We start from the raw sequence: 128,923 nt of genomic DNA, 5'->3' as shown, positions 1-128,923 counted from the left end.
TTAATTGGAGAATGAAAATATGTAGGCTAATGCTTCATAAGGATAGTACGGCTAGAAAAGAACTAGAATTTGGTGCAAACAAAGTAGACCCGGCTAGCTACATCTCAAATTCCAATAATACAGCCATTATGTTTATTTCAGCCATTATGTTTATGCATTAATTATTCATTTTAATTGCTTCTATGGCACACATTAAAGATTGCTCCATTATTTTAAAATGAAAAATTGAAAATAACTAAATACTGTAAATCAATTGAAAGTGTACAACTATAATCTTGCATATCAAGTTTTGCATGAAATAATCGGCAATAAGAGACACAACATTCAGTCATAATTATTTTTAATGAAAACGAGATTTGAATCCGGAATATTTTAAGTGAGCGTAGGCATTTTATCACTCGACTGATCAAACAATGGTAAGTTTATAATATTTTTAATATAACAAACTTATATAGTTAAAAAAAAACTTATATAGTTGAATTGGATAATATTTTTATTTGATTAGATAAATTTTAAATTGTTAATTTTCAGACTGTGATTAATAAGCGGGTAACTACAACTAGTGGGTTGCAGCTCAATCCATCTTCTTCATCACCAAATTGGATTTTAAAAAACAAACTTGTTATGCAAACATACAAATGTAATCATTTGAAATAGATTTATCCAATTATATGTTCAGTGTCAGTTTGTTTCTTCCCTTAGTCATACTCTACATCTCATTATCAATATTATCCTAATTTTTTAATCAAAAGTGCATAAATACTTTATTATATAAACAACTCCCTAAAGTTTCCACTCAAAATTAAGTATACATAAATTCTCTTGTGGGCAGTACATGATCCTAGATATATTTGCTTGATCCCCCCACAATTTAATATTCATGCAATAGCGTTTTGTTCTAGGTATAAATAAACTATAAACTTGCTCAAAAAAAAAACTGTAAACAATGTGAGAATTAAGGGTGTGTATTATAGGCAGTAGTGGATTTGAAATTTTATTTTCGGTCCGAATTTTATTTGTAGTTTACTTTTAATCTTTTGATAATTCAAATTTTATTTTATAGTCTTGAATTCATCACAAATTTTATCTCAATCTTTTAAAAAATTATAATGCTAACCCGGACTAGAACCTTCCCTAGTTTATGAGTAGTCTTGTCCTGATTATACGTATATAAATTTAATTAAATTAACTGTAATTTAAAATTTAAATTTGACTATCTTTATAACTATATTAATTTTCAGCTATTGCTAAAACAATGAAATATTATAATCAATTCAGTTCAACTTGATTTGGATTAAAAACTACTAAAATATCTTTTTTATATAGATTTAAAAATTATTTCATAATATTTAATAGTATTTTAATTTTAATTTTCCTTTGAATTTGTATAAATGAATGAAAAAAATTGGCCAAATGTCGTAAAAAAAGCCAGACCTTTCACAAAAGTTTCACAAAAGTCCTGACTTAAAAATTTTATCAATTTTGGCCAAAAACTGATTATTTGGTTTCACAAAAGTCCTGATCTTTCAATTTTGTCGATTTTGGCCAAAAATTGATTATTTGGTTTCAGAAAAGTCGTTACCTTTCAATATATATGCATACTACATAGGCGCCACAAAGGCAACTTGAAATCAAATTGAGAGTTGGCCACAATTGAAACCAAACAATCTGTTTTTGGCCAAAATCGACAAAATTAAAAGGTCAGGACTTTTGTGAAAGGTTTGACTTTTTTATAACATTTGGCCAAAAAAATTTAATAAAATAATTTAGGATTATTGGGCTAAGGTTGGATTTAGAATGAAAGAGTGTGGTGGTGGTGGTGGGACAGGAATGAGAAGAGACAATATGATGGATGTCGGATTAGCGTGGGAAGCAATAATTGGGTCTTCCCTCTGATTTCGGACGCGTCATGTCCGCATCAGATTCCCTCCTCCGTACTCCCTTTCTTACCAATCTCATTCCGCATTTTTCGCTTCACTGTTCTCATTACCAAACCTCTCTCTTCATCCCACACCGTCGATCTCTTTCTTCTTCTCTCATCCGACCGTTCTTCTTCTTTGTCAGGTCTCACATTGTAATCCTTCTCTCTTACTCACCAGTCAAACTTTTTTGTTCAACATTTTTAGTCTAATTTTTTCATTTTGGCGTAATTATCAAAATAAATCTAAATTCGTCAATTTTTAAAATGGGATGAATTTAATTTCAATTATGTGATCAATAAGATAGATCAGTTCAAATAGTAGGAACACTCCACTGAACATTGATAGGTCTTGAGTTTGAGTTGTTATAGGAATAGGGATTAAATTATTTAATCCTCATTCATAAAAAAATTGAAATTGAAATTTTTAAAATTAAATTATAATTATTTAATCCTCATTTATAAAAAAAATTGAAAAGAAATACATGTTTTATTAATACTAACTAAGTACTCCTTCTGTCCCGTTTAAGAAGGGACAAATGAGTTTTGCACAAAAATTAATAAAATAAGACAATATTTTATTTTGTCATGTCTACCCTTATTAATTAGTATAATCTCTCCTAATAATAGAATAAATGTATTGTAAATTAAGTTGCATTTAATTCATATTGAAATAACTAAAGGGATAAAAGTGGAAGTTCAATATAAATTGGCATAGAAAACACGATATGACCGTTTTAGATGGAACAAATAAAAATGGGATATGTCCCTTTTTAAACGGGACGGAGGGAGTATTTTATTTTAGATATCAATATGTTAACTAACTTTTGGTTTCTTTATCGAAAATGTAGTTAATATTGATGAAAACTCATTAAGCCTTCATTTAATAAATTTTGACTGATTAATTCATACCCAAAATTCATAATTCATCAATGCAACATTATCAGTAAAGTTTATTTCAAAAAAAAAATATTAGTAAAGTTCATAATCAAAATAACATCTTAAACTAGCCATGCAAGATTTTATTAAGTCAGACCAAAGTTATAAAAATAATGAGGAATAGTAGTACTACGTAGAAGTTATAGGTTATTTGTGCATGGTGGTCGTACCCATGCAAAGCGCTCATAAATACGCCGTCGATCAAGTATTGGAGTTCACATTTATGTTGATAATTTCAGGAAATTAAAGTGCTTTTTTTTTAAAAAATATGGGACATTCAACAGATCTTAAATTACACAATATATAAAGTGTATTTTCTTCTCAATTTCTTATGAAAATAACAATGTGGTCATCTAGAAGTTCTAACTCGAGTCGAGACTTTTATAAATTTCAAAAACTGAGAATATCATGACATAAACTAAAAATATTAAATATTTCACTATCGCAAACACCTCATTAACTTTTTTTTTAATAACGTGACACAACGGTTCATATAAGGCAAAAATACTGGAAACTCCCCCATCTTTGAATTTTTTTTCAATTCCACCATCACTTAGGAGAATTATCAATTGCATCCTATATAGGGTTTTCAGTTTTCATCTGTACCCTAAAATAAAAAAAATTGATAATTTAATTAATTTAATGATAAAATTATTAAAACCAACTAAATAGAGGGATTGTATCATTATTTTTTCCATTTGAAAAAAACAAATAAATTAGTATATGAAGGATTAATTTAAACTTTTTTCTAAATAAAAAGAGGTCATTTTAGTCAATTGGGATACAGACGAAAATTGAAAACCCTAAATAGGGTGTAATTGAAAATTCTGCTACGTGGTGGTGCAATCAAAAACAAAGTCAAAAGTGGGGGATTTTTAAGTATTTTTGCCTTCATATAATATATAATCACTCGAAAATACATTTATAGAGAGAGGATGAGCATAAATATAGTAAAAAGCAACAAAAGAAAGATTCACTTATTAAATTTGCAACAAATGTAGAAAACTATTCAACTTTCACCCAATTAGTTCACTTACTAAACAAGAAAGAAGACAATGCTTCACTCAACAATACAATACAAAATTTTGCAATAAAAGGTATGAAATGAAATGTGAACCAGGTTATACTATTTTGGTCATACATAGAGATAAGATTTAATTCCAAGTCAAGAAACTTCAAAAGATGAGGCCACCGGGACAGTGGCGTGGGACCGGAATGCATGAAGATAAGAAGTGTCAGGGTGGTGTCGGTCGGTGGTGCTGAGATGGCGGTGGTGGTAAGACTGTCCATGATCAATATGTTCAGTCACTGAATCAAATTAAATAAAAAAATTAGTCCAACCATAATCAGAATATATACAAACTAGATTATAACAGAATTAAAATAATTGATTTGTTCGATTTATTATTTCAGCTGGCTGAATAACCGAGTTTTTTCAATATTAAATATTGAATATTTTTAAAAATAATGTTGATTTCACATTAAATACAAATTTGAAGGATAAATTGACATATACCGTATAGAAATTAGGATATTATCTTGATTTTTTAGAAGATTACAAGAATAACACTATATATAAAATTCAGTTAATTCGATCGGTTTAATTATTTAAAAAATTTAAACAATTTGACTGATTACATTAATCAATTCTTAAAAATTCTTATATATAACTGAATAAAATTAATTAAAAATTAAATTAAATTAAATCAGAATTTTAATTTAATTCGGTCGGTTGATCCGATTAGATCCGATCCGAACATCCCGTGGCGGTGGTGGGGGTGGAGGCAGCAGAAGAGAAGGCACGCCCGGGCTGAGTAGGCATGGAAATGTGCAGTTGATAATATCATAAGTCTCTATCAATGAAAAAGAACAAAAATGAGTTTGGGTACATAGAGCTGCCATAAACAGTAGTAATACTGCAACAATTGCATGTTTCTTATTCTCTTATTCGGTCGCCCATTATAGCTGACATTTTCTTTCCTATAATTCTCTTCTCCCTTTTCTTTTTGGCATTTTCTTCCTACATTATTATTCCTACCTCCTTATTGCTAATCTAGAATAAGCCAATAAAATAATTGATAAATTACTGCCGACTGCTCCGATCAACGAGATCTGAATTTCACAAACAATGATCATAAACAAAGCCGAAGTAGGGTTTCCGGACGTTCGCGCTCCGCCGCTCAAGTCTGCATTTTTAGTTAGAAAAAGAAGAGAGAAGAGAAAGATATTATATCCAGTGAATAAAAAAAAAAGTACCCTAGGATTTTCTCATAATGTGACTTATATAGAAGGTTTTGTGGTCCCATTTCTCTTGTTCAGCTAATCATATTTTTCATATCTCAGTATTAAAAGTAAGCCCTTTCTTGATAGAGATACGAAATACGGATAGGTTATAACTTTGTATCTATATCTCGGAATCAGGATACGAATGCGGGAGAGCAAGTCGTGTTTGTCATTATTTCAGCTTATTGTTTGGTCGAGTCCTTGCGTATCGGTTATACTATATGAAGTTATCATATAATGATGGTATTTCGGTCCATGTTATTAAATTTATCATGTTGTGATGGTATCTAGGTCTAGATCATTGAAGTTAATATATTATGATGGTATCTCGGTTGGTCCTCTGATCGTTTGACTTAGTGATATTCTATCTTGGTGAGGCTACTTTGCTCTCTTCATGTGTTACCTACTACATTATCACTAATAATAATAAATAAAAAACAAAAGAACATTATGTTAGTTTGTTAACCGAAGCTTTAAATCAAATAACAATATTTTATTGGTTAATTGAAAATCAAATCACCAATTTAATATGATTTGCAATTACAATTTATAATGCTACTTTAAAACTTCACGATTTCAGTTATTAACTTTTATTTTTTGTCAAATTAGAAGATCAAACTAAAAAATCCACTGACGTGAACATTATAAAATATAGCCACATCAATATTTTTATTGTTGCATGATTGACCAGTGTTCTAATTTACCAAAAAATAAATGTTGGTAATTTATATTACCAAGTATCAAAATTTATTGTAATTGTAAAACACATTAAATATCGTGATTTAATTAGCAATTAGCCCTATTTTTCTAACAAATTAAACTAATAGAACTAATCAAATAAACCAGGTTAAAATTTTAAGTTAATTTGATTTAACCAAATCTTTTTGTTGCTATTATACTTCGGTTTAATAGTGTGAAAAGACCAAACCTTTTCGACTTTTTGAAATTATATTCAAACTTTTTGAAAGTTGTAAATCTATCCAAATTTGATAAATTCCTTATAAATCTGTCAATTTTACTAAAATTAACTTAATTATAACTATGGTAGTAAATTGAATATGTGAAATTTTTCTAAAATTGAAAAGAAAAAAAATTGTCGATAGATTTCAAATTGAACCTGATTTTCAAAATTTTGATAGATTTCAACAAATTAGATAGTTTGGGATAGATTTATAATTTTTAAAAAGTTTGGATATGTTTTCAAAAAAATTAAAAAAATTTGACTTTTTAACACCATGAGGCCTTATACTTTTTATAGGCTTTATACCTTTTAAAGGCCGGGCTTGGACAATTTGAGTCGGGCTTGGTCGAGTTTGAGCCTTTCAATATTTAGATTTTTTTAAAGGAAAAATTACAACACTGGGCTGAAAACGGGTTTTTCTTTCAAAAATGCTAATGTTTTTTAAATCTTACACCTATGCTAATTTTTTCTTTACTTTTTTGATCTAATGACAGTAAAAAATTACAATTCATACGTGATTCATCTCAGCCTTCCACTTGTCATATCTTTGATTTATTTTTTCATAGATCAACACATGTGGCTTTTCTTCTTCCTTTTTGCTCTTTCTATTTTTTTATTTCTTGCGGTTATGTTAATCTTTTCATCAATTTTTTTTTTGTTCTTGATTCTTCATTTATTAATTTTTTCATTCTTTTTAATTCCTCACTTCTTAAATTAAACCCTCATCTTTTCATTCTTTTTGATTTCTTACTCAAATCAAACCCTCATCTCTCTCACTGTGTGTCTATGTATTCGTCTCTCTAGTTATATATTCAACTCTGACTATTTTGTAACTGGATAGAATGGCTTAAGGCTGTTTGCTTCTGTCTACAAATTTCAGGTGGAAGGGCCAAGAATGCTCGCAGCCAGAGAGTAATTTAAAAGATAAAAAAAAACTTATAGAGAGAAGAAAGGGTTTATGATGACGAGGCTGGTTTAGTGTACACAATGGAAGAGGGGCCGTCCATTATTATGAGTGTTTGGTGGAATGTAAAAAAATAGTTCAAATTTCTTTCTAGGTATTCTGCTTCTAATTTTTTTCTTTGTGCAAATATATTTGCTTTGTTAAACAAAAGCTACCTCTTTGTGCTTTGATGTATACACATAGATCTTTTTGACTACCCTACTTAAATTAATTACTAGTACTACATATTTTTAACAGAATTTTGAATTTTTCACTTGTTTTTATAAGATTATTATGTACTATTAGATAGTATTAAATATTTTTTTCTTATTTTTATCATGCAAAATTTAGAGTATATTTTTAATGATTAAATAATTTATCTATAAAATTTTATAGTTAATCCAATTTGACGTTTATGTTCTTTTAAATGAATTGAAAGTCAGTAATTTCAATGGTTTTTGGCTAAATTTAGTTTTGTTGGGTTGATGGTTTTACTGATACATCATAAATACACTAATAATACATCATCGATACATCGTTGATATATCGATCGATTAAAATTAAAATTATAAATTATAAAGATATATACATTACTGATATATCATAAATACATTAATAATACATTACCGATACATCGTTGATTCATCGATCGATTTTATACTAGTGAACTAGCCTGTACAAGCAACAGTTATATGCTAACGCGAGTTCATATTTTGATCACAAGTCGATTTAATTATTTAGCTCGGGAGAGTGTTAGAAAATGAGACCATCATTAATGCATCCCCTCGATACATTGCAAACTGATTTTTTTAAAAATTATAATTATTTTTATAAAATAAGTGTTAAGTTATGATACATTATACATACATCTCTAATATATAATTGTAATTTTCATATTAAATTATATGGATTATAAAAATTATATTTAGTATGTATTATTTATGTATCCTAGATGTATTAGTAAAATTATATTTAATATATATTATTTTTGTATTTTAATATGTATTGTGTATAAATAATATATTAAAAGCGTATCAATTATGTATTTTGTACTACATGATATCTATTAACACATTATTATTTGCTGATTTTTTTTCTCTATCATTATTTTTGTATAATTGATGGCTCAATAGTGTATTCAATTTTTTTAAATGTATCGAATATGTATCAGAGCTATTTTTAAATTGATTTTCATATCTAAATCAAAAAAATTGTAAATAATTTATATTTTTTCTTATAAACATGTTTCTGATATATTGCTGATATGTCGCAGATACATTAATGATACATGTGAATAATTTTTATACATGACATATATTTTTAATATGATATATGTATTTGTTAGATAAATCTCTAATATTTCATTTATACATGACATCTATTTTTTAATATGATATATGTTCTAGATACATTTCAGATACACGTCATATATTTTGATAGATATATCAGAAAAAATAATGCTTAAAATAAGTTAGAAATATCTTCTACATACATACAAAATACACATAATTTTTAAGTGTTAGGCAACTTAATTAAAAAAATGCAACAAAAAAATCTAAATTATAAAGATGTTTGTATCGAATAACAAATTAAAATGTTATTGATGCGTGAATTTCAATTAAAGTATATGATAGATGTAGCTTTAATTTAAAATATGTTATGCATACACTTTAAAGACACACTATTAATACATATAAATAATATGTGTGTGTGTGTGTATATTTATAATTACTCCCTCTGCTCCATAATATTTGTCGCATTTGGCTTTAACACAAGAATTAAGAAAATAATTAATATGTCTTAATTTGTAAAAACTTTTACTAAGTTAACCCTACATCGAAACTTGTTTATATTTATAACTACCATTTGTATTTGTTTATTGTATTCTTTCAATAAATTAATGAGGGGTAAACATGGAAAAATAGTAATTAATGTTCTCTTGATATTATAACATGACAAATATTATGGACCAAAACAATTCTTCAAATGCGACAAATATTATGGACCGGAGGAAGTAACAAAGAACAAGGCGGTCATCAAACATGTAATAGGATGAATGTTGGTAAAAATACGCAAGCGTATGTATGCCAACTTGTAATACAGACTGCGAAGTCCGGATATCGTACCCACAGAGAAAGCTTCTAAAGACAACCAGTTAAGGAACTCGATTCGAATAGCCGAAAAGATAGTTTTTGTTTGTTTTGTAATTAAAAGACAGAAATTAACAATTGTAATTTAAAGTAACTAAAGCTGTAATTCAAACGGTGTTTTAACAATAATGGGAAAGGCAGGGATTATTAATTTCGTTATGCTGTTTACTTGATTTGGGTTATGGACTGTATTGTTCTGATGAGATTCGAACTAATCTAAAGCACCTAGAATTCTCTCTCGAGCAATTACAGGCAAAAGCATTAAACTTACTAATACTAGATTAATTATTCACTCTCGCACAATGATTAACCTATGTATAAATCAATTTAATGGTTGTTAAGCAAATTCAAGGAACCCGCACTCGTTAATTCACTCTCGCACAATTAACTCCTGCGTTCTTAATTATATTGTTCTATTCCAATTTTACTCTCTCGAGCTAAAACTAAAACAAAAGGCATAGACTAAGTGATCAGTTTAGGCTAAGCGTTAAGCACAATAATTAAAACCCATCAAGAACAAAAACCCATAAATTCAATTCAATTAAACAAACATAATTTAGATTAATAATCCCCAATGAAGGGTTTAGCTAGACATAATAATAAAAAGACTTAAAGAAATAATTAAAGAAGTCATTCTGTAATAAAAATCAATACTGAATATAGAATTAAGATCAATCGTACCTTGTTCGAATGTAAACTAATAATAATCGGCGAAGCAATAATGAAATTATTCCAAGAACAAAGCGATGAAAACTATAATCTATGAAACTAGGGTTTATGTCTAGAAAACGGTAAATTCGTCGAACCCTTACAAGATGTTCTTCTTAACTATTTATACCCACGTGTAATTAGGGTTAAATTCTCATTCGTAGCTCTCTTAAATGTCAAATATGCCCCTCAGACTTCAGCAGTGCATCGATTCCTCGCAGTGGCAAACTTGTAAAAATTCCACTTTTCTGGCTGAATTCGGGAGTCTCGCGACGTGAGACCTATCCTTCGCGTCGTGAGACCTTTGATTTAAGGGGTGGCGACGTGATGCTTGGCGTGAGCTGATCGTGAGAAGCTTCGTCGTATTTCTTTCATAAGTCTCACGTCGTGAGACTTAGGTCTCGCGTCGTGAGACCTAAAATACCAAGGCTCACGTCGTGAGCTTCTTCGGCGAAGATTGCTAATTTCCAACCTTTCTCTCACGTCGTGAGACATAACCCTCACGTCGTGAGACTCAGCTTTAGCCTCCATACTTCAATTAATTCGCCTCAAATATACTCGGTTTGTCCCCCTTTGCATAGTGTTGCTCAAATTTGCCCGAGAAACATCTCATTTCTCCAAAGTACCTACAACACTTGGACAACTGTCACGACCCAATTTCATGAATCGTGACCGGCGCTAGGGTATGGGTATGGTTGTACCAAAACCCGTAGCAAGCCTCGCGGAAATCAAATAAACATTTAAACCTGCAGAAAACTGCTCGGGGGCAACCGAGACTCCAACCTAGGTCTAGCAATTTATATTACAGTTCTAATATAAATAACTTAAATATCTTAAATGTTCAACAACATGCCTTATATATATCAGTATCGTAATCCAGAGTAATCATGCCAAATATAAATAATCGAATATATCGACAATCCCAAAGTATAATATCAAATGTAATAAATAAACTAGTTCTACTGCGGTCTAAGAGTTCGAAAACAGTAACTAGTTTAAATAACATAAAAACCTCTGAAGAATCAAAAGAATCGGAGTGGACCAACTTTCAAATCATAAACCTGGAAAATTTGGGAAAACAACGGGATCAGATATACTGAGATGAGTTTGCAATACTATTTACATTTATTAAGTTTAAAACCCTTAAATCAAAACATTTTTATACTAATATAGTATGATTATGGAAAACAGTATTGAAATGATCCCAGCGTAAGTATGACATAGCATACTGATAAACCCAGAGTGGACGGGAACAAATCCTCGTCATATATATATATATATACCAGCGTAAGCAAGACTTTAGTCTGCCGTTTCCCAGAGTACTTACCGGTGCACACAGTCTCGATACAAACCTATCGAGTAGCTCGTTTCAATCCAGATCCATAATCCGTAAAAACAATTCAAAAGCATTTATAATATTAAAATACGATGCGGTACTTAATAAAGCGGTAAATAGCACTACAAACTCACAGCTTGCTTATCCACGTGAATCTTGGCAAACAGCTAACCCTGCATAGACTCCGTAGCACGAGCAGTCGACAGGTCTAAAACATTATACAAGTTAAAATTTGAACAAGCCTTAACTCTAAGAATACTAGACACCACATAGGACTAGCATCTCGAACACAACCAAAGAATCAACCAAGGTGACCAAGTACAACCAATGTATATCCAAAGTATTCCATTCAAACCAAATAACAAAGTTAGGCAAATTAAGCTTAGGTGAGTTCTTATCTTTAAAACAAAACCAAAGTCCTTTCATAGCTTAAATACTTTATTTAAAATTAAAAGATTTCCCAAAGTAGTGTGTTAGCCTTAACTGCAGTATAGCTCAACATCACATGTCGGGAGACCACGTCTAACCGACCCATCCATAAACCAAAGTTAAAACCAAAGTCTTAAATCAAACCTTAAATGAAACCAAAGTTATTTTAATAAGAACTCATACCCTAACTTAATAATGCCAAAACATAATTTAGCCAACACAAGATTGCCAACACTTGAAAAATAACACCCAAGGTACACACACTTAAATATATCACTTAAATAGAATCAATAAGATTCAACATATTTCAGGTATCAACTTGAAACTAAAATAACTTAGCGAAACATAATACAACCATCTTACACCTTACATGCCTTTAATCAATTACTTAACCCATGTTAACCACAATCTAGAATAAGGCTAACATCCTTTTAATATGTTTAAACCACTTTTAAAACATAGTTTTCAGCCTCTTATATTTACTAAAAACCATCTTAAATATGCCTTAAACATTTGGCCAAAACGTCTGTTAACCATTTAATCCAATCTCACCCAAAGTAGCATTACAATTACTTAAGATCAACCTTAAAGTAATTTCCAGCAATATAAGTCATTTCAAAACAGCGATTTAATCTTTGTAAAACATTAATTAACCTATGATTTAACCTTAGTCAATTTATCACAAACCCCCCAATGAATTAGTTGTTAACTAACAACCTATAATCATCCTATAGTGGATTTCCAGAATTTCAATTCAAAATATTGCCCAATGTATTATTCCTCCAATTAACTCAACCAAATCAATCCATCCAAAGTATAATTGACAAGAACAAGCCAATCGCAACACTAATCATTATTTACAGATTTTTATATTGCAACTAAACAGAAATTAACAAGCCAAACACCCTAGGTATGGATTCATACAATCATTTAGCAATCTCTACACATTTAAACAAGGGATTAGAGCCACTAACCTCTTGGAACAGATTAAGAACGATTCAATATAGAAAACCCAGAAAATATTTGATTAGAACAAACCTACAATCAACCAAACACCATAACTAATGAATCCAATTCGATAGGATAAGGAAATCAATGAATTAAACGACAAGGGATAGGTTTAGAACACTTACTGAATGTCTAAATCACCAAGGAAAGGTAGGGAATAAGTTGGGAATGAGTTAGAATCGTGTTTAGGGTTTTAGGAAAAGTGGGGGCTGATTAGGTTTCAGAAACGGGGCTTTTATAAGCTTTCCCGTAGTGAACCGGTTCACTGGCCGGTTCTACTGGGCAGAACCGGTCAGAGAACCGGTTCACCCTCTGCTCATCAAAATTGAGCAAACCGGACCTCCAAACCGGTTCTACTCAGTAGGTCCGGTCCTAGGTCCAGTCAAGGCCTTAAAACCGACTTAAAACATGTCTGAACACGTCCCGAAAGCTACGATACGATCCGCCAATCGCACACCTAAGTGTGAACCAAACCGACACCAAAACACATGCACAAACCGAAGTGAAAACACGGCTAGTGTTCAACCTAAACCGAACATTATACTGTCAACCAACCTTCGAATTGATTCATAAAAACACGGGGTATTACATTCTCCCCAACTTAAAAACAAAATCGTCCTCGATTTTAACACAATGCAAACAAGCACAAAACACGATATACGCGCACAAAGCAACCCAAGTAAAATATATAACACAAATCCAAAATACTAAAATAACATCGAACACTCGAAGTAACGCTAAACTCAACGTACCTCAAGTAATGAAATATAGAAATTTCCACATAATGGACTCCGTCCCCTAAGTATACTCCCAAACTATAACACCGACTAAAACTGAAACCATATGCATACCTTCACTAATCAACCTACGCACTTGCGTAACCACTAACTTAATAGGTTGCTCCTGGAATGATAACTCAAAACTACCACTCATATAAATCAACAACTCAAGTTGTCACTACACATATATGCGCAAAATTTTAAATCCAACAATTCGTTGATCCAAACGATTACTTGATTAAATAAAATATAAACCTTCAAGATTTTTCAACTATAAACATCAAATATGCTCACAAGGGAGGTTACCAAGACCCGCTCGAGGTCTAACAGCTATAATAGCAACCTTAACAAGGTGCAAGGACAAACCCGAAACTCAAATCGTAATTCTTACAATACCAAAATCTAACACCTCAAAATGGAAACTTTGAAATCCCCATTAATGACACCATGCAACCCTCGCCACTTACTTAACATATCAACACCTATCACCCCACATCGAAGCATTTAAATAAACTCGTTATATCAAACGAACGATCTAGTCCAAAATTGACTATATAAGGTTCTTGTCAATATATATCAGCCAACTTTAAAACATCATCAAAATTGAGTTGTACACACGACAAGGACTAAGCTTGACAAGACCATCAACCTTAACAAATCATTAAACACGTACTCACATACTGGCATTCTAAGAATATACCATTTTAACTTATGATAACGAAATCTCCAAGTTACATACAAACTGAATCATTCAAATAGATCCTTCCACTCATACAATAAGAAAGCATACAGCCCGAAGTTACCCAAGGTAATTAAACACCAACATACATACAATTTTTTTGCACAAACCAAACTTTATGCCGCACACAAAAGGTTCAACAACCAAATAAAACGATATCCAACTTTAAACAACAAAAATCCCCAATCAATAGTATCGACCAGCCAACCTTTATTGTTGAAACCTACTGATCACGATTCTCGAATCAGCTTGCTCATAAATCGGAACCTAACTCAAACTCTTAAAATCATCTTACCAAATGTAATCGTAATCTTGCAACCAAGATATCACCTAGATCAAATTCACTAGCAACTAGGTCATTGGTTATGCTCAAGTCAAACTTATATGAAAACAAAATTTCCAAAATACAAAATATTATATTTATATTTTCTACTTCTCTTTTAAAGACGTTAACATCTTATACCTCTCTTTATATACAAAGACCAAAGTGCTTTTACCGTTCAAAAACCTCAAGTTTTGTAAACACATTAAAAGTTTCAAAACATTCGTATTTTGAACTCCGCCGTTGCACCTTACTCTCAATATAAGTTTGCAAATATATACAATAGTTCAACTGACAGAATTATTATTCTCTTTAAATCAATGATTGAAATTTTTTTATCCTTTTATCAAAATAGAAAATATTTGTAAAAACAAATCTCTTCTTCCACACAATATTTTTATACGAGTATACCAAAACATTTATACGAAAACGAATATGTAAAAACAAACTTCTTTTAAAATCCCGGCGTAAACACATACAACGAGCATAACCAAATCCCTTAATCTAATAACCTCAAATCATAAATTGGAAGCTAACACATAAGCCTTTCAATCCGACCTCAAAATCCTATCACACCTATAGCAACAATAACTCGAGTGCAACCTTTATATTCATTCTTACTCCCTATGCAGCACCAAATTTATGATACTACAGATCAATCACTCATAACGTAATCGTCCTTAATTCACCACCATAACAGAGTATTTGCCTAGCTATCTTTCGGTAACAGTTTCAAAATGATTTGAATTCCAACAACTTTATAAATACATTTATCCCAAGGTGACTCGCAAGTTCATTTCATAACATTTTCCATAAAAACACTTTATCGATAAAATCCCTTTTTACATAATTGTGCGCCAGGGTGATGACATCTCTCATCCCCAAAGAGTTGCATCCAACTCTAAACTTTTCTATGCACGTGATGCATGTACTATTATGCATGTATCAATTATTAATTTTTTTTATTTAGTGTTCATACTCAGTGCTCAATGCAATTTCCTATTCGTGACATACAAAAATGCATGTTCATGATATGTCTGGGCACAATTACGTGATAAAAACATTTCAAATTTTTTCACAATTTTCGTTTGAAATCAATTTCTCAAAAACATATTTGCTAGACATTACACTCTGTGAGATGTGCACTCGATAACCTCAAAAACATTTCTCAAACTCCTTACTTGCAATCCACTAAATCATATGATACTAACAGAACAGTTCAAACCGATAACTACTATAAGATCTCTTATGCGACAATAAAATCCAACTAATCTTAAACTTAACTCAAGGAAAAACAATACATCACATACGTTTCTACAAAACAAACCACCAGTTCCCGCATCGCATCATCCAATATTGATGACAACACCAATGTATTAATACACCAATCTATCTCTTCGAATAAGAATTTTCAACATCCTTGTTCAGGATAATCAAAAACCACCAAGGAAACACTTTCTTCCTCTTGCTCATATCAAAACCCTAAGACCTCGATCCATAAAACAACACACTAAACCCAGCGTAACCCGAAACTAAAACTAAAGCAATACAGGGTCTAAACGTAGGTCCTACTCACAATTAAAAACCAACATCAAGGTTAAGCCAAACCAACACCTGCTAGCAACGACCTCATGTGCTATCCGCACAATGAGACAAACAAGATAAAACAACTAACATAGAAAACTTAGCCAATATACGAGGCATACTAACACGAAACAACACAAAAAAGATGTGATTTCCACCTAACCATAAATCACCCAAGCAATGCCTTAACCTGTATTTAACCCAAACATCTTGCCATTTAACAAATCATAAATATTGTGTAGGCAACTAACATGCTATCAAAAGAAACGAGCATGCAACATCCAATTACCGACATGGTATACAAAACCCATATAACCTAATGAGATCTCAAATCTTAAAATAAAACATGCCACAGCATACTCGGAATTGTTAAAAAAAATATCAACATGTAATAAATCATCGATCAAGAGTACGTATTAAAATTCATTCTGAAATATAAAATTACCCACTAAAGGTTTCAAGTCTAACTGAGCCCCACAGTTTAAAACAAATTGATTTTCGGAAAACTTCCTTCTATAAACCAATCAATTAAAATTTCCAGTGTATCTTAATCCATAAAATCATCGAGTTAGCGGAGTCATTACAACTACCAAGCTCAACTTCCAAATTTGGGTGACCAAGTCACACCCACAATAACCTTTATAAAACATTTATAAATTCGGAAAAACATTTAAATAAAATCTCAATTTCTTTCAAAAAAAAAATAGGAGCTCAACATAATTTAAGAATCAAAAGCATTTCAAAAACTTAAGTGAGAAAATCTTTTATCTCAAACAGTCATTCTGCAAACACCAAATCTGGCCAACATAAACTACCAAACATAAGACCAACGACGCTTCAAACGTCAACAAACCTCAACACGGTGAAAATATAACAACAACAACCTCAAATACTCCATACCGTCGTCCCAATCCAAACGTAAAATTCTGAAATACGAGAAATTTGTTTTACTTACAAAATAACCAAAAATCACATTTTTTTAAAGTATTAAAATTAGACTTCTCTTCCGATTCTCGTGTCAAAACATAATTCAAATCAAAAATAGTTTTCTCAACAAAACCATGAAACAACCGTGTGATCAAACAACGTGTAGCCACAAAACATGTTTAAAGATTTAACATGAAAATCCTTTAAAAGCAACACCAGGCCAACGCCTGACGTATCATAGTACGTGCAAACCTATTTAACACCCAACAACATAGCAAAAACCAAACTTTACTCACCGACAAGGTGAAGGGAATCCAATTGTAATCAAAATCATCCAAGGTGTAAAAGCCAACAACTAATCACCCAGGGTAAACATCATGTAAGGCACAACAGCCAATAAAGCATCACTCGAAGTAAACACCATATAAGGTACAACAGCCAAAAAAAAAAAATCACCCAAGGTATATCTCATATATGTCACAACAGCTAACAAATCACCCAATGTATAAGCAATAAACATTCTAAAGTAAAGCATTAGTAACACATAAGACCGACACTCAACATTCCTATAGATGAAGGTAGAAAGTTTTTGAAAACAAAAGATGACGTTTCAAAAGACAAGACTTGAATCCTAATTCCGCAGTAGATCCTAAGACACAACAACAACACTTAACATGCCTTAAAGCGATAAACACATAACATGTAAAATTTGGCCTTAGTTCGAAACTAAAGCTCTGATACCAACTTTGTCACGACCCAATTTCATGAATCGTGACCGGCGCTAGGGTATGGGTATGGTTGTACCAAAACCCGTAGCAAGCCTCGCGGAAATCAAATAAACATTTAAACCTGCAGAAAACTGCTCGGGGGCAACCGAGACTCCAACCTAGGTCTAGCAATTTATATTACAGTTCTAATATAAATAACTTAAATATCTTAAATGTTCAACAACATGCCTTATATATATCAGTATCGTAATCCAGAGTAATCATGCCAAATATAAATAATCGAATATATCGACAATCCCAAAGTATAATATCAAATGTAATAAATAAACTAGTTCTACTGCGGTCTAAGAGTTCGAAAACAGTAACTAGTTTAAATAACATAAAAACCTCTGAAGAATCAAAAGAATCGGAGTGGACCAACTTTCAAATCATAAACCTGGAAAATTTGGGAAAACAACGGGATCAGATATACTGAGATGAGTTTGCAATACTATTTACATTTATTAAGTTTAAAACCCTTAAATCAAAACATTTTTATACTAATATAGTATGATTATGGAAAACAGTATTGAAATGATCCCAGCGTAAGTATGACATAGCATACTGATAAACCCAGAGTGGACGGGAACAAATCCTCGTCATATATATATATATATACCAGCGTAAGCAAGACTTTAGTCTGCCGTTTCCCAGAGTACTTACCGGTGCACACAGTCTCGATACAAACCTATCGAGTAGCTCGTTTCAATCCAGATCCATAATCCGTAAAAACAATTCAAAAGCATTTATAATATTAAAATACGATGCGGTACTTAATAAAGCGGTAAATAGCACTACAAACTCACAGCTTGCTTATCCACGTGAATCTTGGCAAACAGCTAACCCTGCATAGACTCCGTAGCACGAGCAGTCGACAGGTCTAAAACATTATACAAGTTAAAATTTGAACAAGCCTTAACTCTAAGAATACTAGACACCACATAGGACTAGCATCTCGAACACAACCAAAGAATCAACCAAGGTGACCAAGTACAACCAATGTATATCCAAAGTATTCCATTCAAACCAAATAACAAAGTTAGGCAAATTAAGCTTAGGTGAGTTCTTATCTTTAAAACAAAACCAAAGTCCTTTCATAGCTTAAATACTTTATTTAAAATTAAAAGATTTCCCAAAGTAGTGTGTTAGCCTTAACTGCAGTATAGCTCAACATCACATGTCGGGAGACCACGTCTAACCGACCCATCCATAAACCAAAGTTAAAACCAAAGTCTTAAATCAAACCTTAAATGAAACCAAAGTTATTTTAATAAGAACTCATACCCTAACTTAATAATGCCAAAACATAATTTAGCCAACACAAGATTGCCAACACTTGAAAAATAACACCCAAGGTACACACACTTAAATATATCACTTAAATAGAATCAATAAGATTCAACATATTTCAGGTATCAACTTGAAACTAAAATAACTTAGCGAAACATAATACAACCATCTTACACCTTACATGCCTTTAATCAATTACTTAACCCATGTTAACCACAATCTAGAATAAGGCTAACATCCTTTTAATATGTTTAAACCACTTTTAAAACATAGTTTTCAGCCTCTTATATTTACTAAAAACCATCTTAAATATGCCTTAAACATTTGGCCAAAACGTCTGTTAACCATTTAATCCAATCTCACCCAAAGTAGCATTACAATTACTTAAGATCAACCTTAAAGTAATTTCCAGCAATATAAGTCATTTCAAAACAGCGATTTAATCTTTGTAAAACATTAATTAACCTATGATTTAACCTTAGTCAATTTATCACAAACCCCCCAATGAATTAGTTGTTAACTAACAACCTATAATCATCCTATAGTGGATTTCCAGAATTTCAATTCAAAATATTGCCCAATGTATTATTCCTCCAATTAACTCAACCAAATCAATCCATCCAAAGTATAATTGACAAGAACAAGCCAATCGCAACACTAATCATTATTTACAGATTTTTATATTGCAACTAAACAGAAATTAACAAGCCAAACACCCTAGGTATGGATTCATACAATCATTTAGCAATCTCTACACATTTAAACAAGGGATTAGAGCCACTAACCTCTTGGAACAGATTAAGAACGATTCAATATAGAAAACCCAGAAAATATTTGATTAGAACAAACCTACAATCAACCAAACACCATAACTAATGAATCCAATTCGATAGGATAAGGAAATCAATGAATTAAACGACAAGGGATAGGTTTAGAACACTTACTGAATGTCTAAATCACCAAGGAAAGGTAGGGAATAAGTTGGGAATGAGTTAGAATCGTGTTTAGGGTTTTAGGAAAAGTGGGGGCTGATTAGGTTTCAGAAACGGGGCTTTTATAAGCTTTCCCGTAGTGAACCGGTTCACTGGCCGGTTCTACTGGGCAGAACCGGTCAGAGAACCGGTTCACCCTCTGCTCATCAAAATTGAGCAAACCGGACCTCCAAACCGGTTCTACTCAGTAGGTCCGGTCCTAGGTCCAGTCAAGGCCTTAAAACCGACTTAAAACATGTCTGAACACGTCCCGAAAGCTACGATACGATCCGCCAATCGCACACCTAAGTGTGAACCAAACCGACACCAAAACACATGCACAAACCGAAGTGAAAACACGGCTAGTGTTCAACCTAAACCGAACATTATACTGTCAACCAACCTTCGAATTGATTCATAAAAACACGGGGTATTACAACAACACAAATAAACACCAAAACGAGATCAAATGTGACATAAAAAACATGCAAATCAATACTAAAAACCCTCGGAAATAGGAGTAATTCTACTCCTATCAAACATCCTCACACTAACCTTTTGATTGTCCTCAAGCAAATAAAGAATATTGTCCCATGCCAATCTCACACTACCAAATCAGATAATAGAAATTAAAGCACTTTCACCCCCCTACATAATGAATCGATCAAATCTAAACCTTTGAGCTAAACAACAATGAAGGAATAACACTAAATAACAATGCCTAATGCCAAATCATGAATCAATAACACCGAGACTACACAGTTACACTTATTAAAACATGATTTCGAAATCACATTGATCATAAAAGCAATCCAATCAATTCCAGAAACAACACATGAAATTCGAGCAAATGAGCAAAATCACAAGCATGTATAATGAAATCACCAAGTAATTCCTCACACGGTAGTCTCTCGCACACAAGTGTAAAGGGTATAAAAATTAAGCTCTCACATCAATACATGTAATCTTGCCATAAGCTTGCCTGTAGTCCACAATTCCACTGCTAAGTTAAGTCAAATAAAAAGAATCAAAATGGACTTTTAAAGGGTTGTAATGGGGTCTAGGTTAGGGTGTGGGAAAAGGTAAATAACAGGATGAAAAATGACTTGACAAATCAACAAACACAAACTAGAAACCATGTAAATAAAACTTTAGCTCTTTCTTTATATCGATCTCTATTTTATTTTATTTTTGTACTTTTCATGCCTTGAGTTCTTATTTTCAGATTTATATCTTTTAAGCTCAACTTTTCTCTTTTTTTTTTCTTTGCTTTCTTTTTTCAAATTCTCTTTTATTTTTCGCTCTTTTCCTGAACTTCAAAAGGCAACACCAATCATATCAAACAAGAGACAATCAATCTAATATCATGAGCTGAGGATGTTATACATCCTCACACTAGTTTCCTGCATATCCATCAATCTCAAAATAAGGTAGAAAAGAGGAAGATAAGAAAAGGTAAAGTGTGTAAAATGTGTGTAAATAACAAAAATACGGCTAAGGCTCAAATTGGTTAAACTAAGGGAAAATGGGTAGGCTATTTAAAGTGGTCTAAAGAATGGGTTATCCTAATTGCCATTTATCACTTTCAAATTATTCAACCTACAATGCAATTTTACTATGGACGCAAGGCAAGTTCTAGAAAATCAACATGTATCGACTCACACCACAATAAAATGAGACATAAAAAGTATGCTCGATAAGGCTCAAAAATCTCACAAAACTGGGTAAACACAAGGTGATTTAAAATACAAACCTGTTTAATTGCTCAAAATTTCAGAATTTACACAAGTGCTCGTGTCAAGATTTTCATGCCAAATTTCACAATATTCAAAAGAAATACCATGTTTTTCAAAGTGTAAAATTTCACCTCAGTCCTATTAATTCATGCTGGCTAATTAGGCAAAAGTTATTTAACTGTCATTCTCACAATGTTGTTCACACACAAAGACAATAATTAACCAACTCATTAAATAGGGGGAATGTAAACACTAAAATTTCACACTTCTGACATTGGCAAGAAATAAGACATGGACATAAAAAAAATGAGGACAACCCAATTTAAGTGAAGTGCGAACATGTCAAACACATAACAACTAAAAACATCTGCAAAGAAGTTCGCTACATCAAATCCTACAAACCAAAAACACACAAAAGCGATAAAGACATAACATAAATCTAATCCTAAGGAAGTTTTCTGTCCTCCACCCTCACTCTAGTTCATGCATTGTCCCCAATGCAATGAAGTATCACAACAAAATAAAAGAAAACTGAAAAACAAATAAAACTGAAAATAAAACATAAATGAGGGTGAAAAGGAAAAAAAACTCTAGTGATCGGCCGGTGGTGGTGGTGGCGGAGATGGATAATCTCCCGTGCCTGTGCCTCTCAGATAGCCCCTCATCATCTGCTCGTGATACTGCTGAGAACTCCACATTTGCTGTTGCATATCCCACATCTGATCCAGCTGTCGCTGCATGGCCTGAGAGTCTGTCCTCTGCTCTGCCATATCTCTCTGCAATGTCTGCATCTGCTGACCTAACTGCGTCCACCCATATTCTGTGTCTGGCTGCCCCTCTGAGTGATGGACCTCCTGGTGTACCTCCTGAGCTGCAGAATGTTCAGCTGCCTCCTCAACTACTTGCTCTCCCTGAGCTGGCTCGCCCTCACCATACTTCTTCACCCATCCAGGTCTCCTAAAGTAAGGAAGTACAGCTTCATCAGTATCCACCAAGTGACACTTCTTCAGATAGTCAAGCACAATGTGCTTCGCCTTGGTTTTGGCTAGCCCCTCAAGTTCTTCAGCTGTATATACCTCAAGAATGTCGGCAATAGCAGTAACAATCAACCCCATCCCCAACGGGCTAGATGACTTCTTCGGATTCTGCATATCTAACAACATATCCAAAATCCCGTATGACATATTAATTCTGGATTCCCTGCTATTGTGATCCAACAGTGAATAAACAACAACCAAATCTTTTATGCCCACCTTATTCGCCTCAGTTAACCCGCAAATATTATATTTATACCACTTGTAGGCCATAATGATAGAAATATCCTGAATGAAGTTTACCTTAGAATCTGTGACGAATTTCGGTTCCCCAGAGACTTGTTGCCACATTGCGTTCTTGTCAAAACTCGGAGGTATGATGCGAATGCCTCCAGCAGGCATACCGAAAGTGGTTCTCAACCACGCCATATTCATCCTATACTCCTGCCCTCGCATCCTGAACGTATAGTCTGGTTCAACACCCTCTCCTCTAGCTAAAGTGGTGAAGAACTCTCTAGTTAAGTCATGGTACACTGTGTGATCACTATCATAAATCATCCATAACCCCCACCTCCTTATGTAATTTTTCAGCAAACTTAGCATTTTTGTTGTTTTTTTCCTTTTTTTGAATACTTTTGTTATTTTCTCTTTTTTAAATGGAAAACAAGAAGCGTTTGTGGAAGAACCAAACACTTTTAAGCATTTGAATTATTCAATTATATAAGTTCAAGCATGCTTATAAATACCGGGGACTCAAGCTGGATTTTGTACATAAATTTTTTGTTCAAGCTCAGCCCAAACGGGCCGGATCTAGAAGGGTCATGCGATATATGACCCAATGACACCGCTAGCATTTACACTAATTTTTCAATTTTTAATATTTTTTTTTAATAATTTGAAGAGGGGGGACGATTGTGGAAGAAATCAAACCTACAATCTAACAATTTGCTGCTATATAGTTCATTGGTATATGTATTTTAAATATAGGTTTTAATCAGTCACATATGTTATTTATTAAAATTTTATTTTATTTATGTAGTTTTGCACATATAATATTTCAAAATTAATTTATTAATATACCATATCATATGTCGATTAAGCAATTTTTTTCAAAAGTTGGCCTAAAGGTTCATTTGAACATATTAAGATTCTAATTCAGTGATTGTAATGTGTCTTATTATTTATTAATTACAATATTCTGATTTCTGAATAAACTTTTCTTTTCAATATACCATTCTTCCAAAAACTTAAGAATTACTATATGGCCCTTCTTTCAACAAACAAACTGTCTCCATTTCTTCATATTATGTAGTTCAACCTCATCACCAACTAACATTTTAAGCTGGCCTAGCTACAACTTATCTCATCACATTTTATAACATACAACGCAAAGTAAAATAATATGTTTCAACTAGGTGACCTATTACTAAAATTCTAGAATCAATGTTATTCAATCAAAAGAAGTACTAAAATTTAATCATAAATATAATAACCAGTGAGAATTTTATGACCTCAAAAGGACGAGGGATGATCAAATGTCATTTATTCTAAGCATCACAAAAATAAAAACCAAACATTGCGTTTGAAACCCTAAACAATATTGTCGGTGATAAATCGAAGGAAGGTGAGGATGACTTGAAGGCCCGGGGCAAAAAACGTGTTATAATGGCCTGGTCATAGGATCATGATGATACAAAGCAATGCGAAAATACAAACTTTTAAATATGAAAAATCGGAATTTTTAAGTTCGTTTGACATAAAAACATTGGCTATTTTGGGGTGTATCTATCTTGTAATTAAAGTACAATTAAAGATCTCTGAGTTGCCTAAGATTGATAGGAGAAATATAATTTTGATCTCCATCAAGAAGTTGCTTCGCAAGTAGAACATTAGCTGCCTCACTTGGATGATAAGGATCCCAAAATACATGCTTTGAACGATCTTCACACATAGTAGAGGTCGGTCCACATGGAATTATCCCTGCAAATTGCCCTCCATTCCCACAACAGGCTTTTGTTGCTGTTGTAAACCCTGCATAATTAATTTCACAGCCAACTACTTAGAATTATAATTTTAGTAGAGCGTAATCGAGTCGAGTCGCAAATTCTTCATAATTAATTTAAAAGCATTCGAAGTGGACTCAATGTTAATCGAGTCAAGCACCAGTTCGAGCCACTCGAGTCAATTGACAAGTTGAATTCAAGTATCAATATACTCGACTAGACAAACTCGCTAGCTAATATTTACGTTATAAGATAATATTTGTTAGGGCATATTATGCTCACCATATTTATCATAATTTGTGATGACTTCCATGACTAAAGCATAGACATTGGCATGAACAAATGTAGATCCAGGAAGATTATCGTTCAATTGAGCAAGCAAATCTTTCAATCTCCCATTGTATTGAATTGCCAATTTATTAGCCAATTCTACACATTCATTCTCCTTCAATTGATTTATTGTCTTCTGATACGGTATGCACCCTATTGGTCCAACATTTCCAATCACAAACTTTCGAGCATCCAATTTATATAGCCTCTGCCATATATACATTTTAAAAATATTATAAGTGTGATTTAATGTAACTCAAAAACAACAACAATTTTGAATTTTAGTCCTTAGTTGTTTTAAAATCGAACCGGTGGCCAAATCCGTAATGATCATTGATTTATATATAGTTCAATTGGTTTGATAGCTGATTAAACCGCTTGAATAAAAAAAATATTTTTATAATATGTATATAAAACTCGTATAAAATTGTAAAATTGAAGCAAAGTGATCTTTTTATATCTACTATCATTTTATCAAATATATCGTTAAAAAATAATTTGAACATTCCGATCTATTAATTTTGCCGAATTTTTTTACTTACCGTAAGTTGGTTTTTGAAATGATTGAGCATGTCATCAATGAATGCATCAGGACTTTCAGTAATTCTTGCTCCTACCGAGAGAACCGGAAGAAGGTAATTATTTAAGAAATCATTAGACCCAACCGTAATAGAAAATATTGATTCCTTCATAATAAAATCTCTTGCTTTGGATGCACCCAACAATTTATCAATTTGTTTTCTAGTAATGTTAAAATAATCTATTTGAATGTCCATGCTTAGCCTATTTACCTGCAATCATAATTTTAAAAAAATGATTAATATGTTGAAGGAAATTAATTAAAATTAATTAATTTGTATGTTTAGTGTTGTTTACAAATATTTTTCCAGTTGCATTCATAATTCCTCCTCCTCCTGAAGCATAATTTACACCATATAATATAGCTTTTCCTGTGGAATTTGGAGCTAAAAATGGAACTGCATAATTTGGTTGCCCTAGTTCTTCCCCTATAAGCCAAAAAAAAAAAAAACAAGCATGATAATGAGCAAAACAATATATAATTAAAAGCAGATAAAATAACAATTAGACTTTAATCTTAAAATGCCTCAATTTGTTGATGTTTAAATTCGAAACTCGAATATTTTAAAAAATTATGACAAAGGATATTTAATGTCAATTTATAGGAGGAACTAGGGGAGACAGGATAGACGGTCGCCTTTTCAAACCTCTGGCCGCTTTTTTACCTCATAAATTCGTATCATTTCTGATTCCATTATTGATTATTTAGCTAGCAAACAATAAGTAAATTCTTACCTACAATGTCACCAATGGTTCTTCCATTGGTGTACCGGCCGGTAGGGGAACCATCAGAAGCCTTAAAATCGATACCATTAGGCCGGATATCCGCTTTAGACAGAGTTTGTAAATAGTTATTATTTCCAGCATCGACCAAAGAATCACCGAATATAAAAGAAGCTCCCAAGCCAGATTTATCACCATTTGCAGCCTCACTATGATAACTCAACTTCATAAAAGTAACAAATAAAAACAATAAGGCAAATGTATGAATACTCTTTAAGGCCATTATGAAATTTTTTGATGATAGATAGAACTAAAATATGGTAGAGAAATGCCTATTTATGAGTACTCATAGGTGAAACTTGTAAACTTGTTTGTATTTGGTAAGACCTTTTAAATTGGAGAGTGTAAACAATTATTTGGTGGGAAGATTAATAATGGTTTCAAATGGGTAGTTCATCAAACAAATTTTGTTGCATAATTTTTCTTATGTGTGATCAAGTTATGGACTTTGCTTCTGCAATACGTAATTGGGTCTCATTTAAGGGTCAAACAAATTGGAATTATGTTAATATTATTTTTATAATTTAGTGACCTAAATTTAAAATTGATGTTTTTGTTTTTTATTGGGTGTTTACATGGTGAATTGGTGATGTTGAGACAGCCTAGCCCAAGCATCAGCCGTGTAAGATTCATGATTTGGGCTTAACAGTGTCTAAACAAGAAGCAAATTATCCAATGGTCCCAATCATGCATTGGTTGCCTACTTATTTTTGTTTGGGATGTTTACTAAAATACTTAAAAAAAAGGGTTAATGTCACAAAACACACACGAATTTTACACGTTTTCTCATTTTAATCACACAGTTTAAATTTTTTCATTTTATGCACAAACTACCACTTTTTCTCAAATTCATGCACGGTGCTGAGATAACACTCATTCATTGGTGTAAAATGACCTCCACTTCAGCGAACTATACCAATGGAGCCGTGACACCTCATCATCATACATGAATTTGAGAAAAAGTGGCAGTTCGAACATGAAAATGAGAAAATTTAAACTGCGTGATTAAAATAAAAAAACGTGTAAAGTTGGTGAATTTTTATGACATTGACTCTTTAAAAAATAAAGTATTTAGTATAAAATTTAACCCCAAAACTATAATAAAAAAACCCTACTCCAGCACATTTAATATTTTATTTTCAATGATTAAGGCTTTATTAAATTAATAATGGTATTCATGTAATTTACTAAATGCAATAAGGCCGTTATCGTTAATTCCAAACCCACTAACCCAACTTTCCCTTTTCCCCTCTCACAAATTCCAATAATACCCTCAAAACTCGACCGTTGGAGACACACACCACCGACATCTACACCCACTCAGTGTGAGTGATGAGTCTGTGAATCAAACAAAAAGAATCGAAATCAGACAAGAAACAGTTGAATTTAGCTTAAAGATGACGATGCAAGAAAGTTTAGAAACACAATCAAACCCTAACCCAGTAATCAGCATCTTCAACAATGATCAAAACCCTAAATTATCGCCCTATGAACAGTCAAGAAATGATAGAATTAAATCAAACCTCGAAAGAATGCAAAATTTGGGTCTGGTTAATCTCTCTCGTCAGCTCAACTCCCTTACTTCTCCTAAACGTACCCCGAGAAATAACCCGTCATCGGAAAAATATTGTTCCCCGTTGCCGCCTTCTGGGCCCACCAGAAGATCCTCTAGGTGATTAGTCATTTTTTTTAACTTTGTTTTTTCATTTGGTTTTGCATTTTATTGATGTGTATATTGAAATTCGTTATATATGTTGTTCGCCCGCACGGGTTTGGTCTAGCGGTCTAAAGCTTTAGCCATCTGGGTGCCAGAGTCTAGGCCCAGTCCACGTCCCGGGTTTTACAGTGATCCTGAGCTTTGGCTCGGGGGAGTGAGTCCTCGTCACAAAAAAAAGTCTTAAGATTAGTTTTTTTAGGGGTCATTTTTTGTGTTTTAATTATTTTTGATGGGATTTAGGTTGCACAATGCGACGCCTGTTAGTTACTCGGAAGCAGCATTGACAAAGAGGGATGGATTATGGGAGGATAAGGGTGTAAGGCTAGAGGAGGGTTCGAAGCCGGAGGTTTATACAGAAGAACACGAGAAGCTGTTAGGCAACACTGAGAGGAGCTGGACTCTTTTCGTGGATGGATGTGGGAGTGATGGAAAGCGGGTATATGATCAAGTTAAGGGAAAAACTTGCCACCAATGCAGGTGAGTGACAATAAGTATAGCACTATAGCATTATGATTATGAGTTTAGTACTTGCACGGAAACTTGTTAATTGTTATGTTTTGGTATTTTCTGTTTGTTTCCGGAAATGATTCTGAAATTCTGAAGTTCTATATCTATATACTATTCTCATAAAAAATATTGTTTGACCATTTCTCATTTTAGTGTTCTCCATTTCAATGTTTCCGTTTCCGGACAACATAGGTAGTATATTGAGTGATATGCTTTTGCTTGAGAATATGATGTCAAGTCTTCAAGAAAAAAATTGTATTATTCTATTAGGAAATATGCTGTTCATGATATTGTTAGTGCCATACTTGGAAGAAGCAGCTAATAGTAGTTGTCATTGTATGTGAGTTCGCGGTGAAATAAATAATATGTTCATGGCACTTTTGGAAACTAAGTACATGTGTTTATCCACAATTTATGAAGTGCATATAAAGGGTAATCAAACCATTAATAGCACCTAAGTTGCACATATGGAGTTTCTTATAATCAAAGATATTTACTGAAGACAGATAATGACTGAAATATGGTTAATTAGTTGCTAGGGCTAGTGGTAAAAAAATGTGGTTTTGGAGGTGCTGTCCCTGCCCCTATCCCGGTCCAATGAAGCTGGCATCATAGCAAAGCGGTGGGGTTGACTAAGTGGAAGTGGTTTTACTATTTGTTCTAACAGTAGCGTTGTCACAGACTCAAAGCTTATGAAGAAAATATATAAGTTTGTGTTTTAATGTTATGTCTTATGTGATAGTGATACTTGTGGCAGAGGAGCAAAATGCCAATGGCACAATACATTCAAAATTTGTTTTGGACGTGTATATATTACACAAAAAACACAAAATCAAAAATTCAATTACCTATTTCATTCTAATAGTCATGTAGCCCGAGTATATTTGCATATGCACTAGGGTCATAAAATCGTACTATTTATGCAATTTATGTAAATTCATAATTTTAGAAGATGTAAAATTCCTTTTACTATTTCATTCGGATTTTCATGTTGCTCTAGTATTTGGTATGCACTCGGGTTATTAAATCATCCTATTTATGCAATTTATGTAAATTTATAAGTTTACGAGATGAAAACTATATTCAACAGGCAGAAAACGCTAGGTCACCGTACTCACTGCTGCAAATGCCAACTAGTCCAAGGACAGTTTTGTGGAGATTGTCTATACATGAGGTATAATTTCTTAGAGGATATTTCACTTTATTCGTATATGTATGCAGTTAATGTACCTTTGCAACTTAATTGTATAAGTTATAGCAATCTAAGCTTTCATTTTTTATGGCAACAAGATACGGGGAACATGTACTTGAAGCTCTAGAAGATCCTAATTGGATATGCCCTGCTTGTCGTGGAATTTGCAACTGCAGTTTGTGTCGCCAAGCAAAGGGTTGGGCTCCCACCGGAGCTCTTTACAGGAAGGTAACCATGCTAAATATTAACATTTTTAGGCTTATATTTTTGGAAGATATATTTTGAGCTAATCATTTCCACCTTATAGATATCAAGTTTGGGCTATAAGTCAGTTGCACATTATCTCATTCAAACCCGAAGGTCGCAAACTACAGGAGAGGTTAATTTGCCCACTGTCAATCAAGTTTCAGCAAAAAGGTCATTGCCCTTTTCAGACATGGAGACACCATCGAACATGTCTCCACATATCAAAGATGAACAAAGTAAGCAATTAATGGCCCAATCTGAAGATACAAAACATGATGATGAGTTGAAGAGTGTGAAAGAGGAAGGATTGCCATACAACAGAAATCTGAGCACTGCTGGTCAGAATGAAAAAGAGAAACCACCGCCTAACAGTGCAAATCTCGAATCTTATGGTCAGGAAAATATCCCCGTTTCAGGAAATGATACACAGTCTGGGATCCTGGAGCCATTAGGAAGCGAGTTAAAGAATGAGAAAGACGGGAAACTGCTCGACAATGGAAATCTTGATGCTGCTGATCAGAACGAAAAAGAGTAATCACCTAACAATGGAAATCTCGAATCCAATGGTCAGGCAACGATCCCCATTTTAACAAAATATACAGAGTCTGAGATCCTGGAGTCTTTAGGAAGTGAGTCAAAGAATGAGAAAGACGGGAAACTGCTCAACAATGGAAATCTATATACTGGTAGTCAGACAAAGATGCCCATATTAGAAAGTGAAACACAGTCTGAGATCATGGAGAGTAAAGGAAGCGAGTTAAAGAATGAGAAAGACGTGCAACTGCTCAACAATGGAAATATCAATACCAGTAGTCAGGCAAAGATGTCATCAATGCCCGTTTCAGAAAGTGAACAACCTGAAATTATAAAATCAGCAGAGGTCGACCACAGAAATATTTCTGATGCTGAGCAGTCCACAAAAGGTAGTTTATCTGATCATGAACAAGAAAAGAAATTGCATGTTGAGGGTGGTGACAGACATGCTGATGATCCCATTGGCACATTAGAGAGGACGACGATCCTCAAGAAGAAATCTGTACGCACTGCTGAACTGAGTCCAGACAGTATTGGTGGAAGATTGCGGCAGAGACGTAGAATGAGTAGAGGCTGAGATATGGAGGGAGGGCTCTGGTTTCGTTTTTTGCGTCAGCTAGTTTCAGGATAGGTAAATTTTGTCAAATTCACCAACTTTTGTAATAGGCCTTTTATAGGCTGTTTTTGGTGAATTATTCTGTACAATCTTTGGCATAGAGTATGTAAAGAATAACTTATTCAGAAACTATAGTGTTGAAGTAGAACTAGTTCATCAAAAACTGACAGATTTGCTGCATTTTGGATTCTGATGAACGCATATTAGGTATGAATTTAGTGATGAAGATAAGATTCATGCTACTATGTTCTATTATATTTTTGTTCCTGGTTCAATCAATAGTATGAATTGTAGGTGTGAGCGAGTGATCGGTTCAGTTAATTCCGGCCAATTTAATCAAAATTGCATTATCTGAATTATTTTGTCGCTTTAACTGATTAAATTAACTCATTTAACCAAAATATTAAAAATACAAAATCAAAACTGGTTTGTAAGATAATATAGATATATGCGTTTTCATACTTCAAGTCCAATGAATTTACATATGAGATATTCATGTTAAGGATAATATTATCATTTGAACATTAACTAACATTTGTTACTTTAAGAGGATTGTTTATTTGCTAGTCTTCATTCATTGCATAATTTTTGCAAATATGAACTGAAACGATGATTGATGATGAAAAAATAATATTTATATAAGAATGGAGGGAAATAATAATGATTTTGAAATATGGTTGATGATGACAACTCTAAGAGGTTGTGTTCTCAAAGGAAACCTACTACATTATCATGGTAAAATGCCAAAAAAATATTAGCTTCCATTTTCCTTAATGGATTCCCACCTAACACTTTGCAGTAAATTTTAAAAAGAATTGAACATCATTAGAAAAGTAATAAAGGGTAGAATTATACAAAATCGAACCAAACCGATAACCAAATCAAATCAAAAATTTCAATTTGGTTCAATTCGGTTCAATTTCACAAATTCTATTTTTAGCTTGATTTAGTTTAGACATTAATATATACTATTAATTAAAAATCAATCAACTAATTCAATTTGGTTTAGTTTAATTTGACAAATTTTAATTCCTTAAAATTTCAATCTAATTCGATTTTACAAAAAATATAAAATTTAACTTAATTCAATTCGATTTTAATCAAATGCACATCGTGAGGTGAATCTTAATAAAGAGAAAAAGGCTGATGTATAAAAGAAAAAGGAAACAAATTATTTTCATCATTTGATTACTTTACCACTCAATTATTTTCAACATAAAAATAAAAATTGATGTATGATTTAACATAAAAATGTGAGTATGCAAAGTGAGAGACAGTAGTAAGACATTTAGTGTTTGTCTCATTGGTGGAAGAAGTATGCATTAAAAAGGCAATGCAAAAGCTAGTGATTGGAGCAAAGTGCCAATGGTTGTAATTATGATAGAGTGTTTATCCCATATAACGGATGTGTCACGTCATTTTTACAACAAACCAATAATCATTTGCGATAGGGAATCTTTATTTATTACTTATTTTTTTATCATTAAACATTTGCACATGACTAACGCCTTATTGGTTTGTTGCACGAATGACGTGGTGCTACCGTTGCGTTGTATAATTATTCAATATCTATATTTGACTGCTGCAATAAAAAAATTAATGGTTTAGTCCTTTTTATGCAGTCAACCCTTGTATTTTGACCAGCATGAGTTTAGACATTTTAATGATAATTGTCTTATGGTATGGTTTTTCGGTTTCAATTTTGATTTTTTATTTGACAATTTGGTAGTTCATTCTTTAGCTCAAATGGCTTTGCTAGACTCAGATGAGTATCATTGCAGATTTGAGTTTGCCCGTCTGATTTATTAGTTCATATAATGACTCATCAATCGGCTCTTTCTTTTTATTGATGGAAAGTTCTTTCCTTAAAAAAAATGGTTGAATCTTCTGTTAAATCCGGGTACAAAATCGTTAAAGAAATTAAAATTGAGATATCAAATCGTTTAAAAATAAAGTATCAAATTGTTAACATGATTGAAAATGGGATATCAAATTATTTGAAAGTGACTATTAAATTGTTAAGGAAACTAAAAAACCCTAATTGTCATATTATATATGGGGACCTCACAGTAATTTGCTGTATAATATATTGTGTACTGTTATGACCGATATAATTTTTTTTACAAAGTAATTATCTTTACTTGCATGCTCGGTAGTATGAACACATATACGGACACCGAAAACAAACACTTACTTACGGACACTGTTATATTAAATATTCTATAAAAAATAAAAAAAATTATCTAAAACGTCATCAATAATATAGTTCTAAAATAAAAAAAACACCGATCGAATAAAGTGTGCATACAGTTTCACTTGGATGCTATCTTTAGCTGCTAATAAGAACAGTAAATTCCTTCTCAGATTGAAAAAACATGTGAATTTAGGATATGTTTTTATTAAAGACTCCAAGTTGTAGATGATTTTGACTTAAGATTTTAATGCCTTCTTTTCAGATCAAAACATTATAAGCTTCAAACATTATAAACTTAACAATAATCAGTTTGAATTTAACTAAAGAACTGAGTATCCATTAATGATACCAACTTTCATTGGACCTCACTACATGAACTCTCCTTTGTATTCATCTGATGGAACCATAATTGACTTATCTTGTGTTCGTTCACAAAAAAAATTATATCTTTTTAATAATTTTTTATCGGAAATAGACATATATATTTTAAATTAATTGTTTACAGGAATTAACAGAGTTAATATGTATTTTTTATTAATAAAAATATGTATTTTTTAAAATTAAATCAGACAAATCACAGTATGAAAAAAATTGGAAATTCGAACTTCCGACCTCATGTATATCGAAAGATTTGGCCATTAGACCGAGCTAATTAATTTACTAAATCAGCCAATTAATTTACTAATAAGATTTGGATGAGTTAAAGATAAAATCTTGGAAACATGTCAGAGACAGTAGGTCCCATAACACCTAACAAATTAAATAGGCATGTCATGACAACAAAAACATTAATACAAAGGAATGCTTGTGATATTAATATTAAATTCTCCTTATTTAATTCTTCTTTTAAAGTCTTAACTGTTCAAAGAGTTTGTTGTTGTGTGGCCTTCAGGTTTTGCCTTTCAACTCCATTCAATTTTTTTATATATATAATAAATTAATAAATTTTTGGCAAGAAAGTGATATAAATCTAAGATATCAATCTTATTATAAAAATTTAATAATGAAAACAGAAAACAATAAAAAACAAAAAAAAAATCAACATGGTGTAGATGTAGAAGCATCTCAGCAAGTTGAGAGGTGTTGAATTATTTATCAGATTTTGTATCTTTTGATACATTAATTAAATAAGAAAAAAGGGTCATTTATGTCTTTAAAATTTGAATACAAGATCAAATAAGTCCTCAACATTTAAAAAAACTCAAATATTGCCTTTAAAATGAACAACTATGCCCTAATTCGGACAAACAAGCCCATAATGTCTTATTTCTACGTCAAAATTGAAGGTCTGGTGGTTCATATTTTAAGACGTTAGGGGCATATTTGAATATATTTGAACGTTGAGAACTTTTTTGATCCTGCAGCCAAACCTTAAACGCATAAATGATCATTTTCCCATTAAATAAAGAAATACTAAAGTTGTACTCTTTTCTAATATACAAAAAAATAATTATTTTTCTTTGTGAAAGTAAATTATTCTATAATTTATAATCTAAAATGCAAACCAAAATAAAGAATAATTATTACTAATGTTTGTGCAACTATAGTTTAGAAACAAAATTAAATCTTTTAACTTTAATGGCTTTGAATTTTAAAATTTTATTTTATTTAGAAAATAGCATTATAATTTTTTTTTTAAGAATTCTCTAAAACATCCTTATCTCATCTAGAAGTTGACTAAAATATAATGCTAGATAAGTATGAGATGCTAATAATAAATAAGAAACAAAATGATTAATACTAATCCAAGTAGATATTCTCATTTTGTTTATTCATCTTGCAGAATTGACATTGTCCAAATTTATCTAATCTCATAAACACCTACCAACTACTGCTAATAACACCTAACAGCCAATACTACAATCCAAGTATATGGCTAACTACCATAAGCTTCATGAACTTTTTTTAAATGTCTCATTAATTGATAATTTACATATATGTTATATAATTTTTTTTATAATTTTCTATGCTTAATATTTTATTTTCTTTTGTAACATCTAAAGTATTGAATTTGATAGGAATATATAAAAATAAAATTGTATAATATTTAATGTAAATTGTAAACAATGTGCATGACACTTCTTAACAATTAAAATGGTATAGTGGGAATAGTTTATTAAGAAGGGAATTGATTTTGATAAGGAATATACTTAATATATATTGAAGGGAAAATAATATATTGAGATAGACATCCTACCAAATGCTAAGCTGTTTTATTCATTAGTCAATTGAAACCAATTTTTAAAGAGTTTAAACAAATATGTTCATTCAACTAGTTCGACCAGAAATTGAAAAATGAATTTATTTTATTTTTAATTTTTTTAAAAAGGTTTCTAAATAATAAATCATTTTAAAAGCTTATTAAACATAATAATCTTACAAATTAGATCCTTATTTGTTTACTAGGCAGAGTTTAATTCATTTATTAATCCTATTTATCAATTAAAGTTTATGTATGCATATAAATATATAGATTATTATAAAACATATATTACTTCAGCAGCCTATTTGATTTTTTAAAGTATTAAATAAAACATAGGGTAACAAATGGAGGGAAAATATTTCCAATTCTATAAAATGTTAATGAAAATTATAAAAAGCAAAAGAAAAGGGAGAAATATTTAAAAAGGTAAGAAATTGAGGTTGAATTTTTGGAGGGGGTTGGGACTTTAGTGGGACAGAAAACAGCTTTTACAAGCTAAGCTGATTATTTGACTTATTTTTAGGCTTTAAGCCATATGAAATTAGACCACTTGAAGAAAAAAAGTTTCAATTGGGTCCCAACACTTATATTAATAAATTAGTAACTGTAAGCCATAAGAAAAAAAAATACGAATATACTTTTGCTCCATTTATTTTTCTTTACATTTTTTGATGCTCTGAAAATTTCAATTTTTGAAATAATATTATTTTATTTTTAATATTAATCAGTTTAGTTCATAAATTAAAAATAAATTAATAATATTATTAACTATAATACTTTTAAGAAAAATACAAAAAATATAAAAAATATCTAATATATTTTTATTATGTTTGAATATGAAAAGAAGACAAATAAATGGGAGGAAAATAATTGTTCTAGTTTTTTCTCTGTATTTTCAGCTACTTATAAATTATAAATTATAAATTATAATAATTTTTAATATTTTATATTATATTAATTTAAAATTATTATTAACATTAAGATAATAAATTAATCATAAAAATAATAAAAAATACAAAAAGTTTTTAAAAAATGGAAAATAAAAAATGGTTTTATAAACAGCATAAAATTGGTAATTATTTTAAAATAATATATGCTATAATGAAGAAAAAAATCAGAAATAGGGGGTCATTAATTAATTCTTTTTAATGGAGGGTCGTTAATGAATTAAATTAAAGAAAAAACTAAGAGCAATTTGCAATTGGTTTTGGCAAAGTCAATGTCCTTTCTTACTGTCTATTTTGGATTTACTCTATCACTTCACACAAATTAAAAAAGTATTTTAGGTGCAGTCAAAACACTTCAAGAGACTTAAATTTAGAAAACAATAGATTTTCTTTTAATTCAGCTCTCTCTCACTCTCACTTTAATGGAGTCATCACTCTTCTTCATTTTTACAGGGATTTAAAGCTCTCATTTTTACTCACTCTTCAGTTTAAATTTAACTAAAAACCTTGTTGTTTTTAGTTTGAGCAAAATTTAGGGATCTGGGTTTTGGATTCTAGGGTTTGACTCTCTGTCTTTCTTTGGTTTCTTCAAGATTTGTTTTTGAGGGTTTTGACTTTTTTTTTTTGATCCAGTCATTTCAATTCCTGCAAAGCTGACGTCTTTTTTCACTAATTTTTCTAAATTTCAAGTCTTTAAATTCTGGGTTCTTTATTATATTGGGAACAAATCTAAAAAGTTTGAGCTTTCTTGATCTGGGTTTAGGGTTTGGTTCTTTGATGGGCTAAATTCTTGATTGAATCGCCAGTTTTTCTTGAATTTTTGAGGTTGGGGATTTTTTTTTTGATTTTTTGGTATCAGAAAGTTCAATTTTTTTGATGCATCTTTCACTGTGGAAGCCTATATCTCATTGTGCTGCTCTAATCTTAGACAAGAAGAGCAGAAAAAAAGATGGGTCTGATACCAATGGTGAACTCAAGAAAAACCCTTCAATTCTTAGGAAATTGCAGGAGAATAAACTCAGGGAGGCTCTTGAGGAAGCCTCTGAAGATGGGTCTCTCTTCAAATCTCAAGATATGGAGTCTGAGTCACCTGCAAATCAAGATGAGAGCCTTGGGAGATCAAGATCCCTTGCGAGACTCCACGCTCAGCGCGAATTCTTGCGCGCTACTGCCCTAGCTGCGGAGCGGATATTTGAGTCTGAGGATTCAATTCCTGATCTTGATGAGGCATTGTGCAAGTTCCTCAGAATGTACCCGAAATACGTGTCGTCGGAGAAGATTGATCAGCTTAGGGCGGATGAGTATGCACATTTGTCTCCAAAGGTATGCCTTGATTATTGTGGATTTGGGCTTTTCTCATATCTTCAAACTTTGCATTATTGGGAGTCTTCTACGTTTAGTTTGTCTGAAATAACTGCAAATTTGAGTAATCATGCACTTTATGGCGGTGCTGAGAAAGGCACTGTTGAACATGATATAAAGCTTAGAATTATGGATTATTTGAATATTCCTGAGCATGAGTATGGCCTTGTTTTCACTGTGAGTAGAGGCTCTGCATTTAAATTGCTAGCTGAATCGTACCCTTTTCATACCAATAAGAAGTTGTTGACTATGTTTGATTACGAGAGTCAATCCGTGAATTGGATGGGTCAAAGTGCTAAAGAAAAAGGTGCTAAAGTCTTTAGTGCTTGGTTCAAATGGCCGACTCTTAAACTCTGTTCCACCGATTTGAGAAAGCAAATCGCAAGTAAGAAGAGGAGGAAGAAGGATTCGGCAGTTGGTTTGTTTGTGTTTCCGGTGCAGTCCAGAGTTACTGGGGCCAAGTACTCGTATCAATGGATGGCACTGGCTCAGCAAAACAACTGGCATGTCTTGTTGGACGCTGGTGCACTGGGTCCCAAAGATATGGACTCGCTGGGGTTATCATTGTTTCGGCCTGATTTCATTGTAACTTCTTTTTACAGAGTATTTGGGTGTGATCCAACTGGTTTTGGGTGTCTTCTTATCAAGAAATCTGTGATAGCAAACCTTCAGAATCAGTCCGGGAGTACAGGGTCTGGAATGGTAAAGATCACACCTGAATATCCAATGTATTTGAGTGATTCAGTGGATGATCTGGATAGACTGGTTGGTATTGATGATGATGAAATTGCTGGGAATGGCGAATCAACTACAGAAACTCGCCCAGGATTGCAGCTGCCTGCCTTTTCAGGTGCATATACATCAGCTCAGGTGAGGGATGTATTTGAGACTGAGATGGAACATGATAATAGTTCGGATAGAGATGGGACGAGCACCATATTTGAAGAAACCGAGAGTATTTCAGTCGGGGAAGTGATGAAGAGCCCAGTGTTCAGTGAAGATGAATCATCAGACAACTCATTTTGGATTGATTTGGGTCAAAGTCCATTGGGATCGGATGCAGGTGGCCAGCACAAACAGAAAATGGCTTCGCCTCTACCGCCTTTCTGGTTTTCTGGCAAGAAGGACCACAAACGGGTCTCTCCGAAATCAACGTCAAAGATATATGGCAGTCCAATTTATGATAAGGGCATAAACATTGGGCCACGTGATGATCAACATGTGTTATCATTTGATGCTGCGGTTATGTCTGTTTCACAGGAATTGGAACGTGTTAAAGAGGTTCCTGAAGAAGAACAGTTCATGGAAACAAACGGCACTCTGAGAAATAATAGGAAAGGTCACATTCATGAAATAGAAGAAGAACCCGGAACCAGCGATCCATTTTCATCTAATTCTATTTCAAACTCTAGATTCCAAGCTAATGAGCGATATAGCTTAGCAAATGGCTCATCCTCTGCAATTGGCCCAGAGATGAAGGAGAGTGCTATAAGAAGAGAAACAGAAGGTGAATTCAGGCTGTTGGGAAGACGGGAAGGGAATAGGTACGGCGGTGGTAGATTCTTTGGGTTGGAAGAGAATGAACATCCGAGCCGGGGAAGAAGGGTATCATTTAGCATGGAGGAAAACCGTAAAGAATCCGTAAGCAATACTCTTGAAACCGGAGAAATTTCTGTGACCAGTCTGGACGATGAAGAGTATACCACTGACGGGGAATATGGTGACGGGCAAGAATGGGATAGGAGGGAACCTGAGATAGTTTGCAAACATTTGGATCATGTGAATATGTTGGGTCTCAATAAAACGACTCTCAGGTTGCGGTTTTTGATCAACTGGCTTGTGACCTCATTGCTTCAACTAAGATTACCAAATTCAGACGGGGAAGGTAGAGTGCCCCTTGTTCATATCTATGGCCCGAAAATAAAATATGAGAGGGGTGCAGCTGTAGCTTTCAACGTCAGAGACAGAAGCCGGGGGCTTATAAATCCGGAAGCTGTTCAGAAGCTAGCTGAAAGAGAAGGCATCTCTCTTGGCATTGGTTTTCTTAGTCACATACGGATATTGGATAGTCCGAAACAGCAGCGTGGTGGTGTGAACCTCGAAGATACTACTCTGTGCAGGCCAATGGAAAACGGGCAACATAATGGAAAAAGCGGGTTCATCCGTGTTGAGGTCGTCACTGCATCTCTCGGATTTCTCACCAATTTTGAGGATGTTTACAAATTATGGGCATTCATTGCCAAGTTCCTTAATCCTGCATTTATTAAAGATGGTAGTTTACCAACAGTTGAAGAGGGACCAGAGACATGAGTACCGGGACAGACAATGGTAGTACATTTTCCGGGATGAATCAAATGTATGGTAATACAAATCCGAGAGTCAGAGCTGAAGATCAAAAGCAAGAAAATATCGGAAAGTTTCCATGGCCGATTCCTTTTGCTCTTCCTCGAGACTCTTTGATTAGAGGGGTGAATTTGTTAATTCTTGTTTGTTTGATTTTTTTGTTATGCCTTCCTAATTTGCCTTCAACTCTTTTAGGGTTATTGTATGTAGAGGGTGGCATTAGAACTTGTATCATCTCCGGGAAGATATGTTGACCTCAAAGCAGATTCATTTGGACAGGAGTTTCACAGTTTTTTTTACTACTTATCATTCTGCTTTTGGTCTATACAAAATCAATTTTTCTTGCTTATGTAAAAAGAAAAGGAGAAAAAAAGCTTGACCGTATTTTACATGTGGTTCGTTTACAATACAACTTAGTGGCAGGAAACTGTTTTGTTTATCTGATTGCTAATTACATTGATGAGGTAAGTTGTTTTTTTCCTTCTGCTGTTACGGTTACTAGCTATATTGCATGGAAACTTGTTGATGCCTACATTCGATGTTTTGTTTCCGTTTCTGTGAAACACTGTTATGATTTATAAGTTTTACCTTTCCGTTTCAATATTTTCTGTTTAAGCTTTTCTTTACGTTTCTGCCCAACAGTTAAAAATATTGCTCAAAGTCAGGTTATAAGTCAATAACAAAGGATTGTGATGTCTGTGTGGTTGAAGTTATATTCATCCTTTGTCAGTGACGGAGCCAGAATTTCAACATAGAGAGGGCCAAATTGCAATATATAATATATGAAGTAGGCAATCTTAAAAATTAGGGGGGGTTAGATTGTAAAAAGTAAAAAAAATTGGTGCTAATTTTAACAATTTTGCAATTTTAGAGAGGGTCCTGACACTCCCATGCCTTCCCTATCTCCGTCACTTTTGTCTCTTAAGTCTTAACTAAATAGAGCCTGTTCGAGTTATGTTAGTTTAATGCTTAAAGTACTGTGTTATTTACCCACACTTGTGTTGTCTTACTCTTATGTCAATTTTAAAATCGAATCAAACCAAATTACTTATTTTCTTTTGATATTCTTTGTTCGGTTTGAATTAAAAGTGATTTGGAACTCTTTTGCTTCTCATATCAAACCGAATCAAATTATATTGAAAATTCAATTTTTGAAGAGCTAATGGTGTCATTTTCTTGACATAGAGATAATTATTATTCGTTTGCTGACAAATCCTAAATCAAGACAGCTATAAAGAAGTATTGCCCAAAATGATTAGAATGGGGAGAAATCATGCACAATGAACAGTGATTTAGATGCTCTATTTGCACTATGAAAGCTCATCATCATCTCACTTTGGCTGCAATTATCATTATTTTGGGCCATAGCCATTGAGTTTTGTTTCCCATTGAGGCATGTATAATTAAGTTTCTTTGTCTTTTTTCATATTGAAACAGTAGAATTTGGGTGCTTCTCCTTTTATAAAGCTGAGTTGGTGTTGACTCTGCAAATTAAAGCCACATAGACAATGATTATCAAAATCTGCTTTTCTTGCAATCATACAAAATTAGAAGTCATCTACTTTTCATTACACCTTCTAATATTTTAAGTTAGAATATCTTTTGCACGATCTAAAAAAATGTAACTAAAAAAATTAATGATTCCATATATGTACACCAAAACTCATCTTAAATATCCCCCCTATGGATATGAACCTTTTCGGATCCTTGTGGCAGCTAAAGGGTGATCCAAATCTTATACATTGCTCTCTATGAGGATGAGCATTTAACGCTGCTACTGTCGCAAAGATCAAACAGTTTCCGGGATAGATGATTGGAGGAACATAAAAATATCAAATTCATGATTCCATCATCTTTATAAGAAACGCAATCTCCATTGCGGACTCCTTGCACTGTAGGTATCTGTTCTCCTCCACAATGTCTGTTGTTAAATTTAGCAGAACTGGATGGCTGGGTTTATAGATAGCAAGATCACGAACTCGTGCAATCCATTTTGCAGCTTCCCAAACCCCAAATCTGAAAAAAAAAAAAAAAATTATGATATCAGTGAACACCACTCATGAAAAACCGTTTACATCTATGATACACGAATAATCCAAAACGAATAATCCTTTTGAGGTTCATTTTCTGGAAAAAATATAAAATATTTTAACCGAGTATATCAGCGTAACCAACAATGAATACACTAATACCCCTATAACGTTTAGAATTAGACATAATGCACATTGTGTATTTACAACCTTGATTTCAGATCCTCTGCAAACCTCAAGCCATATGTTTCGCTACTTACTCTAAGCTTCATAATCAGTTTTTCAAACACTACATTACTGCATACCCGTTATTGATTAATTTACCCTAGTATTTGTAATATTACTCATTTTGAAAAAGTTGCATCAACTAAATGCAGTAAGTCCATTAAAAACTTCGTCCATGATTATTTGCATGTATTTTGTCTTTGGATTATTAATAGCATTATTTGCTAAGAAATTACCGTGTATTGAAAGAAGAGGTTATCAGTACAGCCGGGTAGAGAACGTCCTTCTGAATATTATCATAGGGAGAATATTCTCTTATGGCATGAAAGTCATCAATGTCCCCAGGGTATCCGAACTCTTCATAGTCAGCTGCAGTAAGCGGTAAAATTGGGTGGAGAAGAGTGTTGGTTGGATCCAGAAAGGGAACCTGAAGAAGATGAAGAAAATAAAAGAATGTTAAGAAGTTACCAAAGTTTCTTTTATTTTTTCAAATTAGTATTGAAAAAGTTGACAAACTTCCATTCATTTCAGTCCATTTGACATGTCAAGAAACTAAGAAAATGAAACATTACTTTAGTAAAAGCATTGGACCTTCATATTCTCAGATTTAAGGGGGAAATATGAGAGCCCCAAAACTGTAGAAATACAGATCAAAGACTACCTTCAAAACTGCAGCACGAAATAAATCTGGGCAACAATTTATAGCCGATGCAACCAAAAGTCCTCCAGCACTATATCCCCAGCCAGCAAGCTTTCTTTCTTGAACAATTTTATTTTCAACAAGGAATTTAGCACAAGAAAGATAATCTTTGATTGAATTAAGTTTCTTCGTACGTCTGCCATTATGATGCCAACTTTTTCCCTGACCACCGCCACCCCTGCCAACATATCATGGAGCTCAGCACTGTTAAGCAGTGGACTCTCAAAATGCTCTATGTTGAAAGCATAAGCATATGAAAATCCTTCCAATAAAAGAATTTAAACGACTGCACATGCACAACAGAGAAGTGGAGCCCAAAATAAATAAATAAATATAGTGCAAGTGAAGGTAGACCTAACATCAGCATATGCGATAACCCAACCACGATCAAGAAGGCTCTTCAACTCACTATGCCATCTTTTGTCAAGTAACTCACCACAAGCTCCGTGCCCATGAAGCAATCCAGGGTTTTGATTCACAGACTTATGTTTATGAGAGAACACAACAGTCAAAGGAACAAAAACCCCATCATAAGAAGGGACATCATAATGTTCACAAGCATAAAACTCTGAAAGACCATTCCACAAGTTCTCATCTTCAGAGTTAACTTCATTTGACCAACCAGGGTCTAGGTCATTGGTGATGCTCGTAGAAGAGGCGGTGCCGTACAAAACTTTCGTTCTTTCATAAAGCATGTTTTGCTGTTGAATAATAGTCCACTTGCCATTTGATAGATCATAATCAACCACAGCATCTGGCATCTGGTAAGAGTTAAGGACACATGAAATTGAGAAGAGATGTGTACACTTATAACTAATCCAAATAGAACCAGGACACAAAAGCACATATACAAACATGCACATGGTTTAAAACACTGTCCAATATATAATTTTATTCCCATTTCCACAACAGAAGTTTTAAAGAAAAATGACATAAATCCAGTCCGTGAAGAGCAAAGACATTCATTTTCCACCCTCAGAATCTTAACCTCAAAATCCCAGACTTTATAACACTACTAATTCATTGATGCCAAGAGTTAACGATCTGAGACAACTTTAGACATTTTAACCTGGAAATCGTTTTATAGCTAACCATGTAAATGAAGCTCTTTCAACATAGGAAAGCAAGAGAGATTGTAGTATTACAGGAACCAAATGCTTCAGAGAAAATCATTGAACCAATATCCGGTTGTGTATTTCAATAATATTTAATTGGGATCAAAGATCCGTGTAGGAATATTCACAACTGTTACAGCAGGGTAGATAATATGAAAATTATTAATCACTATACAAGCATCCTAGTACATTTACTGAAGTTACGGACAATAGTCATACCACTGGCGATGATATTGTAAAGCGCATTGTTGGTGAATAGTAGTCGTAGTTTGCTCCGGGAGAAATTTGAGAAACATATTTAGGAAGAGGAAGGAACCAAGGTTTAAGCTCTTCCAGAGTAACACTTTTCTGCAATAATAAAAGAAACAAAGATACATCACATAAACTATTATAGTGAAACTGTAGCCACATTTAGCTTCATGCCTTTCTCAAAAATAATAGCGTTTGTTTCATCACCTTCTTAGCAGGCAAAGGTAGAGGAACTGAACAAAGTTTAAAGCTCCGACCTTCCTTTAAAACTAGCACCAAGTGTGTATTACAGAAATCAACATCCACAATGTTCAGATCTTGGTCATCATTGAATACACTCTGCAATTAAGAATGTCAATTACACATATCACCAAATACTGACAATGGAAGTATTAACTCAAGTAAGATAATATAATAACTATAAATTGATGGAATTAAGCAGATAGAAGAATTGCATCAAAATAACAGGTGCCAAACTATAATGAAATGCAAGGTCCTTGTTAGAAGTAAACTATGAAAAAGCATAACTGCTTATAGAGGTATGGTTATCCAACCAACCTCCCATATTCTTGGACTGGAAGAAGCATCAAGAGGACTACAGAGAAGATAGTGATAGTCAACTGCCCGGCCATCCTTGGCAGCATCAGTGAATAAATAAAGGTACCCGTGATGATGTTCAATGATACAGTGGGCTTGAGCTTCACACTCCCAAACTAATGTCAATCCAGACAATGGATCAGCTGCATTTGTCAGAAAGACCTAAAATGTGGTCATGATTGTTATACCATTACAAAAAGGGATTAATTACAGAATCTCAAGTGCAGAACAGAGTATAATTCTTGATAGTAATACCTTTGAAGATGTTGTCGAAAAAGTATTGACAGTCACAAATTGAAAATCTTTCGTATTTCTTATGTTAATAAAAACATTGTCATTTGGTTCATCTAAAAGCAAAACATCTCCATCGGTTGAACCAATCATACTACAATATAACCTGACAATAAAAAGAGACGAGCCCATCTTCAATTTGCTGAATCCAAAAATGATAGATCGTAACATTTTAACTCATTGAGATGATATGAAACTTATAAAAACACTTACCGACAAGGCCTCTTATACTGATCAGTGACAACGTAAAGCAATGCTTGACCATCCTTAGCCCAAGCAATATTAGAAACCCTATCAGCCTGAGGCTTACTACATAATGCACCAGAATTCAAGTTCCTTACAGACAGCTTAAACCAATCATTATCCTTGTCATACATAGTATATGCAAGAAAATTATGATCAGGCGACACTTCAGATAATTCTTCATAAGCATAACCTACAGAAACAACTCAGAATATAAAAAAACACAAGAGCAAAGATTAAATCTTTTTCTTTTTCAAATTAAATTCACTTAAATTCTGAATACCTCCAAACCTCTCAGCTTCTTGATTGTAATCAAGAAGTTTCTGTTCAATTTTTTTACCAGAGGTAAAATCAAATCCACCAACAGGGGATTTATTAGAAGTAAATTCTTCATTTAAATTTAACAATCTTCTACATAGCACTGGATATTGCTTTCCTTCTTCAACTCTTCTATAATACAACCTGTAAAGCACGCCAATTTTATAAAAAAATATTACTTTTTCCAATGAAATACAAAAAACACTCCATACATTTCCTTAATATACACACTTTGGTCCCCATTATTCAAATGAAGTTGGTTTTGCCTCTCAGTTCTAATAACATTTCTACATCTCAGTCGTTGGCTCCTAGCTTACAAAAGTATAAAAAGAACATTTCATCATACTTAATATCCTAACATTAGAAACTTGAATACATTTTAGTCCTTGATAAATGCAAACATTAAGTAAAAATATTCTTTGGTTCCTAAAGTTTTAAATCAAAAAAATTCACTTTTCATAATCATTTACTGCTGTCCATAATTAGCAAATTTGATACCGCAGATTAATAGCACATTAGTCTCTCGAAATTCCATTAACAGCAGTAGAAATATTGAAGTTAAAAGTGGCTTAATCTATAGAAAAAAAGGACTGAAGTCTAGGGGTGTAACCGAGTCGAGTGGAGTCAACACATTGTCAAGCTCGAATCGACTCAAAAAACTGAAACTCGAAACTCGAGTCAAACTCGATCGAGTTTCATTTTAGGAGCTCGAATTCGAACTCGATAGAATAATTGAGACTTGAGATCGACTTAATTATCTATTTAATATTTAAAAAATTAAATATTAATATATAATAAAATAATAAAGGTATTATCATAAATATATATAAATATAAAGGGTAAAATAGTAAATTAAATAAAACTCGATTAGGCTCGCAAGCTCATCGAGTCAGGTGTTTTGGAGCTCGAAATCGACTTAATAAGTAACTCGAGAAGCTCAAACTCGAGCTTGACTCGATATGAGCCGAGTCAATTTCGAGTATTTTTCGAGTCAATCCATTCCCGAGTAGCTTGCCGGTTGGCTCAACTCGGTTACCCCCCTAGTCTAAACTGCACATCATGGTAAGCTTCAGGGTTGTATTATTAGCATTTTTTTCTTGACAAAGCCATAGGAAATTTACAGAAATTTACAGAAAAAACATACCAAGGGCCCCAGCGAATAGGAGGGGTAGAAAGGTCAAATTGCATCCTGGAAGCCATTTCAGATTGAAGTTTAATCTGAAGCTTTTCAGTATCAAACATGACAGCTTCAATGTATTTCTCTTCTTGTTCCATGTACACATCCATGTGCCGCATCGCTACTTTGTCGTTTAAGCTCGACATCCAGCTGTACGGATCCTCCCATACGGCGTCGTGGAACGTGAACGGTTGCGGTTTTTGCGGCGGTTTTGGAGGTTTTGGTGGCGCCGGTGGAGTTGCTTGTTTTGGTGTCTTGTAGTGGCGTAGGAGACGGAGAATAACGCCGCCGGCGAATGAGCAGCGGTGGTTGCTGCTGGTCGCGGTTAGGAGGAGGTGGCGCATAGGTGTTTCTGGTAGGGGTTTTGGCGGTCAAAGAGGAATTTTGACTCGGGGTTTAAGGAGAGGAGAGAATGCGGCGTCGTTTTTATTCTAGCGTTAAATTTTTTTGCTGACCAAACAAAACCAACCGAATAAACCGAACATTCTTAACCAAATTAACCAAAATGGATTGATTAATTCGATTTAAATAATTTTTTGCTAATTCCTTACTTAGCCATACTAAAATTAAATTGAATTTTTCTCTATATCTAGTCTAATCGAAAGGATCTGACTTAAAAATTTGGTAATTTCAAGTTCAATTTGATTCTAAACTTTAGATTTAATTTCAATCTAAAGTGGACTGAACTATATTTTAAAACTTAAGCTGTATAAAATAATTGAAAACTGAGTTTGACTTGACAAGATTTGATTATTTATATTAAAAAAATTAGATAAAAATTTATATAAATAAAAATATTATTATAAATATACAATTTTAAAAATAAAAAATAAATTAATTGACATTTGTAATAAATATTTTAATATTTAAACTAAACTCGAGAGCTGATTTAAATATTCCAATTGTGAACTCAATTTTATTAACATTGAATCAGTTAATAATTCTAAGAAAAAATAAATAAATTACTCCAATTTAATATAATTACTCTCCAAATCAAATTAATTCTTAATAATTTGTGAGTTGTGTTAATTCAATTCATGTGAAAGTTTTAGGTAAGTTAAGTCTACCATGTTATTCATGTGATGAGTCGATCACTTTAAAATATGAGTAAGATATAAAAAGAGAAAATTACATCAAATCACCCAAAATTTGAAAACTTTATGTTAGTGACTCAGAATTTTAATTTTTGCAAAAATCTCTCTTTTTTTATAATCTGTTTATATTTATACCTGAATATAGTTTTATTCCTTTTTTATCCCTCATTAGGAATTAGAGTTTAATGGGTAGGGATTAGGTGTAAATGGTTGATAGTCGGACTGGAGATGGTAAGAGCAACGGCAGCGATGGTCGGAGGGCAATGGTTTGAGCGGCGGCGGCGATGCGATGGTTAGAGCGGCGACTAGAGTTTATAATGGGTAGGGATTAGATGTAAATGGTTGATAGTCGGACAGGAGATGGTAAGAGCGGCGGCGGCGATGCTTAGAGCGGCGACGGCAACGGTTGGACCAGTAACAATGGTCTGCTCCCCGATGTTCATTCCCTGCACTCTTTTTTATCTTCTCTTCCAATTCATTTTCTTGCTGGTTTATTTTTATGGCAGCTGCTACTTCCGTCGTTAATATGGCAGATCCCCCGTCAGATTGGTTTGTAAAGAGAGGAGAAGAGTTTTATTGGCTGAAACAGTAAAATGGAGCCCATATTTAGAATTAAAGAGAATGTATTTGATGAATATGTATCATATTATGAAGTTGAGATGGAAGAGACTTTTACAGAGCTGGTTGTAGTTGGGTCTTGTGGAATTGTAGCTCTCCGATTGTGAAACCAAAAGCTGAGACAAAGACAAATTATAGATATTAATCACTTGTAATTTGAGCATAAAAAGGTTAGTAAATGCTGAGTTCATCTTTAGAGAAAACTGACATAAATAAATTAAAATTGGAACATAAAATAAATAATGAAAGGTTTGGCATACCCTTGAAATTTTTAGTGGTGGAAGACAAAGAATTGGTTCATCAGCTGAAGTTTCTTTGTGTACTGTCATTTTTGGAATTTTGTTTTTTCAATAATAGTGAGCCTTTGTTCCATTTATTTGGTTTCTTGGTTTGTGTTGGTTCTACCGCTAGTTTTGAAATATGATGTTCAAAAAATTATATTAACATCAAAATTTGAAAAATTGTGTTCTATAAATTTGTTGATTTATATGGCAACTATAACTGCTTTGATTTGGTTGCCATTTACTATTACATATGAGAGTGTAGCTGTAATAACTATTGAGAAAATAAAGTTAGATCCTTTTATTGTATTTGATTGTGAATGCTATTGTGGTTTATTTGTTGCATTTGACAAAATGCTGAGTTCATTTTTAAATTGATTATAATTTTAAAATTAATTAATTGATAATTTAGACTACAAAAATTAAATTTATAAAATGAACTGAATATAGATTCAATGTGAACTAAATATGTTGAATGTGAACTAAATGTCAACTCTTAATAAATTTAATTTAAATTCAATGTCAACTTAATTTAAATTAATTTATTAATTTTGTATAATATTAAAATAATTTATATAATGACAAATAAACTAAATATAATATGAAAATAAATATCTAAGGTTCATTGGATTTAAACTGAAAGTACATTTAAAATAAACTAAAACTGAAAGTACATTTAAAATAAACTAAAAGTGAACTTTATATGAACTCGATATGAACCATTTATCAACTTAATATCAACCTTGATTCAATTAGAATAAAATTTATTTTGCAGCTTTTCACAATTTTAACATACATTTATATGTATAGATTTTGAGATATAGTCTATTATAAGAATTAAATAAATCTTTTAATTGAAATGTATTTTGACAGTTTATAAAACCGAAAATCAACCTGATGTGAACCTATATCAACTGAATAATTTTATTTTTAGTAAACGTCGGGTTGACTGTTGGTAAACTTGTAATAATTTTTATTTTAAATATATGGTTAATAAATCGTTAGTAAAACCGTTGCTAAACTTTAATTGTGTATTTTAAACAAACTTAGAAAAATTTAATAAATTTATTTTTAGTACACCATTAGTAAACGTTTGGAACCACAAATCGGCTAATTATCAACTTACGTTTTAAATATATTTATTAATTTGTTGTGTGTTTATGTAATCATAAATCAACTCGTTGTTAACTTTGGTTTATTAGTTTTAAATGTAGATTGGTGATGTAAATTTAATATTTTTAGTTTTATATTAAATGTTTAGAATTTTTTTTATATTATATTTAATGAAATTCATATCCTTTATTTTTTTTAATTGTTGTAACTTGTTATCAACCCCATGGTGGTCAATGGTTGGACTCGCGATGGTTTGTGTTCTACCTACATGGTTGGTGTAAAATTAATATAAACTCAATATGAACTTAACGTGAACTTAATATGAACTCGATATGAACTTAATGTAAATTTAAAGTAAACTCGTCAAAAATAAATTCTTAATAAAGTGACTATAAATTTAAAATTAATTTTAGGTTAATCAAATTAATTTATTTAAAATTTTATACTATTGAAAATAGATTTATAAAATGATAAATAAATTAATAATAAACTAAAAAAAACATCTAAGATTTTTTGAGGTGGTCGATATAAACTTAATATAAATTCAATGTCAGCTCAGTGTAAACTAATTTCAGGTAGATTTTGTTCCAATTGACCTTTACAGTTGCTTTATTTTTATTATAGAATCGAATAACTCTTTTAATTGAAATGTATTTGATAGTCTATAAAACCGAAAATCAACCGGATGTGAACCTGATATGAACCTATATCAACTAAACTACTTTAATTCAATTTTTAATCAAATTTATCTTCCTGCTCTTTACAATCTTAAATGACATTTTATATAGATAGAATTTTGAGATTTAATGTAACACCAATTGAATATCTCTTTTAAATGAAATGTATTTGACAAACAATAAAATCAAAAATCGACCTGATGTGAACCTATATCAACTGAACTAATTTAATTCAATTTTTAATCAAAATTTTATTAATGCTCTTTATAATCTTAAATGACATTTTATATCGTGAGAATCTCGAAACTTAGTGTAATATACAAATTGAATATATCTTTTAAGTGAAATGTATTTGATAATATATATAAAATAGAGAATCAACTTGATGTGAACCTGATATTAATCTATATCAACTAAACTAACTTAATTCATTTTTTTTATACAATTGATAGTCTATAAAACTGAAAAGTAACCTCATGTGAACCGTATGTAAACCTGAAATAATACCACATGCTTGAAATGAATAAAAATCAATTTCTCTCGAATTAGAATCAATAGCAATTACGTCTTTACGGAAATCCCATATAATCTCAGCTGTTCTTTTCGAAATGGCCATGAGCAACATCGGGAAGATCGGTTTTATATTTTACTTCAATAAAATAAGAAGGAAAACTGCAAATTTTAATAACTGAATTATGTATAATCAAAAAAATAAACAGCAAACAATATTTTATATTTTTAACTACCTTCAAATATAATAAGACAAACAATGAGAACAGTAGTGGTCACTTTACCCCCCAAATTTGTCCATTTTCTTCTTCAAATGGGTAGCACTTTCTTCCAAAAAGACCACATACATTTCTTTTTAAATCATCCCAATTTCAGTATTCATTCCAATGCTTATGACAATACAAACACAACTCTGATTCACAGTAGATTGATAACTCAACAAAATTTAGCTAAAATACAAAACAAAAAGAACCATAAAATCAACAGAAGAAGTAAAATCCAATAATAAAATACTATGACCTGCTAAAATATTGACATGCGATACATATGGCAATGGAGTCCTCCGATGGAAAGAAGACTGAACCCCTCAACTCAAATTTCAGTGTCGATGTCTTCAAAATTGCAACTCTAAGATCCAACTCATAATTCCACTATATCTCCATGGACAAAAAATAATTAAAAATGACAGTGGAAATATCAAAATTTTAAATAATATTACTTTCGTTGAGATTAAACCATCTAATGTAAAGAATATAAATTGCTCTCATTTTTGTAAGGTAAAATCAAACTATATTGATTATGTGTCCATATGAAATCTATTTCCATGACCAAGACAATCACATCGCCAATTTTCTCCAAGCTTACCGGCGGTGGATCTCTGGGAGACCATTGCGTCGCCGTTCGACCACCACGCCGCCGTCCGACCACCGCGCTGCCAATCAGATCACCGGAGCCCGACCAGAATGATAACAGTGGAGTAATTTTCAATTTTTTTCTCTGTTTCAGTTGAGGGGAAGAGGGCATAAATGTCCTATTTTATGTTATAACCAACTTATTTTGGGTTATGAGAGATTTGTGAAAAGTTTTCTTTTTTTTTGGGAGATTTTTGCCAAAATCAAAATACTGAGGTAAAAACATAATACTATACCACTTTTAGGGGATTTGTGTAGATTACCCATATAAAAATGACCCTAATGTTTATTTTGTGGCTCACATGGGCCCGTAATGTTTTTTGAGTCTAAAAAATGACCTTAATTTTACCAAAGCGAAACAAATATATCCTCCACCGTTAGACGGAGGGTATATTTTTTCCACTTTGGTAACCTTAGACTTATATTTGTTTCTTTTCGATCATTTTTGAAATTAAAAAAATATTAGGGCAACAACTAATTATATGGTACATCAGCCGAATTAACGTTCAAACACGCTACCGTTAAATGAAGGGTGTATTTGTTCCACTTTAATAATGTTAGGGTTATTTTTTGAGATTCGAACAACAGCCCCAGTCAACAACTTGTCACATAAGTCATAAAAAATTAAATTTTGGATGAACATTGTTACAATTACAAACAGTTTTATTTTAGTACACATTCCATTGAAGAGAGCATTAATTTAAGGAGGAAGAAATCAAGGAAGATCTCACCAAATAAACTGCACATACACAGAATAATAATAATAATTATTAGTATTATTATTATTATTATAAAATAGTAAAAACTTTCTTTCAAAGTCTCCAATATATCTGTCATATTCTTCTACTTATAGTCACTCTAGCCAGCTTTATTTTGAGATTTGAGCTTGTCTTTTTCACAAAACCACTATTTTTCAAGAAACCAAGTAACAATCTTCAGCAGAAACATGAAGAACAGTAGGAACCTACATCAAAACCAAGATGAAAAGATTACTTTTTTCAAAATTTTGATCCGTGACTTCACCAATGAAATGGTAATGTTCATCTCTTGCATTAATCTCATATTTTCTGTTAATTTCTTGATTTACATGCTATATTTTGTGTTTTCTTGCAGATGGTACCTTGTGCATTTGTAACCAAGTACTGGAAAACCATGCCTCGTACACTCACCTTGAAATCTCACAACATTGGCAAGTTTTACACAGTAGCAGTCATCAGAAACCATGATGGTTCATTTCTCAAGCATGGTTGGCCAAAATTTGTGGAAGAAAATGATTTAAAACTGGGAGATTTCTTGGTTTTTAACCTTGTTGATGTGTTAACTTTTGAAGTTTTGATTTATGGCCCAACTTGTCTGTTGAAGAATATTAATTTAAGTAATGAGAATGATGAAGATGATGGTCATGTGGATCAGACTAAGAACTTAAGTAACGGTTCTGTTTATGATGGTGATGATGATGAAGAGGAGGATCAACAGAAGAATGGTGCCTCAAAAATGGACTGTGCTGCTAATTCCATAGTCAAGAATCGCGGTCGTCCGAAGAAATCTCAAGTTTCTGCTACTCAAATTGGTAAGATCTCATCTGTTTTACGGTTATCCTGAGCTTCTGCTCGGGGTAGTGAGTCCTCGTCACCCAAAAAATTGAGTAGTTTTTGGAATTTAGAAAACTGACATCTTTTTTACTGTTTTTTTTTTCATAAAATGTGGAAAAAAAGCTGAGAAGAACCCGAATCTTTTCAAGGAGAGAACTGAATTTGTTCTGAAATACTATCAGAAATACAATTTGGTAACCTTTTCATCTGTGTTTTTATTCTGTTTCACTTTGTTTTTGTAATGAAAACATTGATGAAAAAAAAGTTTGTTTTTTTGATAGACTCTACTCAAAGGCTTTGCTAAAAGCAGTGGCCTCACAAACTTGGCACGAACTGTTCTTCAGGATCCTGCCGGAAGGTTATGGCCAGTTGCAGTCAAGATATTGAGTGGTCACCAGGTTCAATTAAGCTCTGGCTGGTCTGATTTTTACCAAGCTAATGGACTGGCTACAGGGGACACTGTGGTTCTCTTCTCCAAGCAAGGGTTTGGTGAACTCATTCTCGTCGAGGTTCGTAAAGGAAGAGGCGAAGTTACGAGCACCAAACCGGGCGTTAAACTGAGTGCATTGGCAGAGTTTGAAACTGGCAATTAAATCTCTGGTTCAATTATGATGTTGGTATTTTCGTTGTTTTAGTTGCTTCTCCCACAAGCTATTGTGATAGAAATGAAATTCTTGGGTGTTTTCTTAAGATATTATGTGCTTTTAATTTTTTGTTTAAACCATCTTGGTTCTGAGTATGAATTAGTTTATGATGTTTTAGCTGGTTAAAATGACTTATGTAATTGGACTTTATTTGCTATCAATTTATCTTATTTAGAACTTTTTAAGAATTTTTATATTGCTGTCATTGATTTTTAAGTGTGAAGTAGGTTATTTTAGTAATTTTTATGCTAAATTTGGTAAATAATGAGGCTAGTTGGTAGAATTTGATAAGCTTAGTTGTGAATCTGAGCTAGTTTATTGTTCAGCAAATAAATTGTGAAATGCTGCATTTAATTAATTACCTTATGATGAACTGTTTCTTGAAAAAATTAAGTTTCTTCAGAGTATTAAATAGATAATAGTTTATTGTTCAGCAAATAAATTGTGAAATGCTGCATTTAATTAATTACCTTATGATGAACTGTTTCTTGAAAAAATTAAGTTTCTTCAGAGTATTAAATAGATAAGTTTTTTTTTTTGACAGATTAAATAGATAAGGACTTATATGTAAGTTTTTTGAGTCCCATTTTGGAATTCTCTGCATTAATAATGAGGCTGCTTGCATAATTGGATTTATAACTAAAATGGAATTACATGCCAAATAGGTCATATAGCCTCACATGTTATCACTGACATATTTTCAGATCCCTTGAAATACTATTTTGAGCATTCATAATTTAATTAGACATTTTGTTTTGTAACTCTAAATATTTTTATAGCATTTTCTATTTAGTAGACTTAGAGTTTTTTTATTTAATTTTTTATGGAAAAACTTTCACTAGTTCATTTCATTTGCTGGTTTTACTTTCCTCTTTATTTGTTTGTTTTTCTTCCAAAAATGGCAAGTATCAAAGGACTAGTTTTAATATCTTGTAGCAGTGTACAAAATAGGTAATATTTATTAGAGAGCCACTTTGCAATTCTTACTCAACATGGTCTGGGTCATCTTTGATATAAATGAAAGTTTAGGGACCTGTTTGAAAATAACTATGTTGGAGGACTCAAATAGAAAATTAATGTCAGTGATAACATATTAAGCTATGAGTATGACTTGTTTGGTTTATTTTCCATTTTAGTTATAAATTCAATTATGCAAGCAACCTCATAATGAATGAGGAAAACTTACAAATTTCTTATCTATTTCATACTAATCCCAAAAAATAAAATTGAAATAATCAGAATGCTTACAGGTCTTCTGTTGACAAGAATTATTCTGAAGAAATGAGAACTTTTTCCATAGAAGCTTTGGTTGCAAGTAAACTAATTAGGGTTTTTGATTTTTGTGTGCCTATAAGGCATTGAAATTTCCGGTTTAGTGCCTCTTTAGAATTTAATTCCAAAAAAGTGTCTGGACCCACACGTTCCGCATTGTGGGAATGCGGAACACGTGGCGTTCCACATTCCTACAATGCGGAACGCATTAATCAACTGATTAATTATTTAATCAGTTGATTAATTACTCCCTAATGATTTGGGAGTACTTTTGTCTCCCCAATAATTGATGTACCAATATTATTTACATACAAATTTAATCTAAAAATTATATATTCATTTCGCCTCAATAAAATTCGATCACTTAAAAAAATATACTATTGAGAAAATCGATTTGACATTTGTAAGATTTAAAAAATTAGTATGATAATATTAATAAAAAAATTGAAACAACCCAGTTTAATATGAGTTAAAAATATCATAATGCATTTTAATTTTTTTTATCAACACCATACAAAATTTTTAAATTTATAAATGTCAAGTCGATTTTTTTAATAATATACTTTTTTTAAGTGATTAAATTTTATTGAGACGAAATGGATATATAATTTTTAGATTGAATTTTTATTTAGATAATATTGGTGCACTAGATTTGCTTTTTGTCATTTGTAGTAGATGTTGTATTTTTAATATATTATTTATTTTGAAAATCGTTGTTTAAATAAAATTAATATTATATTGTTTTTTAAAATTATATTATTTGTTAATTTATATCATTTGTTAATATTAATTTAAAATCATTTATTAATATTATATCGTTTTTTTAAAATTGTTAAAGTGCCCAAATATTAAAGTTGCTTAATTAGCTGATTTTTTGTAAATATTATTCTTCATATAATGAAGTTTAACCTTTGACAAAAAAAATAAAAAAATTAGCTGATTATTGATTTAATCAGCTAATTAATGCGTTCCGCATCAAGCACTCTTTTGAAATTAAATTCCAAAGAGACACTAAACCGGAAATTTCAATGCTTTATAGGCACACAAAAATCAAAAACCCAACTAATTACATTTCTCATGATAAACATAAATTTAACAGCAATCTGTAAATAATATGACAACTAATTGCATTTGAGAATATATCAAATCGAAATCAAAACTGATTCAAAGATCTACTTTAGTTATAAAATGTTCCCATAACAGGATTGAATACATCATTGATCAAGTAGAAGAACCAAAAGAGAGATTTGGAGCTCAAAGTTCAGTTCTGTATCAAGAACTTACTAACATCTGAAAATGGATACATTCAGCAAACTACTCTTAATCAGCTCAAAGATGCAAACATCGCCTTTTTTGAGTGAGTTTTCCGCAGCAAAGAGAGGCCAGCCGCCACAAAACCTGGCTACGTGACAATTCGAATATCTCAACACCTTCACAGGCCACATTCTATCAGCAACCTGCAGTGTCATCATATTATCTGTATCGGCCTTTACATATTCTTGGCCGAAACTAGTCGGAATACTCTGCACGAAGTTTCGTTTCAACTATATCAGCATAAGATGTTACACAACACACACATTATGATACCTTCTAGCAGTATACAAAACCGAATAACCGAACCAACTAGTTCAATACCGTTTATAAAACTTTACATTCTTATAAATTAGTTTGGTTTGTTTTTGAAATAAATCACAGTTTTGGTTCGACCCAGTTCAGTTAGAACCAAACCCGCTACTTGTGGGTTGTGGCCGAGTTTATTATCTTATCAGTTTATTATAAGAAAATAAGTTAAATGAACCTACCACTGAAATAGCCTTCACTTTGCTCAACCACACGACGGATTTGAATGATGGATTCTTCGTGATGAATTTGTCTGCAGCTTCAAGTGCTTGAGAATTTCTCAAATGTGATGAATCCGATATACTGTTTCTAAAAACCTTCTTTCTGCAAATAGCATCTTCATTTCTATCCGTCTCACAAGCTTGGATTTTTCCATCAGCTTCCGGACTCAAAGAAGAATCATCGCCACCGCAAGGGTATCCTATCTCCAAACCATTTTTGCCACATATGATCACAGAGAAATGACATCCACCTTCATCTCTAAAAATTACGAAGCTCCCATGTTCCAGAGAATAGAAATCTGCAAATTCTTTCCAGCCCTTATCTAACAAAACATCATCACCAGACTTCGACAACTCTACTTCCCATGTTGCACCGCTAGGAACCTTAAGTATTACAGGACTCGACAAATTGTTTCCGTGCTTCTTCAGAAACTCTTTAGGCAACCCCTGATCATAATACATATCAAGTTATGACTTTAGCACATTAAAAATTAAATATCAATACATTTACTTTTCAACAGCATGCTTCAGAATTAGAAAAAGAGCAAATAAGAAAGCTTACAACTTTTCCTTGGTGGATATCATCCTCATGAATTAATTTGAAAAACTGGAAACCAGTATCCATTACAATCCAGTCCTCTTTGATAGCTTAGCTTCTTGAAATAATTCGCTTGAGAGTTCAATATAAGCTTGAACTTTAAAGGACACTGGTACTGTTCTAGCTGAAAGGCTGCAGGCCTACAGGCACCTTTGACTTGAATTTATATTTTTACTGACTGTACATAACTTCAGTTTTTTGCTACACATAATGTCCAAAAAAGCCAAACTACAGAATACCATTTTTAGCTATAAAATCAATGATCTATAATTCTTTTACAGCAATTGCAAAGATAAGTATCAGAAAGAGATATTCTTGCAGAAAAAGGTTACATCCATCCATTATATTTACAGCTGTAAACAACCCTCTTGAATTTAAACTTCAAATCACTTTTTTTAGTCATTAAATTCAACTCCTATAACTAGAAACTTTCTTTTGCAGTGATTAGTACTTCAAAGCTTGAATTTGCAACAATTGCAATGTTACACAGGAAGGTTAATTCAGATTACACAAAAACTATTGCAATATCTGCTTGGTTGATAGAGAAAATAATCTAACAGAAAGTTATGCAAACTTGGCTGAAAAAGAAAACATCAAACTAAAAGAGAAAACACACATAAAAAAAAAGTTAATTCTTTGAGAGCACAATAAGTTAAAGCTAGGGATGCAGCAAAAACGTAGTTAAAGCTAATGTAATATATATCTTGTTAGAAAGCCTTAGTTTGGAAATAATAGTAACCGTACTGCTAGAGGGCTCCATAAATATGAGCCAGAACTCAGCCAAAAAAAACTCTTATGATTGTGCAAACAAAACCTGCCTAGAATTTGTATTACCAATAAATGAAGTATTGAATCCCTTAGTGTTAGTTTCTTCCCATGAAGTAACCTCAATATGGCTAACTCCAGAAACGCCATCTCCTCCAGCATTTTTCATCATCTCCCTCACCCTTGCCACATCATCCCATCTCTCTGCAACTGCATACAGATTTGACATCAACACGTAAAGCCCGCCATTTCTGTAATCCAATAAGTATAATTTCTTGGCCAAATATTCTCCAAGCTTGACCTCATGGTGGATGTGACAAGCGCTTAGTAAAGCACCCCAAATAGCAGAATCAGGTTCGATCTCCATATCTTTTACAAATGAAAATGCCTCATCGAGCAAACCCGCCCGAGCAAGGAGACTAACCATGCATGCACAGTGTTGCAAAGTTGGCACCAATCCAAACTCTTTGGTCATTATCTGAAAGTAGCTTCTCCCTTCATGAACAAGACCGCCATGGGTGCAGGCGGCTAGAATTCCTAAAAATGCGATGTCGTCAGGTTCTACCCCTTGCTCTCGCATTCCAGAGTAACAAGTTAGAGCCTTATGTTCAAGGCCATACCAACTATATCCTGAGATCATCGTATTCCATGTAGCTAGACATGGTTCATTTATGCTATTGAAGACCCTTTCTGCTAGCTCAATTCTTCCGCACTTGGTATACATGTCTATTAGAGCAGTTCCAACAAAATCTTCTAATTCTAATTTGTTCCTGAGAATGTAACTGTGAATTCTCTCCCCCAATTGCAAGTATCCTAGTTGCGAACAACTAGACAATAAGCTCGCAACAGTAATGGCATCTGGTTTACATCCGTATATCTTCATTTGACAGAAGAACTCTATAGCATCACTAGCCCTTCCAGCCTGTGCACATCCAGATATAACTGAATTCCAACTGATTAACGGTTTTTCACGCATTTCAGAAAACAAAGAGAATAGAGCTTCCATGTTGTCAAGCTTTGAATACATAGTTATCAGCCCATTCATGACCAAATTATAGTTGACCAGCCCGGTCTTAATAGCATAACCATGAAAGGCAAGGCCAATGCTCATGTGAACAGGGTCAGTAATCCCATGAAGGATGCTAACCATGGCAACTGAATCTAATTTCATGTCCAAATGCTGCATATGAGCAAAATACTCCACTACCAGACCCATTTCTCCTGTTTCGGCATAGCTTGAAATGATTGCAGTCAAAGAAACTAAGTTTTTCTGCGGCACAGACCAGAAAAGCAACGCTGCTGAATTCGTGCCTCCACATTTTGCATATATACAAACTAATGAAGTTATTACGGATGCATCATTGACAAGACCAACTTTGACAGCATAACAATGTACAGATTCCGGATGAGCATTAGCCAACAACAGACTCATAAATGTAATAGGATTGATCTCAATGCCTGCTCCTACCATCAGTTTGAAGACAAGCATTGCCTCATTAAAGTAACCATTTTGACCATAAGCACTAATCATAGTGTTCCAAGAAGCTACAGTTCTTCTATCTACCATCTCTTCAAACAGGAATTCGGCAGCTTCCAACTCTCTGTATTTCGCATACATTGATATAAGTGAATTTTTCACTTGAGAATCCAAATCAAGCCCATATTTGATCCCAAACCCATGAATACACTTCCCTTGAAACACCAACCCAACCGACGGAAGTAAACCAAGTAACGTAGTTTGACTCGGGACGAAACCCGATTTAATCATGTAAATAAAAATCTCCAACGCATTGACATCACACCCATTTCGTGAATACCCAGAAATCAAAACATTCCAAGAAACAACATCTCTGTGAGGCATAGAATCAAACATCTTATGTGCATAACTAACCCACCCCAATTTCATGTACAAATCTAACAGAGCAGTACTTATATAGATAAAGCGGTCAAGACCCGATTTTACTAAATGGGTATGGATTTGAATTGCTTCTGTTTTACTAGAATTTGGTGGGTTTGGAGCTGAGGATTTGAAAAGTAAAGAAAAAGTGAAATCATTTGGTTTCGCGTCGGATTGTAATAACTGGCGAAAAAATGTGAGTGCTGGTTTTGGTGTTTTTGATTTAATGTTAGATTCTAGAAGAAAGTGGAAGAACGAGAGATTTGGTTTTGAAGAGAAGGCCAAGCTCATACTATAGGATTTTTGGCGCCAGATTTGACCGTTGGCAAGTTTAAAGTTCTGTTTAATTCACACTACTTAGCAAGTTACAACGTCGTTTAAGCGGGATAATTTATAATTCACCTTGTCTCAATAATATTTTGAATTGATTCTAAGAATAATTGGCTAGATGTTTCAATTTCGTTAAAAGTTTGCTCTCAAAACTTTCAGTAGCCTCCATACCGCCGGTGTGAAAATAGGCTGGCGGGTTAAATTCGTGTTGTGACGACCCATTTTATTAATATGATTAGAGTTTACATGAACACGGCCAATTTAGTTTATCGTGTCTACTTTTTTTTGATCTGCCAAGAAAGGCCAAAGCCTAGGGAACAAACTAATTAGTTCTACAAACTCTAGGGATACAGACACCAGCTATGTCTTCAGGCAATAGGTTAGCTATATCCGGCAGCATTTCTTCATGAATATAAATTCCAATAGGACGAGAAAAACCATGGTTAGCCATCCAATCCGCGCATCGGTTTCCTTCTCTATACGTATGGTAAACACACACTTGCCAAGGTCTGTCAAGAAGAGACCTGATGGCTCGAAAAAGGCTCGTGGTGGCGTTTTCAGAACTATCATTCTTCCTGATAGCATCAACATCAGTCTTGCTGTCCATTTCGAGAATGACGTAGCGGTAACTCTTGTTCCAGGCAATCTCAGCAGTCTACTTTAATACTATATGAAATTTAAACGAGTAACATAATAAGACATGATTAATACATTAAAATAAACGGATAACACGATTAATAAAATTAAACGGCTGACATGACACAACTAACACGATCCACTTATATATAAAAATATTTAAACTATATAAATACAATTTTACTTTAATTTTGTCAATTAATACTTAAACTATAAAATTTTATTCTGTTTATATATTAATAAAATTATATTTAACCTATTTAATAATTTTATTTTATGAAATTATATCTGTTTTATTTTTATATTATTATAAATAATATAATTTATGAAGCGGGTTAGATGGATTCGCGATTCAACCCGTGATAAGAGTCATTTATATTATGTTATAAACTGAATGACACATTTTTGTGTTAATTTTGTTATCTTGTCATCTAGGTAGCACAAGGACAAGGATACGGAAAAACGGACATTTGGATACAAGCACGGCGAAACAGTGCTATGTAAAGGTTTTTCATGTAAAAAAATAAAGTTTCGTGTTCGAAAATTTCCAAAATTGAATGAAGTATCCGTTCTCCCAAGCTTGTCACAAATAAAAGGCAAAGCTTTAGATCAAAACCCAGATGATTAAAATGGTAAAGTTCACGTCTTTCATTCTCATTTACGTATCTTTCTCCTTGCACAATCTGTTTCTTGATTTAGATTTCTAATTTGTAAGCTATATATTTTTTTCCTTGCAGATGATACCGAGTGCCTTTGTAATGGAGTACAAGAAAATCATGCCTCGTACACTAAAATTTCCTAAAATTGGAATTTTTTATACAGTATTGGTTATAAGAAATAAAGATGGTACATTTTCCAAGTATGAAATGGTACAATTAGTTAGGTGATTTGTTTATGACTTGGAGTAAATGTAGTTTACCTTAGCCTTTTACTTATTTTTATGTTCTTGTAAAATTATGATTGTTTTAGTATCTTTGAAGTACAACTTTCCTATGGTTTCAGAGAAACAGATCCTGTTTTATGTCCTCTCTTTCAATTTGATATCTTTTTTCTGCCAACTTTTGATTTGCATGCTGTCAGTTTGTAATCTATTTCGAGCTAACATAAGCCTGTGATACAAATTTTATGACTAGAAATGCAGTAGTTTTTAGGTAATTTAGAGTGACTTTTCTGTGTACCATTCAATAAAAATGTACAACTCAAATCAAGTGCTAGTAGGCTTGCAGCCTTTCAGCCAGCTTAGTATAGTGTCCTTCTTTTCACAAGTTTCAAGCTTATATTGGACTCTCAGGCAAATTATTTCAAGAAGCTGAGCTATCAAAAACCTCTGGGATTATCATGGAGAATGGCATACATTTTTTCAAGATACTTCTTAATGCTGATATTCAAGCAGGAAAAATTGTAAGCTTTCTTGTTTGTTTCATTTTTCTCTTTCTGTTCCTCAGGCATGCTGTTGTTACTCTCTTGCTCTTTCTGATGCTTTTATTTTTTTTGTATGTTCTTGAGTAAAGTAGATAAAGCTAGGTAAAAAAACCATTTGTAAATGATCTTCCATATTTCTAAATCCCTGTGGTTTTTCCTGTACTGTTCTTGAATTTTTTGCATACGATTTCTTAGTTCAATCCATTGCTTTTCAGTTTAGTTTTAGAGATAACCAACAAAACTTGATGTGTTAGATCTGTTGAAGTTGAAACTGCTCTAATTAGTTAGATATCTTGTTTCCACAACAGCAACTGATTCTGAACTGTTTTTTATTGAATAGATTTTGTACTTGTGTATTAGCAAATGAAGAGTAAATATTATTGATGTTTAATTTGTAATATTTTAATGGCATAACTTGATTTGTGTTTTGATCAGAGGATGCCTAAAATGTTTGTGAAAGAGCATGGAAACAGTTTGTCGAATCCAGTAATACTTGAGGTCCCTATAAATGAAACATGGGAAGTAGAGTTGTCTAGGCCGGATGATGATGTTTGGTTAGATAAGGGCTGGAAAGAATTTGCAGATTTCTACTCTCTGGAACATGGGAGCTTTTTACTTTTTAGATATGAAGGTGATTGTCGTTTCTCCATGAAGATATGCGAGAAGGGTGGTTTGGAGATAACATACCCTATCGGTCATGCCTCTTCTTCGAGACAGAAAGCTCCTGGAAAAAGGCAAGTGCGTTATTGCGATAGATATAAAGATGCTAGCTCTGATGATGATCACGTGGATCAATCGAAGAATTTACATAATGCTTATGTTGATGGTCATGCCTCTTCTGTGAGACAGAAAGCTGCTGGAAAGAGGCAAGTGCCTTACTGTGATAGATATAAAGATGCTAGCTCTGATGATGATCATGGGGATCAATCGAAGAATTTACGTAATGCTTATGTCGATGATGGTCATGCCTCTTCTGTGAGACAGAAACCTTCTGGAAACAGGCAAGCGCCTTACTGCGATAAATATAAAGATGCTAGCTCTGATGATGACCATGGGGATCAATCGAAGAATCTAGGTAATGCTTATGTTGATGATGGTCATGCCTCTTCTGTGAGACAGAAAGCTGCTGGAAAGAGGCGAGTGCGTTACTGTGATAGATATGAAGATGCTATCTCTGATGATGATCATGGGGATCAATCAAAGAATTACCGTAATGCTTATGTTGATGATTACAAGGAAAAAAGGAAGAGTGATGTCTCAAAATTGGCTTCTGACTCTACTAGAGGAATCAAAGAAACCATAGTCAAGAAACGTGGTCGTCCTAAGTCAAGTAAACAGTCTGAGAAACCTCAAGTTTCCGCAACAAAAACTGGTAAATATGATCTGTTCTGAATTAGTTTATTTGTATTGTTCAGAAAAATGACATTTGTTACTAGCTTGGTTCATGCAAGGTGATAAAGCTGAGAAGAGATCCGACATTAAAATGAAACATCCATTTATTGAACTTGTTCTGAAAGACTATCACAGATTCAGCTTGGTAAACTTTTCATGTGCTTTTCCTTTCTGAATTACTTGTTTTTATGAAATTCTGAAGAAAAAATGTTCATTTTCTCACTGGTTCAATTATGTTTGTATGATAGGTGATAACCAAAGGTTTTGCTAATAGCAGTGGCCTCATAAACATGAGAAAAACTTGTATTCAAGATCCTGTCGGAAGGCAATGGCCACTATTGGTCCACATAATGAGTACTAACCAGCTTCGCTTGAGCACCGGCTGGTCTAACTTTTATCGAGCTAATGAACTGGCTACAGGGGATACTTTGGTTCTTTACTCCAAGCTAGGATTCGGTTCACTCATTATTGCCGAAGTTCATAAATGTGGTCGACCCGAGCTTTAACTTCTTTTCTGCTGCATCCTAGCTTTAAACTTGCTGACCATGTTCTTATAACTAGTATGTTTGTTTAGTATGGTTAAACTGCAGCTTTGTGCTCTCAAAGGATTAGCTTTATTTGTGTGTGTTTTCTCTTTTAGTTTGATGTTCTCTTTTTCAGCCAAGTTTGTATAAATTTCTGTCGGATTATTTTCTCTATCAACCAAGCAGATATTGAATTAGTTTTTGTGTGATCTGAAGTAACCTTTCTGTGTAACATTGCAATTGTTGCAAATTCAAGCTTTGAAGTACTAATCACCGCAAAAGGAAGTTTTTAGTTATTGGAGTTGAATTAAATGAGTTAAAATAAGTGAGTTGAAGTTTAAATTTTCTGCAAGAATATATCATTCTGATACTAATTTTTACAACTGCTGTAAAAGATTTACAAATCATAAATTTTTAAGCTTTCTTATCCTTTTCAATTTTGTTTTTCTTATTCTGAAGGATGCTGTTGTTACTTTAGCATACAATTCTTTTTAAAGTCCCATTTGAGTTATATGCCTACATTAGTTATATGAGCATACAATTCTAACTGAACTGAGTCGAACCAAAATTGTGATATATTTCAAAATCAAACCAAACCAATCTATAAGAATGTAAAGTTTTTTAAACCGTATTGAACTAGTTGGCCAGTTATTCGGTTTGTATACTGCTAGAAGATATCATAATGTGTGTGTTGCGTAACATCTTATGCTGATATTGTTGAAAGGAAACTTCGTGCAGAGTAACGCCTTTGAATATTTATAGTTCGGATTCTGAAACGGATTAAAACAGGTAAAATTTTCAAAAAATGATTATGACAAAATTCACAAACATAATTAGCTATCATATGTGTTAAAGTGGGAAATCCCACATTGGTTGTGTGTGTGAGTGGACATGTGTTTATATATGGTTGGGCACCTCCACTTAATACCAATTGGTTTTAAGATGGAATCTAACATAATTAGCTATCATATGCTTAACAGTTTCTTCATAAATTTATGTCTCTCATATGCTATCTATCTCCTGGAACATTATTTTGAGTATATATAATTAATTATACTTTTTTTTGGCTAATTGGCAGGTTTCACTTTCCTCCTTCTTTGTTTATATCTCTTCCAAAAATGATAAGTATCATAGAACTTGTTTATTATATCTTGTATCAGACTATCAGTGTACAAAATGGGTAACAATAATTAGAGAGGCACTTTGCAATTTGTACTCAACATAGCTTTAATACCTTGATACTTCTAAAAAAATTAATTTAATTTATTTTTACCTATGCATTTTTAAATGTCTCATATGAGTTGGTAAAGAAGAATTATTGACATATCCTAATGGGGATAAAAAGTCGCAAATGGGGATATAATATACCTTATTTTTCAATTGTCTCTTACTGGAGGCTGTAATTTTTGTAAACATTATTTTCTCTTCTAATATATTTCTCTGATATATTTCAAGAGATGAAGGGATTTGTGCAATCAACCTTGATTTGATTTGCAGTTTATTAAAAGGGACGATCAGGGTTTATCGTTATTGATTTCTTCCTTAAAAAACAAGACTAATTTAGAAATAAAAATATTAAGTTGAAAGAAGAAAATAATTAAAATAATTTAAAAGGATAGTAATATCTAAATTTTAAAAATTGCTCAGCCCCTATTAAAACTTCGCCACTCTATAAGTAAATGTACTTTGTAACTATAATATGATACAGATTTAATGAAAATAAATGATGCTATTTAGAGTTGAATGACTTTATAAAATGCTTCTTTTGGTTAGAAAGAAACTAAACAAACTGAAAAAAAAAAGTTGAAGAATGACAAATAAACAGTATGTATTTTCTTTTTCTGTTACTATTGAACCCATTTGCGTGGAAAATTCTACAACAGGATCGTTGTGACATGTCATTCGTATAATAAATCAATTGTACGTCAGTTAAGTGGAAAACTAAATGATAAAAAAAAAATTATAATTAAAATATTCTCTATCACAAATACTTATTAATTTGTTGTAAAAATAACGTGACGCAACGGTTGTATGCTCCATTCGCATGCTTACATAAGGCACTTTTTATAGTCATTTTCGTTAATATAGAAACTGTGTAAAAATGAAAATATGATAGAAAATAAAAGACAAAGTATAGGAATTTGAAAATGACTTTTACCTAGACTTACTCGTAGGTTTGCGTATCTGTCAGGCCAGTTCAGGCCCGTCTCTTTAAAGCCGGAACAATAATTATTGATCTCAAGTCTGATTCAAGCTCAAACCCGTGAAAAGTTTGGTATTTACAAGCGAATTTAAATTTCTCATTTTTTCATAATTTTAAATCTAAGTCCGAAAATGTTTGGTCCGAAAAATATAGTGCAAGACAGGATTTACATAAGAAAAAATGAGTCCAAATTGAACTTGAATTGAATTTGAGCTTACTTAAAAATGATAAAGTCTGGTAAAATCGGCTCAAATCCGGACCATGAACTAATCTAATTTTACCTTAGTTATTTATACAGATTAAGTTTTACTTGAATTATTGGCTTTATTAAATTGTTTTCGATTGAGATAAAAGTTCTATAAATTTCTAGGAGAGAAATTTAAGAGCATAGATGGTCATGGTTTCAGGAACGACCATTGATCAGTTTTGGTCTAATCTATTTGAAAAATTAAGAAGTTTAATTTTTAAATAAATATAAAATTATATTTTAAATTTTCTAAAATAAATAAAAAAAGTATCTATAAAGAAAACTATTAAAATTTTATATTAAAACAATAAAATTGGCATAATAAATATAAATTACTCTCTATGTTCCCATTAGATGTTTATTTTTATTAAATAGTTACATATTTTATTTTAATATTTTTTTTAATTCGTTTTAATTAGTAGAATAAAGAGTATTAAACCCTCTCAAAAAAAGAATATTATTAGCATATTTTCTAAGATCATTTTTGTCATTTATGATTTATATAAATTTCGAATAAACTTTTTAATATTTTAAAGAAAATTGATGGAGTAATAAATAATATAAAAATTAAACATAGAGTATGGGACTGGGAAGACATATGCACCTCTCCTGGTGTAATTAAACAGAGTCAAATTACATCAAGCTGTCAAAGATTTAGTCAAGATTAATGATGACAATTTGAACATAGATTATGGCATTAATGCCTTAATTAGAAAAGCTTATGAAAAATTAGCCTTAATCACAAAGTAAAAAGTAGCCTTAATTAATAATAATAAACTATGACAATTGGTCTAAAATTAAGTCTTCCCTAAACGTTTTTCTCTTTTTAAAACTCCGACGCGACAAAAAAAAGAAGTAATTTTAACCATTTTTTTAATTAAAATCACTTCTTCACCATCTAGTTTTTTTTTTCAAATCTCGTATTTATTTATTTTATGTCAATGATTACAGATCTAATGTCTTTTGATATTTTTTTTTCTTCATGTATGTTTTATGGGACTGACTATATGCACGCACTCCTTATAAGTGTATTTTTATCTTTTAATTACTCATAAAAAGGAGTATAAATTCAAATTAAAGATATTGATTTTTTCGATTAGTGATGGATTTGTCGAGAATTTTTTGTTACATAGATAAACTTCTGAATATTAGAATTAAAATAATAAAATATTAATTGTAGAGTTGAGGCTTGAACCAACAATTTTACGATGCATTTAAAGACGTCTTAACTATCTATCGTTATTAAATAAAAAATTTATTAAATAATCATTAATTAATATGGTATTTAATAATTAATGATATCAAGTGTCATAAATTTAATGAAAAATTTGCTTAGGTGATGTAGGTTCGCCTAAGAATGTTCCTATACGAGGTCCACAGTGGCACTTGTCGAGTGAATCATTGAATCAAATAATAGGACAAGATTCCCTGTCTTCTCTTTTGCATGTCAACTCAAACCAAACACTTTCCTATACAGTCTAAACTTCTTCAACTCTCAATCTTTGGCACCCAATTAGGTTTTCCGGCGAGAAAAAATGGTAAACCCCCGCAAAAATCAGACTCCCTCCCTTGAATTCTTCAAAGTTTTTCTCTCCGACCACAGCTCCGACCAACTGGTATGGTGTCCCCCTTTACTCTGATATGCATGCATGTGTTCTTTTTGTTTCCTTGATTTTGGATCAACTTAATTCACAGTCCATGAGAATTTAAGCTAATGCATTTGTAGGTGAAATTTCGGGTTTTTTTTTCTTGATGAAACTGTTTTTTTGTTTCTTGAACGAATGATTATTTTAGTTCTTAATGAAAAGGGTAGTGTTTGTTCCTAAAAAGAATCATAATTTTAGCAGAAAAATGTGAATTTTAAATTTAAAACTCCTAATAAAAGTGTAATTTAGGTAATTAGCTGCATTAGTTAGTATAATTGTAGTTGATAATATTCATTGTGATTGTGTTTGTGATCTATATATGTTTCCTGAGTCATGTTCTACTTTGCATTTGCATTATGGATTTTGTTGATTAGCAAAATCGATTACATTAAACCAGGGTTGTCGTCATGTTTCAGAGCTTTCCACCAGCTTTTGTTATGCAGTTGGATGGAAACGTACCCGAAAATGCTACCCTCGAAGATCATACCGGAAAGGTTTGGAAAATCAAAACTAGAAGTAGTTTGATAACTGAAGAAGGTTGGAAAAAATTTGTAGATCATCACTCTTTAGTTGATGGGGACTTCCTTGTTTTCAAGTATGATATGAACTCCAAATTTTTCGTTAAAGTATTTTCCGGAAATGGATTGATAAAGGAAAAGGAGTGTAGTAGTAGCGTCGTTGTGAAGGAGGAAACGGAATCCGAATCTGAAGAAGAAACGCCTATGCGAGATTCTACTAGTGGTAACAAGAGAAAATATTCTGATTTGGAGTCTAAACAAACTCGCAGACCAGTTGGTTAGTTGTTAGCAGTTTCAGTGTCAATATATTGGTAGTTTGTTCCTTTTTTTCTACATTTTGCCTCTTTTATTCTAAGATGTTTCTATGCTTAAAGGTAGACCTAAAGGAAGTCGAACTAAATCGAGACAAACTGACGGTTCATCCGGAGAAAGTAGATCAGTTGTCACACAGACCACGTCAAAGCAACGTGGACGACCCAGGAAAAGTAAAGCAGCACCCAATTATAAGCTCAATAATCCACATTTTGACATATATATGACCCGAGCATCAAAATATACTCTGGTATATTCATTTCCACATATTATGCAATTCCATTTAGTATCTACGTCTTCAATTGGCTTAATTTGCGCAGTTTTATTGTTTCCTATCAGTATCAGAACACCATAATTTAGGAATTAGACCCATGAAAAGTTTTAATGGAAACTGAAAACAGGGAAGCTAATTATTTTTTGGTATATGCATGGCTCCTGCTTAATTATATGATTTTTCCATTGGCGCATCCCTTGAATGATCTTTTAGTTTGAATGCAAAGGCAGACATATTATGCTATTTTTCGCAGAAACTTGTCGTATCCTATGTTTTGGCTTTGCATTTTTGAAAAGTCCTGAAATTCTATATTTACTCTTGCTGAATATATTGTTTGACCGTTTTTCATTTAGACATTTACCATTTCAATGTTTCTGTTTCTTACTTTTCAAGCAGCATAAATGTTAACGGATTTTGTTCTTTTATACAAGTACTTGTCCAGGTCAATGTTCATTTACTGCAAGTCTGGTTAGTAACGCGTGTCTTTTTGTGTTAGAAATAAGCATAACATGATCTTGATGCTATAGACCAGCCAATTCTCTTGCAATCTTATATAGTGTTTGAGAATTGTTCATACAAACTAATTTGTTACAGCTACCCATTTAAAGTATCTAACAGAAATTTTGCTGCTTGCAGTATATTTATAGAACAGTGGTGAACGAACACAACCTCAAATTGCAGGAAAATATGGAACTTCGCAATGAGAATGGCGAGTCATGGCCTGTAAAAGTTCACTTTAGAACTGATGGTCGCATTGCAATTAACCATGGATGGTCTGATTTTCACAAGCAGAACAAAGTGGCATTCAATGACAGATGCATTTTTGAATTTCTCCCTGAAGAAAATAACATAGTCAAAGTAATTCAGGTGCACATTGTTCCAAAACAGGTGAAGCCCCGTAAAAAAAAGCTATGTTGGACGAAAACGGAAATACTGAAACACAAAACGGCAAAATAAAATTTATTACGAGAGTAGATTATATATTTAAAGTTTCAGGGTTTCAGTAATGTTTTTGAAAACCGAAATGAAATATCGAAATGTATGAGTCGACAAGTAACGATGCAATAAAATTAGTATTAGTATTCCTTTTTGGTTACTTTGGATTTCTTTAAAATGCATTTTTTCTTTTGATTATACTTTTGTCTTCAATGCACTTCTGGAATTTGATGGAGTTTGAAGTTGAAAGTATATCTTTTTTGGGTTCTCTTTAGTTGAACTTAAAGTTATGTATGCTTCTAGGGGAAATTGAAAATGTTCCCTTGCATGAGACCAGCTTTTTTGTTGAAATAATGGTTCAAGATAGAAGCTTTTATATTCTGTGTAATTTATTACTGTAGAACCCATCAAAATGTAATATTAGTCTAATGTGAGACAAATGTGTAAAAGAACAAAGAAAAAAATGTTTGAACAATTATGAACCTCGAGCGTGTTTGCAATTTTAATATAAATTTACGACTTGATATAAACTATTATTTTTTTTAAATTCTGAGTGTTGAGCAATTTTTCGATTAAAAATTTAAAACTACTAATGTGGATGCTAGAACAATTTATATTTTGGTGTGCATAATAGTGTTTTTTACTAAAATATTATTTGATATTTTGAATGTAAAGATATAGTCGTTTGTCTTTTAAATTGTCAAAATTAAAAATTTGTTAAAATTCATTATATAATTTATAATTAATCCAAGAAAAAAAGTTCCCTTTATCAGTAAGTGATAGCTCATTACCAGTTGATGAGAGTGATGTACTTCTGATATTGAAATATATTAATTTTATTTAGTTGCTTCTAACAAGAAATATTTCTGAATCTTCTTAGAAAGCAAGAACTTATTTATTATAAGCTCAAAATACTAAATTAATCCCAAATTTTATAATATTATACCCAATGGTCTGAATAAAAACTAAACTTTTTGTCCATATCCATGTTTTGAGTTTGACTGGTTCATATGTTAATTTATTTTTCCTGAATTGTTGACTGTAACTTGATAGTGAAATGTACAACATTTCAAACCTCTTCTCAAGGTACGATACTTCAGCTTTTGAATTTTGCTTTATCTCTTTGCATGATAGAGATTCTGAGTTTTGTACTTTTATACCTTTATTACCCGCATGCTCATTGTTTTGACTGATCTTTCATTTCTTGCTTTACAAGTAATCGTTTTGACAGTGGTTCGGTTCAAGCTTTTTTCCTTGTCACTGATAATGACTGAAAGAATATATATGTTTTTTATGGAGTAGGTATGTTTTGGCCTGGCTTTTCTGTTTATGCTTCTGTTTGGTTAGTGAGAAAATCCAAGAAAGTTAGCATCTAAAATATTTAATTTCTTGGGTTTCAGTTCTTTTTCATTTTGCCCTTTTTTGTTGTTGTTTTTTACCCTTATTTGCTTCCAATTTTCAGAAACTAAAACAAGATTAATTCAGAGTTGCTGTGAAAATTCAGAAGCAGAAATTTCCCTGAAAAAAATGGATCTTCCTAAGGGATTCTTGGGATATTTTTATTATTTTCTGTTCTTTCTTCCAGTTTTTGTGTTTCTATTCATTCTTGGAATAATCAAAGGTGACTGTTATTTCATTTTTTTTTCTATGTTCATTAATCATTTTGAATCTTTAATGACTAATCTTTAAGACAATGTGACAACAGGTGCAATTTTCACTCCATTTGTGCTTCTAGTTATTGCTTTCGGAGATACAGGAGTTGTCATAGGTTTATTGCCAGTTCATCTAGTTTGGAGTATCAACTGCTTAATCAAGTAATTTCTTTTGTCCTTTATGTCAAATTTTATAGTAAACAGATGAAATTTTGATCAACTGTTTTCAAAATTTGAAACAGAACAAAGAAGTTTGGTCCGTACATGAAGTGTCTCTTAATCTTACTTGTTCCGGTACCAATAGCAATATGGATTACCATTGGAGTTGCTGGAAGTGCAATTATGGGTGCTGGATATGGTTTCATTTGGCCTGTAATGGAGACATTTAAGGCTATTAGTATGGAAGGGCCAATGCACATGAAGTTTCTCAGATGCTTTACAGTAATGTTCTTATACTTTTTTTTTTCTACTTTGGTTTTGGTTTAAGTAGAAATAAGAAAATTTATTGTTTTTAGTATCATTTTAACAGGATGGCACCTGGACTTGTGTTTGGGGAGCGTGCACCGTTGTTCGTGATTTTGCGGATTTTTCCTTCCATTCGTACTTCTCTGTAATGGATGGGCTGCTTGAGTCGAAGGAGGACGAGGAACCCATTGAACTCAAGTATTGATCATTCTGTATCATCTATGTTGCACAGAAACAGAAAATATTGAAACGAGAAACAGAAAAAACGATATTTTTTTACAGGATTATGTAAAAAGTAAAAAGTTTCGGAATTTCAGAAGCCTTGATGAAAATGTAAAATGAAATGCTGAAACGTTAAACTCAAAAAGTTTCCGTGCAACATAGACTGTCCTTGATGGAAAAACTTAATTAGTTTTTAGCGGTTAGTTGAAAAATGTTCATTAATGAATCTTTGTTGGTCTTTTATTAGGGTTATTCAGATTCCTGGCTGCATTCTAGCAGCAGTTTTTGGTATTCTGCTAGATGTGCCTGTTATTACTGTAATAGTTCTGTACAAATCACCTATACTACTGTTCAAGGGATGGAACCGGCTGATTCGAGATCTTATCGGGCGAGAAGGCCCATTTTTGGAAACTGTTTGTGTTCCATTTGCTGGATTTTGGATCCTGTTGTGGCCAATTGTAGTTCTGCTAGCAACTTTGGCAGGCATGGTTTCGAGCTTTGGTTTTGGCTGTTATGCTGCAGTTGTTGCTTATGAGGTAATGCTTGATCAGCACATTATATCTGTAGTTTGCCTTTCATTTACTTTACATAATGTGTTGGAAAAAATTTAACGTCTCAGGAAAATTCCACGAAAAACGGATTGCTATATGCGATAGCTTCTGCATCTATTTTCGACGAGTACACCAATGATTTACTTTACCTGCAACAAGGTTCCTGCTTTCCCAGGTATGCACGAAAATGAAAATGCTGAAACAGAATTCGCTCAACCAACCTTTTTAACATTATAAAAAGTTTTACAAAAGCCAAATCCAGTGTGCAACATAATTTTCTATATATCTGCATAGTTTTCTAGACCCTTGCAAACTGTCTAGTAGATTCTGTTCTTGTTGGCATGCAGACCCAAATATCGCAAACAAGTTTCTCCAGATTCTTCACTACTTCCAGTGAAGAGACTGCAAGAACAGCTTGATGGTGCCTATGCTGGTGAACCATTCATTAGGCCTCCTATTGATAAAGCTAACACACTGAAGACTGCAGTGGTAAGAATGGACAGGTTTATAATAGTATAGCAACATCTTATATTCCATGGAAATTTATCAAGTGCCACGTTTCAAAATTTTGTTTTCGTTTCCAAAAAAGATTCTATAGCTCAAAATTTTCATATTCATAACATATTCTTGTAAAAATATAGTATCGTCATTTTCCGCTTGAACATTTTCTGTTTTTCGTTTCCGTGCAACACATGCAACCAGATATGGGATAGCTTCTTCAAGTCATTTGAAGAAATTGGGAAAGAGCTTCTTAAGATGGAAGCCATTGGAATATCAGATTTGGATGCCTGGAGAGTCTCAAAATCAAACACTGTCAACATTGGAATTCCTGCATACGCATTTCTTGAGTGCTTCCTTCGTTCGATTAAGAGTAATTCCACCGGCTTTATTCTTCGTAAGTTTGCGTATTATCAACAAATTTGCATAAAATGTCTGAAAATTCAATATAACATGACACATTAACTAACTCATTGCTGTTCAAGGTGATGATGTTGTGATAACAAGTGTGAATAGACCAGAGGGACGAGTTTTCGATTGGCTTTACGAGCCAATATGGATCATGAAAGAGCAAATCAGGAGTCTTAAATTGAACAAAGCAGAGGAGCTGTACTTTTATAAACACTGCTTGTATGGTGGTGATGCAGCCAGAATTGAATCTTGGGAAAATGATGGCATTCCACCCGAAGACAAGATTAAAAGAGCTCAGTTGGAGGGTTTGAGCAGAAGGTATTGTTCATGTTTTCATTTCTTGATATGCTTGTCGAATTTCGTTTCTATTTTTGAAAACGCTTCTGAAGTGTCAAAATCTTATATGTATAAATGTTTTCATTCCTTGATATGTTTGTCAAGTTTCGTTTCTGTTTCCGAATACGATTATAACCATTTCTCGAAAAATATGTACATTCTTCTGATTTTCATTTCAGCATTTTCTCGTTTCATCGTTTCCGTTTCCATGTAGCATAAGCTAATCTTATTAGTTAAAAACAGATTACAAGGCTTTTGTTTGAGATTATCGAGGCTGCCGACATCGCGCCGTCGCTTCTTTGAAGTTGTAAAAGCTATTGAGCAGGAGGCAAAGGATTTAAACAATCATGGAGATGGAGATAAAGATATAGAGGCAGCTAAATAGTTCATTTCAGCATTAAAAAGTAGAACCAATATGAGCAGATTTTCTGGTTTTCCACTGTAGTTGTAATATAGCCAATATAACAATTTTAAATTGTTATATCCATCTTGGTCCAGTTTCTAAATTTTTTGTTCAATTTAGTCTACAATTCTGTTTCAAATCTATGTTATGATCTCATGCTGATGCTGGATATTAAGACCAATTTAACCAAAATCGGACCAAATTATAAAGTGGTATTGGATAATCTGATGTGGCAAAGGACATGTCATTAATGTAGTAATGCAATTGAGGCCACATCATCCAAAAGATACCAGGTGGCATTGGTACATACATCTGACATGGCTGATATTCTGTTATTTACTGAATGCCAACATATCATAACTGCCAAGTGGCATACTATCAAATGGGCAGGCGGTGGCCAATGATCAAAACAGGTCATCAAAATCTGACTCGGCATATGACACGTCATCAATGTCAATCGCATAAAACGACGCCGTATACTGAAGGTAAAAAACAAAAACAAATGAAGGAGGGAAAAGTCACTCTCGGTTGCTTGCCGCCGCACACACTGTCAAACCTCCTCCACTACCCCTTTATTATCTTCTCACCGCCGCTCAGCGCCGCCACTTCTCTAACTTACGCCATCTGTCCGTCGTACACTCAACACCAACCCTTTCTTCTAAACCCCAAACCCAAAAATTACCCAACTTTGGCGGGAAATTGAACAGAATAAAAAAGCTTCCATCTTTTTAATGCAATCAACATTAAATTCATCATTCAGTCACACCCAATTGAATTTTCAAACGAAAGTTCAAAACTTTCCTAATTCTCACACAAAACCCATTTCACCTAAAACCCTAAATCTCACCAATTCACTCAGAACTTCAATCAACTGTGAACCTGAAGAACATCTAAATGATGGGCCTGGACCTGGGCGTGGGCCCATTAGACTTCCGGTGGTGGTTAGGCATTCGGGTCGAGTTTCAAGGTACATGTGGGATGGGAACAGTGTGAAGTTGGTTAGTGTTGATGGTGGTGCCACGTCATTTTCTGGTGTTGAGCTTGAGGATGGGTTTGGGAAGTTGAGTAGGGTGTTGAGTTTGGGGGTTAGGGATTTTTTTATTCCTAAGAGAGTTCCTGAGAATTATATGGATTATGTTAAATGGAAGTTCTTGCACCGGGTTTTTAGCTCTGCTTTGCAAGTTCTTGCTACTCAGGTATTGTTATTTGGTATGATGGAGTTTTATTTTTGAAGAAGTTGTTGGATTTTGATGTATTGGTAGCTCACTAACCGAATTCCGTATGCAAAGATAGTAACTTTTGTTAATTTGAATGAAATTTGTGTTTGTTCGGATTAAGTGTGAAGTTAGTGAAGTATATGATAAGGCTTGAAAACTCTTAAACAATTTGCAAGAATTTATTTCAGTCGAGTTCTTGCAAAATCATGCCACTCGTGGGCTGTGGCGTGATTTCGTTTCTTATAAAATGTGTTGAAAAACTGACTATTGATTTAATAGAACTCAATTGCATTGAATTCTTGCATTTTTAGATTTTTGAAATTTAATGTTAAGATAAATGAAGCAGCTGATAAGAAAAAGTGACTATCCTATGATAACTTATATTTATGAGAATGGGTTGATTTAGGCTATGTTTCGGGCTATAGGCATTGGGTATTCTCGTTCACTTCCATCAGCAGCTGCTCTTAACTGGGTCTTGAAGGATGGACTTGGACGGTTAAGTAGGTGTATCTATACTGCTAGCCTGGCATCTGCTTTTGATACCAATTTAAAGGTATTCCATGTGATTTTTCATTTTTTATTGCTTTTGTTAAGTTATGGTTCTTTTTTGTAGCTAATAAAACTGATGTATAGCTTGTTGCAGTCATTTCTTTATTTATTTTGTTTCTCTGCAGAGAGTTAGGTTCTCGACATCCGTCATTTTCAGTTTGAGCATTGGGTTGGAGCTGCTGACCCCTACATTTCCTCAGCAGTTCTTGCTTCTTGCAACTATTGCCAACATTGCAAAACAAATAAGCCTTGCGTGCTACTTAGCTACTGCTGTAAGAATTGTTCCTTATCAACTTTTATTCTGCTTTATTTAAACTAATTTTCATTTCTTGTTTGAAGAATTGTTTCAGTACTAGGATTTTACATGTTGAGCTCCTGTACTTGAACAGTATAGATGTTGGATAGTTATGCTCTAGTTCCATTTCCACGCAAATTTAGTAATGCAGTGTAAACACTTTTGACGTATGCCATCATTGATAATATTCATAGAAGTTTTTTGATCAAAAGGTTATCCCGGTCCACAATTAACTCACTTTTAGCCATTTTAATCATTTAAGTACAACACTCTCTTTTGTTAGGTCAATTAACCCCCAAATTGTATAAAATGAATGAGTTCGGGGACCTTGATGACCCAATTTGGGAGTTAATTGACCTAAAAATAGAGAGTATTGACCCTAATTGACCTAAAAATAAAAGATAGTGTCCTTAAGTGACTAAAATGGCTTAGTGTGCATTAGTTGACCATGATGCACTAGTTCAGAAATCGCGATGACCCTTTGTTCGAAGTTTTAATTCACCTGTGTTTGATGATGACTTCTGCTCATCCTTCGTCATTGTTTAGTCCCGAGTTTTTACTAGCACTCAATAAATATGAATTTAGGTTTTACACTTTGATGCGGAAAACTAACATTATTGATCTGTATGCAGCCTGCTGTTCATCGAAGCTTTGCAATAGCAGATAACCTTGGTGAAGTTTCTGCAAAAGCACAGGTTAAATTTTTTTTGTTGCCTTTCTTTTGTGCTGTCTGCACATTCTTCTATTTTGGACTAGCTTCTGATCATTGTTATGGATTTCAGATACAAACAGTGTGCTTTGATAACCTTGGCCTCATGCTTGCTGCAATTTTAAACATCCTGTTCAAGAACAATTACAGGTATTACCTTGCCTCATTTAGTTTAGGTGAAATTTTGTTAACTAACAATCATCTCTTATAAAGTAAATGCTTGTAAATATATACAATTCAATGATAAATAATCTGCTTATTAAGTGCTACCTTTCTCTCAACATATATTGGCAAAACCAAATTGTTGTTTCCTTAACTAGAGGTCTATGAATACTACAGTTAATATTTTTCAGTATCCTCGTCCCCTTGAATAATTTAGACCCTTTCCATTCAAATTGACAAAATATTTAACCTTGAATATAAGAATTTTGCACTAAAATTTCAAAATGAACATTATTGGTTGGATAAATGCATATCAGAATCTCACAAGTTGAAGAAGTAAGAATAATAAAACTTGCAGATATGATGTTTGCAATGCAAATTAAAAAACTGACAGTATTTTCACACTATGTTTTAGTTCTCTTATTCATATGTGAGCTGTTTCTTATAAAGGCGGTTCTCATTTGAATTAATCAACTAAAACCATAGGCCTACTAGAATTTTCTGTGCTGTTTGAACATGTGAACTGACGGAGTAGTGGGGCATGAGGAGGCCTTGCCCCCAACTTCGAAAAATTGACAAAATAGTATAGGAAATTAGTGTATATTGCAATTTGCCCCCCTAATAGGCTAATATAGTAATTCTGGCTCCATCACTGGACATGTGAATGTTGTGAGCTGGATTTTGTGAAGATGCCAGCTTTATGCTCCTAACTTGTTCTCAACATGCAAGATTGCTTGCAGGTGTGCCTTTTGTTATATATCCCATTTTTTCAGCTATAGACCTTTTTGGAATATATCAAGGGCTTCAGCATGTCCATTTACAAACACTAACTAAGGTGTGTACTGTGTAGTCTCTCTTTTTGCATGTACTACTTTTAAGCATTGCAATGTTGGGTTTTACTATCTCCACCATGTCCATTAGCTTTAATTATTTGAATCAAATGTCCATTAGTTAATATTGCTTTAAAATGATTTTTTTTTTTGCTCAGGATAGGCTTGAAATAATACTGAATACATGGATCGAGTTAGGATATGTACCTTCACCTGCTGAAGTGAGTAAAAAGGAAGGAATTGATTTTCTGAGGACCAAAGGTGAATTTTTTTTTCTAGCCTTATAAAATGCATTTCCTCATTTTGAGCTGCCATGGAATCTTGGACGTATCGATTGTGCAATTTAAGGTGATTCTTTTTCCCTAATCAGGCAAAGGACTATGGCCAATCAGAATAGGTTGCTTGAATACCAAGGATCAAATACCCGTGTTGTCAATGACCGCAATGCAATCTTTAAGCGACAAAGATTATTACTTTATATGTGTAGAGAACTCTCACAGAGGATTTTCAAAAACTAAGCAAGTATGCATTATCTATCCCAATTTTGTATATGTATCGAAGCACACCCTTGATAATTCTCGACTAACTCTTTTTGTTATTTCGTTTATGAATTTGTAGCGAGGCATCCTTCTATCTTTGAGAGAGGGCGCTGGCACAGCAGATATCATTATGGGTTTGTTGCAGGTAAAGGAAGTCGAGAGAAAGCATTTGGTGATACTCCATAATATTCTGCCAAATCAAAAATGTTTATCTGAATATGAATTCACCCGCTATGTTACTTTAATCACGTGGATTAGTGTTGATACTGGGTTTACTGTAATACAGGCATGTTACATTCGGAAGGCCTTGCTTTTTAGTTCGTGCGGAACTGTTCTAGATGACTTTAATCCTGCCGGATTGGTTCACGAGGAGTGGATTAAATTGATGGAGGATAGCAAGCGATCAGTAGAAACCGGCATCTCTGAATTAAATGATCAAATGACTGCTCTAAGTTGGGCAATGAAGAATATATTACTGAGCACAGAAGAGCAAGCCAGATACAGTTTTGTAGATGACTGATGAATGAAACATCAGAGTATAACCCTTATAAATTTTGGGGTTTCATGTATTTCAGGAAAGCTGATAATTTACTTGTATAATAAATATATCTCATTATTTTTTGGGGGTTAATATATATTAAAGCTCTTGTACTATTCGAATTTTCAAATTTTATTTAATTGTTTTTGTACTAAACTTTTTTGTTTTACAGCTGGATAGATGAAGAAAATAAATGTTTTAGCTGAATAGGCATAAGAAAGCTACCTGAAAAAAAAGGCAAGGCTCTATAAGATACGAATTGCCTTTTTTGGCCAGAGATTTTTTTTTTAGAAATTGGATAAAATAAAGAATTCAAAAATATAACATCAAGCCAGAGTTTGAGATCTGTCCATGAAAAAAGATAAAAAATTACTGGTAACTGGATCAAATGTAATATTTATATTACAAATGAATGTTTGAATCCCTTTTCGGTGATAGAATAGCTTCACTCAGTAGAAAATAAACCAAAAGAAACACAACAGATTCATTTCGTGTATCGCAAGGAAAGCTAATGTATGTTCCCAAGTGTAAACAAACTATAGCAGCATAAAATTAACATATTACCACTATTTAATTTACAGGCTGATTATATACACTACAGCGGCGCCGATGTTGTCAGATACATGAACCATATACAAGGGTTCCTCAATATATGCCCGATTTAAGGGGAATACGAGCTTGCTTCCGTACTGTAAAATGAATACTCACTCAGGCTAAAGTTAGGCCTTTCTTCGTCCCATTTCAAAATCTCCCTCGCATATTTTAGAGATGCGTCGACACTGTCTGGCTCGAGCCCCTTTACCATAGAGACATACAACTTCTTTCCAGTGAGGGACGCGTAAAGCCTCTTGAACTTGACAGCTATATAGTGGAAACCCAACTGACCAAGTGAAGGGCTGCTATTGATACTATTGCTGTTCTTGTTGGATCTATGACGGCTGACCATGGGATGAAAATCGTCAAACCATTCACACCGAGTCAATGGCACTCGCTCTACCTTTTCCTCGAACAGATCAAATTTGTTTAGAATCAAAAGAAAATCCATTTGTTCAAAGGCAGGATGGGTGATGATGCTCTCAAAGAATCTCATGCTCAGCAACATTTTGTTGGTCGAACACCCATTGCCATCAATTGCATACTGGTCGTAGTCACTCAGCGAAACACAGAAAATGACCATCCCAACATCTTCAAACATCTCAAGCCACTTGCAGTTTTCTCCAAAACCCCGAGCATGCACTCTGATCAGTTGGTATCTGAGCAGAAGAAAGGCACAAAACATCGAATTTAAGAACTCTAAATCACAATCAAAAAAAGGTAATCCGAGTATGTATTTGAAGTATAAATGTGCATTATTGCAATACTGGAATTTACACTGATACAAGGTTCTCAATAACAACTATAACCAAGTGAGTGCATATTAAAGTTTATTCTCTTATAAAATGCGAGCATAATGTTTGAAGCAGTGCCACCTACCTGAGCAAAGAATCATGTTGATCATCTGTCTCGAACTTATCATCAGATGCTGACTGGGGATAAGAGAAGTCCAAACAAGCAAGCCCATTTGATGAAGTAACACCCTCAGCATATAGGATATCCAAGTCTGATGGTTCATAATCTGGTCTCAATATGTCAACAGCCTGCAGAGAAAGAAAATTTGATCTCAGAAAGAATGAGAATGAAGTGCAAAACTTTGTTGATGCATTAATAACCAGTGAATAAGCTGCAACGTAGAAGTAATGGAGAAGAAAGATAGGCAAAACAGAAGATATCCATGATTTATCAAATTTAAGCAAGCAAAGAAACCCGGAGTCTTATCTTACGGACTTACCCTTTCTAAGAAATAACTAGCAACACTAGGTAGCATTTCTAGTTCATTTCTCCGGTGGTATGTGGCCTTAATTGCCGGATCCCTCCAGAGCTCTTCAACCAATGGTGCATATTCCCGAGTGGCAGCTGGAAATATTACTTCCAAATTTCCCGACACCATAACCTTCAAAAGCCAATCTGAGAATTCTTTAAGCCTTGGTCCAATTGAGTAAATCGTTGCACCATCAATGCTGCTGGTACTTCCTGTTTTGATCAGCATTTTAAGTTTAGCTACAAAAACCCTAAGCCGCAAACAACCAAATCACATATAATAAATTGTGGGTCTTCTGAAGAGTGATTTTTAATTCCATTTGATGAAACACCGCGGCTTATTTCATCTAAAGCTAAGCAAACATCAAGAAAACGGAAAATACGGATCATTTCATTTATTTTGAAGTCAGTGTCAATTCCTTTCTTGTATATATGAATGTGTTTATGAGTGGATATACAAGCCAACGAAGTTCTAAGAACTTAAAAAAGGTATACATACCACTTGGGTCATTTGAAGATTGATCTTTCTCTGTTACAGCCAAACTTTCTTCTTCAAACCGGTCACGTCCTTCAAGGAGTATACCAAGATAACCATACACATTGCTCTGGATAGTTAATTTAATATTTTCCCGCTCATCCTCCGTGAAAGGGACAGGTTTATAAAGAATCTTGGCCTGAAAAGACAATGAAAATTAAAACAAAAGTTATTTTATTGATTAAGTGCACTATCTGGATTAGGCACATATAAAAACATAGTTTTCTAAAATAGGGATTGCATGTGTAGTCTGAGAACAAGGGTACCAATCCGTCCATGCTAAACTAAGATGTCTGAAGAACTAAGTTCACTTACAAGAGCAATTTCAAAATGCAGTCCACGGTCATGCATTATGAACAACAACATATGTTCTCATAAACAGAAGGAACCTTTACATAGTTAAATTGATTGGCACAAAATCTATTTTCAACAACTAACACATTATATTTAAAGACATATGCTATCATTAATATCGGGATATTTATTATGAAAGTTGCTAACAAATGAATACACCGCTATTTTAGCGATATCCTGAAATATCACTATAAAATCTTGAGTTTAACCTGATATCCTGAAATTAATCAACTAAACAGAACTTGAATACCCTTGGAAAGAATAAAAATATCATCCATACCACAAAAAATGTAAGAACATGCCATCCAATTTATAAACAATGCAGGTTAAGTGACAAGATAGTGTCACAACTCCTTAAACAAAATACCTGCTTAAAGATAGTACTGGTCCCAGAGCCACTGTATCCAACTAAAAGTATCTTCAGAAGCGTTCTCTGCTCAAGGTAGTCTGGGACGCTTCTGCTAATATTACTGTTAACTTGTTCTCCCGAAAAATTTGAAGATTTAGACGGAACAGGGAGTGCTAAGAAAGAGCAAACGAGCTTCATTCCCGGCTGAAAGTAATTCAAAAAAATTAAGGAATGCCGATTACAGATGCATATGGAGGGAAGGAAAAGGTTTTGCATGTGCATTTTACGATACCTTGCCCCAAATGTAACCTTTAGTGTTCTTTTGCCCCTCTTCTTGGTATGACCCATCCTCATTGACCCAAAAATGAGGGTTGCCTGCACACTGGACTCCTGCTAGCTGCAATGTTCATTAAAAAAATTAGCAACTCTTCAATTTAATCATGAGAAAACGCAAAGGAGGAATTAAAAAAAAGCATTCATAAGAATTTCAACCTGCAACATTCTAAGCTCTACTTTTGTTATCTCCCGGCCATTTATGTAAACTTGTGTGTTTCCGTTGCTAGCATTCGCATCAATAGGACCACCAACATTCAAATGAGCGCTTATGATCAGCGAAGGCTTCTGCCCTTCCTGTTAAATCCAAATAATTACAACCATCAGCCCCCGTATTATATACAAGAAACTCATCCAAAGTAAGGAAAAAAAAAGTAATATCACAAAGTACACTACATTCACCTTTCCCCAAAGACCAGACACTTTATCATACCAATAGTTTCCAGGTTTCAGCTTCTTCGGTGGACATGGACAAGTCTGGAGAATAACTAACTCCTCGTGGCAAAGAGCAATCCCGTTCACATAAACATACTCCGGGGGCAACTGATTAGCCTCGCACAATTTCTCAGCCTTCATCACCTGTCTAACTTCCAAATCATTCAACAAACGCTTAAGCATTCTCGAACATTTCCCTAAACTACCTCGTTTTGATTCATCAATAGGATACCCAATACAACTAACACATTTCCTACCTTCAGGCATTGACCCCATAGCTCTAAGCACACAATTACAACAATATTTAGCATCACAAACAGTACAAACTTCCTTCTCAGTAAACCTATTCCCTTTAAAACACCTATAGCAAGTCCCTTTCTTCCCTTTACTCTGTGGCTCTCGTTTAACCCGCCGAGGAGTCTTTTCCTTCTCCTCATCAAACTCTTCATCATCATCAACCTCACCAGCAAAACAAACATCACTATCTGATTCAACATCAACAAAAGTAACAATTTGGGGTCTTTTACAATCCACATTCACCTCATTACATCCGTGCTCCTTAACGCTAGAAACCCGCGAAGACGGGTACTGATCAATGCTCAAAACAGACTCATTAGACTCCCAATCTTGATTCAACTCATTAGAAATTCTCAATCTTGACGAACTCTCCCTAGACTTAATATCAAAACTATCAGAAAACTCTATAGTACTACAACAACTTCTAGCTCCATTAAGCACCCTAAAACCATTAGAATAATCTAAAGCACCTGAACTACTCAACTCACCAGACAGTCCACAGTCTTGAAGATGATGACTAGTCTCAGCAGCCCTTTCAATTACTGAAGTTGGAGAAACCGTTGCAGTAAGCTCCTCAGATCCTGATTCTTTAGCAAGACTGTTACTTTTTTTACCTGGATCAGAGGGTGGTGGTAACAACGGTTTTACTACAGGTAAAGATAGTTTATCTATAGAGAGGTGAGAAACCACTGCAGCCACCGGGATTTTACTAACGTTGATCGGAACAGCGCGTGGGAGCGCGTAGGCCAACGGTGGGCCGGTGTATTCTAAAGCAAATGAGTAGTGAACGCCGTCGTCGGTGTCTGGTGGCATTTTCTTGATCAAGAAACCAATAAAACAAGAACCAAGATTCAAGAAAGTTGGTTTTTTTTGTGTTTCTTGATTTATTTTCTTGATAAGGTTAAGATAGAAAAAAAAATTCAAGAATCATTGCTAAACAAATATTCTTGATTTTCTTGATAAGGTAAGGTTAATAAGATAAAAAGCAAAGTTCAAGAATCATTGATAAACAATATTTTCTTGATTTTGAAGCTATGAAAGTTGGTAAAGTTAAAGAAAAAAGTGAGTGAGAATATAAGGGTTTGGTTGAAAGAAGAGGAGGGAGCTTAAGCTTTCAAAATAAAGAAACCAAAACTTGGGGGGCAGAAGTGAAAAAGAAAAGGAGTGTTTGGGGAGGAGGAAAATGAGAAAAGTGAAGGGAAAATGGGGGAGGGAGTGTATGGGAATGTATAATATTTTATGGTTTTGAGGAGGAGGTGGGTTGTTGAGTGAAAGGTAAAAGGGGGGTGTGGAGGTGGTGGTGGGGACTAAGAACTTTTGTCTTGTTAACATTGGTGGTGGAATCAGAGGGTATAAAAGTTATCCTGGTTTTTTTTCTCTACTGTACTAGGGGGCTGCTCCATAGTGGGTCCCACTGAATTACAGATTTTTTTAATTTATTTATTAATTAAAAATAAAATTAAAAGGAGAATTATTTTAAATTACGGGCGTGAACGAGCTCGTCTGAATCCGGATTATATCGAGTTCAAGTTTAAGCTAATGTACTCTAAACTTCAAGTAACATTTAAACTATTCGATATCGATTTGAACATGTTATGCATTAATATGTAATTGTTAAAAAGATGGTGACATGTAATGTATTTATTAAATGTTTTGATACAAGTATATAATTTAAATGAAATTTATCTAATTTTCAGTATTAATAAGAAAATATAAATTTGAGTCTTACAACTTTTTTATCTGATATTTGAATTCAGTTTGAATTTATATCTAAATAGTATTAGTTTAAAATCGATCTCAATTTTTTTCAAATCAACCGGCGGCTAGTATAATTCATTTACATCCTATATCTAATAAAATGTATCTTATTAAAATATCTTCATAGCCAAATACTGTAGTTATTAGAATTGAACTTCTCTCCGTCCTTGTTTATAGAAAAATCTCTGAAAATTTAAAGGAAACTAAGTAATTTTGAATGGCACGAGAATTTCATGACAATAGTAAATGAAGGTCGTATTGCATGAGCAGAAGGGGCAGAAATGGAAGAGAATATTAAAATTTAGGTACCATAATGCAATTTTCCCACCTTATACCTTCTTACTAATAATTACTAGTAAATAAGTGTTTATAACATTTTGTAAAAAATATTTATTAGCATAGAATTTTAGAAATGCAAAAATAACCTTAATATATTATTCAATATCTCGATTAGACACTTAATAATTTTTATAAAGTTCGAATATAATCCTTCAATCCTTATTAATTTTAAAACATTAATATACTTCATGTCTCATTTAAAAAACCATATTGTCCTTTTCTTAATATTAAGAAGTCCGCTTTGTATTTTTAATGTTTATTTAACTTAAATTTCATTTTTTTTATTAAACATAATTCACACAAAAAGTAATTACTAAATAAATTTTTTAAATAATTAATTAGAATATAACTAAAAGAATGAGATGAAAAGAGTATTTGATATTCCTGTTATTATGAATGAAGCTAGATGCAAAACATACATAACATTAAATTCACATTTATCATAAGTGTATTTATTGCATATTGTAAAATTTACATGTACAACACAGTCACTTCATATGGAACATAGAGAAAAATAAACATGCTTTAATTTATATGATTTATATATAAATTCATATAAATTAACTTGAAACATAACATATTTTTTCATTTCATCTATATATATTCATATTTATACTCCCGTTTCAAATCGATAGACATTCTAATAGACGTCTGCCTATGAGCGGCACTTGTTGGTTTTTAAGCAACCGCGGTTATGCTCATTAGCCTGTTCACGAGGACCGTGATTATTATATTGGCAACCAGGGATCTTCTCCCCTTCTGGTCCTAGACATGGATTAACCACACCAGGGCGTAGTTTTTTGTCTGCGTCTTGAGCTTCGGTGCAACTTAGCAACACACTCGTGGCTAACAAAACCACAACGAACCACATTGCAAAATTCTTCTTCACCATTGCCATAATGAATCCTTAGTTTTAATTGATTTACTTGTATAACTTTTTGTTTGTTAATTTTGTACATTTTTTGCAGGCATGCATGTTGAGAATTTATGTAGAATAAAATTGTAGGAGCTAACTTGTTTTAGTTCAAAGTTGTTATTTTTTGGAGGCATGCATGTGGGAAGTTATTAAGACAGTGATTTAAATTTGTAGTAAGCATATGTATCGCAAATCCTATAACAGTTTAACTTAAATTACGGTATTGATTAAAAAAATATAGTTTTAAGAGTTTTATATTTAAATATTAATGTAATATAGTACTATCCTTTAAAAGTTTCAATATTTAATAAAATATATAATTGATGTTTAAAAGTTGTAAATTAAAAAAAAACTTTATTTATTTATATATACTGTTTTCTATACAGCATAGATAATTCATTCGTTATTCTATATTCTTTTAAAAAATATATAATTAAATGATTTGTTTTTAATCAAGGATTTAATATTGGTCTTTTCCCCCAAAAATACTCAGTTGACCTTTCAATAAATAAAAATAAATTTTATTTTTTAAAATATATATAGTTTATTATTTGTACCAAGTTGGAGAATTTTTCTCTTGACGGGCCAATAAATAGATAACCTTTTTTTAGGTCATAGCATATGAGGTGAGAGCTTAAGAAGTTGATATGTGAGAGGTCTATGCCAAACTATTTACATCCCTTCAAAATGTTTAGCAAATGTCTCAATCTTCTTATTTGAAAATGAAAATTCACATATTTGTCATAATTCATAAAGGCAAGCCTTTATTTTGTCTTTTAAGGACCACATGTAAACCTTTGGATTGAGTGCTTGATTATTTCATAATGTACCTTGGTACCAAAAGGAGAACAAATTATGTTATAAATCAATGATTAATTAGTATTAATGGTGTTAAAGTGTTAGTATTAATGGTATTAAAGTGTTAGTATTAATGGTGTTAAGGTTGATAAGATTCTCCAAAAAAATAGAGGTTGATAATACTTAGCATAAGGGTTATTGTCACTACAATTAAAAAAGTTTATCCATAAACATAAGGGTTACTGTCATAATTTTTACCCTTTTTTTTTCGATTTAAGCACACTATCAAATATGGCACTACACATCTCAATTTTTTATTTTTAGTATAAAAATCTCCGACCTTTTATCAAACGTGACACCCCACATTCCAATTTTTTAATTCATTTTTTTTTGGTAATTGGGAAGGGGGAGCGCTTGTGATAGGATGAAATTTTTTAAACAGGTTGAAATATATAATGGCACGTTTGGTAAAAGGTATTCAAATCGGAAAAAATGCGAATGGTGAAAATATTTTATGACAATAATTTAAAATATTTTTTTAATTATAATAATCAACTCCATTTCATTTTTCTTTAATTTTCATTGCATTTTTCAAGGATGTGCAAAAGTGAGTCAAAACAACTAATAGAATAAAATGCTTATATTTGATTATGTCTAATTTAAATCATAAAAATACTGTAATTTTCCAGTTCGATTTAATTTTTGATAAAAACATTTGGTTTAGTTTTAGAATAAACTTAACCAACAAAATTAATTGGTTTGGTATAATTAATTTAAAAAAATTAAATTTAAAAATCAAATTGATGTTTTTAATAAAAGTCATTGTTCAATTTGATTTGAACCAAATCATACGTCGGTTCCATTTCCTACTTAAATGAATAACATATGAAATTAAATGCTAATATATATTTTTAATCTTCTAATCCCCATTTTTATTCATATTTTTTCGTCACTTGAGTTAAAATGGTCTTTAACATATTTTCTCTACAATAAATTTAACTTTTTTATTCATATATTCAGAATTGGATCTACTAATGAAAACCTACAACAATATATCTTTATTAATCAAATATTCATATCGTCTCAAAATAATTGTTTTATCTTATTGTTTTCTTACAAACTTTAATAAATGTTTTTAATATATTTTAAACTTTTATAAATTTATCTTTTTTTTATATTATAACCTTATTAAATATATTATGATCAATTCACTTTTTTGGAACAATGACAATAAATACTCTCTAAACATATTTAAAGTTTAATTTTAACCTACCAACATTGATAAATATTCGACGAAGGAAAAGAAAGAGAAAAAGTAGACAATCGTTTTAGAACGGAGAAAGTAATATTTATATACACGCCGGATCAATAAGAACACGCGATCTTGATTTATTTGACGCAATCTAAATATGTATTTTTAAATCATCTGAAAATTCTAATTGCTGCTTGTTAAATTCATGTTTTCCCTGTATTGCGTGCTAAAATTTCATGAGATTCGTAAAAAAAAAGATATTATTGGGCATCTTTTATTTTGAAAAGGGAATAAAATTCACCATTTTTTTGGTCCCTTAGCCAGTTGTTTAGGAACCTTTTGTCCATTTCTTTAACGTTTTTACCCTTCTCTTTTTTCTTTTATTTACCATTTTTAAGCTTCTTAAAGTTGAACCTAGCATAGAATTATATATTATTCCTTAACTAAATGACACTAAGTGACACGTAATATTTGAATGCAGTTAATCAAATAATAAATATTATATTGATTATCATATTAAAAAAATACTCTTTAATTATTTATAAATAGATAAAAATTTAATGAAAAGGATAAAAGTAATATAACATTCATTCTTAATATAGTAATTAATATGGACCACGTTTGACTCTGCAGGTTGAAGCACTGCGGAGTTTTCTCTTCCAATTCTCGCCTTCTCTAATTAGAGATAAATTATTAAGATTATAGAACATATTTAAAAAAATAAAGAATATAAGTTTTAGTTTTAATCTAATGAATTTTCTAAATTATAATATTTTATTTTATTTCTATAAATATTAAATAAATATTTTTATTTTCTATTTTGTCTACTTTTTTGTTCATTTTTTATTTTGAAAAACAATATTAAAAAAACTACTAAAATCGTTTTGAAAATTTCGAATCTCATCAATGAGATATGAAATAGAGAACGAATTAATTTGATTCTTAATTTGTAGAGAGTCAAACTCCAAACTTATTATATTTAAAAATTTGACACTTTTAAGATTTTTTTTTGAGATGCTATAAAAGATTCATCTAAATAAATAATATTTAGAAATACAAAAAGTGCAAGAAAATTTGTTTTAATAAATATTAGAGTTCTTATATTAGGACAAAAAATACTTTTAGTATTATAAAGAGAAAAGTAACTAAAATATATTTTCTCCAAAATTAAGTATTTATTTAAGCTAAAAATACTCCAAGACATAATATATTGAATTTATTTCATATAAAGTTCATTTCTAAATAAATTCTACTATATAATTCATTCATAAATCAAATAATTTTAGGAAATTTCAGTACTAATTTTATTAGAGTTTAATTTATAAATACCACAACAAGCTATTCAAGCTACCGTAAAATGCATTTGAGTAGAGCCACGGAAGCTTCTTGCAATTAGTATATGAAAGACTAAGACAAATTAAACACATAATTTTCACAATTTATTGCCCATCACACCTCAAATTCTTTTTGGTACATGGTCATGAGGTTTCCTTAACGAGTCTCAACATCACACCTCAAATTCTAAACCATTTCCATGCACATGCAGACAAAAGAATTCATAAATTAGAGATTGAATTTTATTCAGGAGTAGCCTAATGAATAATTCCTTAAAACTAATCCATTTATAAAAATAACTAAATTGTATTTAATCTTAATTCATAACTGTAGGACGAAATTGTAAAAACATTGTAACAAATTAATGATAATACTATGAAATTTGGGATGAATACAATGATTGGTCACAGCTCCTTTTTTTTTAACGATGGAATTGTGAATGTAAAATGATAAAATTCATACATCAATTCATCAACTTTTTTCTATATCATAAATTCATTTCAATTCCTTACTTCACCGATTCTACCATGAAATTAAATTCAGAACGACGGTATCGACACGGGCATAGAACTAGCACACCCGTTCCAAACCATCGGCGGGGCATTCTCAGACACGCGCCACATTTTCACCGACTTATCAAGACTACCACTATACAAAGTCCACCGCGCCTCACCAGCCTCTGATTCCGGACCTTTCTCCGTCGCCAAACACTTAACCGGCCCCGTATGCCCCGTTAACAACGACAACCATATATGATCGCCGCCTAGTCTTCTCCACACGCATATTCCCATATCGGCCGAGCCACTAAACACAAGACTCGACGCTGTTGCTAAACAAAGAACCGCCAGCTTATGCCCTTTTAGAATACCCCCGTGCGCTAATTGCCGATTCTTTTCCCAATAATTAACAATCCCGTCGGACGAGCCACTATAAATAATCGTCGATTCAGGATTAATCGTCAATGCCGTAACGGCACTATCTTGTTTCAACAATGTTTGAGAAAAATAATGTTTCGTTCCTTTTCCTTGCGTCTCTCTTCTCCAAACCTTAACCGTCCCGTCCGCAGAGCCCGTAAAAACCAAATTATCCAATCCGTTCACAAGCGAATTCAATGCATCGTCATGAGCAACGACCGATTCGAGACATTTCCAATCCGAAATTCTCCACACTTTAAACGTTTTATCCCACGAAGCAGAGTAAAGAAGCAATTTATCCTCGCTTAAACTCAGACACGAAATAGCGTCGAAATGTTTAATCCAAACCGCGTTTTTGTTTCGTCGAACTTCTATGTAATTACTCGGTTTGATCGAGCTTTTTAAGTAATCCGTAAACTTCGGTAAACTACCAACTCGTCTATAAACGGTTTGGTTCTTGGTCGAAATTTTCCATAGTCTGATTTTACCATCCTGATGACCGGTGAATATCCCGTTTTCGGTTATTACAATCGCTTTAACTAACCCGCTGTTCGATTTAAACCCGGAATACTCCTTCTGATTCTTCCAGACACGAATATTCTTGCTGTCCGAACCGGTATACAGAAGCTCCTTATTTGCTGACAATGAATAAATATGCCCTTCTTCACGCACTAACGAACCCATAAGTACATTAGGTGAAAAATCTTGATTAATTTTCTCATCTTTATCATACTCATCAAGATTTGTCTGAGACGACCATGGAGATTTAGTCAACGGGGACGTAACTTGATCATTAACAGAAGATCCCGAGTCAAAGTTCAAGAAATTATAATCTTGCCCGCTACTTCCAATACTTTGATACATACTATTACTATCTCCATTGGAGGTTTTGATTCTATGGCCTCGATGGCCGTGTCCGGGCGGCGGTTTGGTCTCGCCTTGCGGTCGAGACGGCGACAAGCCCTTCATTAATGACTTGAGATTCCGGTTGAGTTTACACAATATCAGAGAAGAACAGCAATAGAATAAACTGAAGATTGCATCTAGAATTCGGACGTGGGAATGGAGAGGAAATTCGGTGAGAACTATAATAGAAATTAAGCAAATTATGATGAACAGAATAGCCATTGTTAAGGATATTTTGTTATTCCGTTTTGTAAATTGTGGCTGTAAAAAAGAAGTTTCCGATGATGACGTGCCATCTCGAGCTCAGTAAATTTAGTTGTGAGCTAAGATTAGGGGTGGTTAAAATAGGAGAGGACATGGTGAAAATGCATGGAAAATAGTTGGAAAGAAATTGATAAATAGATGAGAAAATTTAAATTTATTTACCTTTTGACTTGGTCTTAAAGGCTAATATTAAGAATGCTAATTTAGGATATTCGTGACACTCAATGACATTTCCGACTGTCGTATAATTTAATCATGTCGAGTCTAAAATTATATGGTTTTTCGATTTCGTCTTGATCTTTTTTCATGTGTGATACATATAGTATCTTGCAATTGCACAGATGCAAAGAGATATTTTCTCTGAATTTTGCATCCATGGCTTGGCTAAAAGCAAAAGAAGCCTTATAGCAATATTGACATATATATAGTGATGTTAGAAATTTAACTTTATTTTGGATAATGTTTTTGAACTGATCGATTTTGTTGTTTACTTATTCGTAAACAAACATTTTGACTAAAATGGGATTTTTATTGTTGATTTCAAAACAACAATTGTGACCATGGACCTGGTCTGCCAATATAATATGTTATTTACACACACAAAAATAGTTGATTTCATTAAATATTAATTATATTTAAAATACAAAATAATCCAAATTAAATAGTGATAAAATCAGAGAAAAACAATCCAGAGGAAAAAAACGACTTGTAATTCGAAAAGAGAGAATGATTTGATTTTCTTTTAGTAATATTAGTCAGTTCCAGCCTTATTTTAAAAATAATCACTCTACGCAGTATCACGTCAGTTGTTCAATAAAACAGTAAGACACTTGCAATGTTCGTATATTTAATATTCCAAATCGCAAATAACCATTGGTTTAGTATAAAAATGACATGGCACGACCGTTATGTGGATAATTATTCATATTTCGGGTAATAGATACAATATAATAAATAATAAAAATATTCATTTTAACAATAAGTTGAAGGAAGCGGTTAGGAGAAAACAACCATAGTTCATTTCAAAAAAAAAAAAAAACCATAGCTAGTAATCAACAAAAAGAATTGCTAAAATTAAGCATAATGTATGACTGAAAATACAAATTTAGATGAATTTATTGGCCTCTTTTTGTTTAAAAGGATATATAATTAGGCTTTATTTGTTTTTTCTTTTTCATTCTTCCAGAGTAATTAATTATTAACGGTGTAATTTTATTTTCCCTTTTTATCTAAGTAGCACGGAAACGGAAACGGGAAACGAAAACGATACGAAACGGACACGGGAAAACGAAAGTTTTTCAAAATGAAGGACACGAAACGTGGGGGAAACGTGTAAATAACAAAAATTTAGGGATATATTTATAAAAATATTATTTAAATATTTATGATAATTAACAAAATAATTCAATTTAATGTACTAAATATTTAAAATTTTATAAATATATAAAAATATAATACAATTCAACACAAATAAGTATATTTGTTGTATTGTGGGCAATGCGAATGTAAAATTTATGGGTAACTAGTTATATTTTTTTATTTGTGGGTAATAATTTTAAATTTTTTACAAATTTTAATTTTTATTATTTACAGAAACGGCCCGAAACGTTTCGTACGGGTGTCCAAGAGTTTCCGGTTTCCGAAACGTTTCCGAAACGGGAAACACAACTTTATCGAAGTTTCCGTGCTTCTTAGAATACCGTAGCTAAAATGAGGATGAGATGAGATATTTATAAAAAAGAGAGATTAATAATATAAAATAATAATTGACGGATTATCGTTCACTGCTTGTACCTCATCGAGTTAAGTAAATTTATGTGGAAAACTTTAGAAAGCATCACACTCATTTATTTATTTAATTATTTATTTATTTATTTTTGAAAATTCACACTCAATTATCTGAATATGTTTGTCTAAATAGATATAGAAACTTAATCATATATAAATCAGAATTTATGCGGTCGGCAGCAAAAGCCATGGATATATATATAATATTACAACACATTAATTAGTTTATATAATTTTTAAATAGATATATAAATTATGTAATAAATATAAATTTTTTTAACGGCCATCAATTATGTTGATAAAATAATTGAATGTTATTTGAGTTGTAATTGACATATCGAAACAGAATAATTAAAAATAATCTTTTTAAAAAGCAAAATATTTTACTCAACGACTGTACCACATCACATATAAAAATTTTAAATTACATTATTGTGCATGGACTTTTTTAAATATTTTATTTTAGTGTCTGAACTTTTATTTTTTTCCATATCAATGTTTTAACTCTTTAAAAATATACCAAACATGTATTTTTAGCCATTTTCCGATCACCTGTGTGTTGAAAGATAAAAATAACTTATGTTTATACCCAAAATTCATTCATTATATTAGTAAAAAAATTCATAAATGTGCGAAATAACATACTTATACATATGGAATTATAATAACAAATTATATCAGCAAATTTAAAATTAACCTTTGGTCTTATTAGCAGTCTAGTGATTGCAAAATAAAAAAAACACTCATTGATATATTTTTAGAAAGTCGAGATGCTAATTCAAAATAAATAAATAATTCAAACACCAAAAAAAAATTGTTAAAAAATCCAGATACTAACATTGTAATTTATCTTGAATTTTACTATTATTTGACGAGTTTTGAAGGAGTCTAATTTTTTTTCCAAATCAATTATTTAATCTTTCAAATTTTGATTAATAGTAAGAAACAGCCAAGATACAAGGAAAAACATTAATCAAAAGTGATGAAATTTAGATATGAATCTCGTGAAATTAACTTAATGATGAACAAAGTTCGGTTGGACGGGGTGCTTTGATTTTAGCCTTCTTTCAATTAGACCGAAGATTCGTCCGATCAATTTATATCTAATATTTTTTGATCATCATTTTCAACGAGATTCTAAAAAATTAGATCTATAAACCTCTAAAGATCTATAATTACTTGAATTAAAACTCGAACAAACACAATTTTTTTTGAACGATCTAGAAAATCAAACTTATAAGATGAACATAAGACCATACAAGTTTATTCAAACATGATAAAAATCCATATCATTACTAACAAAAAAATTTATTGTATCAAAAAGTAAAAAGCATAGAATAAATAGTATTATGGACAAAAAAATGATTTTGCGATTAAAACCGGAAAAAAATCAACTTCTCCCACCTCTAAAAGATGAAGATGAAGAGAGTTTTTTTAATCGAGAAGGACAACAAAATTATCAAAGAGAGGAAGTTTTTCGATACATAAGGAGTCTAATTTTTCACTCATTAAAATTCAGCTTTTTTTAGTTTTTATGAAGAAAACAAACATATTTATGTAAAAAAAACAATCATTTTCTCACAAAAGATATAATAAAAAAACTAATCGTATATAATTAAATATAAATAGAGACCACTAAAAATTCTAAAAGATCTGATATAGAAGTCCACGAGAATTTTTTTATTTTTGTGACAGCGGTTACGGTTGCAATAAAAAAGTAGTTATAATTTTATTGTTGAAATATATAAGTTATTTTTTTAAAATTAAAATTGTTTTAACCATGATGAAATTTTTTTTTAAAAAATTTACTATATTATAAGTAAAAACGAGGAAGAAAAACATAATAATAAAAAAATGAGGCTTAAATTAATAATAATAAAAAATGATAAACAACTATTCTATTTTTTAACAAACAAAGGATCGATTCACCCCCTCAATTTGGCACGAAATATCAAAAGAATCAGTTTGCAGGCTTTTGGATCAAACAGACCCGCAACTTGCATTTTTATATCAAAAACACCCAAAAAAAGTGGGTTATCACCACCCTTAAACTATGTAAAACCAAATTAATTTAATCCTCCGTTCACATCAAAATCGCTCAATTTCCACCGGAAACCACCAACACCCACCAGAAACCGTTGTCGGAATATTTTTTTCACCAGATTTTTTTAAGCTGAAATTTTTTAATTTTTTTTTCGGTTGGAGGAGCAGACCCAGATGGGTCTATTCCTTCAACGGTGGAGCAGTGCTCCTCCGACGAGGAGCACCAGAGGAGCAGTGCTCCTCCGACGAGGAGCAGTGCTCCTCCGACGAGGAGCACCGGCTCCTCGGGCGAGGAGCACCGGCTCCTCGGGCGAGGAGCAGGTCTGCTCCTCGGGCGAGGAGTAGTGCTCCTCCCCTGACGAGGAGCTGACTCGTAAAATAATTTTTTTAAATTTTAAAGTGTTAATGTTTTAATATTTAGGTGTTATTTTGTATTTTTTTAAATTGTAAGGATTATTTTTGACTTTTAATTAGGAGAGTGTGTTTCAAATGCGGGTTGAGAGTGGACGAGGATGGAAAAAGAGTTTATTTGATGTACTTTGATATAATTGCGGGTATGTTTGATCTAAAACCATCCAAAATAATTTTTTTTGATATTTCGTGCCAAATTGAGGAGGTGAATTCATTCTTTATTCATTTTTTAATAGCAGCCAAGAAACATAGAATGAGGAGAAAATTCTAGACCATGAAGTTTTGTTTTATTAGAGAAATATGAATAAAGATATGCTTCGACAAATCTTGCTTTTTTTGTGATATTTGTTATACATTTTGGATTAAAGTAAAAACAATGAGATGCTCACTTTTTTTTTTATGAAAAGTTATCCAAACAGTAGTATTTTTAATTTTTTTTATTGATGAATTAATTCAGAAATTGCTAAATTTACACTAGATTGATGATTCTATTTCTTTTATTTCTTTTAAAGTAAATATTTGTTTTAACATTCCTTTTTAACAATAGGGGTATTTATAAAAAAAATATTTCTTTTATGTTAGTGATATAAATATATGTCAAAATTTGCATAAAATATCTCAATTTTTTAAATTTAGACATTTTCATTACTAGATGTCGTTCGCTAAAACGACGTCCCTTAATGAACAACAAAAATATCCGCGAATTATTTTCTGCTAAATCTTAAAAATTGCGTTTAAATGGCTACCGACGTCTGAAAGAACCTTAATAATAACACTACCCTTTCGTATACCACTTGTCATTTGCCAGTTATAAGTTCCCGCGCCACTCTGTTACACTGATAAATTTTTACTCATCGCCGATCAAATTATTTTAGGTCACTCAGTACTATTTTTCACGACCAATGTCACGCAAATCCACACGATTCCTTTCTTCAACTTGAAGCGATGCTCTTCTTCCGCCGTATACTCCGCCGTAGACTCGAGGCTTTGTTGCGGCCGTGGCTACAGCACGAACCGGAGCTTGAACTTGAATTAGGGATTATTAACTCTAAATTAGCTTTGAGAAACCTCAGGCTTAGTTCATCTGCTCTTAATCAGTTACTCGATGATGATGATAATAATAAGCCTTCTCTCTTCAAATTTAAAGATGTTAGTATTGAAGAGCTCAGTCTTAGCTTCTCCAACTGGTCGGTGCCGGCTTTTAAAATCGAAATTCGCGGCGTCAATGTTACTGTAGTCTTAGCGACGTAATTACCTAACCGCTGATGAATGTTTGTGTATTTTGATTTATTTTATTGATTTTATCATTTTGAAAATAATTTTTATAACTTGTTTTTTTTGATAGGGATGAGATGGAGAACAGGAGCTCGGTTAGGGCAAAAAAATCGAGCGAGAAGGTTCGTGAGGAAAAGAAGAAGGCTGTTGCTGCAATTGATCCTGAGGTATATGCCTTGCTTGAATATATTATATTGTATTCTGTGTTATATTAATTTTCTGACACATTTTAGGGATTTAAGAAATGCTAATTTAGAAAGCTGAAAGGTTGTGTATAATGTTGGTTTTGGAAAGTCTAGAAATGGAATAGTTTAGTTTACTCCAATTCTGTTTAGTTAATTCTCATTTTTGGATATGGCATAATTGCTAGAATACTATTAGGGATCTAATAAATGCAAAGTTAAAAATCTGGATAGTTATATAATATTGGTTTCAGAAAGTCTGGAAATGGAAGAATTTAGTTCAATCGGATTCTGTTTAGTTTATTCTCGTGTTTGGAAAGGTCATAACTGCTAGAATTTAATTCTTTCAACTTATACATAAAAAAGAAGACATGTTAGAAATGGAGTGTTTATTCCATACAACCGTTGCGCCACGCCATTTTTACAACAAGCCAATGAGCATTTGCGATAGAGAATCTTTTAATTATTACTTACTATTTTTTAATCATTCAAGGCACTATTGGTTTGTTGCACGAATGACTTGTTGCACGAATGACATGGCGCAACGGTTGTGCTGTATAATTTTCCTAGAAATGATAGAAAATCTTGTACATGATTTTCTCTAAACAAGGCTTTATATAAGTAACAACACCTGCTTTTTTTTTTTTTTGGGGATATCTTTTTTTACTTGTTGAGCAAGTGAATACCTGTTGACTTATAACATTTGGATAACAATTGAGGTTTTCTTTTTTTTAATGTGTATTTTCCAGGGTAGTGCCTTTCATGATGTTTTGGAGAGGATCTTCAATTCCACTTCGTCAAGAAATGGTTTCACAACCTCACTGATGAATCTTCTTATTAGACATTGCCATTTACAGGTATTTGATACCAAATTGCAAGTTCAGGTCCCGGTCTTACACGATGATCTAGTATGCTTGTTTGAACTAAAGGAGTTTAATGGTAAATGTCAGTTTTTTGAGAATGGGTGCCTTCTTAGAGGATTTCTCGGTGTAGTTTTTAATCCTAAAGAAGACATTGATATAGCTATGAACTTTAGAGGCTTTGGAATTGGGTATGAGATGGAAGATAAGAAATCAGTTTTCTGTTCCACAGATTTGTTTTCACGCATTAAGTTGAATAATCTTCAGCTGGAAGATTTTACTATCCGTGTCCCAGAATTGAGTCTGTTGCTTTCTCCGCTTGATCTCCTTGTGTTTTCAGTTTTTGGTAAACTACAAACAAAGGAATCAAAGTATGTCAGAAATGGTAGACAACTATGGAGACTAGCTGCAAACAGATTAGGATATGCGGTTTCATCTCCCAGACTATCAATCCATAATCTTGTTGAGTTTGTTTGTATGTGGATACGCTATCTCAATGCTTATGAGTATTTACTGTCCCATCTTGAATATTCTGAAATCAATACATTAAAAAGGCCCACTATTGAGAGGATACGAGAAAAAGTGTTTCTCAGTGCTGTTAAAGAAAATTGGGAGTTGATATCTCGTACTGAGAAAGAGCTTCCAGCTGAAGCTATTGCGCAAGCACGGCGAATAGCGCGATTCAAAGCAACATTTAACGCTCGACACAATGAAGAGAATTGTAAAGAATTCTCCATCCACAGTCAGTTAAATGTTTTCTCCAAAATCCTTTCCCTACTAGCATTCATTTGGATTATAATACACAGAGCATTCCTCTTAATTACACGTGCTTTCTTGTCAATAAAGTTTTACATTCGAGAAAAAAAATTGGATGGAAATTGTGGAACTGTTTCTGAAGATCACTGTCCTCAATACTCCTTCCAGCTAAATTTTGGACAAATTCTGATCAATTTTTCCTCAAGTAACACAGTTCAGAATGTGACTCAGAAGCTGGAATCACGTATTGGTATCTCACTTTCTGATGCCTACTCATTCTGTCTGTCACTTGATGCGTTTTTACTAGTATATGTTGATGAAATTTTTGAGCAATTTTTGTCTATCTCCTGCGGTAATTTGAAGGCTAAATTATCATCTGTTTCTGGGGATACAGTCATGCAAAGCAGTTCAAAGCATCATACTGCAGAAGTAAATGGAAAAAGGATGACCAATAATTCGGTGACTGTTCTATGGGGAGAGCCTGCACAAATATTTTCTCCTGTGCAAACTAGCCAAACCAATGCTGCAGGGCCAGCTGAGAGTTCTTGTGGCCCACTTTTGAAAAAATATCTTGGAGAAATGTGGTTAACTTGGAGGAGAGCTTGCGAAAAATTTGATAATAATGACATTGAGTTTTCTGAAAAACCATGGCTCCTTTTTGAGATTAAAAATTGTTTAATTCATCCAGGCCTGAAGGGTCCAGATTCAGGGTTTTGCAAAAGCAACTTGACAGTAGGAAAACTAAATTCAACTATTGGATATTATTCAATAATAGCAATGGCTGTACTTCTTGGGGAGACACAACATGTTATAAAATTGACGAAGGATAGTAGAAGGGAAAATGTAGATTCACATCCAACTCAAGCCTCTGAAGATCAGTTAGAAATTAGATTGGAAGGTAAATATGAGGGCAGTGTCAGTAGAATGAAGATGGCCTTTCTTGGATTGTTTCCAGAGAAATGTATTCAGCTAGGAGTTTTCATCGCTGGTCCGCATTTGCAGATGTCAATGAGAAAGATTGGATCTAATAGTGGGAAGAAAGATAAGAATTATGTAGTTAGCAAGGATGATCTTGACCTCAGATTTGATATCCAGAATATTGAGGCTGTTGTTTGGCCAACTTTGAAGTCTGATCTAGCATTGACTCAGTTGTTTGATGATGATGAAACAGAGTGCTATAGGTTGCATGAACCTCGTTTGATTGAAATTCCTAGATCAGATAATGAAAAGTATGCTTCTCAGATGTCTGTTATGCTTAGGTCTTATTTGAGAGTTGATGGTTTAATCATTTACATGGGAGATTCTACAGAAATACAGCAAAGACAAATTTTTGTGCTGAAGCCAGTAGCCATTCAGTCGTCCTTTATCAGGTAGGATGTTGCTGGCCTTCTTTTTTGATCTTGTATCCGTTCATATGCACATTGCTTGGTGCGATTCTTATTTTTTCAAGGGAATCTACCTGCTATATTTTGCTGTTCATAGCTGTGTTTTCTTTTGCTTTAAATTAAATTAAATTAAATTAAATTGAATTAGGAAATCATCATCTAAATTGCGTTTTCTATGTTAAAATTTTATTTCAATATAAAAAAGGAGAAATAAAATTAAATATTCAGACTATGAATTGGAAAAACATACCCATAAACGGTAAGTTCTTTCTAGATCATTTACAGGTGGCAACACTGTAATTAAGAATACATTTCCCATCGCATTATTCGTTCGAGAAAAATTGGAGCATTGTACTTGAGAAAGACTGTAAATTTTGGTTCAGTGCCTTTTAGCAATGTTATGGGGTATCTTGAGGGAAAGAAATGAATAAGTGCTTAAAAAAACAGTATCTTTCCCTTCTTTCTTGTTTTGTAAATTACCTCTTATTTGACTTGGGAAAAGGTGGCTATACTTTTTCCTTTTTCTTTTTAATTTCTTCTTTGGAGGCTTTTAAAGAGACATATTCAATTGTTACTTTAGCATTCTGCTCCAGTCCGTGTTTCTCTATCTTGTTAAGATAGGAAAGTAGTTATCCTCCTTGTGTTCTTCTCCTTCATTTGCTATTTTCTTTGGTAAAATGAACCATGTTATAGATAATTTTTATATTTATTAATTTTAAGAAATCATTTGTAGGATACCAATTTTTTCACCTCATGTTTAAGTTAAAAAGGCTTTTAAAACCTTGCTTATTTTGTAAGTTAGTATTGCTTGTCAAGATTTCTGTAAACTTGAGAATTATGGAATTCTTTTGAAGTGAAAACCACCTTTCTTTCTCTATTATGCTGACATTCTATATGTTATTTCTGAAGGACAAATTATACATCTGTTGCAGGGAGCGGATTCATTCATTTAGCTCTACCATTATTGCTTTCTCTGCAGCATTATGTGGGAAGGCAGCAGGATTCACAGTTATATCATATTTGGATGAATTGCATGCTTTATTTCAGGTGATTGTATTCCTCTATGTTTCCTAACTAAATATTCCTACTTAAATTTCACAAAGAGGATCTTCACATGCCAACTTCTTGGGTTTCTCCAAGAAAATATTTATACTTTTAATTTGTTATGGAGTCAAATTCTTGTTTTAACCATTTCAGACTTTGATACACTTGGGGATATCACCATATTAATACGAATCAATATGGGAAAAAAGAGTTAAAATAGTGTTACTAAATAATGATGTAAAGGCATAAAATTGTTTTCACGTGTCTCCAATTACTATTTTGTCTGGAAGAACAGGAATTATAAGTTAACCAAAATAAAAGAAATGGTATTAAGTCACTCTTCTTGAAAGAAAAAAAACTGTTTGTGGAATTCCTGTGTGTTTGTGGGACATGCTTTTGGTGTAATGACTCGATGATTATGTCTCTGTCCAGGTCATTGCAGATTTATTTTCAGCAGTTTCATATGCTTTTGATGGATTTCACATAAATGGTCATGTATCCCTGCAAGGTTTTCTGAGGCAACATACATTGTTCTCAGAACCTGACAATGATGAGACTACTGCAGAAGGAGCACCTTTGATTCTTAAAAGTACTATATGTTCAGTTAATGGAACATTTCTTTTCAAATCAATGGATGTGATTCTTCAGAGTTCTAGAACGAGTGGTAAGAAGGAGAGTTTAACTGAAGTATATGATGGTCTGAGTCATCAAAATTTGCCTGGGCAAGATTTGCATGATTGTGGAATTTGGACTTCTATTCATCATACTGAAGTACGCATGTCTTATGAAGAAGGGAAAGCAGAGATTCATTTTAATTTGTTAGGCTTTCAGTCTGTAATCTTCAGATTTCAGGATCTCAAGGGGAAAAGGTTCGATCAACTTGCTGTTAGAAACTTGCTACGGGATTCTCATACTTGGTTAAGTGAACTTTCTCTTTCTAATCTCACGTTGACTTTACAAATAAGTTATCCTCATGAAAGAATGAGTAACTCATACAGTAGTTCTACTTCGAGCGATAACATAACAAGTATACCAGAGAACTCCAATTTGTCAACAGATCCTGAAATATCAGATCAGTCATCTATGGTTGAGAATATTGGAATCTCAGCTCCAACCCCAAGTCACTGGATTCTTGTCAGTGTTTCACTCGGTGGAATATTTGTTGCAAGGCGTTTATTAAAGAATATTGTGGTTGGAGCTCATCAACTTAGTGAGCTTTCATCATTGCTTTCAATCGAGGGAAATCTCAAGAAAATCTCTTGGAAAATACAGGTGCCGACTATTTCTATAGTTTAGCTCCTTTATGTTATTCTGGATTTACTCATTTAGACAGTCATTCCTTTTGACCTTGTTTATATTATTAAGAATATTGAATGATTATTATTAATTTCTGTGATATGCTTGCTTGAATATTATATTTGAAATCACCAAAGAAATGCACTTTATTTTCCTGATTGGAGTGACAGTGAGATGTAACTACTGTTCAGGGTGGTCATCTATTCCTTGAAATCACAGCTCTGACAATGCTTGTTCGATGTTTTTCTTCATATATGCATCGTCTTTCAAATCTTCTATTCTTGATGAAATCATCTGTTGAGCAAGTTGAAAATGCTGAATATGAGGCTCAAGGAATAGTACATGTAACTGAGCATCCAGGCTCGGAACTGCCTGAGATGTCCAGCATAGATCTCTGCCAGTTTTCTCTTATCCTCGCTGTTGAAGATGATACTGGTATATAAATCCTCTTTCATTTCATTGAATCTAATAATTCTGCTGTATTTTTTCATTCACATATGTAATCACTTTTTGCAGGTGGTTTTCAGGAACTTGCGAGTGAGCTTGACGCCTGCGTGGAATTTGAATCAACAAATTTGCAAAACAAGTTTATGTTTAAACTTTCTCGCATGTCTATCTTTTCTCAATTCTTTCAAGAATGTGCTGAAAATCAATTTCCTCATTTTTCTTCGGGCATGTCAAAAGAATTATCATCCCAACAGACCCAATCTTCAACTGGAGATCCTTGTGTGCCTTTTCAGCATATGGATGGAAGTCATATAAGCCATCGGAACTATATTTTGAATAATCTAGTTGCTCTTATATCAGCTGAGAAGTCTAGGATATGTCCTCTTCCATCGAATCAGGTTTGGAGTGGGAATGGTTCTGTCTCAGGTTTTCATGTGACAGTTTCTCTATCTGAAATCCAGGTGAGGAGTGAAATTTTGTTTCTTCTGTTTCTTGTAAGTTATACATAATCATGCATTTGAGCTTTACTGCTCACTTCAGTAAAGCAAATACAAATACGATCTTCTCTATTATGTCAGATGCTTTTGTCTATGGTTTCATCAGTCTCTAGTGAACATAATGAAGATACGACCGGTGAGCGAAGGATCTGGAAAGGTGACCAGAGGAGTGGGACCATTTCGAGAGAAGCGGATAAAAGTTTGGCAGATACAGTTCCAGATGGTATTTATATGGTCAAAATTATTATTTTTTCTTCCAATTGGTAGAACTTGAAGCAAAACTTATTCTTCAAATGCATAGGAGCAATTGTGGCAATTCAAGATGTGCATCAACATCTGTACTTCACAGTTGAAGGAGGAGAGAACAAATATAATTTGGTGGGCATGATTCATTATTCTCTTGTTGGAGAAAAGGCGCTCTTTAGGGTAAGAAATAATCTTGGTTTTTTTTTTTATTGAACATGTCAGTCTTGCGGTCTTCAGTCTTATTAAGTGAAGATGTATGCGCTTCAAGTGCGCTTATAGGTATTTACTTGTCTGTACGTAGAGATGCCAATTTGTGAGTACTTTGATGGTATGTTACGTTAATGTAATATGGTGTCATAATGTGTTGGCTGCTTTTCTAGGGTTATGCATTTGTATTGCATGTCTTTCTTTAACAATTTTTAGAGACATGCTTTGCAGTCACATTGGGCTCTGGTTATTTTAAGGAAAAATTACGAGTATGTTTTATGCCTCTGCGCTCATGGCATAAACATGTAAACTGATGGGGTCTATGTTAACAGTCATGCATTTTACTGAGCTTATTACTTGCCATGCCATCACTATACTTCCATATGCATATTGTGGTATTTGATTCTAAAATTACAGGCTTCTCAGTCTAGCTGTATACTGATGATGGTCACATAGAATTCATATATCCTTTTTAGCATGTTTAAGGATCTTGATAGTTGATACAAATCTAAGTTGGTGGCATGGATATGATATCATTGGTATTAATAGGCAGAAAATAGCACATGGAGTTGGCTCAGTTGCTGTCTAATTTGGTTAATTTCATGATGGCTATCCGGCATCATTTTGATCCTGACTGTGAACCTGGATTGTGTGACTTATATACACTGTTAATTTGAAATTCATTTTCCATTTAGCATCACTGGCTGAATTTGTTTTATTCGTTTTTCTTTTTTACTTTTCAGGTGTTTGGGATCCATCACTTTGTACTTCATAACCTCTGTTCTAACTATTTGTAGGTCAAGCACCACAAACAAAAGAAATGGAATTCATCCGTTGTGTGGTTCTCCTTGATATCTTTGCATGCTAAAAATGATCGTGGCCAGCCATTCAGATTAAGCTATCGTCCTGGATCAGGTTTTGTTGACATATCTAGCGCGGGTGATAGTGGGTGTTTTCTTTGGAAAATATTTTCTTGTGAGCCTGACAGCTATGAGGGTGATACCAACTGGGAGCCATCTAATAATATGGTTAAAAATAAGTTTTACCTGGTTAATAAGAAGAATGACAGTGGCATTGCTTTTGTTGAGGGGACTCCAGAATTTGTCAGGAAGCCTGGAAATCCTATCAAGTTTAAAGTATTCCCTGAACATGTCGTGGGTTGCAATGTTACAACTTCAGATAGGTATTACTTGGAAGCGTCTGGAGAAAATCTGCTACCTAGTGCACATGAAGAGGGAGTCCAAACATCTATTAAACTCCCTTGTATTCAGATTGAGATAGACTATTCAGATCTGACCATTGTTTATGAACTTCCAGATGCAAAAGACCGGTTTCCTCTGCTCCGTGCTTTCATAAATAACTCCCAAATAATTGTTCAAAATCTCTCGTTTAAAACCAGAGTCATGACCACGTCATGTGCTTTTCTTCATTACTTCGATGCACAAAGAAATTCATGGTTAGCGTCTTTTTCTGGACAGAATTGTATGATTAAACTGTCTCTGTTCTGCTAGTTTCTTTACATGAAATATTTATCGCCTTTTTAATCAAGTCTCCGTTACTTTCCTCTTTTTGTGGAATATAGGAGGGAGCTTCTTAACCCTGTTGAATTATGTACTTTCTACCGTTCAAGTTCCCAATTCCAAGGATCGAGATTTCATCAGGATCAAATACCAGTTCATTTGTATTGCAGAACTAAGAAGGTCTGGATAGTCATAAATGGGAGAATAACTTTGTCAAAAGTCAAAAACTTTTTATGATCTGAGTCGCAATATTTGTTTTGGCTTTTTGACAGTTGGATATATCATTAACTGAGCTTTCATTGGATATACTACTCTTTGTGATTGGGGAATTGAAGCTGGCTGGTCCGTTTTCAGTAAAAAGCTCTGCAATTTTGGCCAATTGCTGCAAGGTCTGTGCTCTTTTTGTAACTGCTCATGAATATTATTCCTGCGCTCCTAAACCTGCTCTTATTGTGTCTATATAGTTGTATCAATTTTTTTTCCATACTAAATTATACCTTGCATATTTTGCACTACTAGAGGAAGGAGTTCTTGTTTAGTGCTTAAGATGTTGAGCCTAGGGGCGGAGCTGTGCAAATATGAAAAGTCTTAACAAAATCCCAATAGTTTATAGGTGTATAGGTGATACCACTTTCATTTTGACCCCACATAAAAAATCGACTCTTAACTATTTCACCCATTAATGTTAATTAATTCAAATATTTTAGCTCTAAGAAACAATTCTTCATTTTTGTTCTTTCTCATCAACTGATAATATCTTTCACTTGCATTATAGAAAAGAAATATTTGTTTAACATAATCCGAAACCTAAAAGAAAATTTATTAATTTGTTTTTCACCTTTACTATCTACTTGTTTTCAATTTGGTTGAAGTATCCCCTAATGAAGTAGGGTTTCGGTTCTATATAAAGGCTGATTAGCCAAATAAGGAAAGTACAAGCTGTACACAGCATATAAATGCCTATAAACTAGCTGCTATACATGGAAACAAATTAATAATCTACATAGCTATATATAGAAATCAGACCTGAATCAGCAACAACAATATAAGGAAACTATCATTAATAACAATCTATTGACACTTGTGTGTTAGATAGTTTTAGCCTTTTTTTGAGTATTCACCCCACTGAGTTAACATTCTAGCTCTTCCCTGCTTTTTGATGGATTTTTATTTTGCTCTCCCTTTGCTTAATGAAAACCTTTTCTTAAGATGGAAGATTTAAAATATGCGAAAGGAAGATTTGGTATTCTCCTATTTAAAACAGCATGAAACAACACAATAACCAACCTAGAACCAAAAAGTATCCAATCAGGCTTAATTGTAAATTATAAAGCTCAAGCACATAAAGAAGCTTAGAAAATTACTCCATCCTTTTGTAGTTAAAAAGAAAATCTCTGATTTTTGAAAGCATTTCTTTCTGCCAAATATCACAAAAAATACACTTTTAAAAAATTTTAAAGATTTTTTGCCACTGATTGTCAATAGTTAAGACAATGCTAGTCTTACAAGAATCTAGGCTACATCCAGTTTTCTTAATTGAAGAAAGTAAAGGGAAATTCCAATTTGTTTTGAGCCATTTGACATTGCAAAAAGCCAACGGTTGACTCAGTGATTGCATCACGCAACATACAACTGGAAGATAGTCTTACTAGGAATCCTTATCGTGACTAATTAGCCTCATTAGGAGTAATTTTCATTGAAAATTCTTTAGTATTCATCACAGGGCTATACATTTTGCCAAACTGTTAAGAGTACAAAAAAAATACCCTACCTTTACTAGGAATCCTTGTCGTGAACAATTAGCCTCATTAGGAGTAATTTTCATAGAAAATTCTTTAGTATTCATCACAGGACTATACATTTTGTCATGGGCAACTAACTATGTACTGTCAACAGATTCAGTTTGAAGGTGGTATAGTGATTTTCTCTCTTTAACAAGCAACATTTTTATTGTAAGGTTTGCACTGCATATTATTGCTCCATTTCCTTCTCACTTCTATATTTTTAAATCTGCTGCCATGTTCATACGACAATAAGCTTTGGTTCATATGTAAATTCAATAAAAGAAAGCGAGAACATGAAAATTGAAAAAGAAAAGAAAACTAGTAACTGTTATAACTGTCGTTGCAGGTGGAAAACCACTCATGTCTAAATCTTCTTTGCCATTTCCACAATAACAAAAGTGTCACTGTGGCCAGTAAACAGTCTGCTTCTGTATTTTTAAGGTAACTTATTCACATTCTTCTGCTTTTAATTTCCAAGGATTTACAATTTTTTGTTAGTAAATTTAATTGTGTTAGAAAGAAAAAGTAAAACGTATAGAGACCCAGAAAAGCAAGCTATAATTGCAGTGCCCTCTGATCAATCTGGATAACACTCAAAGAACCACCTTTAGAATATCGGCAGGCATTGTGCCATATAGGAGCCAAAACCAAATCTTTGTACCGCTGCCAAATAAATGAAATACTCTAAATTTTGAATACACGTCTATTTCTTTTACATTCCATTATATTCTTAAAATTGATTTTTATGAGGGAAATCAGCAAGCCACTTGAGAAGCTTCTCACTCCAAACTTATTAGGATACAACATAACGCATGTAGTCTTCATTTTTATAGGAACTTCACAAGAACTTGCACTTCTAATCAAAATAGTTTCCATTTAGATGAACATTTTTTTGGCCTATAACCTCTTTATCTTTGATTATTATTTGTTCTGAAGGCTGCCAGTATCAGCAAGTGAACCTCCAGAAGGTGCATCTTCTGTTGCGATCCAACTTTCCAATCTTGAATCTTTCACGACTTCAGAACTTCAATTTTGTCTTTCAAAAACTCAAACAATTGCTTGGAGAACACGTATATTGTCCCTTTCAGGTACGTTAGCTATTTTGAACATTGCATTAATTGTCCTAGGTTAGTCATGGATGCTTTTCTTAAAGTATTTTTTGTGTTATTTATAAAGAGAAGTCCTCTGTCGATAAACAGGACATTGAGGGGTTCAAATTTGAAAACTAGTATAACTGGGATAGAGGATAACAATTCATAGGATTGGAAAAGCCTCTTTGGACATTTATGGACATGTTTTCCCTTTCTGTGCCAATATGCCATCCACATAGCACACATGTGACATCTGACATTGGTCAAAAGGCACAACTATAACTTTGTCAGCTAACAGGGAAATAAAGTTAACTTTGTAAAGTATTAGAGGGAAGTTTTTCATTTTATGCGCCGACAGAGTTCAAACTCCTAATCCTCTCCAATCCCTAGCCAGTCAAACCTGGCTGGATATTAGGCAGGTCAGGAGGACCCGGTGAACTTGTGTGCCTTGTAGCTGACACAGAGGCCACACTTGACATTGATTTTGTCAATGTGGTGTTGCACCGTGCGGTTATCTCTGAATTTTGGCTTATATTGTATTTGATTTATACTCGTTACCTTTATGCCGGATTACCAAAACATCCTTGGAGGACTCTAATTTATCAAGAATAATTGCTTCATGTACTCCTTATGTAATGTGTGTGTTTAAACTGAAACAGTTTTTCCTCTTTACAATTTAGTTAAATTATATATATCAGCTATGAGCAAAGTTATCCATATTTAGGGTTGAATGAACCATTTTCTAATCCTTAAATCAGATTCAAGAAGTTACCCTGGTCCCTTTGTTGTGATCGACATCTGTAGAAAAACTAAGGTATTTTTCAAGTTAATATCACATTTCTTTAATTTGAAGAAAAAAATATATTTATTTATTATGTCTTCTATTATTAATACAGGATGGTCTATCCATTGAGGTTTCTCCTTTGACCAGAATCCAAAATGGAACTGATTTTCCGTTAGAGCTGCGATTTCGACGACCTCAACAAAATGCGGATGTGTTTGCGTCAGTCTTGCTGAAGAAAGGGGATTCCTTTGATGATTCCATGGCAACTTTTGATGCTATAAATTTATCTGGTGGATTAAAGAAAGCATTGATGTCTTTCAGTGTTGGTAGGTCTTGCTTACTCAATTTTGCAGCTTGATGTAATCTAGTTCCAGGATTTTTAATTATGTACATGCATAATACTTTTGGAGATTCTGAAACTACCAGAGTTTAGAATTGGGCATATGTGGTCCTTGACCTCTTGGATTTCTCACTTTTACTCTTTTAGTTGGTGTTAAGATAATACTATTGACTCAACAGCTTAAGCTTTTGGGTACATTGATAATTTGACAGGGTATCCTAGCTCTATGATTGAAAGATCTAGAGTTTGATCCTTGGCAGCCACCATTTGATAAAGTAAGATATTTGAGCACAATGTGAGGTGGGCCTGAGTGCTTGTTTGTTCACGCTTCAAGTCCAATGAGTATCTGCATGCGGGGGTGTGTTAAGATACTACTTTAATTTTGGAGCCTCACCCAACTGCTTGAGCTTTTGGGTAGTTGGTTATTTGACTGTTGGAAAGTATGAATTGATTTTAGGTCTACCATTTTATTATGGCCTCAGCAAGATGTTTGCTTGGAATATCATAGCTGAAATGGGCAACTGAGCCATTACACCCCATTTTTCTCCACTGCTATTTGCCATGATATATGCTCTGTTCTTTACTGTTTTGATCTAAGTAAAAGAGAGAGGTGTAGCAGCATTAGGTTGCAGTAGTCTGTCATATTGTAGAACCTCAACGTTTTTCTTTTCAATTGATACACTTACCTTTTCGGTTATTGATTTGCAGGGAACTTCTTATTTTCTTTCAGACCTGAAATTGCAGATGGCCTGTTAAGTTCTAAGAGTGTACTTTCAGTAGAATGGACGGATGAGCTTAAAGGTGGAAAGGCTGTTCGGCTTTCTGGAATTTTTGATAGGCTGGGTTATAAAGTTCGAAGGGCTTTATCCGTTAAATCAGAAAAATGTTCTTTTAGCACCGCATGCTGTACCCTCAGGTCTGAAGATACTCATGTCACTAACCTGCATTTTCTGATTCAGAGCTTGGGAAGAGATGTTCCTATGGTACATCCTGATAAGTCTAGTGATGGTTCTGAAAGTAAAAATTCACCAATCGCATTACAAGATCAAAAGGAAATTTTTCTTCTTCCTACTGTAAGAGTGTCTAATTTATTGCACTCCGAGATTCATGTGCTTTTAACTGAAACAGGTAAATGTATTTTCATTGATTCCTCGAGTTTTTCATATCATAATTTATAACTTCTATCTTTCGTGCAGATCGACATACCACCAATGATTATGAAAATATTGGGAAGCAAGCAACTATAGCATGCGGATCAACAGCTGATTTTTATGCTAACCCAGCTGTAATATATTTTACTGTTAGTTTAACAGCTTTTAGATCAAGCTGTAAACCAGTGAATAGTGGTGATTGGATCAAGAAGTTACTTAAGAAAAAAAATGATGTCAATTATTTAGATATTGATCTAGAATTCTGTGGTGGAAAGTATTTTGCATCACTGAGATTGTCACGTGGATTCCGTGGCATATTAGAGGTGGTTATCTGTTTCCTCTTCATGATGTTTACCCTTTTCTTTTTATGTTCTCTGGTTACAAGTGTACATGCAGAAGTCGGGTTTTTAGTCACGTCTATATTTTCATCTTGATGGCTAAGGCTATTATTTATTTTGCAGGCTGCCATTTTTACACCATTTTCTTTGAGGAATAACACCGACTTTTCTCTATTTTTCCTTGCTTCTAATCAGAAGCTTCTATCTAGGTTCGCTATGTCTGATGGTGATGAACTATTTGAGCACCGCTTCATACTGGTGTTTATGTAATTGACAGCAATTAATTTTTCAGGGATGAAGTCGGAAAATATGGTCCCAGTATTCCTCCAGAGTTAGGGTTATATTCCCCCCCAAAATCGACAAATTCATGGTTTTATAAGTGAGACATGCATGTTTCTTTAGTTGCATATTGCTATAAAGTCCATCCTCTTCTTGTTTTCCAAAAGAAAAAGGAAAAAAGAAAACCATTTAGGTGTGTTTGCCCTCTTATTGACATCTAAAAAATTATGTTATCAGATCTCACAAGATGCGGATCACTATGGTAGAGAATCAGACATCTGAGGTGCTGTTAGACTTGGATGCTTTATCAGGCCTTGCTGAGATAAGCTTAGAGATAGAAGAAGGATCTGGACCTAAATATAGCACAAAGTTTGGGGTTTCTATGGGACCATCATCGAGCATGGTGATGGTCCCCTCTCAAACTGTAACTATGACCCCCCGGCATGTTGTGTTCAATGAGTCGGAGGAAAGCATCAATATGCGTCAATGTTACTTGGAGGTATTGTAGGTGTATATGTTTCAGATTATTTGATAAATTTTTAGTTGACTTATATTCTTACTCCTTTTGGTCTCTCTTGCCATCTTTTGTTTTTAAAAAAGGATGGAATGACGGGCATGATTCAAATTAACAGTAAAGAACAAACAGCACTACGACTGCTGGAAGGAAATTCCACGATCAAGGAATTTAGTTTTTTTGAAAACATCATCAGAAAGCATAGAAATGATACAGATACTTCATCAGTGTATATCCAGTTTCAATTAAATCAACCTGAATCAACCTGGTCGGGGCCAGTATCCATTGCTTCACTGGGATGTTTTTTCGTGAAATTCAGGAAACAATCAAATCAAGCACTGAATGAGAATGCAACAGAATTTGCTGCTGTCCATGTGATAGAAGAAGGATCCACTCTTGGGATGCACTTCCATAAACCATCAAATATTGAACTACCATATCAAATTGAAAACCATTTGAATGATGCATCTTTCACTTATTATCAAAAGGTTCTGCTATTATTCTCTTATTTTTCAGTTCCAATTTGATGGTCATCTATGAACTATTAAGTGTATTAATTATATTCAAAAACATTCAGGATTCATCGGAGCGAGAGGTTCTTGGATCTGATTCTAGTTCTTTCTATGTCTGGACTGATTTGACACTTCCACATAAACTGGTTGTTGTACTAAATGGTAATTCTTACCAACCATATTTTAGTTGGCCTCGGCCTAGTCCCTATCTTTGTCTTATTATTATTTTGAAGTGTTGGAGCTTCTCTCACGTAATGCTTATCTCCGAGTTTGTTTCCACCTTCCTAAGGACCCTCAGATTTGTTTTTAGTTATTATTGAAGTCTCAGCTTAGAGGTCAATGCATCGAACCTGCTTGGATTGACTATGGTTTAAAATCAATTCAACTGTGCATTTTTATTCAATGGTGACCAAAAGGAGGAAAGAAAGAAAAGGCCATTGCTCATTTCAGTGAAAACATGTCACATATCATGGACCTTTATTTTTGCTGACTATCATCCTCGATCATTATTCTTGAACGAAACCAGCATGGGATGTGCATAATTTTCTAGGAGGCAATTACTTTAACATTTTAGTTTTGCCAAATTAGGTAGTGCAAGGATCTAACACTCTAAATTTGCTTACTTCTTTATTTGTTGGAGTTTTTTTTATTGGGATACAAAACTTTTGTTGATAGTAGCTGGGGTAATGATGCAATGTGTTTTATCTCTTTTTCTATACTTGCTATAAACATGCACTACCACTAGTAGCTTATGAAAGCAATACAAAACCTTAAAGTGTCCTTTGTTCAGATAAATTATGGCCTTCTTATTTTTTTGTTTATGTATTCTTTGTTTTAGTTTTATTCAAACTCTACTGAATTTTCAGTTTTTGAGGTGCTTGAAATATGACATTGCCCATATGTGAAGCAAGCATTATTCATTATAAGATATGGTGTCCAATACATTGTTATTGAAATCTAAACAGTAAGACATAATTGGCAATTTTATTTTTTCTTGCAGATTTGCACCTACTACGTGAAATTAACTTGGATAAGATAAGGCCTTGGAAACCTTTTCTTAAAGGAAAACACCGTGGTGGACTGACATCTCATTCCCTTTTCAATCAAATTTCCGGAAACCAGAAAAAAGATTCTGGTCAGTTAAACAGTATGAACATTGCAAAGGTCGGGTATGAAATATATGCACAGGGTCCCACTAGAGTTTTACGTATTTGTGAGCTTTCTAGGAGTCAAAAGGGGCACAAATTGATTCAGTCACGTGCAAAGATGCAATTAAGAGTACTTCATTTTGCAATCCACTTACTTGAAGATGGAAAGCAGGTCAGTATTAATGCATTTTATGTCACTGGATCATATTCCTTGATATGATCTCCTTGATATGTGTCCAGAACCTTCTTTCATAAGTTCAAAGTAATTTTGCGAATCTAATAGCTTTTCTTTTTGTACATGTGATTCATATCATCATGTTTTTATTTTTATTTTTGATTTCTGATTGATTTGGTCTCTCTTCAATCATTAGTCCTTTAATACAGTCTTCTTAGTGAAATTTGTTATTTGATGAAACAACTTCATTTTCATTTACTTCATGCTATTGCATGTTGAAGGACTTAGAAAAGAATGAGGAAGCATGCTATACACCTCTTATAGTTGCAAGGTTCGGTAACATTGATCTGGATTCGGTATACACTGATCGGCAGAAATATAATCAGATTACAGTGCAGGTAATATTTATTACATGCATCTGATATTCGTTATTAATTGTGGAATAGGAGAAACTTTGACAGAATGAGCTTGAAATTCTGCGCAATCCTAAACTGATTTTGCCTGTATTCTATGTTAATGCAGTCATTAAATGTCGACGAGAAGTGGGTTGGTGCTCCTTTTGCAGCTATGCTTCGAAGGCATCAATTGGAATCCAGCAACGCGAATGCTTATGTGCTCAAATTTATATTCGTCCTTCTTTCAAGTAGCTCCAGTGTTAGACAAGTTGAATACTCATCGGTTGTTCTGCAGGTACTCAATTAATATATTAGAAGATTTTGTACTGTGCTGCTGGAGTTATTAGATTCCTTCTTTTGTTGCTAAATTTCTACTGTACTTACGACTGGATTACACGCATTCATTGGCTTCTAGAGCTCTAACTTTGTGACTCACTGGTGCCCAGCCTATCGATTTGAACCTTGATGAGGAGACTTTGATAAGACTTGCCTCCTTTTGGCGAACTTCTCTCAGCAAGTCAACTGCTCCAAGTCAACGGTATTATTTTGATCATTTTGAGGCCCATCCAATAAAGGTCTGATGCTTTCAGCATGTCTTGAGAGTTGTTTCTTTATCGATTTTTATCTTACCTATGTTTCTGACATCTTACAGATTATTGCTAACTTTCTTCCTGGAGATTCATATTCAAGTTATGACTCAGCTCAAGAGACCCTAAGGTCATTATTGCATAGTGTGGTAAAGGTGTGATAAATCTTCTCTTTGTTTGTCCTGCCAATTGTGAAAGAAGACCGTCTTCCTCTTGGTCATTTAGAGGTGCAAAACAATTATTCGTGCTATCATGAACTGTTTGTTTTTCCTCTTTTGGCTCTGCTGTAGGTTCCCCCAATAAAAAATATGGTTGTAGAGCTCAATGGGGTTCTGGTTACTCATGCTTTGATAACCATCCGTGAATTATTCTTCAGATGTGCACAACATTATTCCTGGTGAGCCTCCATGTACCTACTTGTTAGTTTTAAGTAATTGGTACTCCGATTAATATTCTTAAAAAAAAAATCCAGGTATGCAATGAGGGCCATCTATATTGCAAAAGGAAGTCTCTTGCTTCCTCCATCTTTTGTGTCCATGTTTGATGATTTGGCTTCATCTTCTTTAGATGTCTACTTTGATCCTTCTCGTGGATTGATTAATCTTCCCGGCTTCACATTAGGTAACTGTTTGGGAAATTTAACTTCCCCAATGTAGCTAAATTGATTTTACCCTGAGAGTTTATCTTTTAATATATATATGCACCTCCTGTCAAATTAGCTAGAATTTGCTGAAATATTGCTTTCTAAACTGTGATAGATGTGCAGATCATGGCGGGTTTCTTTGGTTCTGGGAATTGATTGTTTTACTGCTTTTTGTGGATAGGTACTTTCAAATTACTGAGTAGATGTATTGATGGTAAAGGGTTCTCAGGGACAAAACGCTACTTTGGTGATCTAGAAAAAACTGTACGTTTTAGCTTCATTTAATTACTGCTAAAATTTCATGGCACTTGCCGGAGATAGTAATGGCCTTGTGGTTCTGCAGCTGAAAACAGTAGGGTCAAATATGCTGTTCGCTGCTGTCACTGAAATATCAGACTCTATTCTGAAGGGAGCAGAAACAAGTGGTTTTGATGGCTTGGTACCAATCATCTACTCCTTGCGTTAATATTTCCTCTTCATTTGATGTTCATTTATGCTATTTTTCTATTTCTAGAATGCTATTATTGTTAGAGAAAGAGAAGAAGCAAAATTAGCTGCTGGAAATTTAAACAGTGACTGTTTCTACATGTTGTCATCCAGCTAAGTGGCTTCAATCAAGGAATAATGAAATTGGCTATGGAGCCATCGCTGCTGGGATCTGCTCTGATGGAAGGGGGCCCGGACAGAAAGATTAAGCTTGACAGAAGTCCTGGCATTGATGAGGTAATTCTTGACATGTAGTTCAATGGTAGCTGTATTTATGCTCCCTGATTCTTCATTGATGGAGATAGTTGATATTTTGTGTGGATTAGTCATTCCATCATATTGTTGTATCGAGAGAACAAATAATCTAATATGTATGCATCTTATAAGTGATACAACTCAAATCATTAAGCCTTAATCTCAAGTTAATTGGGTTCAGCTATATGGGTTCCTTTCTTTCAATTCAAATCATTTTGGACAGGGTGTGCACATTCGGGAAGTTAGATTTTGTAATGTGTTGATTTTCATTTTCCAGTTGTAGGCACTTATTGAGCTGCATAGTACTTATTTTGTCTTTAACCATGCTGACTGCTAATCTCAATATTGCAGTTATATATTGAAGGTTACCTGCAAGCTATGCTGGATACAATGTATAGACAGGAGTATCTAAGAGTCAGGGTCATAGACGATCAGGTAATTATTGAAGTGAAAAGTTAAAACTGAATCAACAAAATATACAATATTATTGTTTTCGAATAACTAGATCCTTAGAATCAAGCTGCAATGTTGAACCGTGAATAAAAACCTCATTTTGATAAATGTTGAACCGCGAATAACAACCTCATTTTGATAGTTGAACCGCGAATAAAAACCTCATTTTGATAAATTCTGGTCTGTTTATTATGCTTCATTCTAATTGTCTGATCCTGGGTAGTATGGAAGCTACTGGGAGTGCATACACTTCTCTAAGAGCGGTGACCCTATCGCTCGCAGTAGTTCTACCTATAGAAAAGATCTTCCTTGATCAATCCGAAAGATTTTTTAGGTCTGGTTTTCAGTTGAGAAATCATAGTTCTGAAATGTTCTCAAACTACATATACTTCAAGTGTTTGTTATTTTCCTGCGGTTATTTCTTAGTGATTATGACATCATTACCATAATGTACCAACATTATTATCGCACTTAGGTATTACTCAAAAACCTACCACCCAGTAGCACCCTCATAGATGAGATCACAGATCACGTGAAGGGATTCCTTGTAAGCAGGGCATTGTTAAAAGGAGATCCTTCAGCATCTTCTCGTCATTTACGCCATCTTCGAGGAGAAACTGTAAGTGGCTTGCTTTCTGTTTTTCTTTTCCTATTCTGTATTATTTTGTGGGCGATACTTAATGAAGCTATGCTTCTGTTAGCATCTGTTAGATTTCTGTGTTATTACTTTCTTTTCCGATCAAAGGACATAGAGTTAGGCTGACTTCCTTTCCTTCACAATCTCTTAAATGAAATTTTGTTCTTCCAAAAACCGGTTCCTTCATTATGCTTTTGTATAAGCCATTTTGACCTAATTCTTATGGTGTGCTTTAGATGGTCATTGTTGCAGCAATTTTGACAAAGGAGATCATGCAAAAACATGTATAATTTTCTTGTGCCTTTTGGTTTCTCTTCCCGGCCGAATCCATAAGTGATGTGCTATAATGTAGTTATGTCAGTTTGTGACGACCATGAGTATCAATATTAACTTTCTGCTATTGGCCATTTTTACTTCTGTGTCATCCTTGGCTGCAAAATAAGATTTCAATTGATTATTGTACTTTGACCAACTAGGGTTGGGCAAAACAATTTTCTTTCAGATATCTGATCTTATGAAAAATTATTGCATAGACATGGTCAATATGTTTATTATGGACCCAACCAATCAAATTTATAAAATCTTACACATTATTCATAACTTTTCATTTTTCGAATTTTTGATTGGCTGGGTCCATGATTAAAGTATGAACCTGGTCTTTGGTAATAATTTTACTACTACAAGCTCACAGTTTAAGGTTATGCATGCGCATGTATATGTAAAAATTACTCTTTCCTTAATACTTTGTAATTCCTATTATCCATAGATCTGTTACAATAATTACTCACGGCCATGATTCTCACAGGAATGGAAAATTGTACCAACTGTGATCACATTGTGCGAGCACCTCTTTGTAAGTTTTGCTATCCGCACTTTGAGGAAGCAAAGTGGGAAGTTAATGACCAATATCAAGTGGAGAAAAGAATCGACGATTGATGATGGTAAGGCAATAGTCCCTGCAGACACGGATGAACATGACCATAAGGTGAAGGTCGTATGGAAATGGGGAATTGGTAAGTTTATATTCTCAGCCATTCTAGCTTACATTGACGGTCGGCTTTGCCGTGGCATTCCCAATCCTGTAGCAAGACGAATTGTTAGTGGCTATTTGTTAAGTTTTCTTGATAAAAATGACACCTGAAAGTAAAAGAAATGATAATGGTAGGGTTGCATTTCTGTACAGTTCGTTATTGTTATTTGTCCCCCTTCTTCTGATTTGTTTTAATTTTCCATCTGCCTGTAAAATTTGGAATTCAGATGAAGAATTCAGGAATCAATAGGCATATGATTGGTTTAGCATTTGTCACGAGATTAGATCAAAATTACTGGTTTTCCTGCATTTAAAAAATCATTGCTCCTATATGTAAGTATTAGATAACCTCCCGTAAAAATGTATGGAATTCTTTTTATTAATGTTTTGATCAGAACTCATTGTGGTGATAGTACTATTAATATTAATTACTTTTTCAAGTAAGGTAATTCGCTAAAATTGAGAAGTCCGCATGGTGTATATTCCTAAAATCAATTTGCTACTGTTTATCTTTATCTGGTAAAATGCCAAGAGATGTGAAAATTAAGCCAGTTGCATTATTGAAGGCAAACACTTAGAACGCCCCTGGTTTATCTTGGAACCTGATGAACTATACATGGTTTTTGCATAGGATATTGGGTAAATTTGGTCAGTTTCAAACACAATAGCTGATTGAATCCACTGTTTAGATAAAGGCTTTACCGTACAAACCAATAATGTAATACAATGAAACCCTTAGTTCAGTTAGAAAATAATGTAATCCCCATATAAATTGGGGTTGTGCTATCCGGGCCTCATGGTATTTCAAGTGAAAATATGGATAAGGAGGTACTTCGCAAGTGGGTACTTGATCGATACGTATCTTTAGACATGGACAAAGAAAAGATGGTCCAAACTCTTACAGCAGATGGTGTACTATAGTACGACTCCAAGTCTCCAACGGTCTAATCCATATGAAAGACATAAATTAGGATTATGTCGATGGTATCCTTGCAGATATATTGCGTCAATCTGAATACAAACACGATACGATTTTTATTTTATTTTAATCATACGAACACGATACGGTACGATGTTATTGGGTTTTCATGTTTAAATTTATTAAATTATTTGAAATTTGAATCACAAATAATATTATTTTGGAGGTCTAATCATTTAAAAATATTTATTTTATTTTTTTATTTTTTTGTTTATGATCAGTCTTTTAAAACGCCAAGTATGGCGTAATCTCAATAAGTATATTTTAATTATAGTCGATTACTTAATTTTAAAAAAACAAAGATGAATTCTTGTTTATTATGACTAGACTTTTTAATTCGCCAATCATAATCTAATTTTAATGAGTATTTTTCTATTAAAAAGTTGAACTATAAATGAAAAAAGATGAAAAATTTGTTTTTTTTTAATATGTCTAGTTTGGTACAATTGAAATGTAGTTATTAAAATAAGGCTAAAATTGATATTTTTAGAGGTTGGACTATAGATGAAAATAATCTGAAATCGGTTTTTTTAGAAAAGTTAGATTATAAAAAAAAATTAAAAAAATGATAATTTTTTAATACAAAATTAATTGTGTTATAAATGAGTCAATCCATTTATACTAAACCATGCAAAATTCACTTTTAATTTCATATTATGTATAAAAAATTTCTTGAAACAACTTATAAGTTAGCTTTATCTATCATCATTTTGCAATCAAATAGAATGGCCAATTCCTTGACCTAATTAATTAAGTTATTAAATTGCCTCATTTCAATGGAATCCATTATCCATGCATAACTCTTAATCCTCCATCATTCAACAATTATGCCCAATTAAATTCCAGAATACCCGATGGCTTTCACAATAATAGCTGCGGAAAGTGAAACCATATGATGAAACCAACAAATAAAAAAGGTTTTTTTTTTTTACAAAAAGACATATTTTCAGCTAATTAATTATAAAACTACGCTCTAATTCTTCTTCTTTTATTATATAAAAATATGTTTTTTTGTTAGATCATTGGTAGTTGATATATCTTTATAAAGAAAAGTTAAAAAAAAAAGTATTTTTACAATAACAAAAAATTAGAGCGTATTATTACAAAAGTTTTTAAAAAAAAAAGAACTTGCTGCTGTCATATTAAAATTAACAAAATACATGCACGTTTCAAGAAACCCACTGATTTTGAAGTGTACCCATTAAACCACTTAAACTAAAAACAAATGCTCCCACTGAAAAATCTCTTCTCTTCTCCATTATATATATCCGAAGTTAGCATCAATTCTCTTATTTATATCTCAAAATATATCCACTTCACTTAACTTGCAAGAAAAGTAAATGGCTCTACTTATTTCTCAATCTCAGCAATCTCTGTCAACAGATGACATAGAAAACCAGACAAAGCTTGAAGTTGGTCCTGTCAGTAGCCAACTTCACTTGATATCAACTCATTCTTCTTCTTCTTCTTCGAAGGCTTTGGACAGAGATGTGATCCTCAAACGCATTCGCCACCATAAAAGCTTGAACAAGTTTCGAAACGCTTTTCAAGCTCTGGTTGAGAGCGGTTCATCACAGCATGATAGTTATCATATCGACCTTCAAGACTCATTTTCTTCTCCTTAAGCTCATTGTGTTTGTAAAGCTTTTGATAACATTTTGTTATGATTTATAATGGGAAGAATTGGATTTGCATTTTTATTTTATTTTTACTAGCTTTATGTTTCAATGCAGCTAGGAATGTGCATTTGGTTTGAACTAAACTGAAGTGAACCGAACTTTTATTTTTTTTAAACCACCCGAAACAAATTTATAAAGATGTAACTTTCTCAAATCAAATCAAAGCAAAATCAGTCAGCTCGATTGTTTTTCAGTTCAATCCAATTTTTTTTGTTCAGTGTGCACTAAAAATGAACTGAAATTTTACATGTTCGAAACCTGACAGAATAAAAAAAGTGAAATTCTTACGTTGTCAAACCGAATCAAACTAAACTCCGAATCAAACTAAACTCATCAATATGGTTTGGTTATTCTGTTTGATTCAGTTTTTGGGACACCTTAACATGTAGCCATAGACGGCGATAATTGATAAGCGGAGCTCTTAGCCGTTGCCACGGATATTGAGGGTTCGTAAAACGGAAAGAATGATGCAGCAATTTAAAAATCCATTTAGTGGATTGTAAAAGATTCAATTCAGTACAAAATCAAAATTGTGAAAAGCACTAAGAAATTGTGATTCTAATTCATTGTTATTAGTATAGTTGATCCTCTTATGCATGATATGATTAGTCCACTAATATTCAGAAAAGTTGAGCAATAAAGTTCCATATTTTATGAAGTGCCAATTAGATGAACCAAATTTGGAGACATTGTAGGAATCCAATCAAAATAGTGGCATATCAAAAATAATTGAATCTAGAGGCTAAAAATTAGTATAGGCAAAATGCTTAATGGTAACAATCTCTTCAAAAGATACAATAAGAACCACATAATTGGCTGGGTGTAAATTCAGTTTGAACCGAGCCAACCAAAATTTTGGGGTTTTTTTAAAACCGAATTGAATCCATCAGTTTGATTGATTATTTAGTTCAATTAGGTTTGTACCATAACTTACCTGACATTATTTAATATTAGAAACCAACCCAAAGCGGAAAACCAAAAACAAGTTATATTATCAATCAAACATAACCAAATTTTCCGGCTCTATTATAACCAAATTTCCCGGTTCTGTTTGATTATTCAGTTAGTTTGGTTTCGTAAACTCCTATTATTGACATCCCATAGAACAAAAATTTAATTAACCGGGCCCTTAATCATTCATAATCATTCGACGATTACAAAATTGCACTCTAGTGTTACTGCTGATAGCAAATCTAAGAACTGCTTCACCAAGGATCAACTCTATGGCATTAATTTCTCTGAAAAGATTCATTTCTAACACTGGCTGTATGGTACACTATAGCAAAAGGATACATCAAAAAGAGGAGAGACAAGTTTATCATTTCTTACTTAACAAGCCCGATGTAGAAATGAGGCGAAGCGCTTGGTTGGAGTTGTCCAAAACTGAAGAAGATCTTGAAACCTGCATTTTCGTTTTCCTTAGGAACTCCAACGAGTTCTGTAAGCATGGTGGGGGCGATATATCCTTCAAAATAACAGTATCCGTCCTGAATAGAACAATTATACAACATCAATATTGTGTTGAAGAAGTTATTCTTAAGAAAATTTGAATTCAATTATATCTCACCCAAAAGTTTTGAGCTTTTTCTTTCTTGATGCCACCTTCGTCTCAACCTTCTCATCCTCAGAGTCTGATAAGAAAACTTTTCTGTAGACATGAACGAAATCCACTTGGTTAAAGAGTTTTACATATAGACCCATCCATAACACATGCACATTGGTACGAGATTCGCGCATGAAAGAGAGAGAGTGGGTGCATACTTCTCACGAGCTGCAAGCAGCTGAACAATGTCATTTGGAAGCATCCCTGCAGTATCTAAGGACTCCTTTTCTGTTTCAGTTTCCTCAACTTTTTGTACACTTTTATCCTGTTTAGATGACCGAGGTGTTTTCCTCTGTGCCCATTGTCTACGGCGTTCTTTACCTTCACGAACAACTCTGTACAACAAACATTAGCAAAATATAAGAGCCATGCGGAATCAATTTTTTGATGGAAAATAAACTAAATGGAAAACATTTGTTGAGGTAATAACTTATCTTCCACAGTCTAGTTGCGACTTGTACTTCCAATAACAGTTTGCTATTATGCCATGCATTCAGAATATATTGATAAGAAAGCAACTATTAAGGGACCTATCAACATTTTACTTCTTCTATATTAATTGACTGAGAGCTTATTTGGATCAATAAGTATGCAGTATGCGCCTCTATTAAATAAATAGACAGTTATACTTATACCCCCTATAAGATGGCACACATGAATACCCCCGTCCCCAGTGAAAAATCTGAATTATAATTTATATGAAAAAAACAAAACTCAGTCCCTCTTTTCCATTGACTTTAATTGAGGTTGTGTGGAGGCACCATATTCATGCATGATTCCTTCTTCAACTCTACAGTTTACTTATAGTCACAAACTAGAATGTTATCCCAGGTTTTAGCCACATCCTTCTAGCGCATTGAAGTTTTCTATCATTTTCCCAAGGTCAAATCACATCATGAACCCTACTACTGAGTTGGACTTGTGCTCTCGTATCTTCCGCAAGCCAAAACTAATGCAGCCTTATTTTAGCCCAAAGTCCAAAACTAAATGGTAGCGCCGTCGAGAAATGGCTGGGAAAGTATAATGTTTAATTAAGTAATATAAGCTGAAAAGGTGAATGGAGATGATGATTAATCCGAATCAATGCAGATTACATAGCTAAAATAACCAAGTTCCAGCAGCAATACTTAATAGGCTGATTAAACAACGCGCGCAACTATAAAAGGGCAATTAATCTCACATCAAACTCAGTTGCCTAAGTCAGCTTGAGACTTGTTAGTAAAAACATTTCCAACACTCCGGGAACTTCGGGAACGAACAGGCGAAAACACTATGCTCCACCATCCTAAATTTAGCTAAAGAATCATTACACACTAACTACCATAATTTAGCCAAAGAATGTTATACTTAGTATATAATCAAAAGTACCAATCAACAGTATAAACAAAAAACAAGAAAAAAAAAGTACCTGATTTTATTTTCTTTCTGAACTTGTCTTAAAATTTCATCTTGTTTTATTGCCTGAAAAACACATCATAATAATAAAAAGACAACATTAAAATCAAGACAACAGAAAACAAAAAATAAATGAAATTTTTGCAATACAAAACAAAGGTTTGGAACCTGTTCAGTTGTAAACTCTTCTGGTGCATCTGAATCAGAATCTTCCCTGTCCGACATTTTTAATTTTGGAGCTCTAATTTGAAAATTGTGAGGTGAATTAGGGTTTAAGAATGTTGCTGTATAGTATCTGAGCTTAGAGACGATGATTTTCTTTCTAGTTTGGAAAGGCTTGATCATGGGTTTGAAATTTAAAGCCCATTTACTGTATTTAATTGATTTATTGGGCCTTTCGGCCGTAATCTGGAGTCTAATTTTCGTGGAAAAATTACAGGAAAATGCATAAACAGTAAAACAATTTAAAAATATGCTCTTTCCAAATTTCTTTTCATTTAGTACCTACAAAGTTTTTGCTAAATTTCAAAAAAAAAATTACTTTGTTATTTCCGTACCAGAGATTTATTATAGATGTATTAAAGATATATTAATATAAGTGCATAAAATATGAAAAGAGAATTATTTTTTAGATAAAATTGAAATGTTGTTATTTGGAGCGTACTTTTGAAGGTTAAGTGATTTTTTAAGATAATTTTGTTGTTATGTTTTCTCCTCTTTAAGTATGTACATTCATTCTTTGTAAAATTTAATTTCTATTTAGCTAGTTGACTATATGGTCTAAGTAGCACGGAAACGGAAACGGAAAACGGAAACGATACGAAACGGACACGGGGAAACGAAAGTTTTTCAAAATGAAGGACACGAAACGTGGGGGAAACGTGTAAATAACAAAAATTTAGGGATATATTTATAAAAATATTATTTAAATATTTATGATAATTAACAAAATAATTCAATTTAATGTACTAAATATTTAAAATTTTATAAATATATAAAAAATATAATACAATTCAACACAAATAAGTATATTTGTTGTATTGTGGGCAATGCGAATGTAAAATTTATGGGTAACTAGTTAGATTTTTTATTTGTGGGTAATAATTTTAAATTTTTTACAAATTTTAATTTTTATTATTTACAGAAACGGCCCGAAACGTTTCGTACGGGTGTCCAAGAGTTTCCAGTTTCCGAAACGTTTCCGAAACGGGAAACACAACTTTATCGAAGTTTCCGTGCTTCTTAGTATATGGTTGAAATCAATTGGTTGAACAGTAAATTAGAGAAATTCTTAAGTAGATTCGGTCCAGCACGTCATCCGTGGACTAAACCAATCATATTATAACACCTCATTAAAATGAGGGTATTCTTTTAATATCATTATTCAAAATTGTATGCAAATAACAAATGAAATTACAAGAATACCCTCATTTTAAGGAGGTGTTATGATTCAATTGGCTTAGTTCACGGATGACGTGATAGACCGAGTCTATATAAAAATTTCTCTGTAAATTAATACTTAATAGCTACATCGGTTGATTATCTATTTGACTTTTAAAACATCAATAAAAACATTTTATGAATTTTCAATTAATTTTGTAATTGCTTTATGATAGTCTAATTTCAATTAAATATTAATTATAAATCACTGATTTTTTTAAGCTAAGATTTGCATCTATACAAAATACAAAATGAAATATTGAAGTTGTACAATTACTTGATAACTATGTTCCACATAATTTTTTCATTTTTTTTCTTCTTCTGAAATTACACCCAGGTATAACCAATATAAATAAACATAGGCCTAATAAGTAATACCTTAAACAAATTTCTCCTTGACGAGGTTAGTCAATTACAATTAATTTTTTTTTTAAAATGCAGATTATAATCTGTGTTTTACCTTTTAACTTTTTTATTATAATCCTTTATCCAATTTAATGGCCTTTTTATTAAGATAACTATATTTTTTTTGAAAAAATTTAAATCTAATCAAAGTTAATATTTTTCAATTGAAAAGTAGTATTCATCAAAATCAAAATATAATTCAAGAAACATAGAAATTTGGTCAAAATTAAAGAAGATGAAACAAATTAACTTTTTTAGATGAACGAACCTATAAATTGATTAGTTGGTTTGAACTAAAATATATTTATTAAAAATAACTAAAAATTAAGAATTTTATGGATTTTAATTAGATTTATCGTACTTGTAAAGATTATGTTTTTAAACGATTAATTTTAATTGAAGATTGTACTGAATTAGTGAAGCAGTTTACTAATTATTATTTTGTTTTTGTGGAACGCTCTGCGAATCAGACAGCGCATGTATTAGCGCAAAATGCCCGTTCCATTACAGGTCATCAGGAGTGGTTCTGCCACTTTTTTGAATTTCTCACGTCTGTAACTGCTTCTTATTTGATTTAATAAAATCATTTGGTATTCAAAAAAAGAGTCATGAATTTAGAGTTGGATACAATCTCTTATGATTAGTAATAAATAAAATTAATTATATTATATTATATCACTAAAGAATAAACTTTACAAATAATATTATGGTTTAATATGATAAAATTTAATCTATTTTATCTACAAATAATAAAATGCTAAATGCTACATAATTTTTTTGTTAATATATGTTTTGCCCTACTGCTGTCATATTTGCAACTCTTAGTCATGAATTAGGTAAACTTCCATACAATTTGTCGTCATAAATTTCTGTGATTAAGTAAAATCTGAAAGATTATAACAAATAAATAAATTAAAACAATAATCCGTCTTAATATTAAAACCAATCAATGAACACGTCATGCAAATTCTTTACTTTCTAATTCTATACGTAAATAGAGAACAAATCAAAGTCTAAGAAATTAACATGAAAATAAATAATAGAAATTGTGGTCTTTTTCTAGAAATTCCATTTATATAACATGCCAATAGTCAAATAAAGCTGCTTTGTCTATTTAAATCTAATTATTAACACATCACTGTTTTAATAATATTGACAGAATTAATACGAATTCATAATTTAAATACATACACACCAATCCTCTGATTTAATGCCATATTATTCTTTTGAATTTTATAATTTGTCTAGACTTGACTTAACGGTCTT

General features: G+C 32.9%; 15 protein-coding genes across 22 annotated transcripts; 8 read left to right on the top strand and 7 right to left on the bottom strand.

The window, feature by feature from the left end:
- Positions 1–24,455: 24,455 nt before the first annotated feature.
- LOC126654807 (GDSL esterase/lipase At2g23540-like) lies at positions 24,456–26,757 on the bottom strand. The gene is made up of 5 exons (XM_050348801.1): positions 26,472–26,757; positions 26,034–26,164; positions 25,700–25,948; positions 25,110–25,365; positions 24,456–24,855 (listed from the first exon to the last, which is right to left on the bottom strand). The coding sequence occupies exons 1-5, from the start codon at positions 26,740–26,742 to the stop codon at positions 24,632–24,634; spliced, it is 1,131 nt and encodes a 376-aa protein (XP_050204758.1). The 5' UTR covers positions 26,743–26,757; the 3' UTR covers positions 24,456–24,631.
- Positions 26,758–27,773: 1,016 nt separating this feature from the next.
- LOC126657754 (uncharacterized) lies at positions 27,774–31,511 on the top strand. The gene is made up of 5 exons (XM_050352519.2): positions 27,774–28,191; positions 28,477–28,713; positions 29,834–29,917; positions 30,034–30,163; positions 30,243–31,511. The coding sequence occupies exons 1-5, from the start codon at positions 27,917–27,919 to the stop codon at positions 30,714–30,716; spliced, it is 1,200 nt and encodes a 399-aa protein (XP_050208476.1). The 5' UTR covers positions 27,774–27,916; the 3' UTR covers positions 30,717–31,511.
- Positions 31,512–37,006: 5,495 nt separating this feature from the next.
- Positions 37,007–40,682, top strand: LOC126655346 (uncharacterized). The gene has a single exon (XM_050349480.2). The coding sequence runs from the start codon at positions 37,552–37,554 to the stop codon at positions 40,345–40,347; it is 2,796 nt and encodes a 931-aa protein (XP_050205437.1). The 5' UTR covers positions 37,007–37,551; the 3' UTR covers positions 40,348–40,682.
- Positions 40,683–41,892: 1,210 nt separating this feature from the next.
- On the bottom strand, positions 41,893–47,734 carry LOC126657362 (uncharacterized). Its single transcript, XM_050352036.2, has 11 exons — positions 47,293–47,734; positions 46,114–46,292; positions 45,801–46,023; positions 45,552–45,693; positions 45,258–45,458; positions 44,907–45,038; positions 44,670–44,798; positions 43,690–44,096; positions 43,297–43,513; positions 42,872–43,062; positions 41,893–42,396 (listed from the first exon to the last, which is right to left on the bottom strand). The coding sequence occupies exons 1-11, from the start codon at positions 47,667–47,669 to the stop codon at positions 42,219–42,221; spliced, it is 2,376 nt and encodes a 791-aa protein (XP_050207993.1). The 5' UTR covers positions 47,670–47,734; the 3' UTR covers positions 41,893–42,218.
- A 5,624-nt stretch (positions 47,735–53,358) lies between these two features.
- On the top strand, positions 53,359–54,953 carry LOC126654737 (putative B3 domain-containing protein Os03g0621600). Of its 2 annotated transcripts, none has more exons than XM_050348700.2 (4): positions 53,359–53,562; positions 53,643–54,099; positions 54,245–54,315; positions 54,466–54,953. In XM_050348700.2, exons 1-4 carry the CDS (start codon positions 53,476–53,478, stop codon positions 54,712–54,714), a joined length of 864 nt encoding a protein of 287 aa, XP_050204657.1. In that variant the 5' UTR covers positions 53,359–53,475; the 3' UTR covers positions 54,715–54,953. The 2 variants fall into 2 exon arrangements, with proteins under 2 accessions (XP_050204657.1, XP_050204656.1); XM_050348699.2 differs by having other exon boundaries at positions 53,361–53,562; positions 54,403–54,953.
- A 2,197-nt stretch (positions 54,954–57,150) lies between these two features.
- Positions 57,151–59,059, bottom strand: LOC126654460 (B3 domain-containing transcription factor VRN1-like). Its single transcript, XM_050348319.2, has 3 exons — positions 58,441–59,059; positions 57,840–58,325; positions 57,151–57,560 (listed from the first exon to the last, which is right to left on the bottom strand). Exons 1-3 carry the CDS (start codon positions 58,501–58,503, stop codon positions 57,321–57,323), a joined length of 789 nt encoding a protein of 262 aa, XP_050204276.1. The 5' UTR covers positions 58,504–59,059; the 3' UTR covers positions 57,151–57,320.
- A 95-nt stretch (positions 59,060–59,154) lies between these two features.
- On the bottom strand, positions 59,155–61,705 carry LOC126654459 (pentatricopeptide repeat-containing protein At2g04860). The gene has a single exon (XM_050348317.2). The coding sequence runs from the start codon at positions 61,427–61,429 to the stop codon at positions 59,270–59,272; it is 2,160 nt and encodes a 719-aa protein (XP_050204274.1). The 5' UTR covers positions 61,430–61,705; the 3' UTR covers positions 59,155–59,269.
- Positions 61,706–62,548: 843 nt separating this feature from the next.
- On the top strand, positions 62,549–65,639 carry LOC126654467 (putative B3 domain-containing protein Os03g0621600). Of its 4 annotated transcripts, none has more exons than XM_050348326.2 (6): positions 62,549–62,736; positions 62,842–62,950; positions 63,396–63,505; positions 63,962–64,898; positions 64,963–65,063; positions 65,167–65,639. In XM_050348326.2, the coding sequence occupies exons 1-6, from the start codon at positions 62,725–62,727 to the stop codon at positions 65,422–65,424; spliced, it is 1,527 nt and encodes a 508-aa protein (XP_050204283.1). In that variant the 5' UTR covers positions 62,549–62,724; the 3' UTR covers positions 65,425–65,639. The 4 variants fall into 4 exon arrangements, with proteins under 4 accessions (XP_050204283.1, XP_050204284.1, XP_050204285.1 ...); XM_050348327.2 differs by having other exon boundaries at positions 62,550–62,736; positions 64,978–65,063; XM_050348328.2 differs by lacking the exon at positions 62,549–62,736 and having other exon boundaries at positions 62,857–62,963.
- A 3,616-nt stretch (positions 65,640–69,255) lies between these two features.
- On the top strand, positions 69,256–71,738 carry LOC126654668 (putative B3 domain-containing protein At5g66980). Its single transcript, XM_050348604.2, has 4 exons — positions 69,256–69,508; positions 69,955–70,333; positions 70,431–70,618; positions 71,279–71,738. The coding sequence occupies exons 1-4, from the start codon at positions 69,428–69,430 to the stop codon at positions 71,597–71,599; spliced, it is 969 nt and encodes a 322-aa protein (XP_050204561.1). The 5' UTR covers positions 69,256–69,427; the 3' UTR covers positions 71,600–71,738.
- A 954-nt stretch (positions 71,739–72,692) lies between these two features.
- On the top strand, positions 72,693–76,255 carry LOC126655925 (uncharacterized membrane protein At3g27390-like). Of its 3 annotated transcripts, none has more exons than XM_050350307.2 (11): positions 72,693–72,880; positions 73,041–73,199; positions 73,284–73,392; positions 73,473–73,671; positions 73,760–73,893; positions 74,165–74,453; positions 74,537–74,643; positions 74,816–74,957; positions 75,171–75,363; positions 75,452–75,695; positions 75,957–76,255. In XM_050350307.2, exons 2-11 carry the CDS (start codon positions 73,106–73,108, stop codon positions 76,096–76,098), a joined length of 1,653 nt encoding a protein of 550 aa, XP_050206264.1. In that variant the 5' UTR covers positions 72,693–72,880; positions 73,041–73,105; the 3' UTR covers positions 76,099–76,255. The 3 variants fall into 3 exon arrangements, with proteins under 3 accessions (XP_050206264.1, XP_050206263.1, XP_050206265.1); XM_050350306.1 differs by lacking the exon at positions 72,693–72,880 and adding an exon at positions 72,891–72,920; XM_050350308.1 differs by lacking the exon at positions 72,693–72,880 and adding an exon at positions 72,903–72,942.
- Positions 76,256–76,530: 275 nt separating this feature from the next.
- On the top strand, positions 76,531–81,071 carry LOC126655927 (protein root UVB sensitive 4). Its single transcript, XM_050350309.2, has 10 exons — positions 76,531–77,312; positions 77,740–77,886; positions 78,008–78,154; positions 78,810–78,872; positions 78,960–79,036; positions 79,778–79,883; positions 80,037–80,139; positions 80,249–80,400; positions 80,497–80,562; positions 80,704–81,071. The coding sequence occupies exons 1-10, from the start codon at positions 76,848–76,850 to the stop codon at positions 80,935–80,937; spliced, it is 1,560 nt and encodes a 519-aa protein (XP_050206266.1). The 5' UTR covers positions 76,531–76,847; the 3' UTR covers positions 80,938–81,071.
- Positions 81,072–81,307: 236 nt separating this feature from the next.
- Positions 81,308–86,424, bottom strand: LOC126655296 (extra-large guanine nucleotide-binding protein 1). Its single transcript, XM_050349414.2, has 8 exons — positions 84,786–86,424; positions 84,543–84,680; positions 84,343–84,447; positions 84,069–84,254; positions 83,312–83,486; positions 82,784–83,025; positions 82,429–82,592; positions 81,308–82,208 (listed from the first exon to the last, which is right to left on the bottom strand). Exons 1-8 carry the CDS (start codon positions 85,926–85,928, stop codon positions 81,617–81,619), a joined length of 2,745 nt encoding a protein of 914 aa, XP_050205371.1. The 5' UTR covers positions 85,929–86,424; the 3' UTR covers positions 81,308–81,616.
- A 5,429-nt stretch (positions 86,425–91,853) lies between these two features.
- Positions 91,854–93,753, bottom strand: LOC126655024 (protein JINGUBANG-like). Its single transcript, XM_050349025.2, has one exon. It carries the CDS (start codon positions 93,553–93,555, stop codon positions 92,053–92,055), a length of 1,503 nt encoding a protein of 500 aa, XP_050204982.1. The 5' UTR covers positions 93,556–93,753; the 3' UTR covers positions 91,854–92,052.
- A 4,833-nt stretch (positions 93,754–98,586) lies between these two features.
- LOC126656072 (uncharacterized) lies at positions 98,587–120,432 on the top strand. 2 transcript variants are annotated; one of them, XM_050350539.1, is made up of 36 exons: positions 98,591–99,086; positions 99,185–99,281; positions 100,046–102,282; positions 103,230–103,344; positions 103,774–104,613; positions 104,829–105,072; positions 105,154–105,545; positions 105,663–105,804; positions 105,883–106,007; positions 106,832–107,490; positions 107,617–107,734; positions 107,827–107,943; positions 109,685–109,779; positions 110,275–110,426; positions 111,188–111,243; positions 111,326–111,539; positions 112,262–112,681; positions 112,750–113,027; positions 113,166–113,251; positions 113,335–113,421; positions 113,559–113,820; positions 113,922–114,323; positions 114,413–114,509; positions 115,348–115,667; positions 115,952–116,068; positions 116,193–116,360; positions 116,512–116,640; positions 116,718–116,807; positions 116,943–117,049; positions 117,125–117,273; positions 117,477–117,559; positions 117,639–117,734; positions 117,896–118,018; positions 118,388–118,471; positions 118,965–119,108; positions 119,932–120,432. In XM_050350539.1, exons 1-36 carry the CDS (start codon positions 98,785–98,787, stop codon positions 120,265–120,267), a joined length of 9,483 nt encoding a protein of 3,160 aa, XP_050206496.1. In that variant the 5' UTR covers positions 98,591–98,784; the 3' UTR covers positions 120,268–120,432. The 2 variants fall into 2 exon arrangements, 1 of the variants encoding a protein (XP_050206496.1); XR_007633165.2 differs by lacking the exons at positions 117,639–117,734; positions 117,896–118,018; positions 118,388–118,471; positions 118,965–119,108; positions 119,932–120,432 and having other exon boundaries at positions 98,587–99,086; positions 117,220–117,273; positions 117,477–117,532.
- A 3,494-nt stretch (positions 120,433–123,926) lies between these two features.
- LOC126655598 (uncharacterized) lies at positions 123,927–126,548 on the bottom strand. The gene is made up of 6 exons (XM_050349831.1): positions 126,543–126,548; positions 125,981–126,316; positions 125,826–125,878; positions 124,576–124,752; positions 124,382–124,462; positions 123,927–124,301 (listed from the first exon to the last, which is right to left on the bottom strand). The coding sequence occupies exons 1-6, from the start codon at positions 126,546–126,548 to the stop codon at positions 124,133–124,135; spliced, it is 822 nt and encodes a 273-aa protein (XP_050205788.1). The 3' UTR covers positions 123,927–124,132.
- Positions 126,549–128,923: the final 2,375 nt, after the last annotated feature.

Source organism: Mercurialis annua, linkage group LG7, assembly GCF_937616625.2.
Source record: "Mercurialis annua linkage group LG7, ddMerAnnu1.2, whole genome shotgun sequence".
Lineage (NCBI taxonomy): Eukaryota > Viridiplantae > Streptophyta > Magnoliopsida > Malpighiales > Euphorbiaceae > Mercurialis > Mercurialis annua.
Note: the sequence above shows the minus strand (reverse complement) of the source record. Positions and strands in the feature narration are given on the sequence as shown.

Excerpts from the sequence above, each read along its gene's own strand:
- LOC126654807 (XM_050348801.1), bottom strand. The coding sequence starts at position 26,742 with ATGGCCTTAAAGAGTATTCATACATTTGCCTTATTGTTTTTATTTGTT. Across the intron at positions 25,949-26,033 it reads ATGCAACTGGAAAAATATTT|GTAAATAGGCTAAGCATGGA; the intron begins GTAAACAACACT and ends TTATGATTGCAG. Across the intron at positions 24,856-25,109 it reads CACAAATTATGATAAATATG|GGTTTACAACAGCAACAAAA; the intron begins GTGAGCATAATA and ends TTAATTATGCAG.
- LOC126657754 (XM_050352519.2), top strand. The coding sequence starts at position 27,917 with ATGACGATGCAAGAAAGTTTAGAAACACAATCAAACCCTAACCCAGTA. Across the intron at positions 28,714-29,833 it reads AAAACTTGCCACCAATGCAG|GCAGAAAACGCTAGGTCACC; the intron begins GTGAGTGACAAT and ends TATATTCAACAG. Across the intron at positions 29,918-30,033 it reads GGAGATTGTCTATACATGAG|ATACGGGGAACATGTACTTG; the intron begins GTATAATTTCTT and ends TATGGCAACAAG.
- LOC126655346 (XM_050349480.2), top strand. The coding sequence starts at position 37,552 with ATGCATCTTTCACTGTGGAAGCCTATATCTCATTGTGCTGCTCTAATC.
- LOC126657362 (XM_050352036.2), bottom strand. The coding sequence starts at position 47,669 with ATGCGCCACCTCCTCCTAACCGCGACCAGCAGCAACCACCGCTGCTCA. Across the intron at positions 46,293-47,292 it reads CCTATTCGCTGGGGCCCTTG|GTTGTATTATAGAAGAGTTG; the intron begins GTATGTTTTTTC and ends CGTGCTTTACAG. Across the intron at positions 42,397-42,871 it reads ACCTCTTCTTTCAATACACG|ATTTGGGGTTTGGGAAGCTG; the intron begins GTAATTTCTTAG and ends TTTTTTTTTCAG.
- LOC126654737 (XM_050348699.2), top strand. The coding sequence starts at position 53,476 with ATGAAGAACAGTAGGAACCTACATCAAAACCAAGATGAAAAGATTACT. Across the intron at positions 54,100-54,244 it reads AGTTTCTGCTACTCAAATTG|CTGAGAAGAACCCGAATCTT; the intron begins GTAAGATCTCAT and ends GTGGAAAAAAAG. Across the intron at positions 54,316-54,402 it reads ACTATCAGAAATACAATTTG|ACTCTACTCAAAGGCTTTGC; the intron begins GTAACCTTTTCA and ends TTTTTTTGATAG.
- LOC126654460 (XM_050348319.2), bottom strand. The coding sequence starts at position 58,503 with ATGGATACTGGTTTCCAGTTTTTCAAATTAATTCATGAGGATGATATC. Across the intron at positions 58,326-58,440 it reads ATATCCACCAAGGAAAAGTT|GGGTTGCCTAAAGAGTTTCT; the intron begins GTAAGCTTTCTT and ends TATTATGATCAG. Across the intron at positions 57,561-57,839 it reads AAGTGAAGGCTATTTCAGTG|AGTATTCCGACTAGTTTCGG; the intron begins GTAGGTTCATTT and ends AACTTCGTGCAG.
- LOC126654459 (XM_050348317.2), bottom strand. The coding sequence starts at position 61,429 with ATGAGCTTGGCCTTCTCTTCAAAACCAAATCTCTCGTTCTTCCACTTT.
- LOC126654467 (XM_050348326.2), top strand. Across the intron at positions 64,899-64,962 it reads AGTTTCCGCAACAAAAACTG|CTTGGTTCATGCAAGGTGAT; the intron begins GTAAATATGATC and ends ATTTGTTACTAG. Across the intron at positions 65,064-65,166 it reads ACTATCACAGATTCAGCTTG|GTGATAACCAAAGGTTTTGC; the intron begins GTAAACTTTTCA and ends TTTGTATGATAG.
- LOC126654668 (XM_050348604.2), top strand. The coding sequence starts at position 69,428 with ATGGTAAACCCCCGCAAAAATCAGACTCCCTCCCTTGAATTCTTCAAA. Across the intron at positions 69,509-69,954 it reads ACCACAGCTCCGACCAACTG|AGCTTTCCACCAGCTTTTGT; the intron begins GTATGGTGTCCC and ends GTCATGTTTCAG. Across the intron at positions 70,334-70,430 it reads ACAAACTCGCAGACCAGTTG|GTAGACCTAAAGGAAGTCGA; the intron begins GTTAGTTGTTAG and ends CTATGCTTAAAG.
- LOC126655925 (XM_050350306.1), top strand. Across the intron at positions 75,364-75,451 it reads TTCCACCGGCTTTATTCTTC|GTGATGATGTTGTGATAACA; the intron begins GTAAGTTTGCGT and ends TTGCTGTTCAAG. Across the intron at positions 75,696-75,956 it reads TTGGAGGGTTTGAGCAGAAG|ATTACAAGGCTTTTGTTTGA; the intron begins GTATTGTTCATG and ends AGTTAAAAACAG.
- LOC126655927 (XM_050350309.2), top strand. The coding sequence starts at position 76,848 with ATGCAATCAACATTAAATTCATCATTCAGTCACACCCAATTGAATTTT. Across the intron at positions 80,140-80,248 it reads TGATTTTCTGAGGACCAAAG|GCAAAGGACTATGGCCAATC; the intron begins GTGAATTTTTTT and ends TTCCCTAATCAG. Across the intron at positions 80,563-80,703 it reads TCATTATGGGTTTGTTGCAG|GCATGTTACATTCGGAAGGC; the intron begins GTAAAGGAAGTC and ends ACTGTAATACAG.
- LOC126655296 (XM_050349414.2), bottom strand. The coding sequence starts at position 85,928 with ATGCCACCAGACACCGACGACGGCGTTCACTACTCATTTGCTTTAGAA. Across the intron at positions 84,255-84,342 it reads AAGGTTACATTTGGGGCAAG|CCGGGAATGAAGCTCGTTTG; the intron begins GTATCGTAAAAT and ends AATTACTTTCAG. Across the intron at positions 82,593-82,783 it reads CTAGTTATTTCTTAGAAAGG|GCTGTTGACATATTGAGACC; the intron begins GTAAGTCCGTAA and ends CTTTCTCTGCAG.
- LOC126655024 (XM_050349025.2), bottom strand. The coding sequence starts at position 93,555 with ATGGCTATTCTGTTCATCATAATTTGCTTAATTTCTATTATAGTTCTC.
- LOC126656072 (XM_050350539.1), top strand. The coding sequence starts at position 98,785 with ATGCTCTTCTTCCGCCGTATACTCCGCCGTAGACTCGAGGCTTTGTTG. Across the intron at positions 103,345-103,773 it reads AATTGCATGCTTTATTTCAG|GTCATTGCAGATTTATTTTC; the intron begins GTGATTGTATTC and ends GTCTCTGTCCAG. Across the intron at positions 113,252-113,334 it reads AATCAGAAGCTTCTATCTAG|GGATGAAGTCGGAAAATATG; the intron begins GTTCGCTATGTC and ends TTAATTTTTCAG.
- LOC126655598 (XM_050349831.1), bottom strand. Across the intron at positions 125,879-125,980 it reads AAGAGTTTACAACTGAACAG|GCAATAAAACAAGATGAAAT; the intron begins GTTCCAAACCTT and ends TGTGTTTTTCAG. Across the intron at positions 124,463-124,575 it reads CTGCTTGCAGCTCGTGAGAA|AAAAGTTTTCTTATCAGACT; the intron begins GTATGCACCCAC and ends TCATGTCTACAG.